The 142,866-nt window shown below is 45.7% G+C and overlaps 4 protein-coding genes and 3 long non-coding RNA genes across 10 annotated transcripts in view; 4 read left to right on the plus strand and 3 right to left on the minus strand.

The window, feature by feature from the left end:
• Positions 1 to 674: 674 nt before the first annotated feature.
• On the minus strand, positions 675 to 24,240 carry LOC309537088 (B-cell receptor CD22-like). 2 transcript variants are annotated; one of them, XM_082231552.1, is made up of 14 exons: positions 23,931 to 24,240; positions 20,231 to 20,288; positions 19,326 to 19,739; positions 17,443 to 17,739; positions 16,762 to 17,022; positions 14,832 to 15,092; positions 13,021 to 13,281; positions 12,157 to 12,417; positions 11,129 to 11,389; positions 10,285 to 10,384; positions 8,695 to 8,758; positions 7,463 to 7,620; positions 6,367 to 6,439; positions 675 to 2,687 (listed from the first exon to the last, which is right to left on the minus strand). In XM_082231552.1, exons 2-14 carry the CDS (start codon positions 20,262 to 20,264, stop codon positions 2,523 to 2,525), a joined length of 2,610 nt encoding a protein of 869 aa, XP_082087678.1. In that variant the 5' UTR covers positions 20,265 to 20,288; positions 23,931 to 24,240; the 3' UTR covers positions 675 to 2,522. The 2 variants fall into 2 exon arrangements, with proteins under 2 accessions (XP_082087678.1, XP_082087679.1); XM_082231553.1 differs by lacking the exon at positions 13,021 to 13,281 and having other exon boundaries at positions 23,931 to 24,239.
• A 1,294-nt stretch (positions 24,241 to 25,534) lies between these two features.
• On the minus strand, positions 25,535 to 45,311 carry LOC309537096 (B-cell receptor CD22-like). 2 transcript variants are annotated; one of them, XM_082231581.1, is made up of 10 exons: positions 45,000 to 45,311; positions 42,186 to 42,243; positions 39,866 to 40,279; positions 37,422 to 37,694; positions 36,218 to 36,487; positions 35,632 to 36,039; positions 33,355 to 33,648; positions 31,876 to 32,148; positions 30,351 to 30,620; positions 25,535 to 27,335 (listed from the first exon to the last, which is right to left on the minus strand). In XM_082231581.1, exons 2-10 carry the CDS (start codon positions 42,217 to 42,219, stop codon positions 27,331 to 27,333), a joined length of 2,241 nt encoding a protein of 746 aa, XP_082087707.1. In that variant the 5' UTR covers positions 42,220 to 42,243; positions 45,000 to 45,311; the 3' UTR covers positions 25,535 to 27,330. The 2 variants fall into 2 exon arrangements, with proteins under 2 accessions (XP_082087707.1, XP_082087708.1); XM_082231582.1 differs by lacking the exon at positions 37,422 to 37,694.
• Positions 45,312 to 48,708: 3,397 nt separating this feature from the next.
• On the minus strand, positions 48,709 to 76,203 carry LOC309537193 (neural cell adhesion molecule 1-like). Its single transcript, XM_082231837.1, has 9 exons — positions 76,108 to 76,203; positions 74,010 to 74,099; positions 68,821 to 69,033; positions 68,228 to 68,374; positions 67,564 to 67,704; positions 66,753 to 66,943; positions 59,296 to 59,389; positions 50,785 to 50,959; positions 48,709 to 49,443 (listed from the first exon to the last, which is right to left on the minus strand). The coding sequence occupies exons 1-9, from the start codon at positions 76,184 to 76,186 to the stop codon at positions 49,383 to 49,385; spliced, it is 1,191 nt and encodes a 396-aa protein (XP_082087963.1). The 5' UTR covers positions 76,187 to 76,203; the 3' UTR covers positions 48,709 to 49,382.
• Positions 76,204 to 106,869: 30,666 nt separating this feature from the next.
• Positions 106,870 to 110,290, plus strand: LOC309537425. Its single transcript, XR_014221915.1, has 2 exons — positions 106,870 to 106,986; positions 109,444 to 110,290. It is a non-coding gene; the product is annotated as an uncharacterized lncRNA (long non-coding RNA).
• Positions 110,291 to 117,045: 6,755 nt separating this feature from the next.
• Positions 117,046 to 121,058, plus strand: PMIS2 (PMIS2 transmembrane protein). Its single transcript, XM_082229439.1, has 2 exons — positions 117,046 to 117,635; positions 119,679 to 121,058. The coding sequence occupies exons 1-2, from the start codon at positions 117,321 to 117,323 to the stop codon at positions 119,850 to 119,852; spliced, it is 489 nt and encodes a 162-aa protein (XP_082085565.1). The 5' UTR covers positions 117,046 to 117,320; the 3' UTR covers positions 119,853 to 121,058.
• Positions 121,059 to 124,358: 3,300 nt separating this feature from the next.
• On the plus strand, positions 124,359 to 127,376 carry LOC309537373. Its single transcript, XR_014221839.1, has 2 exons — positions 124,359 to 124,820; positions 126,254 to 127,376. It is a non-coding gene; the product is annotated as an uncharacterized lncRNA (long non-coding RNA).
• A 12,617-nt stretch (positions 127,377 to 139,993) lies between these two features.
• The window catches only part of LOC309537545, a 3,769-nt gene continuing 896 nt past the window's right edge, over positions 139,994 to 142,866 (plus strand). Inside the window, exons 1-2 of one of the 2 annotated variants that reach the window (XR_014221963.1) lie at positions 140,146 to 140,160; positions 140,228 to 140,860. This is a non-coding gene — a long non-coding RNA (uncharacterized lncRNA). Of the gene's footprint in view, positions 140,861 to 142,866 lie in introns of both variants that reach the window. The other variant, XR_014221962.1, reaches the window with a different exon arrangement.

Here is a 142,866-nt window from a genome sequence, read left to right on the forward strand (position 1 = left end):
TTATATATATAAAACAGTGTGTGAGTTTCCATTACGTACTACTCAAACAGTAATGTATTTTAAATGAATTGCAGGATGGCATACGACACTGAGGAATGTATGCCAGGTATCAGATAAATGCTATCCCCATTTGCTGGAAGCATCATAAGGAAGGAGGTGGTTATTGATATTACGTGCATTTGCGGTGGACCTGTCCACTAGCCTTGACATTTTAGAACAAAATGAATGGGGTTATTGAGATATGATACCTGGATTCAAGCTGTTCTGGGAACCATTAGTATTTCCACCATGTGATACAAAGGATATATAAGCGGACTGCCATAAACTTCTTTCAGATACAATCAGTGCTGCTAGGAGAAAGTTTTGCAAAACATTGGAGACAACTGCTTGTTCAATCAATAGACAGATTCAAAAGCAAACTCCATGGATACACTTGCATGTCAAAACTGATGGATTACATCTGAGTGACAGAAGGAAGGCAAGGCTGTAGCAATACCTCTCAGAACCAGATGTCTTGTCACTGACCACATAGGGCTCATAGGTCCACGAATGTGACTAGGGAGCTTAGTAATGGCTGTGGCTCAGCGAGAGTATATATGCTTGGTTGGTATGCAGTATGTCCCATGGTCTCTTCAGTACATATGTATCCTTTGGCCCAAGGAGGACAAATGACCAGTAGTTTAATCATTTCTGATAAAGCGCACACTTAATGTAGCTCCTAAGGTGCATGGAACCCGGACACACAGCTTTGGCAAAGAAATAGCTGGCATCGCCGCCCCAGACTTGTGCCCCAAACTAGGCTGTTGGTGCAATGGTGTGACCATACCCCCCTTCAGACTTAAGTACCCATTGCCTGATAGGGCATGCACAAGAAACTTGCGACCTACACAAGATGCCTGCCTCTTCCAGCCCTCCTGGTCCTTGGAGACTGTGGGGAAGGGGGCAGCAAGAGTCTCCTCCTCCACTTCTGACACCTCCTACCTCATCTCCAACTGCTCGGACTCTCCCTCTTCCTCCAGCCCTAGCTCATGCCCCTTGGGTAGCACAAAAGCCCATATATCACCCTTCCCCTCCCCTAGGTCAGCCTCTGGCCCTCTTGCCTCTGCAAGAAGATCCTGGCAGTATAGGTGAATGTGTCAGTTTTAATTTCTCTCAGTTTCTCATTCTTTCCAAGCTCAGTTCTTCACATTTTTCACATCAGTCCTCATGAAAATTCATAACCCATTTTAGTGTGAATCTCTCCAAAATGCACATATTTGTCTGCAATTCTGCCTAATGCACATTTTGCAAAACAACTTCCCTTTATATACTACATTTTCCCATGTTGTTTTCACTAATAGATGCGCGCACGCACGCGCACACCCGGGTGGTCCACTGTGGTCTTTCTCTCAAGGTTTCATGGTCTTTTATGGCAGCCCTCAGCAACATTTGATATTCCCCCACAGCCCTTGCACTGCCTTCCTAAAGCCAGGTAAGCAAGGCAGTGGGCTTTGAGAAGGAGGCACAAGGGCTTTGATGGGGTCCTGGAGTCCTCCCATCTCCTTCCCAAAGCCAGCATCTTGCTTACTCAGCTTTGGGAAGGTAGAATGAGAGCTGACAGGGGGTCAAATGTTGGCCTTGTTCACCCCCATTTGCACGACAAGGCAGTGTGAGGCCCACAGGCTTCATGTCAAAGTACCCCTGTGGCCCACTTGATATGAAAAGTTGGGACACACACAGAGATATATATGCCCACTTTGCATATACCTCTTTATAGGTGTCGCATGGTTGGAGAACTGCATTGCAAAATTTGCAGAAATGAGAATTTTGAGGGACAACTGTGTTTCGGTTTGTGTGTGGCTTTGGGAAATGAGAATTCTTTAAGTTTACCGTAAAACATGATCTGAATCAAATATCTTCCCCATCCATTTCAAGGTACAGTGGGACCCCACCCAGCTTGGGAATCCCTGAACCAAATGCAACCATAGCTGAGTGGAAGGATCCATGCAGAAGTTCGATCTGTGACATGTCCAGTTCAAAGGATCAGGTAGCAGATGATAGGAAAGACCTCTGAGCCTGCAGAGCTGCTTCTAGCCAAGATTGATGATACCGGACTGGATGAATGAATAGTCTCACCTGGAATATACAGAGAGCAGTTTTCTATGTGGCAAGTATGGATTGACTTGTTGGAAGGAAGGAAGGAAGGAAGGAAGGAAGGAAGGAAGGAAGGAAGGAAGGAAGGAATAGCAGATCTTTCCCATATGATCCAATGGGAAAGACAAGACTTGGGGATACTGATCTCGATCACCAATGAAATGTGTTGATAGGTGGAGTGCTGTGCTGGCAGTGATGCACCATATCTATCTAAACCTCAGCCTTGCTTGTCTCCCAGTACAGCCAGATCATCTGCACTACCCGCTCAAGTTCTGCTGCATTTGATTGCAAACAGCAAGCTATAATACAGGCCCAGCCACTGGCACCACCTCAACAGAGAGGGGAAAGAGTCTAGGAGTAGTTCCTGATCTCTGCTAGTTCCAAGAGGATCAGTGCTTCAAGGATGCATACTGGATGCTCTCCTCCGATTCAGAGTCTGTTTCAGCGTCTACATAGGTGGGGCGAGGCCGTGGGCCCAGGTTCACCAAGGATGAGTAATGCAGTTCCTCTTCACTCTTGTTCACCACGTTCTCGTAGTCAGGTTTGGTGTCTCCCTAAAGCAGAAGGAGATACAAGTTGAGGGGAAGGAGTGTAGCTTAGTGGTGGAGCAGAGGGTCTACTCTAAAGGCAAAAGGTCTCAGATACAAGCCCTGGCATCACACAGGGCTGAGAAAGAACCCTGGCTTCAAATTCCAGAGAGCTGCTACCAGGAGACCACAGGTAGGCAATGTGGTATCCTCCAGATGTAATTAAACCCCACTTCCCATCAGCCCAAGCATGCAGGACCATTGGTCAGGGATGATGGGAGCTGTAGTCCAACAGCATCCGGAAGGCACTCAGTTGGGGAAGACTGCTCTACTGTGTTAGAGAGACCCAGGGTTACACTGAAATGAAACTCCAAAGAAGGTCAATATATGCCCATTTTTCAAAATGCAGTATTTGGATAGAGTTGTATGGGGGGGTATCAAAATGTTGCAGTTTGCCTGTTTTGATTGGATAACTGAATGAATGAATGAATGCATTATATAAACTGGAGTACATTTCATTGCATGTCATCTACCAACCTTAATACGTCAATTGTTGGCTAGTATATTGCAGAAGCAAAACTGGTGGCGGCTGCATAAAAACTGTCCTGTGAGATGCTGTCAAATAGTGACCTCTATTGCACAGCTGAGGAACCTGTAGTCCTTCCAATTCTGTTGGACTACAGCTCCCATCATCCTTGGCCATTGGGTGCTCTGGCTGGGGCTGATGGGAGCCGGAGTCCAACAACCTCTGCATCCTTGCTCTAATACTTATAGAATATCATAAATGGTCAAATATTAGCTGCTGCTAGATTATAGCTGTTAAAATCATGCCTAATATCAAACACTGTCCGCTGCTGCAGGTTTCCATTGTCAGGTATTATCTTCTGCATGCCAGGTGCTGTCAGAATCCCGACAGCTGCAGAGAATGTCCATTATCAAAATCTGTGGAAAAGAAATGCTGACAACAAGGGTGGCGTTTGTTTGATCTTTGCAGCGCACACAAAGCAAGCTGCCTTCTACTGAGTCAGATTGTTGGTCCATTTACTGTACTTCAGTGTTGTCTGCAAGTACTGTCTTTCCAGGGTTTCAGACTAAGAATGCTCCCCAGCCCTCCCTGGCCCTTTATCAAAGCTCAGTAGCATAGAATCTGCCTTGCATGGCAGGTTCAATTCCCAGCATCTCCAGGGCTGGGAGATAGTCCTGTCTGAAATCCTGGGGAGCTTCTACTAATCAGAATAGACGAGGGGTAGGCAACCTAAGGCCCGTGGACCGGATGCAGCCCAATCGCCTTCTCAATCCGGCCCACGGACGGTCTGGGAATCAGCATGTTTTTACATGAGTAGAATGTGTGCTTTTATTTAAAATGCATCTCTGGGTTATTTGTGGGGCATAGGAATTTGTTCATATTTTTCCCCCAAAATATAGTTCGGCCCCCACAAGGTCTGAGGGACGGTGGACCGGCCCATGGCTGAAAAAGGTTGCTGGAATAGACAATACAGAGCTAAAAAGGCCAATGGTTTGGCTAGGTTTAAGGCAGCTTCCACCCAAAGCCTTGGAATATTTCGTAGAAACCACCTACACATTTTTCAGGGTGCTCACTGCAAAATTAAGGGCTAACAGCTTGGGTTTTTTCGTGTGTTTTTTTAAGGACCACAGTTTTTCATGATACTACATCTGCATTCCCACCCAGCTAAGCTACAACAGGTATCTCTGTGCAATTGATAAAACTTACACATTTTGGATTTAGTGGTTAGGCTTCCTGGATGCAGCAGAGCATCCTTCCCCACCTCAGTCCCCTCCAGACATCATTGGAGTGTAACTCCCACCAGCCCCAGCCAGAATAGCCAACAATCAGGGGTGGTGTGATTTGTAGCTTCATTCGAAGTGCCAATTAATACAGATCTAGGTTTGTTCCCCTTCCCCATCTTTAGGGCAGGTCTTCCGCATGCCCCAACACTTTTATTAAACAGTTGCTTGATCAGACTTCAAGAGATTTCTCTCTTCTCTCTCCCATCTCACCACTATGGCAAGGAAAGCCTTCTTTACCTATTGAATTTCTGCTTCTCGTGCAGATAGCAGAAGGCACTGGCATACTGTAATGATTTAAAAAAGTAGCACAGCTAGTAGGAGATGCTGTTGGCAGTGCATATCCCTGGGGCCGTGTTACGCTCTGCAGAGATTCTATCTGGGCCTTACAAAGGAAACACATGCTCGTCTTTTTTAAGAAAAATGGTTTTCACTTCAAGGGTGACGATTTCTTGTAAATTGCCAACAAGGGGGTGGGACAGCATAAGAAACCAGAAGCTGAATCAGGACAGCATGGCCCTGTGCATTAGCAAGCCTGATGATATGAGTTTCAAAGCAAATTAAAATTTAAAAAATAAATGGTACCCACTCAGTTCAGTTTTCACTTGTCCTAAAACAAGTGCCATGAGCAACAAATCACTATGAAGGCAGTTCATTATCTATCCAGAAGTGGATTACCTGGGAAGGTTAGGGATGGTTTACCTTTCTCTCGTGGTTGTGACATTAGCCCAGCTAATTAAAGGTATCTGGCATTTTATTTTGCCAGATTTGGGTGCTCTTTGTTTTTGAAGGTCCTTTAAAACAAAAACCACCTTCTCAAGTTGCTTTACAAAAACAGGGTGGGATTAAACCTGACTTTTTCATGACTCCAAAGGAGGCTGCTACTAAGGCAACTTCCCTAATCTGATGTTCTCCAGCTGCTTTGGACTACAACTCCCATCATTCCTAGTCAGCATGGCCAATCATCAGGCATGATGGGAGTTTTAGTCCAAAACAGGTGGAGGGTACCAGGTTGGGGAAAATTGCATCAGGGCTTCCCCTGTTCTGTTCTTCTCACCACACACCTATTCTACAGCTGACCACAAAGTTGAGAAAAATATTCTAGTGACAGCTTGAATTCCCTGTACTAAACTGAAAGCCGCAATTCTCTCTCTCTCTCTCTCTCTCTCTCTCTCTCTCTCTCTCTCTCTCTCATATATATATTTTGCATTTAATTTTCTGTTTCACAATTTAAAATTCTCATTTTACACCCTTGAGATATCCATGACTTCCATTCTTCTCTTTCCATGGTTCATTTTACGTATAATAAATCCCTGCACATTTTACAAAAACTATACCAATCGGTGTTCCGTTATTGCATCCATCAAAACTTATTTGCACTGTTGAATTTCTTTTAATGCTGACAGCGTACACAGTTATTTCCCATATATTCAATAAACGTTTATTGAAAGCCGCAACTCTCTGTGATGCTTTAAAAGAGGCAGACATGTTGCTCTTAAACCTGTTTCTCTACAGTGTGAGTCAAACTGCCGTTTGCAGTCTGAATGACAACCAAAGTTAGTACAATACTTGAAACATTGGTCATGCTTGTGTTGGGACCAGACCCCTTTGAAGCCCCTACCTCCACCTTGCATGGACCAAACCTCACAGCGTTTTGGAGTTATGGGGGACCCCTTGGGAGGACACCCTCCGTGGTCCTCTTTCCCTCGGTGAGTCTATTCCTCACCACAGCAACTCTAGGGTTCTCTGGTCAGTGGAGAACCTGCTAGGATGTGGGCCCCTGGGATACGTCCAACCATATGTCCAGACATGCCAACCATAGGAGATCATGGGCTACAATACTGGGGAAGCCAGGTCATTCACACATCCCATGGGATTCTGTCTTACAATGAAGATGTACCTTTGTGGGGAGCTCGGGTTTCTTTACCACACTGTAGATCACGGCATCATCCAAAGGCTGTGGTGCTTTAACACTGTAAAGAATTGAAGTTTCCAGTTAGAAAAGCATTCAGAGTGTGGAGGAGGAATTTAGTGCTTAGGCTGCATGAATGCAATATAGCAGCCTTTGTCAACTTTGTACCCTCCATTAGACCTCCATTAGAACTCCCATCATCCCCAGCCAGCATGGTCAATGGTGAAGGATGTTTGGAGTTGTAATCTACATCCAGAATGCACCATGTTGTAGTAGATTGTTGATTTTCAGTGGGTGGGTCCCTTATTAACTTTATACACTTTCCCATACACAGGAGATGAAGTACCAGATGCAAAGAAGAACTGGGGTTGCTGAGTCTTTAATCATCATGCAAACGATGTGGTTTCAGGATGGGGACATTTTCCCCACCCACCACATGAGAAGCTGTACCAACTGAAATCCCCTCTTCTACACCAGTGATAAACTCACAGGAGCTCTGGTGACCTCCTTTGTATCTGGTCCATCATAGGGAAGGAAGGAGAGAGAAAATATGGGCATTGGCAGTGTATAAAGGTAAAGGGACCCCTGACCGTTAGGTCCAGTCGTGGCCGACTCTGGGGTTGCGGTGCTCATCTTGCTTTATTGACCAAGGGAGCTTCCAGGTCATGTGGCCAGCATAACTAAGCCACTTCTGGCAAATCAGAGCAGCACACGGAAACACCATTTACCTTCCAGCCGCAGTGGTACCTATTTATCTACTTGCACTTTGACGTGCTTTCGAACTGCTAGGTTGGCAGGAGCAGGGACCGAGCAACGGGAGCTCACCCTGTCGTCGCGGGGATTCGAACTGCCAACGTTCTGGTCGGCAAATCCTAGGCTCTGTGGTTTAACCCAGAGCGCCACCTGTGTCCCTTACAGGCAGTGTATAGGAAGGGCCTATTCAGTGGTGGCTCCTTGCATGTGGAAGCCCCTTCCTACTGCAGTTCATCTAAACCCATCACTTGTCTGACTCCCCCTTCTTCCAAAAAAAGGCAACGTATGTACCACAGCTTCCCGCAACCCTCTAGTCTGCTCCCCATCATACCTGGCATAAACAGTGCGTTCCTCGGACAAACTTGGAGGGAACCTGAGCGCCGCATAAGAAATTGAAGTTTCTGCACCCTGGTTCAGGAATCCAATGGAGCCATCTGCTCCATTTTCTCTCAGCCTGTTGTTACCATTACACAGTTTTTCTCCCTTGGCCTAAGAAACAAAGCAGTGTTTACTCTCTTGCCTAGGACACCTTCATTTTCTCTGCAGGGACATATATTCCACCTGCCCACCCACACCTCCATGCAAAGGATGAGAGGCTCCTGTGCGTTTTGAGATGTATTTCACAGGGTGTCCCATGTGTCACTCAGGGCTGAGAAAAGCCACCACTCCTGAAATTCAGAGCTACCCTGCCTCTGACTGTAAAGATGGAACATAGTCATTGTGGCTAGTACTGACTGATATCTCCCATGAACTTATCTAATTCTTTTTCAAAGCAAGGGGACGGAAAACCAATTCCCACTGCACCACAGTCCCAAGCGCAAGGCTGGAGGGATGACTTCCAGAGGTTGCTACTTGCCACAAGGGAGAAGAAGCAACCACAGTCATCATACTTGGGACTGTGGTGCAGCTTCATCTAATTTGTCCTGTTAATTCATGCTGATCGTCACGACTGCCAGCAACATCTAGAGGTCATTGGCTGGTCACAGAAGCAGTCATGTCACTTGTTATTTGCAAACAGATTCAACACCCTCACCCTCCAACAATGTAATTGTCAGGGAACTGCCATCGGAGGAACAGGTGGGGAAAGGGCTCACGGAGGCTGGAAGGGACGCAGCAGCTGAAGCAGGAACCAGCAGGGGGAGAGGTGGGTCTCTGGTGGAAAGTCTCACGGAGGCTGGGAGAGACCCAGCAGCTGAAGCAGGAACCAGCAGGGGGAGAGGTGGGTCTCTGAGGGAAAGCGAGCAAGAGGGAGGGGTCAGGGACATGTCCAGCGAGAACAGTGGGGAGGTGTCTGAAGCTCCCATAGGGAGACCCACTCCTCGCCGGAAACTGTCACGCCGCGAGTCCAGAAGACGTGTTTCCGTTAAGGAGCTTTTATGCTGGAAATGATTCCGAAAGCAACCACTGTCGGAATCTGCAAGCGACTAGAGCAGACATGTCTGAGGAGCTCTGTCACACACAGAGGTTTGTGAACTTGCACAGACTCTGAGGGACTACGATTTTACGCACAAGCAGCTCATCATCCCATCACAGTAATGATGCCAGTGGAAAATAAGACTTAACCTTCTTCACAAAAAATGAGCCTGATCTCCGTGCCCTTCCAGTGCCAGGGTCTAATGTTTTCTTCCTGCAATGGTAGAAAAGATACAGTTCTGTCCCATTGGGGCAGTTCACCAGAAGACTACCAGCACTTCCAAATCCCTTCACCAAACAGAAGGTGTGTCTGATTTATAGAAAGTTGATAGGCATTATTTAAACTGTCAGATCATTGGTCAATCTCTTCTGCTACATATTTTGGAAACTGGACTATCTGTCTGCTCTCTACAGGTTTTCCCAGCTATCAAGCTATCATTGCTAAATTCAGCATGAGAATTCTCACGGTGGGGTAGTGGTTTTTGTCATTGTTGGGATGCCAAATGCCCTTCTGAATCAAGATGGCAGACTGAAGCTGGACATGGGTATGACTTTGATCATTTTTTGCCATAGGTTTGGCCACCTCTCCAGATTTCATCACAAAGCTTAGCATGAGGTATCAAGAAGTGAGGGCAGGAGGCTTCATCAAAGTTTGGGTGCCAGGAGCCCCTATGAAGCAGGATGGCAGGCCCAAATGTGACTTGTTTGATTTTGGGCATGATGGGCCACTACACTATCCATTTAAAAAACACTTTTCTTTTCTTTTATTTTCTTTTTACAAATTCCTGGGCAATGCCAGACATTACCCACTAGTTATTTACAGTTACATACTGCTTACATGCCAAAATGGCTTCTAAGCAGTTTACAAGAAGAAGAAGAAGAAGAAGAAGAAGAAGAAGAAGAAGAAGAAGAAGAAGAAGAAGAAGAAGAAGAAGAGTAGTAGTAGTAGTAGTAGTAGTAGTAGTAGTAGTAGTTTGGATTTGATATCCCGCTTTATCACTACCCGAAGGAGTCTCAAAGCGGCTAACATTCTCCTTTCCCTTCCTCCCCCACAACAAACACTCTGTGAGGTGAGTGGGGCTGAGAGACTTCAAATAAGTGTGATGAGCCCAAGGTCACCCAGCAGCTGCATGTGGAGGAGCGGAGATGCGAACCCGGATCCCCAAATTACAAGTCTATCACTTTTAACCACTACACCACACTGGCTCTCAATTCGAATATAAAATCCATACATAATTAAATGCACAATAATACAACGCCAACAGAACAGGGAAGCCTACCTCCTTCAGAAACACCACCAGTTAATGACCTGCCTGGGTCAAAGAGGCTCTCCCCACCAGCGGCGTAGCATGGGTTGTCAGCGCCCGGGGCAAGGCAAGTAATTTGCGCCCCCTAACCCCTAACCTGCCACCGCTGCCAGCTTCTTCTTGCTGCTGCCTGGGCTGGTCTGGTTCTCTCCGGCGCTCAGCGCTGCGCTGGGCGGCCGCTGCACTGTCCCTCCCCCAGATAGTCCCTCGCTCTCTCTCCGCACCGCACGCCTGGCACCCACCCCCTCCACAGTGGGCAGCGACCCAGCGGCTCGGATCTGATTCGCACAGCCAGCGCTGCAGTGAGAGAGAGTGAGTGAGCCAGGTAGGGGCAGAGAGCTGCGAGTGTGAGCACCCCCCCCGATGTTGCGCCCGGTGCGGCCGGCACCCCCTGCACCCCCACGCTACGCCACTGCTCCCCACAACCACTTACCATCTCTGCACCACGTGCAACAGCAATCCCAGGAGGAAAACCGCAAATAGGACACTGCCCAGGCCAATCAGGGCACGCTTCAACACAGTAGCTCTGCTGTCTACATGACACAGAAAGGGAGAAAACGCAGAATTTGCAACACCTGGCTGTAACGGCGAAGAGATTGTTGCCTGATCCCAAGCAGGCTTTTGTTCAGATGCACACTGAAGTCCACCAGGTTCCTCTCCTTGGCATCCATCTGCCTTGCAAGCAGTGAGAAGGGCCTGAGCTCAGCTGCAGAACATTGGCTTTGCATGCAGAAGGTCCCAGGCAAGGCTGTGTATACCCACTTTCTGAACCCCACCACCACCATCTAGTGCTCTGAGTGGCTGGGTTTGCTGCCATGTTTATTTCCCACAATAACTCTGACACTACAGCAAATCTGTATAGATTAGCAGTGGGGAACCTCTGGTCCTGGGTTCAAATACAACCCTCCAGAACTATCTGTCTAGCTCTCAAGACTCTCCTTTGCCGATGCTCCTTGGTCAGGTCACAATACTCTCCCAAAATCACAGGTTGTTGGAAATGCATTGGCCATTATATCCATGGATCGTCCTTCCACAATAATTATCAACATACAATTCTTGACAAAGGATGGTCATGCAGCTACTAAAACAACATTTTGCAAGGTAGAATTCTTGACCTGCCATTAATAACTACTCTAAGGTTACCAGACATCCCCGTTTCCCAGGGACAGTCCCCGGATTTACAAATCAGTCCGCATACAAAATCCTATAATTCCTATTGAAGTTGAAAAGTGTCCCCGGATTCATTGGAAAAAATCTGGTAACCTTAAACTACTTACAGGACACAGTGATGCCCATGGGTGGTGACTCCTGCTCAGAGATGCTATTGGAAGGTTTGCAGTGATAGGATCCTGACTGGTCGACCTGGATTTTCTTAAGCTGAAGTATCTTGGAAGTTTCCTGGAGCCTCTGTTTGTTCCAGTACCATGTGTAAACATCAGCTGGTGGGGAGGCATCATTATCGCATTTCAATGAGACACTCATTCCCTCAATGATAGCATCCTGGGTGCTCAGGAGTAAATGGACATTGCGAGGCCCATCTGCCAAGAAGAAAGCAGGGAAGATACATTCAGCACAGTCCAGTATTTGTCTTAAGGCTCTCAATATGACTCAAGGGTTGCTGGTGCCCTTTGGGGCTTGTAGAGCAGAAGACAGAGAGAGACCAACAGTAGGTGAAGCCAGAGCTATTGAGAGGCAGATCCAACTTTTTACCTTGAATTTTGCCCCCATCCTTTTTCCCTGCTGTGTTCTAGAAAGGAAACAATGAAACTAAGGAGGATGGAAAGGACAGCTCTGGTTCTAATTAAAAGGCAAGGGTTGAAGAAAAGATCTTGGAAGCTTGTCCTCAGCTAGAAGCAATGCTTGGAGGACAGGCAGGGTGATGTGCCATTTGGCGGGGTGGGGATGCTCCCTCAGGTAGCAATAGCTGCCTAAGCAGACCCCACCTGCCCCACTGCCCCAATTTATAGGGGTGAAGTGGGGCTGGTATTGACCCTGATTTCAGCTGAAATCTCACTGAAATTGGACAAGCTCTTGTGAAGTACACAATATCTTGCATGGTTTCAGGCTAGATCTTACCCAAAATTGGGGAGATCTCGCCTGAAATCAGCACTTCTCCACCAGTGAAGGAAATGGCAGGGAGGGTGGTGGAGGCAGCGGTGCCAATGGCAGGGCAGAGTGACACTTTCCATTTTGACTCAAGCAGTGAGAATGGATGGGCCACCCCTGAGGACAGAGTAAGGGAATCAGGTACTCGGGGTGGGGTCCTCATAAGCCATCTTCAGGAGTCTCTCCTTTCCATACTCACAACGGACACTCAGCCAAACTGGTGAGGACTTTGCTGAGCCTACTTGGTTGCTTGCTGCACAATAGTAACTGCCAGAATGCTCAGGGGTCACTTTTGGGATGGTCACCGTAGAGTCCAGCTGCAGCTGTTGCCCTTCTTTGTACCATATGTAGGTGAGCTCCTGGGGGTTGGCATCTCTCACTTCGCATCTCAGCTTAACAAAGCTGCCTTCTTTGATCAGCCCCAGGGGTTCTCGCACAGCTTTCACATCCTTGGGACCAACTGCAGGAGGAGAGACCAAAGGGGATGAAGTTCCCCACCTGCCCTCGCACCTGAACACACATGCAAAACCCGCCACACACACAACAACCGCTGAATACAGATTCCTCTGCAGTAAATCTGAGTGATCAACCTCAATTTTCAGCTTGAAAAGCACATGCCTGCTGCACTCAACAGCCCTGCTTTGGGCAGTTGCCTTTTTTAAATAGTGCCAACAGTGGGTGCTCACCCCTTGAGGAGCATCAGAAAAAAACATTCTCCAAAATCTTTCTGCCATAGCAGGTCTGCCTGTGTAAGGTGTGACTGATAATGGCTCACAATTTCTATAGGCAAGCATCCTGGCCTCTGTCATGTATAAGGCTGCTAACAACTTGGGATCTCAGGTGTAAGATCAGTCTACGCTAAGAGGCTCTATATGCCAAAGAGTACATCCTTCTCATGATTTGGCTAAGTTATTTAAGTTGAACCTGCAATTCTCCAAACACGTAGTGGAGCCACGTAGCCTGTGTGGCTCAAGTTTGCGAAATGACTGCACCTGCCTTCCCATAACCTCTCCCTCTGCTTGACTGGTACATGTGTTCCAGGTTTTCCAGTAGCATTACTTACAGAGTGTTGTCACAGAGACGGGTGCAGATGCTGTACAGCTGATCTCGTTGCAAACTTGACATTTGTAAATGCTGACCTTTTCAGGTGATGCAGTAAAGGTGTACAGTTCCTGATTACGACTTATATGTTCCCCTGACTTGTACCAGTTATACTGTTTGGGACTGGGGTTACTGCTGCCCACAGAGCAGTTCAGTAGGACAGTGTCTCCTTCTGTTATGGGCTGACGGCTATTAAGGGTAAGCTGGACATTCTTGGGAGCATCTGGAAAATCAAATCAATGCTTTTTTTTATTCCTGAGAAACATCATCCATGATGTGCGTAGTTGAGAGATGTGCACAATAATCATTCACACACAAAATAGCAAAGAATGAGCATAAATTCCCATAAATACAAATGTTACACATTGACCAGTTAATATTGATAATCTCCAAGTTGTTTATGTGCACAGTTTCTGGTCATTTTCCAGAAGTATTTCATTTCTACATTTATACCCACTTTCCAAAAGTTAAGAGTTATATTCACAATAACATGGGAAAGGTTGCAGCTTAAAGATTGTAGTTCAATCTCTGACGTCTCCCACAATCTACTGGGAAGAGTTACTGTCCCCACTAGGCCTGGAATCCTGAGCTGTTTGTTTCTTTGAATAAAGAGTTAACTTCACTGACATCATGTGAGTTATTACTGACCAGCTCCTGGCACCTGCCCTGACAGAATCGCTACCCAATTTCCCAGTCCCACTAGCATGATCAGCATCATTCAAATATCACCAGCAGAAGCATGGGAGCAGTCAACACACATGGGCTGCTAGTCTGCCACACTGTGGATGCTCCCAGGTAGAAATTATGTAGGAGCAGGTGAGCAAGAAATTGCTTATACGGAAAATGCAGTGGTGGCCTTGCACATTCAGATTTACAGCCTTTAAAAGGAAGGGCCATAGCTCAGTGGTAGGGCATCTGTCTTGCATGTGGAAGGTGCCATGTTCAATCCCCAGTATCTCCACACAGGGTTAGGAGAGTCTCCTGCATGGAACTTTGCAGAGCCATGGCCAGTTTAGACAACATAGAACTAGATGGGACCAGTGGTCCTACTCTGTATAAGGCAGCCAACTCTGTTCTTAACTGAAGGATTCAATGGCCTTAATTCACTCTACACTAGCCAGCAAAGAAGGATCATGAACATGGAGAACATCAATAGAGGAAGGTTGGTGGTGCCCAACTCTCTCCATAAGCTCTAACCAGAGAGTAAAGGATTCACCCTCCACCTCCGCCAGCATGGTATTCAAGGGCTGTGCACAAGCAGGATTGGGACAAAATTCACTCAAGGTGGCTGGTGCTACTATCCCAATTCAGCTTGCAGAAATCAAGCAGAGCTGCTCGTTTATACAAACAGCCTTGCTTGACCTCTCATTGCATCCCAAGGTAAGAGCTTCAGGACAGCCCATAGGAATCAGGCCAAAGGCCCATCTCACAGTGGTCAATAACCAAGATGCTTATGGGAAGTCCTTAAGCAGGACATGAACACAAGAACACTGTCCCCACTTGGGATTTCCAACACATAGCCTCTGATGGTGGAGGTACAACAAAGCTGTCATGTCCAGCTGCCATTGCTAACCTTCTCCAGCAAATACACCCAACAGTCTTTTAAATTTGTATATGATGTGCCACATACTTTGCATGCAAGTGATCAATATTCCTGGTACCTCCAGGGTTTTTATCAGGATCAGGTGGCAGCTGATGCACAGCACAGCTATGACCCTGCCAGTCAAAGTCCAAGCTACAGACCCTTCACTTCCTGAAACTGAGGTTACTTACACTGAACGTCCAGGGTGATGGATGAAGATGTTGAATTTCCAATGGTGTTCCAGGCTATGCAGTAATAGGTACTGGAATCTCTGGCCTGGATCGCCTCAAAATGCAGCTCCTTGTCAGTTCCAATTATGTCAGACTCCCTATCTTTATACCAACCATGGCGGTTGGTGGCAGGATTCCCTCGGGAAGAGCACCGCAAAACCACGTTGTCCCCTTCTTTGATTCTCCCTGGTGACACGTCAATCTTCACATCCTTTGGTGGATCTGGGGTACAGAAATTATGGACACTTAAATCAGGACTCTTGTTTCAGGGCAAGAAAATGTGTGTGCTTCCTTGGGGGACAAGAGAACTGTGAGAGAGTAACGTGTGTATTCAGGGATTGGTGAAGGTAGCAAAACTGGCCCCACCATATGGAAGGGTGAGTCAGCCCACTCCAGGAGGGACATTTTGAGATACTGTTAGAAGACAGATCATTACTATGCTGATGGTGACTGTTGTTGGCATCCACCTGTCTTGAGAGACAACAGAGCGTGCTTCCGTGGGTTTAGTCAAATCACTGCATTAGCAGCATCAAAGTGACCTCCATATGGTGCGAGCCTGGGCAGTGGGTATGGAGGTCCTGGGCTGCCCAGATTACAAGACCCCCTTCTCCGACTTGCTGATGTTGTCCACAAGAAAGCAGAGCAGTATGATTGGCACCAGCTTGACTGCAGGAGTTGCCAGAAGGAGGCACCATCTATACAAGGCACCATCTAACCGTCATAGGGACACCACTCTGGATCAGAGTTTTCCTTCTCCTAGATGGGCTACGTTCCCAGGGTTGATGAGCCCATCTGCCCCTCACTCCCCTCTACAGCAAGTACAGAAACCATCTGCTTGACCATTGGACCCACTTTGGGCTCATCTGTTCAGTCTGCCAGAGCTTGTCTCCACACACAGGTGGTCAGAGTATGACTACCCTTTTATCATCACCATTGACTGCCATCTCTGCTACCACCGTGTCAACAGAATCACTACTGCCACCTCTACTATATCATCATCATCGTCAGTTAATTAATTGGTGGTGATTATGATGTTTACTGCTGTGGTATTAATTTGGCCAACCATTATTTATTTACAGTATATATTTTCATCCCACCTTTCCTCCCAGGAGCTCAGGCTACTACGTGTGGTTCTCCACCTCCCCATTTCATCCTCACATCAATCCTGTGAAGTAGGCTAGGCTGAGAAATGGTGACTGTGGTCCAGGAACTCCCAGTGAACTGCATGTCTGAGTGGGGATTATAATCCTGCTGCTGGAGATCCTGGTCCAGCATGCCACATTAATCAGGGTGAGTCAACCCAACCCCAGGAGGGAGATTTGGGGATAGCATTAAATAATTTTCTCATCATATCTGTTATTTCTCATTTGGGGGTGTTGGGAAAGTCCACAGAAAGGTGTTCAGATACTGCAGTTCGGCACCTATGGGGTTAAATGAGGCCATGTCTATGCTTCCTCCAGACCCAGCCAGCCACCAGCCAGCCCTGGATGCAACCCTGCCCATCTTTGGAGAAGAGAAGAGTTTGGATTTGATATCCCGCCTTTCACTCCCCTTCAGGAGTCTCAAAGCAGCTAACATTCTCCTTTCCCTTCCTCCCCCACAACAAACACTCTGTGAGGTGAGTGAGGCTGAAGGTGATTGGACTTAAGATTGTATTCTAAAGGTACATTTTATGCAAGACCGATGATTTACAAACTATATTGGTGTGTGTATAGCTTTAAACAAGCTTTTTCCTGTTTCCTGTCCTGATAGTCACACAGTGCATGAAAATCAGGAGGAGAAAGTAGTTCTCTTCTGAAATAAGAAAAGTCCCTCAGAAGAGGAAGGAAGAGGCGAGTAATGTCTGTAAATCTTGATGGTCATCATTCACCAGCCCAACAAAGAAACTCACACTGGACATTGATGGTCAGTTCTGAGCTACTGGATCCAACTGTGTTTTCAGCTGTACAACAATAGACACCAGAATCTTGCTCTCCTACAGAATCAAATTCCTTTATTGAGCTCGTCCATTCATATTTCCGCATATCCTTCCAGTACCATTGGTATGTAACTTCAGGGTTGCTACTGTTGACTGTACATGCAAGAGAGAGTTTCTCCCCTTCTCGGACTGTGATTCCAGGCATAGCGCTCAGCTTAACTCTTTTGGGACCATCTGAAATAAGAAAAATATGGAAGTCATAAGTACCATCAGAAAGTGACAGCAGCTGCAAGGCTGGAGGTCCTAGAATATAATCAGGGACCCTTAATTATAACCCCCTCCCATCTTGCAAGGATCCCCTCACATTTTGTACTCAATAACAGACATCCTTTCAAATGTGACAATCACATGCTTCTTGCTATTGTAAATGCCTAAGCCAGAGCCCACCATCCCTCACAAGATTGAGAGTTCAGACGATGGCTTTTCAGATGTTTCCTGGTCATTGACCGTATTAAAGATATTTGATTTGATTTGATTTGATTTGATTTGATTTGATGGCTTTTCAGAGGAACAGAATCTTCTGCAGTTCAGGCAGAATATCTTTTTTCCAGATTTCCCCCACATAGCCCAGTTTCATCCCCCCTGAATACTCACATTTCACCTCCAATGTCATGGTGCTCTGGGATATCTCTGTCCCACTGTGGCTTTTCAAAGTGCATGTCAGCGTTTTCCCATGATCCTCCCAAGTTGGAGTAAAACTCAGAACAGTCTGGACTTTTCCATCTCTATTGGTTGTTTTTTGGGAAGACATACGACTCTCCTCCAAGCCGCTGAAAGTCAACATAATTGGCTCATCGGGGCAGTGGTAAAATACCCAGCAGGTCACTGTCACTGGCCACTGTTCTCGGATTTGTGCCATTCTGCTTTCTATCTTGGGTTTGGGTGGTGACACTGCATGCAGAAAATTAAAAAGGGAAATTCCAAGTCATTGATCAGGGAAAGCTGTAGACCAGAGATGGAGAACTTGTGACTCTCCGCATGTTCTTGGACCCCAACTCCCATCAGCCTCAGCCAGCATGGTCAGGGGTGATGGGGGTTCTAATCCTGCAACTTCTGGAAGTTTAAAGGTTCCCCTCCCTGATCTAAGGGGAAGCTGTTGAGCAAAGAAGAGCCTTGATCATCTATCCAAAAATGGCAAGAAGCATCCAGGCCTATTTTGAACCCCTTCTGTGATGCTGCATGTTAGCATAGTTATACCTGCCTCTGAGTTGATATTTGTCAAATGGACATTTGCAGAAATGATTTTATTCTTTTTTTGTAGAACTTGCAGAGGTGGTTTTCTTGATTTGAAGTTCATATGAATTTTTTATTTTATTTTTAAAAGCTGAACTTGTGTATATAGTATCCCTATATTTATCTTGCATGCCAATTCAGGGCCTTCAGGCTATAAAGCAGATTATAAATTTGTTACGTAGTAAAATAAATGAATAAATATTTGATTCTTTTTGCATAACAAAGTGCTGTGAGAAACTCAGCACTAGATACTGGCAGGGCAAATAAGAACACAGTGCATTGTATCTATAGTAGTTAATCTACTTAGGTCCATTATTTTCATTGGGTCTACTCTGAGTGGACTAACATTTGATGCAACACAATGTAGCTGATGAATGACACATTAGTTTCACACAAAGATATGGCATGGCTGCCTAGCAAATACATTATTAGTATCATTGAACAAACCCTTAGGAAGGGATTCCAGAAATGTTCTTCAGTTACCAGTCTACCCATTACTATTAGTCTACTCTTGAGATCCCTTCCAGTTCCATAATTCTTTGATTCTATGACTCCTATGGGATTATAATTACAGCATAAGAAAAGTGAAAGTTTAGGACTCCACCCGAAGACCTATTTAATGAATGTTCATCTTTATAGTGGTATCTTGGGTTACATACGCTTCAGGTTACAGACTCCGCTAACCCAGAAATATTACCTCGGGTTAAGAACTTTGCTTCAGGATGAGAACAGAAATTGCGCCGCAGCGGCACGGCAGCAGCAGGAGGCCCCATTAGCTAAAGTGGTGCTTCAGGTTAAGAACAGTTTCAGGTTAAGAATGGACCTCCGGAACGAATTAAGTTCTTAACCCGAGGTACCGCTGTATTTCCTTGCATTAAACTTGCACAGAGTATATCCTTGTTGACCATTTGTTCTGATTTGATCACAGGGCAGTTATGCATCTGTTATTCATATTGATTTCTTTATGAGGTATTTACTCATCTTCCCACATTAGTCATTTGCTCACCCCACACATTTCAGTGCATGACCCTGTCACTTGCCAAGCTACAGAAAGGCTGATTCTTTTAAAAAGTGAATTCTTTCACTAGGGCAACAGAGCACTTAAAAGAGCATAAATCTACATTGGTGGTATGCACTTGAATCTCTCCCACAGAACAGTGACAGTCTGGAGGTGCCCTTAGCTTCCAGACTACTTGACCACTTTCGCAAGAGTGGAGAACAAATCATCTCTGAAAGTTTCTTACCGTTAACATTAACAGCAGCAGCAGCAAACCACTTGTCTAGGATACGTTTCATTCCGACGAAGCCATAAAGTCTTGCTCCATATGTGCCACTGTCATTTTTCTGAAGATGAGAGATCTTCAGACTGCAGTTTCTGCTGGTTAAATTCCCAACAAACCTCACCCGATCCAGAAAGTGGGGACTTGTTGGAGTCAGGTACTTCTTTGGGGTCGAAGAGCCATTGTATAACATGATACCAGTATAATCTTTCAGATTGTCTTCATACTTAGCGTCAAAATACCAAATCAGGAAGAAGTTGTCAACCCGAACATTCTTATATGTTTGATCGATCTTGCATGGAATCAGAATACAGGATCCTTCCCACGCAGCCAGATTATTCGGTGCAATAGTCAACATATTTTCATAACCCAAGATACCTAAATCGGAGAACAACATGTGATATTTTGCTCAGCTGCCACCATGCATTCAGAAGGATGTTGAAAATGATCTGAAGGCAGTGCTCTCTAATCAAAACTAAACTAAACTTCTGACTACCTCTCCAGACTGGTGGCTTTTTTGCAGGAATATTCTGAAACATGTCAATAGCAATGCAACAGTGGGGGATTTAAACTGGACCATTGACACATCATCAGAAGCACTTTTAGGGTGGCAGGAGTGGTGTGGTCCCACTGAGCACTACCCTGCAGGGGGCATCAAGACAAGGTTTCAGAATGGAGCTACAGAGGTGGGGTTCGTGGAATTTTAGTGTCACAAAGGGCACTGCTGAAATCTGCGAGACAAACATCCACCACTGCCTTCTCCTCATTCTTTTCTAAAGACCAAAGAGAGCAGTGGTGCTGAAAAAATACCAGAAGCCCAATTTGCTTTTGTTGGCACAAATAAACCTGCATCACACATCATGCATTACCTGGAAGGAAGAGCAGACAAAAGAAGCACCTCATTGCGGATTCATTCAAGGGCCAAATCTGGAAGCAAGGGGGTGGAAATGGATTATTGATTCATTCAGTAACAGTTATTTCCCATCAAAAATATATTCCCAGAGTCATAAGAATGTGTATGGAAATGTGCTTTTATGCACCTTGGTGGAAGGAGGAGAACCTGTCACAAGCTCTATTCCTGTCTATTGAGCTTCTTCTCCCATAGTACTCCTATGGGAAGGGCTGTAGCTCAGAGACAGAGCACATGATTTGCATGCAAAAGTCCCAGATCCAATGCCTGTCATCACAAGGCATGGAGAGATTCCTACCTCAAGTCCTGGAGATTTGCTGCCAGTCAGTAGGCAATATTGACTTGAATGGACAAATGAGCCCGTGTGGTGTAATGGTTAGAGTGCTGGACTATGACTTGGGAGAACAGGGTTCAAATCCCCACTCTGCCCTGAAACTCACAGGGTGACCTTGGGCCACTCACCATCTCTTCGCCTTACCTACCTCACAGGGTTGTAGTGAGGATGAAAGGGAGGAGGGAACCATGTGCACCACCTTGAGCGCCTTAGAAAAAGAAAGGTGGTATAGAAATGTAATAAGTAAACAATAAATAATACCAATGGGCTGACTATGTGTATGGCACTTTTCAATGTCCCTAACTACCAGGAAGACAGCCGTCTCCAGTAAGCATAAAGGATGGGGGGGGGGATACAAATTCAAATCTATTATGTTCACAGGAGCCAGAAAGTTTTGCATGCTGCTGGGAGTTGTCTTTGAATTTTATCCTTGCTTTCATAAACAATAAAAATCACCAAACCAGTACAAAAGAAAATTAATATTTTGTTTCTTTAAGCAGATTATTGGAGGAGGGGTCACCAAAGCAACTCCCCAAACCGCTTTCTGCCAATCAGCTAATGTAGTGCCCTTCCTATTTAACAGTAGTGTTTCCAGAGATTTCAATACTTGTTGTCCAATCACTATAGAAATTTCTGCAAAGACCACAGTCCAAAACTCTGACACTTTGTCCTCCACCTGACCTGAAATTACCTTGGCTCCTTATATCCCCTCCAACAGGATCTCTAATTAGACACCTTCGTTTGAAACAGTCTCATAGCAGTCTTATACCATTTTTGCATTATTTTCAATGCATGTTCTCTCTTGGTAGATAAAATGGATGTCAATGGGAACCTTAACCACATAGAAGTCCACCCATTGTCTTCAATCAAAATATTCCAGTCTGACTCCCACATCCATTTCAGGCCTTCTGCAGAGCCCATATCAATGATCAGAAGTAGGATATAAATAGGAGACACCAACCTGTCTACTTCACCCTCAGAGCTCAGAAATACTAGCTTGAACAGCATGAGAGCAAGGAGACTTCTTAAGAAAATTTCCAAAACAATGCAGCTATATTGCAAACAGAACTTACGATTCGAAATAAGGAGAAACCAAAATGGACCAATTTCACCAGCCATAGTGAACATGCACTGAATTTGCCTTGCAAAATTGAAAGCCCCTTTTCAAACTCCTGCCTGTTTCGATCTGGCCACTGACAGCTACTGCTTCTCCGCCATGCTGAGATGCTGCAGGAAGTACAGTGAAGCTTGGATCAGAAGACTTAGACATGGCAGGCCCTGTGACGTCCCCCCTATGAGTGCAGGGCAGGGCAGGGGTCTCAGGCTGCCCCATCAGCTGTCCATCTTGTTTTACTTTGCCATCAGCCCCATCCTGTCTCTGTCTCCTCTTTTTCGCAGAGGCAAGACTCAGCAGACTGAGCTGCTCTACTAGAGTTCATCCTCCCCTTGCAATAAATAGACTTTGCAACCTATACGCCTGCCCACGCCAGTTGTAGCATCCCTTACAGAGTCAGGCCATCAATAGGATGTGCAGCTATACCCTCCGACATTCCTCAGATGAAAACAGGGACATTCTATTTCACATCAGTTTCTTTGCTTGAGCATTTCCTCCTGATCAAGTACAAAAGTTATTAGAGGAAGCAAACAAAACTGAAGTATTTTAAGCACAGAAAACTTTGAATTTATGTATTGCATTTGGGAAAGCCGGGGGGGGACAAAGCCCAAATTAATAAATACAACTAACTGTGTGTGCATATACACACAAAACATGAACAATAAATGCAACATTGTAAAAATAAATCTTCTTCTTCTTTGGCGATCACTCGTAGCCGAGCAAGATTGTCTTCCATAGACACAGTTTTAACAATGAGTTGGTAAGTGACTGTGGAGGCCAATTCCGGACCCACATGTCCTTCCACAGTGAGGACATTGGTTTCTTGGGCCGGAGTTGATCACAGACAGACAGACAGACACATGGGTGAAAAGAGTTCTGAACTGAATTCAAAGGCTGCTTGTGGTTAGACCTCCCTAGGGTTGGGAGCGAAGTTTGGTTCAGTCTATATTTTAATGTTCAACTACCTACTTTTCATTTCCTGAAATAAAGTGTTGACCAAAACTCAGCTATCCTTTGGCCGTTCTCCAAATGCACAAGTCTTTCATCAAAACGCCCATTTAAAAGGCACATGGAGGGGGAAGTATGCATTAAAATGCATGTATTGGTAGGAATGACCACATTAAAAATGCTTTATGTTAGGTAAATTTGCTTGGAAAAATGTATCTATAAGGCAAAACGGCATACAAAGGTGTACAATTTTTTAAAAAGATACTTTAAAGGAAAAAAGCAAACAAATGTGGAAATGTGGCAAACCAAAAATTAAGATAGGATATATGAGAAATGGAGCGAAGCCAACTTCAACAAATCCGGCTACAGCATGACCTCCTACCAATCTGTCTAACACATGGGCCAAAGAACAGTTTGTATTACCTGTGTAGCTGTATCTTTAAGTGACGGGAATGGAAGGGTTTCCCCACCCCCACCCCACCCTGCTACACATTTTGACAGCATGATACTGGATCCAGATCGGAACCCAAGAGGCAGGGAGGAGTGCCTGTTAGAAGGCTTTAACTGTTTGCTTCAAATCTCAATCAGAATTGAGAGTCCCAAACCTACGCAACTGAGATAAACAAAATCTTGTTTCACTTTGCCAATTGCAGGTGAAGAGAAGCCACAGTGGGGGGTGAAGGGTTAACACTGCCTTGTTTCCTGATTGGGTCCCCCACAGTGACAATCTGTGTAAACAAACACACCTGCATTGAAAGGCACAGCTATGTAACATTTACATCTCCTTTACAGAGTTTCTCCCACCAGGGAAGTGATGGGAAATGTTTCCCCAACTAAAACCCTGTACATTGGGCTGCTGTCTGGAGGAGACAGTTTGCCCAGGGACCTGCCAAACCTACAGCCAGCCCTACATGGATCACAACTGCTAGTTGCCTTGTTCACACAATAGACTGAACAGAGGTGCCAGCTGCCTCTACACAGTACAAGGGTTTGCATGAAACAGTTTGCATGCGTTGATTTGCAAAGCTCCACTGTTGTGTACACAGACCCGACTCCCATTGAACATTAGATGTGAATATCTGCGAGTGGGTACAGCTCAACTGCCTAGCTACACAGGTACACAGATTGTACCCTTGCTGTGTGTCACCTGCGAACACCCCTGGTGAGACATCCCCTTATGGGTCATTCATCAAAAATCCCTTAGAAGATCAAAGCTCTCGCGTAAGAGTTATTTCCCTAGGAATCATTCATTTGTATTCCTACCTGATAGTGAAGATGCAGGCGAAGGCTGAGGAGCTCAGCTTAGCAGTGTTAAGAGTGCCCTTTCAGGGCTGAGTGCAGCTGTTTGCCAGGGTCCGATTCAGCCAAGGCATGGTGGACCAAAATAACAATAAACCCAGCAGCAACTAAGGCTGTGCATCTGTCACAAGAACTTCCCTCTTTCTACCCTGAGCAGAAGATCTGGGGGCATCTGGTTCTGCTGCTTCAAGCTTGGCTGAGTCTCTGCGGTTCAGGGTGAGGTATTTTTGTTAGAAGAGTAGCCTACCCACGTTGCTGTGAGTTTGAGACCGGAGCAATGCATGGCTGGTCAGCAGGAACCCCTGACAGCAGAGGACCATCCAGTGTTTCATTTAAGGAAGGGGTGGACCCAAACATCAGCTGCAGGCATCTGCCGGATTTCATGTGGGTGGCAAGAAGGGGGGGGTGGAAGAAGGAAAAACAGGGTAGCAGAGAGAGGGTAGCAAAAGTAACTCCATAGTGACCAACATAACATTTGTATGCTGCTTTGCATAATATTTTGTGTTTTAGCTAATATTATTGGAACTCCAGTTAAGATTAAACTGTTTGTGTGTTAACTGGCTTAATCCTCAAGCTGTATGTCATAGTTTAAATGCTTTCTTTTCACAGTGTTTTAAAACTGATGTGACCAATATAACAATTTTGGAGCCTCCAGAATTCCATACCTTCCAAGTGTCCCTATTTTCCAGGGACAGTCCTCGATTTGCGGAAGCCATCCCAGTTATTGATTTAATCCCAGATTGTCCTGCTTTTCTTTAGAACCCATGTCCCCAAAGACAAGTCTACAATTTAAGTACAATTGAAGACACCAGAGGGATGCAAGCACAGGATATACTGGACCCTTTGCCCTAGCCCTCCTCCCTTAACTGATGGTCAAACACAACTCCCACCCCCAATTCTCTTCCCCAACTTCATTTGGGCTCTATTACTAAAGGCGATCCAAGCTGAAAGGAAAAACCCATTCAGCAGGAGTGAAGGCTGAGCAATAGACAGGGAGATGGTGCCCCTTGGAATTGCAGGTCTGCCTGAATGAACAATTATTCCTTGAGGCTTGTTTGGAACAGAGTTCAATTGGAAGACAAGGTTGTGGAGTGGCCAGATGAAAGTGCAATTGAGGCTAATGAGGCTCCTGCAATTTTAAAGCTTTGTAGAATAAGTGTCAGCATATTGCTTGTGTGACCTGGTCATCTTCTTGCATCTGCCGCCCCCCCCTCGCCCCCCCCCTTATAGACTCACTCACAGTGTCTCAATGCTGCTGAGCAAGAGAGATTTACAATTCCTTCCCAGAGCCAGCAGGTGGCCCAGAATACCTTGGAAGCTCTGTGTGTTTGCCTAATAACCTCTCTTAAACAAGGGATTCTAGCTACTTATGTGACTCTGGCCAAAACTAACCTGATGAAAAAGAAAGAGCTCCGCCTACTGACTATCAAAGCGATTGCATGAGGGGCTTAAAATGATGTACTCTTCGCTTCAGTTCCATAACAGCACCCTGGAATCCAGACTTAACCTACTTATCCAAAGAATTCTTCTCTTCTTCTTTTTAACTTGAAATTTTTATTATTTTTCAGGAAACATACAGAGCAACCCAAAGGAAGAATACAGCATTCTGTAAAAAACCAAAAACACACACCAAATCATGCAGACTAGCAATTGCTTTGTACAGCAGTATTCATGTTTGGTTAGCAATGCCAACACTAATGTTTAATATGTTATTTAAAGACACTTTGATCAGCTCAGCAAGCTCCAGGAGGAAACTAACAGCTAAGAACAGAATTGCCAAATGAGGGTTAAATTTGTATTAGAACAGATGTGGTCAACCTTACTCATCCCAAGGACTGCATTCTGTTCTGGGTGCCAGTGGTGGGTGGGGCCAGAGATTAAGTGGGAGGAGCAATGAATGTAAATTTCAGTTTCAAACAGTAGGCTGGTTTTCACACACACTCATTAGAATCAAGACAACAGCTGTCAGAAAACACAACAGTGCAGGGGTGCCAAATTGAATAAAATACTGTGGGGACCCAGGTAAGCCCCACCACACATAATCAATCACATGATGCAGCACACATGTGGACATGTGGATTGACCCTGGACTAGGGACTTGACTCCTGACTTGCCACAAGGTAGGCCATGGGTTCAGAACATCAGCAGAAGAATCGCTCCCTACCAATTCATGGGGATACATTTATGTTGTCCACAAAGCATTGGTACTGGCCATTCTACCATCTTTATCTCCTGACCTCTATCCCTTGTCTTGATAGGAGTACAAGTGTGTAACCTTTTGCCCTCCAGATGTTGCTAAACTACAACTCCCTTCAGCCCCAGCAAACATGATCAATAGCCAGGGGTGATGGTGGGAGTTTGAAAGTGACTTCCATTTTTGCAAGTCAAATTCAGTGCATGTTCATGAGGGTCAGAGAAATCTGCCCATTTTGGTTTCCCTCTCTTTCTCATGTTTTTCAGTCGTTAAGTTCACTGCATTTTTACATCAATTTGGGGAATGTTTTTGAGAAGATTCAAACACATTTTCATGCACAGATGAATGTATGCAATTTTTGTATGCAATTATGCCTAATAAGCACATTTTTGCCAGTGATATTCCCTAGTGCAATGCAAAATTCGGTGAAGGAGAGTTGGGTTTTGCTTTGGGAAGGTTAGCTTAGGTGAGTTTGTATGAAAAAGCAAATGAAAGTATCTCTTCCCTCCCTCCGCCCATCCTCAATGTATGCTCTCTTCCTGGCAATTAGGAACATGGAAAGGGGCTGGATTCTGAGCTCATCCCATTGGTCCATTCAAGTCAGTGCTGTTATTGGCTTCCAGCAGCTCTCCAGGGCTTCATATAGGAATCTTCTCCAGCCCAGAGCAAGAGATAGCAGGGTTTGGAACTGGGACCTTTTCCATTAAAACCACATGCTCTGCCACTGAGCAATGGCCCTTCCCAGTCAGTATGCAGAGACGGTGCACAAAAGGAAAAGGCAAAAATGGGGAGATGAGGAGGCAGGAACCTGAGACTTTCCAGACTGGCCTAAGCTTTGGGTCCAATGTAGCCAACCCTACAAACATTGTTTGATTCTAAATGGGGATTTAAACCAAGGTTCATCTTATGGAGATGTTTATCAAGAATTCATTCTCTTACAAAAGGGATGTGAACACAAGACAACATTTGAGAAAAGAGTGGAAAGTATGGCAGAAGAATCATCACTTGTGAGAAAGGAGTTGGGATCTTGATTGCCCCTCCTCCTTTGTGGTTTCTTCTAGGTTCTCTTATCCAGATATATCCTTTGGGACTTTGCTCTGTTTCTTTGTTCTCAGAAGGTGGTCACAATATTGATGACTGCTTGTTTCAGTTCTTTGAAATCCCTATAAATCAAGCTTTGGGGCAAAGAAAGAAAACATACTCAGCATCATATTCCAGAGATGTCAGAGAATTATGACAAAAACAGAAACAGGAGCAGAAATTGTCTATGTTCACTTAATCATCCCATGCCATTTTGAGTAACCCAGTCCAACGAATATGATTGATTTACTATTGTTGTTGTTTTCAGACTGCAAATGTTTAGGGAAGCTTTAAATGTTTGACAGACTATTGTATTTTAATATTTTGTTGGAAGCCGCCCAGAGTAGCTGGGGAAACCCAGCCAGATGGGCGGGTATAAATAATAAATTATTATTATTATTATTATTATTATTATTATTATGACGTGTGTTTTGTTTTTGCTCCCATTTGCACTGTGTTTCCTTTATTTTGAAATAAATGAGATGAAATAATGTAATGACACCATAGTTAATTACATATATTGCATAAGCTACATAAATTTCCCACAGTGGACAGGAAGACAAATAATGTAGTTTTTGGAGGAAGAACTGCAGCAGCATGGAAACAGTGCTGCATGTGGTGGAAAAGGGTGCCATCTTACATCCGTAATCCTACCATCCCCACAACTAACAGACCCCTAGCATTATCTGCATCATTCTGTAAAGTTGTGCACCTCACTCACAGATCTCTCAGGACATCTCTAGGCCAGATATAATCCAATGGATTCTTATGCATATTGCTTTTGAGGTGGTTCCTGCCAATTCTTGCACAAACTGGGTAGTATTCAATTAAGTGCTACGCAGAGTAGACCCATTGAAATTAATGGACCTAAGTTAGCCATGTCCATCAATGGGTCTACCCTGAGTAGGACTAGTCTTAAACACCACCCACTGAAGGTGAGCTCTGCAGTTTACTCAGCTCCAAACCTAATTCCTAGGTCATTTAAAGGTCTATGCCTTTCAAAACCCCAAGGCAAATTTTGGAAAGCAAAATGGAAAACATTGCGAGATGCAAAATTCAGAATGTGAATATGGGAGTGCTTAATGTAGGCAACATTTCATTTTAGCCCCACAATCCTATTAGCGAATGAAGCTGGCTTTTTGCCTGAAGGATGTGTGACCTTCTTCTAGCAATGACTTGGTTTCTATCAGCTGGAGTGGAGTGAGCATCCATGACCTCTGCTTGAAAATATGACATAAGAAAAAGGCCACTGGTACCTACAACAGAGATTCAGAGTCTGAGATGTTGGGATTCTTTGCCCACCTGTGGGGTGCAATGGGATTAGTGCCTAGGTATTAAAACAAAGGAATCAAGCGTGAAGGCTTCCAACAACCCATCATTTCAATAAAACTAGCATCAGCAATTGGAACTTCCAGGAGGCTGAAGAAGAATTAACACCATTATCCTCTGCAGCATTCCCATTTTGCTGCCCTCAACCTCCACTGGAGGAGAGACTATTACTATTAATCAATCAATCAATCAATCAATCAATTATTACCCATCCTTCACCTTAAGATCCAGGGGTAAGCTACAGCACTAAAACAGTATTAAAAACAATTTAGAACCACTTTAAGCCATAAAAACAAAGCGGATCCTAAAAGCGTACACCTCAACTGTTAAATGCAAGGGGAAAGAGGCGCATCTTCAGCATCCTCTGAAAGTTGCATAATGAAGGTGCCAGGTGTACCTCTGTTGGGAGGGAGTTCCACAGCTTAGGGGCCACCACAAAGAATGCCCTGTCCAAAGCCTTCACCACATTCAGCCTCTGAGGGCAGAGAAACTACCAAAAGGGCCAATCTCAGCACCCAAGTGAGGCTGTAGAGAAGGAGGCACTCTTTCAGGTATTTGAGGCCTGAGATGTTTAAGGGTTTTAAACGCCAATGTGAACAACTTGAATTGGGCCCGGAAATGAACTGGCAACCAATGCAGCTATTTCAAATAGGGGTTGTATCATATCTAAATGGAACACCAGCCAGTAATCTGGCTGCTGCATTTTGGACCAGCTGAAGCTTCCGAATCGCCTTCAAGGGCAGCCCCATGTTGAGTGTGTTGCAGTAATCCAAACTGGAAGATACCAGACCATGGAGTACAGTGACCGAGTCATCTCTATCCAAAAGGGTTCGTAGCTGGAGAACCAGCCAGAATGGAAAAAAGGCAGTCCTAGCCACAACCACTCCTGCAATTCTTTGTATTCTGGTAATAATAATAATAATAATAATAATAATAATAATAATAATAATTTATTATTTATACCCCGCCCATCTGGCTGGGCCTCCCCAGCCACTCTGGGCGGCTTCCATAAAAACCAAAAATGCAATAAAATATCATACGTTAAAAACTTCCCTGAACAGGGCTGCCTTAAGATGTCTCCTGAATGTCAGGTAGTTGTTTATTGCCTTGACATCTGCTGGAAGGGTGTTCCACAGGGCGGGCGCCACTACCGAGAAGGCCCTCTGCCTGGTTCCCTGTAGCTTTGCTTCTCGCAATGAGGGAACCGCCAGAAGGCCCTCGGCGCTGGACCTCAGTGTCCGGGCAGAATGATGGGGGTGGAGACGCTCCTTCAGGTATACTGGACCGAGGCCGTTTAGGGCTTTAAAGGTCAGCACCAACACTTTGAATTGTGCTCAGAAACCTACTGGGAGCCAATGCAGGTCTTTCAAGACCGGTGTTATATGGTCTCGGCGGCCGCTCCCAGTCACCAGTCTAGCTGCCGCATTCTGGATTAGCTGTAGTTTCCGAGTCACCTTCAAAGGTAGCCCCACGTAGAGTGCATTGCAGTAGTCCAAGCGGGAGATAACCAGAGCATGCACCACTCTGGCGAGACAGTCCGCAGGCAGATAGGGTCTCAGCCTACGTACCAGATGGAGCTGGTAAACAGCTGCCCTGGACACAGATTTGACCTGTGCCTCCATGGACAGCTGTGAGTCCAAAATGACTCCCAGGCTGCGCACCTGGTCCTTCAGGGGCACAGTTACCCCATTCAGGACCAGGGAATGTTTGTTGCAAGACACCTTGGGCCCAGCCCACTGCGGAAAGGTGGCATATAAATAAGCTCAATCAATCTTACTCACAACGGACATCTATAGGAATGGCTGGGGAGCGTGATGGGCCTGCACTGTTGCTTGCTTCACAATGGTAGGTCCCGGAATCCTCTGGTTTCACTTCATGGATGGTCAACACATTATCTGCAGAGTCCTGCAGCAGCTGTTGCTCATCTTTGTACCATGCGTATTTCAGTTCTCGGGGGTTAGCTGCTCTCACTTCGCACGTCACCTGAAAACGGCTAAACTGATGGACCACCTTTTCTGTCATTCCCAAAATGTATACTTCCTTGGGAGCAACTGCAGAAAGGGAGGACAAATACAAAGCATCACACAAAGACACAAGCAAATGAATGCAAAATCATCATCATCATCATCACTGCAGTACCAAGGGTTCTGCCGCACTGTCAGAGACTGGCTGGACACTGAGGAATGGGTGTTAGATGCTGAGGAGAGGACCTGGGAAAAGGGGGATTGAAGTCAGAGGCAGGAGAAACTGCAGCGTTGGAGAGTGAAGAACAGGTGCAGGAAGAGAAAGAGATAGGTCAGGCTGGTGTAAAGTCAAGGACCCCCACGCTGCCACCGCCTCCTGCCCCCACCTCTCCTGCTCCACTGTCTCCCACGATCAGAAGAGAACTGAAATGGGAGACACAGAAACAGGTTACACACAGACATAGTCCTCGCCTGCTTGCACACAGCTCAGGTAGGGGAGATACAGTCCTTTTTTCTGGGGGGACATGGGGGTATACATACCCCTAAACATTTTGTGAACCTTTGTACTTTTGTCCATTTATTGTTTTTATTTTCCCCGATTTGAACTATAAAATGGTGATTTGCTTGGATCAAAATGAGAGTACCCCTAAACATTTTTTTTTAGGGGGGGAAGCACTGGGAAAATACATAAGCTGAGGTTGAGGCCTCTCTGTCGCTGCAACTGCCTCATCAGGTGCACACCCAGGAGTAGCTGAGAGACGTAGAACTGGTGGACATGCCTTTTCCTAACTTGCAAGTGTACTTCTAATAAAGAGTTAATTCCTCACGCTGGACATTCCTTGCCTGGCAGTGCCATGGCATGCATGAAAGCCAGTTGCAGAAGAGAGGAATTTCCTGTACTGTCCCCAAAGACATATACATAAAGAATGTGGCAGCCCTACCCCAGGCACACACTTCCTTCTTGTGCAATCAGCGAGAGCTTGCTACTTACATCATCCTCAAACTCTCCAAAGCAAATTCTCCCCCCTCTGTTTGGTCTTTATGTATAAATTGTAAGTGACAATGGCCCACAGTTTCCATTGACATGTTTCAAAGCGAAGCTACAAAGCACCTGGAATCCACAGTGTAACAGCCACCCGCAAATGAACAAAGGATTTAGTTCCTTGAGCGTTCAGGCTGAATTTGCTTCATGGGCTGGGCAGAGGCTGTGTCTTGGACAGGTTAAATGTGTTGAATGAATACACTTGCCTCCAAAAGCCTTCCCTCTCCCTGTGAGCAAGTACATTGGTCAATGATGTGTGCTTCAGGGCTTCTAGAAAGCAAATTAAGTAGCATTACTTACAATGAACATCCAAAGTGACTGTTTGGGATGAGGTACAGCCAACATAGTTGCACACTTCACATGTGTAAGATGTTTCAGATCCAGGTGTCGCAGGGAAAGCCAATACATTTGAGCCACTATACTTATGTTCAACTGTATGTGAATCTGATTTAACCCAGTTGTACCAGTTGTTTCCAGGGTTACTTCTGCCCACAGAGCAGTTCAGCATGACGGCATCTCCTTCCTTTATTGGCAAATCATTCATAATAGTAAGCTGGACATCCTCGGGAGGATCTGGAAAATCAGGTCAATGTGCCTGTTTGTGGATTGCATACATAATAACAAACCGAGGTGCTAAACCGAGGGTCTGGAAACAAAGCCTTATGAGAAACAGCTGGGGGAAAAGTTGGGCATGTTTAGCCTGGTAAAGAGGAGAATGAGAGGAGATATGACAGCCACAGTGATCCATGCGACGGTCACCTCCAGGCTTGACTACTGTAATTCGCTCTACACGGGGCTGCCCTTGAAGCTGTCCCAGAAACTCCAGCGGGTGCAGAATGCTGCAGCGAGGCTCCTCACTGGGTCTCTGCCATGGGAGCATATTCACCCAGTGCTTTTCAAGCTGCACTGGCTCCCGGTGGAGTGTAGGGTCAGATTTAAGGTGCTGCTTTTGACCTTTAAAGCCCTTCACGGCCTAGGACCCTCGTACCTACGGGACCGCCTCTCCTGGTATGCCCCACGGAGAGCCTCAAGGGCCATAAATAGCAACACCCTTGTGGTCCCGGGCCCTAAGGAATTTAGATTAACTTCAACCAGAGCCAGGGCCTTTTCAACACTGGCTCCGGCCTGGTGGAACGCTCTGCCTCATGAGACCAGGGCCCTGCAGGATCTGATTTCTTTCCACAGGGCCTGTAAGACAGAGTTGTTCCATCTGGCCTTTGGCTTGGAGCCAATTTGATTCCCCCCCTCCTCTTTCTTTCTTTTTTCTTTCTTCTCCTGTGATGAGGCTGCATTTTAATATTTTAATGTTTCAATATTTTAATGTTGTATTTTAATCTTGTTTTTAAGTTGTATTCATTCAACTTGTTTTATTATTGCACTGAGCCCGGCCTTGGCTGGGAAGGGCGGGGTATAAATAAAAATTATTATTATTATTATTATTATTATTATTATTATTATTATTATTATTATCATCATCATCATCATCATCATCATTATCTTCAAATATCTAAAGGGCTTTTCTGGAGGCTAGGACCCAAACTAGTGGATTCAAGTTACAAGAAAGGAGATTCAGACTAAACATCAGGAAGTGGACTCTCCTTCCTTGGAGGTTTAAATGCAGAGCTTAGATGGCCCTTTGCGTGGGATTCCCTTTTTCACTACCCCTGGTGCATATTATTGCAGCCTTTGTCATGACGCGCCTAATCGCATTAGTTGATTTTTGCTCCCACCATCTCCTCAATCCACAAAAGGAGCCATCCTTTCCCACTGCGCACTCACATCTCACATCCAGTTTCATGGTACTGCGGGATATCTCTGACCCGTCCAGATTGCTCAGCAAGCAGCCCACTGTTTTCCCGTTGTCCTCCCATGTGGGTTCAAACGTCACCTTCTTCGTGATTTGATTTTCAAGCATGGTTATTTGTGGAGACAAGTGATGCTTCTCTAAGCCACTGAGAGTCAAGAGTACAAGCACATCGGTGCAATGGTAAGGCACCGAGCAGATCACTTCTGTAGTCCTCCCTTGATGGACTATCGCAGGGACTATTTCCAACCTGGGTTCTGGAGGTGACTCTAAAGCCGCAGAAAGAAAGAAAAGAAAAATAGCAGTCCCTAGTTAGGGCAAAGTGATGATAAAAAGTTACTGGATAAACTGATTGATACTGATGAGAACCTGATGCCTTGGCCACCAAGACATAGGAAGCTGTCATATACCGAGCCAAGCCATTGCTCCATCCACCTCAATATTTTCTACACTGAGCAGCTGCTGCTCTTTCCAGGATTTGAGACAGGGGTCCCACCCAGTCCTATCTTACAATGTGTTTAAAACACTCTTATACCACTTTAACAGTCAAGGAGAATCCTAGGAACTATGGTTTGTTAAGGGTGCTGACCTCATGGAGATATTACTTCCAAAACCATAACAAGCAGTGCTACTTTTCTAGGAAAAAAGTTGCCGGAACTCACCATGGTACCTCGGGTTAAGTACTTAATTCGTTCCGGAGGTCCGTTCTTAACCTGAAACTGTACTTAACTTGAAGCACCACTTTAGCGAATGGGGCCTCCCACTGCTGCTGTGCTGCCGGAGCACAATTTCTGTTATCATCCTGAAGCAAAGTTCTTAACCTGAAGCACTATTTCTGGGTTAGCGGAGTCTGTAACCTGAAGCGTATGTAATCTGAAGCGTATGTAACCCAAGGTACCACTGTAGTGCTCACCTGAGAGATGCCGGAACTCAGTTCTCGTGAGTTCCAGCTGGGTGGGAAAGCCCTGGTAACCAGCAACATTGCCAACAACTTTCCATGACTGTTAGTGGTATAAGAGTGCTTTAAATGTGTGTGTGTGTGGATGAAGCATCTGGAGATGCTGGGAACTGAGGCTGAGACCTTCTGCATGCAAAGCAGCTGCTCTACCACTGAGCTACAGAGTTTCTCCAAAACATCACTATCCACCTGTGTTTTAGCAAAAGTTCCAGGCCTTGGAGGGGGGGCTGTTGGACACAATACACTGTGGGCTGACCAACCTCAGTGGCCCCCCCACCTGCTTGTCTTTTTCTTGGGGCCCAGTCAGTGGTACCAACAAGATTGCTCTCGTACTTTCTTGATACAACTATCTAGGAAAGGACGGCATGTCATAATGTACCACCACTTCCATTTTCAGCATCATGTTCTAGCTGCTCCAGATGGCTAGAAACTGCTAAAGAAAAATTAAGGCAGTCCATCTCATGGGGGGAAAAAACAATGTATGCAATCGAAGAATTATCATTGCATCTTCAGTAGTTTGATGTGAAGAAATTCAATAGGTGACATCAACATTCCATCAGCATTCCATGGCCACTGAACATGCTCAGTTCTCTTTGAATTCTCACCTGCAAGCCCAGCAACATCTGCGGGGGGGGCGGTCCCACAGGTTCCCTAAACCTGTCTTAGTATTTTTTTCTAAAGATCACTTGTACTTATGCCAACCTTGAACTGACCCCAAGCCTGCTAATACTCAGCACTCGTGCCTCTCTGTGAATCCCAGAGATTCACAAGACTGGTGTAAATTTACAGACTATTTGAAAAGTAATTGTGATGGCCAGATTACGTTTGTAGGTTTGCAAGAAGCTTTGTCAGGTAAATTATTTGAATTATTGCAAAAATGGTTAAAGAGGTGGATTGTGAGTTAAGATAATTAAAGGCAATAGGAATTTAAGAAATGCAGAAGAAATGATAAAAATGGTGGATCGTCAGAGGTGCTGATGGAAGTCCAAAAAGATTGTATAAGATGTGAAGTTCTGTGTAATGTATAATAATTGGTATGTTGAAATTAATAAAAATTATATACAAAAATACTTAGCACTTGTGCATGGGTTTTGGCTACACAGAAACCTCCCCTCTCCTCTGAAATTTGGAAATAGAGGGAATGATTCACTGCTAGCATCATTTCTGGCCTGAAAGTTGACCACTCAAACACTGTTGATGATACTTTGAAAGGGAGGGTTCTGCATCTCAACTAAAAGACCACTTTTATATGGGATGGAGCAAAAAAATCACAGCTGTTCTGCCAAGCTCTTACCTGTAACATTAACTGTGGCATCAAGGAACCACTTGAGTCTCCAAGGATAGTTTCCAACAGAAGCAACGACTCTTGCCCCATACCTGCCGCTGTCACTTTTCTGGAGCTGAGTGATCATCAAGCTGCAATCTCTATTACCTAGGTCCCCTGAAAATTTCACCCGACCCTGAAAGGCAGCACTTCTTGCATTGCCTTCTGTGAATTTGAAGCTGTTGTACAACAAGGTACCATTATAATCTGGCAAATTGTGATCCCAAAAAGGCTCAAAGTACCAAGCCACAGCTGTGGCATTGACTGTAGCAAAGTTAAATGTTCCGCTGATCTCGCATGGAATCAGCACACAGGATCCTTTCCAGGCCACCAAAGAGTTAGCATGTTTCCTCAGTCCACTTTCTTCAGACAAGATACCTGAAATGGGAAAAGTTCAAGGAAGATGGACATCAGCTTGCGCCTGTCCACCTCATTATATCACAGAATGATGTATTTGTAATAATAGTCATATTTAAGAGGCTACAACACAGAAGTCAAGCTCTAAGATTTTATCATTAGTACAATTTCAATGTCTCTCTCTCTTTATCTTACTCACCAATAACACTGAGTGTGACTGGTGAGGACCGCGATGTGCCCACACTATTGCTGGCTTCACACCTGTATCTGCCAGAGTGTGCTAAAGTAACTTCTGGAATGGACAACTCTTCAGTCGCAGAGTCCATCTCCAGCCATTCGCCATCTTTGTACCATGCGTATGTGAGATTCTGGGGTTTTGCCTTTCCGACTTCACACTTCAGCTGAACAGACTTCCTTTCCTGGATCTTGCCTGCTGGCATCATTTTTATTTTTACATCTTTGGGGGCAACTTCAGGAAGAGAGGAGGACAAAGAGAAACCATCATATGAAGACACCCCACACTTGGACAACTGAACCCGGGAAAGTCACGTCATCTAAGGCTCTGTTGCATATCAAGTAAACAGCACTGAAGTCAGGAAAACAACATAATTTATCAGCCCTGAAACTCTTGACGCTCATATTCTTTTCTTGGGCCAACTGTGAATGCTCACAGTTTACATTGCTCTCAGTTTCTAGGAGCATGGAAAAAGATCGCCAAATTGCTTTTGCCTCAGTGGATCTATCTGAGAACTAAAAATAGTCCACAGTTTCTATGGGTAAAGGTCCACACTTTCATAAAACACAACGCTATCAAATATTTGACATCCACAGTGTATTATCTAGCTAATAATAATAAATAAATTATTATTTATACCCCGCCCATCTGACTCAGTTTCCCCAGCCACTCTGGGTGGCTCCCAATAGAATAATAATAATAATAATAATAATAATAATAATAATAATAATAATAGGCAATAAAAGATCAAACATTAAAAACTTTCCTAAACAGGGCTGTCTTCAGGTGTCTTCTAAAAGTCAGATAGTTGTTTATTCCTTGACATCTGATGGGAGGGCGTTCCACAGGGTGGGCGCCACTACTGAGAAGGTCCTCTGCCTGGTTCCCTGTAACTCCACTTCTCACAGTGAGGGAACCACCAGAAGGCCCTCGAAGCTTGGACCTAATGCTGGAAGAAGAAAGCTCTGTCTGCAGGAACCTGGACTTCATCCATTTGTATTCAACCTGCAATCCCTGAATTGGCTACACAAATAGGTAGACTGTGCATTTATGCTATGTACCTTGGATGGACCAAACATGCTGAATGACCTGCTCTCCCTCTCCTTGTGGATTTGTCGGTGCAGAATGCCTTAGGGCCCCAGCTAGTAAATAAAGTGGTGCTACTCACAGTGTACATCCACGGTAACCATTTGGGATGAAGTACAGCCAGCATTGTTGCATGCTTCACATTCATAAGACGTGACCGGTTCAGAGGTCGCAGGGAAGATTAACAGCTCTGAAGCACTATACTTATGTTCAACTGAATGGCGATCTGACCTGACCCAATTGTACCAGTTGTCTCTGGAGTAATTTCTGCCTGAAGAGCAGCACAGCACAACCATGTCTCCTTCTTTTATGGGCAGGTCATTCATAATGCCAACATGGACACCCTTTGGGCTGTCTGGAAAATCAGATCAAAATGTTTCTTTCTGGATGATACGTATCACAACATTATTGCAGTGCATCTGCATACTCAGGGGAATAGGAGAATGTGGCTAAAAACCAGTCAACAAAAAAGAGACTCATGTAAGTACCGTATTTTTCGGCCCATAGGACGCACCGGCCCATAGGACGCACCAGGTTTTAGGGGAGGAAATAAAGGGGGGGAAATTATTTTTCCCCAGGCGCTTGTGGGGCCAGCAGCGGGGAGAAGCGCTCTTCTCCCTGCCGCCCACCTGCAGACCAGGTCCGGGGACAGCGGGAAGACGCACTGCGCCTCCCAGCTGTCCCCGGAGCTTGTGGGGCAGGCAGTGGGGAGAAGCGCTCTTCTCCCCGCCGCCCACCTGCAGACCAGGTCCGGGGAAAGCAGGAAGACGCGCTGCGCCTCCCAGCTGTCCCCGGAGCTTGCAGGGCTGGCAGCGGGGAGAAGCGCTCTTCTCCCCATCGCCTGCCTGCAGACCAGGTCCAGGGACAGCGGGAAGACGCACTGCGCCTCCCAGCTATCCCTGGAGCTTGCAGGGCAGGCAGAGGGGAGAAGCGCTCTTCTCCCCACCGCCCGCCTGAAGACCAGGTCTGGGGACAGCGGGAAGATGCGCTGCGCCTCCCAGCTGTCCCCGGAGCTTGTGGGGCAGGCAGTGGGGAGAAGCGCTCTTCTCCCCGCTGCCCACCTGCAGACCAGGTCCGGGGACAGCAGGAAGACGTGCTGCGCCTCCCAGCTGTCCCCGGAGCTTGCGGGGCTGGCAGCGGGGAGAAGCGCTCTTCTCCCCGCCGCCCGCCTGCAGACCAGGTCTGGGGACAGCGGGAAGACGCGCTGCGCCTCCCAGCTGTCCCCGGAGCTTGTGGGGCAGACAGTGGGGAGAAGCGCTCTTCTCCCCGCCGTCCGCCTGCATTACAGGTCCGGGGACAGCGGGGCTGGCGGCGGGGAGAAGCACGCGTCTCCCCGCCGTCAGCCTCCAAACCACATTGGGAGACAGCGGGGTGTCGGCGTTCCGCCTCCCTCTGTCCCCCGACCTTGTGGGGCTGGCGCTGCGGCTCTCCTGAAGCCTGGAGAGCGAGAGGGGTCGGTGCACACCGACCCTTCTCGCTTTCCAGGCTTCAGCGAAAGCCTTCATTCGCCCGATAGGACGCACACACATTTCCCCTTCATTTTTGGAGGGGAAAAAGTGCGTCCTATAGGGCGAAAAATACGGTAAGTACCTGTTAGAAATGGGGATTGAGCACATTGGGCAATCAATTAATGTGCATCTTTAATTATCTAAATGTTGGTGTCTTTCCTACATCAATGTCCAGACTTATATCCCCCTAACTCCTACTCAGAGTAGGCCCATTGAAACTAATGGACATATCTAAGGCAACATTCACATTATACATTTGAGCAGTCATGGCTTCCCCCAAAGAATTCTGGGAGCTGTGGTTTATTACGGGTGCTGAGAGTTGTTAGGAGACCCCATCCGCCTCCCAGAGCTACAATTCCTAGGATTCCCTGCAAAGAGGGATTGATTGTTAATCTACTCTGGGAACCGTACCTCTGGGAGGGGATTAGGAGTAAGCAGTAATGCATCCTAATACCAACTGCTAGAAACCACAGGAGGGGAGAGTGCTCTTTTGCTCAGATCCTGGGATGGGTTTCTCACAAGTCACTATGAGAACAGGGTGCTAGACTAGATGGGCCATTGGTCTGACCCAGCAGGCTCTTCTTAAGTTCTTAAGTGCAGTGGTACCTCGGGTTAAGAACTTAATTTGTTCTGGAGGTCCATTCTTAACCTGAAACTGTTCTTAACCTGAGGTATCACTTTAGCTAATGGGGTCTCCCACTGCCGCTGCACTGCTGCTGTGCAATTTCTGTTCTCATCCTGAAGCAAAGTTCTTAACCCGAGGTACTATTTTTGGGTTAGCGGAGTCTGTAACCTGAAGCGTCTGTAACCCGAGGTACCACTGTATAAGAGGAAGAGAATCTTTGGATGTCCTACAGCTAGAAGCCTACACATATCCTTTTGCTAGTTTGCAACCTCCAGGCATCATTTATGGGCTGAAACTTGCCATATTAAACGCTGCTTTGAAAGAAAAGGGCTTGGGTCCCACATCCTTCATAAGTGATGAAGGCAAATTAGAACTGCTCTACAAAACTCTTACCTATAACGTTGACCGTAGCGTTACGAAACCATTTGTTTCTCCAATTGTAGTTTCCAACGGAAGCAACAACTCTTGCCCCGTACGTGCCGCTGTCCTTTGTCTGGAGCTGAGTAATCATCAGGCTGCAGTCTCTGTTGCCCAAATTGCCTATGAACTTCACCCGGTCCTGAAAGGCAGGACTTACTGCCATTGTGTTGCCTTTCCTCCTTTCGGAACTGTCATACAACAGACTGCCGCTATAGTCAAATGAACTGTTATCCCAAACAGGCTGGAAAAACCAAGCCACGTCCGTGGCATGGACCTCAGCAGAATGATGTGTTTCACTGATCTGGCATGGAATCACCACGCAGGAACCTTTCCAAGCAACCAAAGTATCAGGGCTTATTCTTAGGGGGTAATCGCAATATATATAACCTGAAACAGAAAAGCAGATACGAAAGGTTGGTCAGTTACTCACTTACTATGAAAATTCGCTTCCAGCTCCTTGATGTCACCCATAAACTGAATTCGTCTCCAAGAACTGAGAAATTAACCAAGACCTCTTAATGTTTTTATCATCTCCCTTGACCATGAAGACAATGGATAAGTTTGCATCGGATGAAGCAAAAGTACAAAATGTAGTGGGCCGCATTCTCTCACGGCCAACTTTCTGAGGGCCACATTCTAGCAGTGGGTGGAGCCAAAACCAAAGTGGCCATGGACAGAGAGAGCAGTGAGTGAGGCCACCACCCACTAGCTCACACTGCACAAATCCATTCACACCGTGCACATACCAATACTCATTATTCTCTCACAAACATATACTTTGAGTCTCACGTTCTACCCTTCTCATCCTGCTGTAGTCAAGCTGGAAAAATGCCTTCTAGTCAAGGGGAGTAATTTTTGCCAGAGATGTTGTAGCACAGAGTGAAAATTAACCCTTCTCTTCAGAGCTGTGAGCCTCCCCCCCCCCATGCTCCCTGTACAACAATAAGGCTTCAAAAAAAGTCTTCTATAGGCTTTAATAGATGGCCTTCCTGTCATGTGACAAAGGTATTTGAGAGCAGAAGCAGTAAAGGAGTCTAGAAATGCTGTGAAATGCTGAAAAGCTGCACAATCACTCAGCATGCTGAATCACTGTGACTCATCTCGAGGATGACTCATTATGTGTATAAGTATTGTATCTGCTTGCAGGCAGACTCAGTGTCTCAGTGTGTGTGTGTGTGTGTGTGTGTGTGTGTGTGTGTGTGTGTGTGTGTGTCAGAGTGTGATGGAGCCTGTGCTCAATGGAGCCTCTGTGTGACTCAGTAACTCTGTGTATGCTCTGAAGCTAGTTTAATCTTCTGTTCACTATGCTGTTATTTGCAAACAAGTTTATTTTAACTCAGTAAAGCTTTTATTCTTATACTGAAGAAGACTCTGTTTTATTTATGCTGCACGTCACTTCCTCCAAATCTAATTGCTGGATCTGGGCAGGAAGGGCAAGGGGGTGCTGTGGGCCAGATGAAGAGGGGCCATGGCTCCATCCAGCTCATAGGCCACTGTTTCCCTGATAAATGCCTCTCTATTGTTTGTAAATGCAGCAGCCAGAATGCAAAGAACCCCATGATTTTAATCTGTGCAAGGAGGCTCTGGATGCCCATTGTACAAAACACCCGTCTCTCCACCACCCATGGTCACATGGCCAGATATTTAGGAATCTGAGAGGGATTTTGAAAGCAGCCTGTGTTGCAGCACAAGGAGGGCATCTGCTATGCAAAGCAAAAATGTCCTGTTAAGTGTATTCAAGTCTCAGGAGTGACTTTCTAGCTAGGGGTTTAGCCTTTTCTCTTTTCTGCAAGTGCTACTTCTTCTTATCAAGTCTTCCTTTGTCCGTGGGGAAGGTGGGAAGGCAGCCATTTCAGGACCATGGATAACTCAAAGTGAGTTAAGCTACTCTAACAAAGGCTGGGAGCACTGAGGCCTTTTAAGCCCCTGGCTCCAGTCTACCTCCTCTGGGCTCCTTTCCCTTGTGGAGAACTTCAAAGCCTTAAAGGACACTTCTCCTCTATTTCATAGCCAGGGAGGTATCTGGTTCTTCTGCAGCCTCCAACTCTTTGGATTGCTGCTGGATTCTGGAACCATGGTATGTAGACTATTGCTTGGGAGTAAGTCCCACTGATTTTGATCTGAATGACTCCAGAGCCAATGCATGCAAGTATTGTTGCTTGCTCTCTCATGAGCCACTCATATATTCTTCAACCCTTCATCCAAATGCTACCCCACAGACCCAGGAGACCAACGGGGCTTGAAACATCCCAGACTGCTTTTATTAGCACATACCGAAATCTGCATGTATTACCTGCAAGGAACAGCAGCCAAAGGAAATGCCTCATTATGAGTCCATGCAAGTGCAAAGCCTGGGAAAGGAAAAGTGGATTATTACTTAGAGCCTTCACTCATTCACATTATGCTTCTCAGTAGGGGAGGAGGGAGGAGAAGGAGGATGGAATGGAACCAGTGTGGTGTAGTGGTTAAGGTGTCAGACTAGGACCTGGGAGATCAGGGATCATAGGCTAATTAAGACAGCAGGTTGGAATCTAGACACATGAAAATCCTGTGAAAATGCTTTTTAAAAAGAGTTTTGAAAAATATATTGATTTTTACCATAAGCTCCCCATCACCATCTAGTGTCACATTTGTATAACGCACTTAAAATGTTACATTTGCAGCTGTATAGCTGAGTCCCAAGTAACTAGAGCAGTGTTTCCCAACCGGTGTTCCGCGGCACACTAGTGTGCTGCGAGACGTTGCCTGGTGTGCCGTGGGAGGGAGGCGGGCGAGTCGGGCGGCGAGAGGCGGGGCGGCGACGGCGAGGAGAGGCCGCCCAGCGCGGGGCTCTTGCCGTCTGCCTGCCTGGCTGCCTGCGTGGCACTGACGTCACGGGGCTGTAATATGCCCCACATAGGCACACGCGGGGCGGCGAGCAAGCTCCCTCCCACATCCCATCGCCGCTCGCTTTGGCCGGCCTACTGGGCTGTCGCAGACGGAAGGCCTGCGCATGCGCGAGGTTTTCGCACCTTCGGGATTCCCTTCACGCCTTCCTCCTCCCGGGTCCTTGAGAGCGCGGGAAGCGGCAGCGCGAGACCGGCGTTGAGCCTGGTAGGTATTGCGCTTGCCAAGGCAGTCATTTGGGAAATGAAAACTTGCAAAGCAAGCAACCAGTTCAATCTGAAGTACATGTATGCTTAATATTCTGTATCTGAAACCTGTTCTGCCCCCTCCCCCACACTTGGTGCCATTTTCATCTACACATGCAGCAGAGTAAGTTGACCCAGAATAGTACCAATTCAGATGGCAGATGGGAGAATGACAGTGCTGAATGCTTTCCCATGTAGAACAGTCCCTGCAAATAAAAACCTAGCATATTTGGAAGAGGGATGCTAGCCTAACCATTACCTTCTATGCTGTTACTATTTTTTTATTTTATTTTTTTACATAAGTAAAAAGTGACCTTTCCCCATCTGGCATGGTGGTGTGCCTCGAGATTTTTTTCATGAAACAAGTGTGCCTTTGCCCAAAAAAGGTTGGGAAACACTGAACTAGAGTCTTCCCAGCATTATAATTTGCAGGGTGCCCAGGGAAAAATGTACCTTTTTTGTTTTTAAAAGGAGAGGGAGCTACAAGAGAGACCATTGGTTGTTGTTGTTGTTGTTACATTTGTATGTTGCATCTGACTCAGTTGCCCCAGCCACTCTGTGCAGCTCCAAACAGAATATTAAAAACATGATGAAACATCAAACATTAAAAACTTCCCTAAACAGGGCTGCCTTCAAATGCCTTCTAAAAGTCAAATAGTTGTTTATTTCCTTGACATCTGATGGGAGGGCATTGACTACCAAGAAGGCCCTCTGCCTGATTCCCTCTAACCTCACTTCTTGCAGTTAAGGAACTGCCAGAAGGCCCTCAGTGCTTGATCTCAGTATCTGGGCTGAGCAATGGTGGTGGAGACCCTCAGGTATATAGGGCCTCCTTCAGGTATATAGGGCCAAAGTCATTTAGAGCTTTAAAGGTCAGCACCAACACTTTGAATTGTGCTCGGAAACGTACTGAGAGCCAATGTAGATCCTATAAGACCGGCGTTATATGGTCCTGACAGCCATTCCCAGTCACTGGTTTAGCAGCCGCATTCTGAATTCATTGTAGTTTCCAAGTCACCTTCTGTATGCTTACACTAAGCATACAGGTATTGTCCAGGTAGATGGTTAGAGTCCAGTTTTGAGAGCTAGGGAGGCATGCTGCATGCAAAGCAAGAGTTGTCAGGAGTTGTTGAGATTTGTGGAAATCTGTCCCATGTGGTGAATCGCTGAACTGCAGGTGGTACTGCAGGCACTCTCAGGCACTGGGCTAAGTCCACCAGCCCAGTCTGGGCATTGGAAACTCTGGGATCTAGGAAGAATTTCCTGTGTCGCTCAAGCCATGTGGTATTCTTCGACTCAAGTATGGTCCTGTATATTTGTTGCTCCTGACTTGTGCCTCTGTCCTGGTTTGTTCTTTGACCGTCTCTGGCAGGCATAGAGAAGAGCCTTCCCCTGCCCGTGACTCACGCAGCAAGTGCAACTCTTCCTAGAATGGAGATGAAGGGATGGGAGCCGCTCCAGCAGCTAGATAAGCCATAGGACGCAAGGGTCACTATTGCCAATGCAACATTCTCCAGTGAATCATTAATAGAATCCATTGGGAAACAAAACCCCTTTAGAGTCAGTCATCTATAGGAATAAGCCTTCCATTTCTCCTGCAGCTCAGGGTCTTAAAGTGACATTGCTTAGCCTAAGGTTATCTGTCCATCCAGACAGGGGGTTCCCAACTGACCAGAAAACCTCAGTCCAGCCTGCTTCTGTACCTTTAACAATGGCTGTTTATACAGGAAACAGGATAGCCACATTTTCACGGCATGGAGATCAGCAGCATCACCTGCTAATGTCCACAGTTCAAGTTTCTGATTGAGGCCTAGGAGCAGAACCCAATTTCTTTAAAAGTTGGTGACCTTCTTTTAGACTAGGAGGTGAACTTGGCAGCCTGGAAACAAGGTGAATGTAGGGTTTCTCCTCCCCTTTCTTTGCTTAAGAAAGCAAACCCATGCTATCCTGAGCAACAACAGCAAAGGCAAACTCACCTGTGAATATGTAAGCTGAGAACTGGCAGCTGTTCTTGCCTGGAAATGAAGAAGTTGCTAAGTTGAGGTATGTCACATGGAGGAATCAAGCATCAGTTTGTCCCTTTGGTGTGTGCTTTTTCCCCCATATCAAATGTTTGTATATGTGGAGAGAGTTGGGGCTGGTCCAGGAATAAGTCAAGGACGGTTGTTGGCATCTCAATGGCTTGCATTATAATTGCATGGCCAAACATTCTTATTTGCCCAGACTGGGCTGGTGGACTTAGCTTCTGTACTGGTGCAACCAGACTTGTTTTTGGGGGGTGCTGCAAGGAATTGGAGAGCCACGTCTTCACAGTTTTGGCTGCCAATGGCAAGTATCTCTGTTTTGCGCCTAATCTCTGCATTGGAAGCCACTGTAAACCTCCAACTCTTTCTGAGGCTAGCCTGTGTGGTGAGTTACCAGAACTACAATGTGGAGCCTCTTCCTGCCATAAGGAGATGAGTTAGACCATCTTGCTGAGTGTTCTCCATACTGGATGGCAGTGGCTTCCAAGGTTTCAGGCAGGGAATCCTACCTGGAGGTGCTGGGGGTTAAACATGGGTGTGTGGGTAGCGCTGTAGTCTAAACCACTGAGCCTCTTGGGCTTGCCAATCAGAAGGTTGGCGGTTCGAATCCCCACGATGGGGTGAGCTCCCATTGCTTGGTCCCAGCTCCTGTCAATCTAGCAGTTTGAAAGCACGCCAGTGCAAGTAGATAAATAGGTATCGCTCTGGCAGGAAAGTAAATGGTGTTTCTGTGCGCTCTGGTTTCCATCACGGCATCCTGTTGCACCAGAAATGGTTTAGTCATGCTGGCCACATGACCCGGAAAGCTGTCTGTGGACAAATGCTGGCTCCCTCAGCCTGAAAGCCAGATGAGCACCACAACCCCATAGTTGCCTTTGACTGGACTTAACTGTCCAGGGGTCCTTTACCTTACCTGAACATGGGACCATTTGACCGTGAAAAGCTTGATCACCACCCCATCCTGATTGGTCTCAAAAGCCCCACATGTCCCTCCCCCAGGAGAAACCACTTGAGGCTCGAGAAAAGGGGTATGTGGCAAAATTAACCCCACTTGAGAGTGGAAATGGCATTTTCTGTTTACAGGTTCCAAGATTAGGCCATTCACATATCCGCTGGGTCCAGTCTCCCAAAATGCTATTTGCTTCACATTTGCAATGGACAAATAATTCCTCTGAACACACCCATGAAAACTCCTCCTGTGCAGGGGCAGCTGCCGAGTTGGTGCAGCAGAACTGACCACACAGCCTTGGACCTGGCAGTAGTCTCATTGTCACTTACCTGGGCAGGGCGGCAGTGAAGTCAGGGTGCCACAGGTGCAATGGTAGAGCCACAGTGGGACTCAGTTGTTCGTTTTTGTTTAAAAACATTTATACCCATCTTTCCTTCCTGAACCCAAGGCAGCTAACTATGAAAGCTAAGAGGAAACCAAGCACTGAAGGAGCTGCTCCTTCATCACCAATGGATGGAGCCAAGCTGGTTTCATGTCCTATGAAGCTGCCTTGTTTATAGTGAGCCGAACACCATTTTGTCCATCTCGTTTTGGTCATGGCTCCCCCCCCCCATCAGCACTACCTGGAAATGCCAGGGACCAAACCTGAGACCTTTTGCATACAAAGCCCCTGAGCCACAGTCCTTCTTATGTCAGTGCAGGGAATGGTTTTCCCAGAACCATTTCACTTGCTTAACATGGCTCTGCTGTCCTTGCAGATATATGAAGCCTGAACCGATAGATGAACTTCTGGCTGCTTCCTCTGCCGCTGGTCTCCCTTTCTATACACACCAGGTGGCGCTGTCTGCATTCTAGCAGCATCTAGTAATGGGCATCAGAGGGAATCAATGGCCTTTTAAACTGTGGGTGGAGTATTGTTTTGTTTGTTATTATGGTATGCATTTTTGTGCTTTTATATTGTAAACCACCCTACTGTTCCTCAGATGAAGGGTAGTATAGAAATTTAGTTAATTGTTGCTGTTACTGTATGGATGGTGCATAGACCAGTGTAATTTTGTTATCTGCAGCTCATTGTTGCTATTATTTCTCCAGAATTGAAATGTATTTTCTCAATCAGCTCCTGGAACAAATAGACAAGAGCACTCAGTTCATGTTTCCTCTGCCAGGATGTGCCCATGGATGCCACTGTCCTAAGATTCCCCTGACTTGTCACCTGTAACACAACCTGTCTCTGGGGATCCTGGTGTCTTTATTCTCCCAGGATGATGCCAGTGGGGTGTAGTGGTTAGAGTACTGGACTTCAGATCTGGAAGACCAGGTTTCAAAACCTCACTCAGCCATGAACCTCACTAGGTGACCTTGGGGCAGGCAGTCTCTCAGGCACAGGCTACCTTGCAGGTTAGTAGTGAGAATAACATTGGGGGTGGCAGCCATATATGCTGCCTTGAGCTCCTTAGAGGAAAGAAATGGAATGCACATGTACAATAGCCCAGGTGACTATTGCAGTTAATTTTTTTATTTTTATTTTTTGCAGAAATCAACCATAAGTGTCCACTGCATAAAATGTATGACGACTCCCATTGATAATTGTATATTAATGATCACTGTTTTTCAGGCCATTGATGCTTTTCATACATACACGCACATTCATCACAATTGTACTGCATTATGGGCTTTGTAGTCAACCCCCAGATGTTTTGACATGTATGTGTTTCATGGTCACAGTGCACCATAATTTTGGTATACCACAAAACCCACCTATGTGGCGAGGTATGGTGAAGTGTTCAGATCTATGAAAGTATTCATGGGCCTAACTGCAAAGTCCATAATACAGTGCAACTGTAATTTAACATACACATCCAGGGCCTTGGTAATAATGAAACCTGGGGTTGGCCAGAGTGCAGTGTGTTTCCATTTCTTATGGCTGTCACCACCTCTTAATTTCCCCCCAGACATGACTGCTACTTACATCTAACATCTAACTAACAAATAACGCCTTCCTATTCCCCACTAGGCAAGCTGGCCTGTGTTCCTCATGTCAGATAAAGCATGGAGCCAGAATGAGCAATCAATCAGGCATGCAGGGAGCAGATCCTTGGGCTACTAAAGTATGCAGTCAAACCCAGGTTCCAATTTTGAAGCTTTATTGAGATTAAGGATCAGGGATGATGGAGAAGAGGTAGAATCAGAGGAATAAAAGTTTATTCTCTAAATGGCCATACAATTCTAAGGAGAAATCCCAGAACTTTTTTGCTTGAAACAAGGGCTCTGAGAAACAAAATGAGGTGGGGGGGATTTCCAGTCTGCTCCTGGTATAGAGAAACCATGAGGGTGGGGTTGGGGAGTCTGTGGCCCTCCAGATGTTGTTAGACCCTAATTCCTATCAGCCTCAGCTAGTATGGCCAGTGATCAAGGATGATGGGAGTTGTAGTCCAGTAACATTTGGAGGGTCAGAGGTTGGCCATCCCTACACTGGAGCAGTTTTCCTCAACTTGATGCCTTCCAAGTAATTTCGTTGTCCCCGAGAGGGGGCAATGACAATAAAGATATTATTATTATTATTATTCCTGATGTCGCTAAACTACAGAACCCATCACCGCTGACTTAGGGATGGAGAAATACGTCAATGTCAGTTTCTCTCAGTGTCTTGTTTATCTAATTTATCCAAAGTTCACTCCTCCATATTTCCTCATCAATTGATTTTTTTTTAAAAAAAAAAGGACTCACGAAAGATCATTAGCATTTTAGTGCAAATTTCTCCCATACACATTTTTTTGTATACAATTTGGCCTAACATGAACATTTTTGACAAGCAGCTTTCCCTAATATAAGACATACCTGTATGTTATCTTCACTAGCACGCACTTTACACTAGTATGTGCATTTTTATACCCACTACTCAGCTGAGCCACAGCATTTCCAAAATGTGGAGACAGGCGGATTTCAAAGGATGCCTGGCTTTCATTCTGCAGCTTGTTTTAGGAAGTGCAAATTAGATAAGTTTGCTTTTAAATGAGAACGGAATCAAATTTCTCCCCCCAGCCCTATCCTTGACCGTTTGGGCCATGGTGGCTTGGAATTATGGGAGTTGGAATCCAACAACATCTAGAGAGCATAGAGTTGAGGAAGGCTGCATGAGGAGGGTGTTTCGCTCCCATTGGCTTGTGGTGCAACAGCTATTCTGAAAAGGAGAGTTAGGTCACTGGGTCACAGGCAGGAGGGTGTTAAGGAAAAAGTGAGATGAGAAAGAGAGGCACTGTTTTCTCAGCTCTCCCATATGGGAAGTCGCCTTTTGTGTTTCCATTTTTGATGAAGAGCTCATCCAAGCTTGGCCCTGGAGTCCCATCTCCATCCCTGCACAATCTAAGGTCATCGCTGTCGACTAATCAGGCCTCAATGCCAGAAACATTCACCACTGTGCTTTTCCCCGACTTGGAGAGCATTTTCCTGTGGAAACAAATAATGGAAAGCTAAAGCATGGGTGAGCATAGATAAAAATGCTTGTTTATCCATCTTTTTATTCCAGTGTTTTTATCCTTTTTCATTCCAATCTTCAGCTGAAAAAAAGCTCCCGGAGCAACATACAGAGAAAAAAAATAAGACAAGTCAGGTTAACCTACCCTCTTTGAGGAAGCCAGTATGGCGTAGTGGTTAAGATTGTCAGCTTAGGTCCTGGGAGAGACCAGGGTTCAAATCCCCACTTGGCCATGAGGCTCATTGGGTGACCTTGAACCAGTCACCATATGTCAGCCTGGCCTACCTCACAGAGTGATTGTGATGATAAAACGGGGAGGAGAACCATGAGTGCCACCTTGGGCTCCTTGAATGAAAGGTGAAATATAAATGTGACAATAATTAAATTTCTATCGGGGGAGAGGCACAACTGCCATTCAAAATTAGTTGTGTGGGGTTTTTTGTTTTTTAAAAAGTCTGACATAGATGAAAGTATACTTGTGCTAAAAAAGAAAGAAAGATGTGATAAAGAACAGTGATCAATAATATAAATAGGGCAATAGTGTTATGGAACAACCAGTTATAGATCCAGCCAATCTTTTTCAGATATGTCCCAATTAGCCCTGAGTCCTTGGACTAACTGAACTACAGGTTAATTACTTACTGAACCTCAGGTTAATTACTTAATTCGCTCCGGAGGTCCGTACTTAACCTGAAACTGTTCTTAACCTGAAGCACCACTTTAGCTAATGGGGTCTTCCGCTGCTGCTGCGCCACTGGAGCACGATTTCTGTTCTCATCCTGAAGCAAAGTGCTTAACCTGAAGCACTATTTCTGGGTTAACAGAGTCTGTAACCTGAAGCGTATGTAACCCGAGGTACCACTGTACTAGATTCGAAGAATTTGTGATATACAACATAAGGTTGTCTTTGTAGAGAACAGGCTCTTGACAAAAGGAAAAGTGCTCAGCTAAAAGACTTTTTTCAGCCACTGACACACCAGTGGAATTATTTGGACACATTCCCCAAAGCAGATGGAGAAGGTTTTCTAAGCCAAGGACTCAGGACCAATTGGGATATATCTGAAAAAGCATTAATGGTCAAAACATGTCTATAACTGATGGACCATGGAAATCACTACAAACTGCTATCACCACCATCCTAATCAGGCTGCTGTGGCTACCAACTGAAACATGAGATGGGATCAGTAGATGAAAGACTGGTGGAGGAAGATCACCACTGGAGAAGGTTAAGAAGAGATTCCCATCATTGCTATGCCAATATTTGGTCCTCATTTCCTACCATGGCTATCCTTCTCTCCCCCATATGAACTCACCCATTGTTTTCTGTGCCTGTTCCGGATGAGTTTTTGCCCAGGATATTGTTCCTACAATACATCAGCAAGCCACGCTGGCGCTTGTAGTAGCAGAAGACATCCATCATCAGCAAAGCCACCAAGAGGATGATCAACACAATGAGCACAAGGATGCCAGTTCCCAAACCTTGAGTGTCTGGAAGGGGAGGAAGGACATCCATTTGCAAGAGCAGATGGGAAGGACATCAGAATGCAGGAATCCTTTCGCTAGCCTTGAGCAGAGAATGACCCCCATTGTGAGCAAGGGCACCAGCCAGAGGGGGAAAGCTGAGGTGAAGGTAAGTCAGCCCAGACTCCTGGCATGTACTGTGGCTGTAAGAAAGACAGCCATTGAGAGCAACAGCAGGATTGTTGGCTGGGAGTGAGGCATATTGTGGTTCTCAAAGTTCTCTAGGACCTTTGATAGAGTGCAACTTCTCAAGCTGCAATTCCTTTGCACCTATATAAGATTTTATGTCTGGCCCTTGATCTTTTGCTTTGTGCCACAAAATAATTGAGTTTATTTTGCCATTCTTTTTAGTGAAGGGGAGGGGACTGGCAGTACCTGAAACAGATATGAGAATCTAAGTAATATTTTATTACTGCAGTAACTGATCCAGCTTAGGTTAGTACGCTTCTATTTTATTTTATTTTAGATCCTGTTGCATGCTTTCAGAAACATTTGTATAGTTCCTTCATCCTATTTTAAGTCAAATATGAGAGCTATTCCTAGGTATTTAAAGCCACCAAGGGCTATGGCTAGGAGAGAGTTAAGAGAGAAGCCAATTGAGATCCCTTGTGTTCAGACTGACCAGAAGGATTGTTGATTTTGAAAAAATTATTCATAAATCTGCCACTTAATTAATTTGCTTACCACCAGAAAGTTCTTAATTTTTAGTTGAAATCTCATTTCTTGTCATTTGAATCCATTGACTCAAGTCCTACCTACCCACCCTCTGGAGCAGAAGAAAATAAGCTTGCTCCATGCTCCAACCCTTCAGATATTTGAAGATGGCTGGCATACCACCTCTGAAATAAATTTAAAAAATTGTCCAGTAGCACCTTAGAGACCAACTAAGTTTGTTCTGGGTAAAAGCTTTCGTGTGCATGCACACTTCTTCAGATACACTAAAACAGAAGTCACCAGATCCTTATATACAGTGGGAGGCTGGGGTGGGGTTTTTCTAAGAGGGGTAGTAGGAGGGCAGATGCAACTAATAGATTATATGGAGATGGCGGAAATGACTGGCAGAATCCGAGACCAGGGAGAGGAGACGGTGGAGGAAGATTGGAAGAAATTTAAAATTTATTTGCAGAAATATTGTAAAATTTTTGAATGTTAAGGACATTGAAATGAATCGCAGGGGCTTTAGCAACAAAGTAAAATGTAAGATTGGATTAACAACAGATAAATTAATAGGATATGAACTTGCTGAATTAATTTCTAAAAAGGGATACAAGAACGGGAGACGTGAGGAAGTCCGGAAAATAAGTTAATTGAAGATGAGAAATTAAGAAAGAGGGAATTTTTGTTTTTTGTTACTATATGTGTTTTTATCTCTTTTTCCTTTTTCTTTTGATGTGTTTAATGTTTGTATTTTTGTATTGTATTGTCTTTTGTGATTTTGTATTCTCTTTGTCTTTGTATGCTTTTTTATTGTGAAAACTTAATAAAATATTTATTAAAAAAACAAAACTAAGAGGGGTAGTAGGAGATGGGTGATTGACTCAGTTGGAATGGTAAACCTGTTGATGACTGCAATTAGTCCCACAGGAAAAACCAAGGGATAGCATGCAGATGACCAAAAATAGCTTTAGCATATGTGTCAGGGAACTGACATCGGAGGAAAGGGAAGTGGTAAGGCTCCCAGAGACTGGGAGAGAGTCAACAGCCAAAGCAGGGACCAGCAGGGGGAGCGCGGGGTCTCTGGAGGAGGATCTCAGTAATGCTGAGAGAGACGCAGCAGCCCAGGCAGGAAGCAGCAGGGGAGAGAAAGGGGTGAGAGACACTTCGAGCGAAAATAGCGGGGAGGTGTCAGAAGCAACTGCAGGGAGACCCATACTTCGCCGGAAGCTGCCACGTCGTGAGTCCAGGAGACGCGTTTCCGTTAAGGAACTTCTTTGCTGGAAGCGCTTCCGCAGACAGCCACTGTCAGACTCTACTAGTGACTAGAGCAGACATGTCTGAGGAGCTCTGTCACACACAGAGGTTTGTGGGGTCGCACAAACTCTGAAGGGGCACAATTTTAAGCACAAGCAGCTAACCATCCCCTGACAGCAGTCTGACAGTCTCTGTACGCTGCCTGTGCAGGAGAAAGCATCATGAGCAACCCAGTCGGAACCGGAGACGCAGGGGTTGGAGCTGGTCCAAGCTTGGAGGAAAGGTATCAAGCTCTGGAGGTCCAACTTGCGCTGCAGACGGCGAGGCTCGAGGAGAGAAGGGCTCAGGATGCTGACAAAAAGGGGAGAACCACTCAGTTCCCCAGAAAGGTACCAGGATTGGTGCAGAAGTTTGGGGGGGACCCCAAGGATTACCATGCCTTTAGGACTGAGATGCAATATGCTCTGAATGTGCAGTTTGATGAGTTCCCTGATGAGGAATCGCGAGTTGCGTTCGTAATTGGGCATCTTGAGAAGGGGGCGCGGGACTGGGTTCGACCCCTGATGGCAACGCACAACGATATCCTAAAGGACACTATGAAATTCTTTCGTGCAATGGATATCATGTTTTCCAGCGATATTGAGGAAGGGTTGGTACGCAGACAGCTAATGGCTTGCAAGCAGGGAAGCAGATCTGTCCGTGAGTACTGGACTGAATTTACCATGCTGATTCACAGATTGGGGTGGGATTTATCGGCGGCACCCATTCAGATGCTATTTGAAGAAGGTCTTTCTTCAGCTGTGAAAGACGAGCTGGCCAGGAGCCCCAGGGCGGGGTCTATGGATCAGCTGACCAAATCTGCGCTGACCATTGGAGCGCGCCAGGAGGCAAGAGCCTTGGAGAGGCGGGAAGGGAGAGGGGAACGTTGGAAGGAGTTACGCATTCCAGACATTCCTGAGCCAGCTTTCCCGCCGGCAGAGCCGATGGAAATCGGAACAGCCCGCGCGCGCGCAGTTTCAAAGCCCAGTGAGGGGGCGAAGAAGGAGGGAAAGGGAGCCCGGAAATGCTATCTCTGCCAACAGCCAGGCCACTTTGCCAGAGTCTGCCCCCAGAGGAAGGAATGGCAAGGGATGGTGGGAGCTGTTGAGGGGGAAGAGCAGGGAGAAACGGAGCAGGTAAAAGCCAACGCCTGGTTGCCAGCAGGGCACTGCAGCCAGGCCAAAGAGCAGTGAAAGTGCCCCTGCCCCAAGTGCCAGTGCCAGAAGCTCCTCGACCTGCTCTAGTGATTGAAGTGTCGCTAGAGCTGCAAAATGGACACCCCCTAAAAATAAAGGCGCTGTTGGACTCAGGCAGCTCCTGCAATTTCATGAGCAAGGAGTTTGCTGCTGAGCACCAGATACAGACTATCCCTTTAAGCAACCCCCTGCAGGTGACCACGATTGATGGCAGGGAACTGTTGGGAGGAGGCGTCAGCTTGCAGACCGTCCCAATGATAATGAGGGTGGCAAGGCACACAGAACTGATAGCGTTTAATGTGGCCACCTTGGGAGGCGCTCCCATTATTTTGGGAATGAGCTGGCTAGCCCTACATGATCCGCTGGTGGGCTGGCATCAAAGAGTGGTTTCCTTCGGTTCCGCACACTGCTTAGAACACTGCAGGGCGGAAAAGGGGTCAGCAGGGGCCCAAGCCACCCTAGCAGGGACGGAAGTGATGGAGAAGGGGAAGGTGCCACCACAGTATGCTGATCTCAGCGACGTGTTCAGCGAGAAGGAAGCGGACCAACTACCCCCGCATAGGCCCTTTGATTGCCAGATCAATTTACTCCCTGGAGCACAGCTTCCTGTAGGCAAGTTGTATGCCATGTCAGACAGGGAGATGCAGGAGCTGCGAGCGTTCATTGACAAGAACCTGAAGAGAGGCTTCATCAGAGAGTCCAAGGCAGCGGGGGGTAGCCCAGTGTTTTTTGTGGATAAAAAAAACACGGACAAGCCGAGGCTGGTATGTGACTTTCGGGCCCTAAATGCAGTGACAGAGCCGGCGGCTTTTCCTATGCCCAGGATTGATGATATTTTGACCAGGGTGCGAAAAGGAAAATTTTTTACAAAGCTGGACCTAAGGGGGGCGTACAACCTGATACGTATAAGGAAAGGGGATGAATGGAAGACCACCATGTTCACCCCTTTGGGGGCATTTGAATACCTCGTTATGCCTTTTGGATTACAAACAGGCTCCGCGTGTTTTCAAGCCTTTATGAACCATGTACTGGGGCCTTTGCTCTACAAGAATTGCGTGGCCTTCTTAGATGACGTGTTGGTGTATTCGGAGAATGAGGAGCAACATGTGAGAGACGTCAGAGAAGTGTTGAGCAGGCTGCAAGCCAACAGACTGTGGGTGAAACTGGAAAAGTGTCAGTTTCATACCAAGGAGGTGGAATTCCTGGGGTACCGCTTGTCAGACAAGGGGTTGGCCATGGACCCCGGCAAGGTTCAAGCGGTGCTGGAATGGAAAACACCCAAGACCAAGAAGGATGTGCAGAGGTTCCTAGGGTTTGGAAACTTTTATCGTAAGTTCATCCGAAACTTCGCCCACCTGACGGCGCCCATCACGGACTGTCTCAGCAGCAAAAAGAAGTTTGTTTGGACGGGGGAGGCGGAGCGAGCGTTTGAGGAACTGAAAAGGGCCTTCGCCTCTGACGAACAACTTCTACATGTGGATTTACAAAAAAAGCTGAGGGTCGAAACAGACGCTTCTGACAGAGCCATAGGGGCGGTGCTTCTTCTGCAGCCGGGGAAGGAGGGGTCAGAGTGGCGACCGTGTGCCTTCTTTTCGCGAAAGCTGAACAAATCTGAGAGAAACTACACGGTGCACGACCGGGAACTTCTTGCTATTTATGAGGCCTTCCGGAGATGGAGGCACCTACTAATTGGTGCACAACAGAAGGTGCAAGTGTGCACGGACCATAAGAATCTAGAGTATTGGAGAACTGCGCGAGTGCTCAACCAAAGGCAGTTGAGATGGGCCCAGGAGTTCTCCAAATTTAACTTTGAGATTTGTTACGTACCAGGCCCGGAGAACGTTAGGGCGGACGCTCTCTCACGCAAACCTGAATATTTGGAGGGAGAGGGTGCACCCGAAGAGACCCATGTTATTCCCGAGGACCGCTGGGTGTGTGGGGCGGCTTTGGTGGGGCAAAGGGAACTGGTAGAGGGAACGGTGCAGGATGAATACGCCCAGGACAAACTCAGGGGTCTCAGGAGGGAGGGAGACAGACCCGGGGGTTTTGAGGAGAGAAACGGGGCGTTGTATTACAAGGGAGCGTTATACATACCGGAAGGGGAATTGAGGGAAAAGGTACTCAAGCAACTGCACGATAGCCCCACAGCAGGGCATTTTGGGCAACACAAAACCATGTGGCTGGTTACCAGGGAATTCTGGTGGCCCAAGGTCAGGGAAGATGTGCGTGAATATGTGAGAGGGTGTGACCGATGTCAACGAGCCAAGGGGGAGAGGCGGGCACCGGCAGGTTTATTAGAACCACTACCCACGCCGGAAAGACCATGGGAGGCAGTGGCAATAGATTTCATGACTGATCTGCCCAGGTCCAAAGGGAAGACAGCCATTATGGTTGTGGTAGACCTGTTAACCAAGATGGCCCACTTTATAGCCTGCTCACATGCGGTCACAGCAGAAGAAACCGCTAGATTGTTTGTGGAAAATGTGTTTAGGTTGCATGGTGCCCCCTTGAGGGTGGTTTCGGACCGAGGGAAACAATTTACTTCCAGGTTCTGGAGGAAGCTCATGAGCTTATTGCATGTAGAGGTGAATTTTTCCACTGCCCGTCATCCAGAAACCAATGGGCAGGCGGAAAGAGCTAATGGTGTCCTCCAGCAATATTTGAGGTGTTATGTGAATGACAGAGAGAATGATTGGGTGGAGAAGCTGGCGTTGGCAGAATTTGCCTATAACAATGCAGAGAACGTGTCCACGGGGATGAGCCCTTTTTTGGCCAATCACGGGTGTCATCCCCGAGCCTTCCCAGGAGGGGAGGGGGAGAACTGGAGCGTTCCTGCCGCAGAACAGTTCGTTGAAGAAATGGAAGCGATCCATCGCCAGCTCCAACTTAATTTAAACAGGGCGAAGGAGGAATATAAGAGGCAGGCAGACAAAACCAGAAGGGAAGGGGAAAGCATTAGGGTGGGGGACCAGGTGTGGCTGTCCACCCAAGGGTTACCATTTAAAGGAGGTTGTAAGAAGTTAAGACCCAAAAGACTGGGCCCATTTGAAGTCACGCAACAGGTCAACCCAGTGGCTTTCAGACTCCGGTTACCGAACCACATGAAGTTGCACCCAGTGTTCCACAGATCATTGCTGTCACCGTATATAGGGGACAGAGAGGGGAGGGTCAATAGGGGACCAGCTATGGAGGAAAAAGAACACAGCTACCATGTAGCGGAGATTCTCGATTCTAGGTGGAGGGGAGAGCAAGTAGAGTATTTGGTAATGTGGGAAGGGGAGCCGGAGTCGGAAAACACCTGGGTCAGGGCAGAGGATGTAGATGACGAGGTTTTGATTGAAACTTTTCATCAGAGATTCCCTAGAAAACCCCAGCCAGTGGCGAGGTTCCGGAGGGAATACTTCGCCACCACCGACGACGAAGAAGAGTTGGAGGGGTTCGCTGATTCCGAGGTGGAGGAGGATTCAGCGAGTCGGAACGAAGACCGATGGAGGGAATTGTTCGAGACGTCTGAAGATGAAGAGGATTCTTTTAGGGGTTTCAGCTCCTCACCGCCCAGAGGAGAAAGTAGGGGCGGGGGAGAGGGGGGCCCTGGAGGGGAGGTGGATGTCAGGGAACTGACATCGGAGGAAAGGGAAGTGGTAAGGCTCCCAGAGACTGGGAGAGAGTCAACAGCCAAAGCAGGGACCAGCAGGGGGAGCGCGGGGTCTCTGGAGGAGGATCTCAGTAATGCTGAGAGAGACGCAGCAGCCCAGGCAGGAAGCAGCAGGGGAGAGAAAGGGGTGAGAGACACTTCGAGTGAAAATAGCGGGGAGGTGTCAGAAGCAACTGCAGGGAGACCCATACTTCGCCGGAAGCTGCCACGTCGTGAGTCCAGGAGACGCGTTTCCGTTAAGGAACTTCTTTGCTGGAAGCGCTTCCGCAGACAGCCACTGTCAGACTCTACTAGTGACTAGAGCAGACATGTCTGAGGAGCTCTGTCACACACAGAGGTTTGTGGGGTCGCACAAACTCTGAAGGGGCACAATTTTAAGCACAAGCAGCTAACCATCCCCTGACAATATGTAACGAGACAAGAATCCAATATCTCTATTCAGACCAGGTTTCTCCATAGTTTTCAGTTTAGTAATAAGTTGTAATTCAGCAACTTCTCTTTCAAGTCTATTTCTGTATATAAGGGTCTGGTGTCTTAATGAGGGTGAAAGAGGAGAGTGCAAAATATGGTCTGCAGCTCAACATCAAAAAAACTAAGATCATGGCCACTGGTCCCATCACCTCCTGGCAAATAGAAGGGGAAGAAATGGAGGCAGTGAGAGATTTTTCTTTCTTGGGCTCCATGATCACTGCAGATGGTGACAGCAGTCACAAAATTAAAAGACGCCTGCTTCTTGGGAGAAAAGCAATGACAAACCTAGACAGCATCTTAAAAAGCAGAGACATCACCTTGCCGACAAAGGTCTGTATAGTTAAAGCTATCGTTTTCCTAGTAGTGATGTATGGAAGTGAGAACTGGACCATAAAGAAGGCTGATAGGTGCGGAATTGATGCTTTTGAATTATGGTCTGGAGGAGACTCTTGAGAGTCCCATGCACTGCAAGAAGATCAAACCTATCCATTCTTAAGGAAATCAGCTCTGAGTGCTCACTGGAAGGACAGATCCTGAAGCTGAGGCTCCAATACTTTGGCCACCTCATGAGAAGAGAAGACTCCCTGGAAATGACCCTGATGTTGGGAAATATTGAGGGCACAAGGAGAAGGGGACGACAGAGGACGAAATGGTTGGACAGTGTTCTCGAAGATACCAACATGAGTTTGACCAAACTGCGGGAGGCAGTGGAAGACAGGAGTGCCTGGCGTGCTCTGGTCCATGGGGTCATGAAGAGTCAGACATGACTAAACAACTAAACAGCAACAACAAGGGTCTGGTGACTTCTGTTTCAGTGTATCTGAAGAAGTGTGCATACATACAAAAGTTTATACCCAGAACAAACTTAGTTGGTCTTTAAGGTGCTACTGGACAATTTTTTAATTTTTTTATTTATTTTGACTGCGTCAGACCAACATGGCTACCTACCTGAATCTAATATCACCTCTCAGTCTTCTCTTCTCCAGGTTAGTGTCAACATTCTGACTTTAAGCCAATTTTTTGCAACTCACCTCCTTGAAGAGTAACCTTCTTCTTGCTGCTACCCTGATCATTGGCAGCTGTTATTAGTAGTTCTGAGAGATCCTCTTGTGATGCTGGCGTGAACTAGAGCCAAAATTAAGAAGGAGAATTTAAGATGCATCAAAATGTGAAGTGGAATAGTGTTCTGCTGTGGCAAGTGAAGGAACACTTATGAGGTTTTCTTTTTCCAAAACTTGCACCTGCCTTCTCGAGCCTGGTGCCCTCCACATGCTGCTAGACTACAACTCCCAGCATTCCTGACCATGGGGTTATAATCTGAAACATCCGGAGGGCAGCAGGTTGCAGAGAAGAGTGGCTTACACTGCAGGTGTCCTCAGCGACCATTGGTGGCTTCATATTGCTTGCTTACTAGGGCTGAGCAGAAACAGTGATCCAGTCTAAAATTCATGAACTTAACCCAACAATTCAAGGAGGGGTGATTTCATGGAGTAGCCCCTCACCCAACTCTTGTGGGGTTGAGTTTACCCTTTCATTGTGAAGTGAACAACTGGTGGGTGGGTGGGAGAGAGAGAGAGAGAGAGAGAGAGAGAGAGAGAGAGAGAGAGAGAGAGAGATCTTTCATTAAATGTTCTTTAAATGCTCTGCAGCCTCCCTAGCTGCCAACACTTCCTTATCTGCAAATGCCTCAAGGGAAAAGTTAAGCTGCTAGAACCACCAAGGGCAATTTGTCCATCCGCCTTGCCCCACGTTCCCTGTCTGGGTCCTTATAAGGTGAAGGCACTGCTTAAGTATTCTTGCCTTCTCTTTGCATTTTTACAGGGAATGTTCTTTGCCTTTTGGATGTGTTTGGCTTTTAATACTTTTGAAATGTCTTGAATTGGTATGATTTGTAGTGTTTGTTTTTACATTATTGTATTTGCCTGTATAGGGTGGCGCTGTGGGTAAAACCTCAGCGCCTAGGACTTGCCGATCGCATGGTCGGCGGTTCGAATCCCCAGGGCGGGGTGCGCTCCCGCCGTTCGGTCCCAGCGCCTGCCAACCTAGCAGTACGAAAGCACCTCCGGGTGCAAGTAGATAAATAGGGACCGCTTACCAGCGGGAAGGTAAACGGCATTCCGTGTGTTGTGCTGGCTCGCCAGATGCAGCTTGTCACACTGGCCACGTGACCCGGAAGTGTCTGCGGACAGCGCTGGCTCTCGGCCTATAGAGTGAGATGAGCGCACAACCCTAGAGTCTGGCAAGACTGGCCCGAACGGGCAGGGGTACCTTTACCTTTATTTGCGTGTATGTTTTGTGAGCTGTCTTGGGGGCCTTATTGCCTGAAAGGCAGTGTATGAAGATGCAGTTAGCATAATATATCAGCATAGGAAACTGAGAACGCTGGCTACCATGCACCTGCAATTGGCGGGCTCACTTATTTTGTTTTTGAATGAAGTTCTTCCTTTTACCATTCTTTTTTTAAAAAAAAACTCCTTTCACTGATCTCCATAAAAGTTTGCATTAAAATTTTCATTTGATTTTCATTTTTTTAAAAAACAGGCACAGTACACAGCCTTCCCAACTTCCAGAAAAGGCCATTTGAGGTCATCACTGAGTTTTCAAGAAGTGTTTTGTGGAATTTTGGGGTTCCTTTGAAGGGGGACCCCTGTAAGCTCACTCAGCCCAGCGTATGAAATGATCTAGCCACATCTCTGGGTGTCCTGATGTAAAAAAATAAATGCTGCTGTTTTTTAATGGTGTTGCTATGGTTGCACATTTTGGAAAAGAGAATTGAATGAAGATATTTATTTAAAAATCATAAATGGCAGACATGCTTTCCTGGCTTATGTCTTATGAGTCAGTCCTTATAAGTGGATCCTGAGACAAATGTTTCACTGAGGAGTGCTCCTGTTCAGGATTCCATTCTAGTCAGTCATATCCCTTTCCAAGATGTTCCATTTGCTACCACCACCAGTTTTAGATCCCAACACACACAAACACACACACATATGAAACAATTGGTTGGTCTTCCATGGCCACTGAACATGTTCAGTCCTCATTAGGGATGGAGGAGAAATCTAGTTCAGTTTGAATGAATGAACTTTATTACGGTCACAGACCAGGATAAAAAAAAAACACATATAAATAAAATAGCAGTTAAGATTTTTTTAAACTGATAAATGTTGGAGCAAATAAGGACAAAGGAACAAGCATAGGATAAAACATCTGAATGAAATACAAGATTAAACACAGATAATGGATGGATAAAAACTGATAATTAAAACAGATAAAAACTAAAAACAAATAAAAACATGCAGTTAAAACAACTGTAAGAGCGTAAGAACTAAAAGACTCGCAGTTAAAACAACCAAAAGAGGCTGCAGAGTAGAAGCCTCTGAAATCGAGGACACTCACAGCATTAGAAACTGGTGTGCAAATATGGTTAAAACAGACAATTAAAACAATGTACAACAAGAAATTTAGAAACAATTTGCAACAATAAACTATCCCAGGGAGTTGACTCAGAGTCACCCATGGAACCGAGTTTGGGGATTTTCATGCCGGACTGTTTTGACACAAACTGAAGCATAGCTCTCCCTCAGAGCTGAAACTTCTGCTAATTTCGTGATGCAATCCTCCAAATGAAAAGCATACACTTCCATAATAGGGGGGGAACATGCATAGATGTGCATATGTTTGCAGAAATGACCGTGTTAAAAATATACTGTTGGCATCCATCTGTCTCAAGAGACAATGGAGTGTGCCTCGGGCGGGGGGGAGTCAAACTGCTAGTTAGCAGCACCAAAGTGACCTCCCTAGGATGCAAGCCTGGACTGTGGGTGGATCTAGACACGGGGGGGGGGCTATAATTAAGTCAGAAATTAGATCGTTATAACAAAAGAAAATAAATCTCTATGGAAAATGGGGTTTTAAAATTTCCTGCTCTCTTGCGCCATCTGTTGTTGCATGTCTATAGTGCAGTCAAATCGCTGTTTCTTTACTAATGTAGCTGAGTCCTGTGTGTATGCAGGCCCTGGGCCCCACTCTGGCCCTTGCTGATGTGGTCCAAAGGAAAGCAGAGCAACCAGAGGAGGGCAACCAAAATGGTCAAAGGCCTGGAAACGATGCCTTATGAGGAACGGCTAAGGGAGCTGGGCATGTTTAGCCTGGAGAAGAGGAGGTTAAGGGGTGATATGATAGCCATGTTCAAATATATAAAAGGATGTCACATAGAGGAGGGAGAAAGGTTGTTTTCTGCTGCTCCAGAGAAGCGGACACGGAGCAATGGATTCAAACTACAAGAAAGAAGATTCCACCTAAACATTAGGAAGAACTTCCTGACAGTAAGAGCTGTTCGACAGTGGAATTTGCTGCCAAGGAGTGTGGTGGAGTCTCCTACTTTGGAGGTCTTTAAGCAGAGGCTTGACAACCATATGTCAGGAGTGCTCTGATGGTGTTTCCTGCTTGGCAGGGGGTTGGACTCGATGGCCCTTGTGGTCTCTTCCAACTCTATGATTCTATGATTCTAATACTTTTGGCACCAGCCAGGCTGCAGAAGTTGTTGGAAGGTACAAGATGCCATCAAACCATCTTAGGGAGTCCACTCCAGATTTGTGTAGGGTTGACTCCTTAGCCTTTCCTTCTCTCAAAGATGCCATACACAAAGCAGTGGAGGTTTAGGATCAGAGTTTTCCTTCTTCTGGATGGGCTATCTTTCCAGGTTGGGGAGCCCCATCTGCCCCTCACTTCCCTCTACAGCACATGCAGAAATTGCCTGCTTAATTGTTGGACCCTCTATTGCTCTTGTCCGCTCAATCTGCCAGAGCCTGTCTTCACATGCAGAGGAAGCATCTTAACTCAGCAAGGATTTGTGACTCATTGGCTACCCGCACCTGGCTTAGTTGGCTAGTCAAAGCCTTCCCTGGGGTTTGGCAGTTGTTTCATGCCAACAACTTCTAGCAGCCACAAGTGAGAGCTGAGTGCAAGGTTCACCAAAGGTGAACAAACTACCCCAGAAGGAGCACAATGTGCCCCCCACCAGAGGAACTACCCCTCCCCTCACAGCCCATACTGTGTTAGGCAAAATAGCACTCCAAAATTCATATATATTCCAGAACTTGCCAAACTGTCAGGGAGGATCCGGGACCAGGGAGATCAAAGATACCAAAATAACTGGAGTAAATTTATTGAATATTTAAAGAAGAATTGTAAAGAGGTCAAGACACTAGCAGGATTGCCATAATACCTCCAATGTATAATAGTACTAATTTGAGAATGATGTGTGTGATGGAAAGAGGATAAATATACCAGTTGTGGGGAGGGAGGGGGGGTCGCGACTCGGCAGAGTCAAAGGAAATGTATGGTGCTATTACAATTAGTTGGAAAAGAATATGTAAGGAAAACAATAAAAATTCACTTGGCCAAAAAAAATAAATCATATATATTCTGACAACTGCTCCCTAAAATGCTGCTGAATTTTCATGAAGATTTTTTAAAAAAAAAAAATGCAAACTGATAGGGGAAAGTGCAGAACTGAATTTAAGGTTGGAGAAGTGGGGATGAGGAACTGAGAGAAACTGAAACTGACCAATTTGTCGGGAATGAGTTGGCTGTTGACCAATGCTCAGGGATGATGCAAGTTGTAATAAAGAAACAACTCAAGGAGGATAGAAAGATTTTTGAAAGACAAAATGGTGCAGAAAATTCCAATGGATAAGAAACAACGATTAAATGAGCCAATTGAAATAGAAGAGATAGAGGAGGCAATTAAAGACTTAAAAAGAGGGAAGGCTCCGGGACCTGATGGATTCACAGCGGGTTACTATAAAGAGATGAAATCTGTACTTGTGAATCCTTTAAAGGAAATTATGAATAACATCTTAAGAAAAGGGGAAATCCCGGAGACCTGGAAAGAGGCGTATATTACCTTTATTCCGAAACAGGATGCAGATTTAACCCAGGTTAAAAATTATAGGCCAATCTCGCTATTGAATACGGACTACAAAATCTTTGCAGGAATTCTGGCGAGAAGACTGAAATCCCTATTGGCAGAAATTATCCACAAAGACCAGGCCGGATTCCTCCCGGGCAGATATATGAGGGACAACATAAGATATATAATTAATATGCTAGAATTCCTATCGACCAGGATTGACAAGCAAGCAATAATGATGTTCGTAGATGCGGAAAAAGCATTTGATAATGTGGCGTGGGACTTTATGTTGAAGAACTTGGAACACATGGAAGTGGGTAGAAATTTCTTTAATGGTGTGAATGCAATATATAGAGAACAAAAAGCTAAATTGATTATAAACAACATCGTGACGGAAGAAATAAAGATACAGAAAGGCACAAGACAGGGATGCCCACTCTCCCCGCTGCTATTCATAATGGTATTAGAAGTTCTCTTGAATTCAATCAGGCAAAATGGGAAAATTAAAGGAATAACAATTGGACAACATGCTTATAAGACCAAAGCATTTGCAGACGACCTAGTAATAATGACGGAGGATCCAATAATTACAATAGAAGAAATCCTAAAGGAAATAGACCAATTTGGGGAAATAGCAGGCTTCAAATTAAATAAAAGGAAAACAAAGATGATGGTAAAGAATATGGACCAAAGTGCAATAGAAATAATCCAAAACCAGTCACAGATACAGGCGGTCAAGAAAGTGAAATATCTGGGGATTTGGCTCACGCCTAAAAATATAGATCTATTCAAAAACAACTACGAGCCAGTGTGGAAAGAAATAAGAAAAGATTTGGAAGTATGGGGAGGACTGAGATTGTCCCTTTGGGGAAGGATTAATACTATTAAGATGAACGTGCTACCGAGGGTACTATTTCTATTCCAGACTATCCCCATAATTAAGGGGAGCCGAACGTTTAAAGAATGGCAAAGAGTGCTATCAAGATTTATCTGGCAGGGCAAAAAACCTCGAATAAAATTTAAACTGTTGACAGACAGAAGGGAAAGGGGAGGTTTTGCTCTGCCGGACCTGAGACTATACTATGAGGCATCATGCCTCTGTTGGATAAAAGACTGGGCTAAATTAGAGAATAAGGAGCTACTCGATTTAGAGGGCTTCGACAACAGATTCGGTTGGCACGCCTATCTATGGTGTGGCAAGAGCAAAACACACAAGGAGTTTGGAAATCATATCTTTAGAGGCCCACTTATCGAAATATGGGAAAGGTATAAAAACATCTTAGAACCTAAAATCCCGCATTGGCTCTCACCTCTTGAAGTGATGAGTGTTAAGAAAATTAATATGAGAAGAGACTGGGCAACATATGGCCAATTATTAATGAAAGAAGATGGGAAATGGAAAGTAAAACCATATGAGCAAGTTAAGGAGTATGTGTATGACTGGCTACATCACCTTCAAGTTAGTGAGATGTTCAGAAAAGAGGCCAAAGACAGAGGGTATGCAGATAAAGACTCAAAATTTCAGACGGAAATTATAAATAATGAGGTGAAAACAATATCTAAAATGTATAAGATGTTGCTGGATTGGAATTTGGCAGATGAAGAAGTTAAGACAGTAATGATTCGATGGGCTAGTGATGTAGGCCATGCTATACAATTTGAGGATTGGGAGAATTTATGGAAAGAAGGTCTGGATTTTACTGCGTGTATGACGGTTAAAGAGAACGTCATGAAGATGTTCTACAGGTGGTACATAACACCTGCGAAACTATCGAAAATGTACAAAGTAGACAGCAAATGTTGGAAATGTGAAAAGAAGGAGGGCTCCTTTTACCACATGTGGTGGGAGTGTGGGAGGGTGAGAGAATTCTGGGAAGAAGTCTATGTCGAATTAAAGAAGGTGCTAAAGTATACGTTTATTAAAAAACCTGAAATCTTTCTGTTAGGGATGTTAGGGAATGAAATAAAAAAGAAAGACCATAAGTTTGTTTATTACGCACTCACAGCAGCAAGGATAGTTCTTGCCCAGAAGTGGAAAAAAAAGGAAATGCCAACAATAGAGGAGTGGAGATTGAAGTTATTAGACTACGCGGATTTAGATAGATTAACAGGGAAGATCAGACACCTAAGAGACCAAAAGTTCATTAAGGATTGGGGGAAATATGTAGACTATCTGGAATATATTAGTAAAGGTCAAATAACGTTAAGGGGATTTAGAGAAGCACTGTGAAAGACTAAGAGGTATTGTTTAAGGAAAATAGAGGAAGAGGAATGCGTAATGACAATACAAACCAGGCAATGTGTAATCTTGATTTTGACTATGGAAGATTTACGGACGAGCTGAAGGAAGTCCAGAAAGAGATGACAGAGATGACAATGTTAAATTGATAGGTAAAAAATTCTTTTTTATTGTGTATATTGTACATTTGTTTTGTGCTTTGTTGCTATTTTTCTTTTTTTCTTATGTCTGCTGTTGTGGTCTTTTTTTTTCTTTCTATTTTTCTTTTCTTCTTTTTGGAAAACTAATAAATATCTATATTGATAAAAGCAAGTTGTAATTCAAAACAGCCTTACCTCAAAGGAATACGTATGTCTGTCTTGGTCCTGCGCCACTTTCTTGATATCATCACCTTTGAAAACCTTCCCCTTCCAAGCAATGGAGACAGAGGGGGGAGGGTAAGCCAAGATGCTGAAGTTGTATTGAGCAGGTGACCCAATCGGGGTGGCAAATGAGTCACCTGTGAGGAGCTCTATCCTTGGAGTGACTGGGAAAGCAAAGCAGATTGACATTTGTTACATAGGAAGCTAGCTTTTGCCATTATATTACCTCTGGGTAAAACATAGTGACTGCCAAGTAATATATTTTCTGTATTTCTGATGTACTTTGCTTTAGAAAAATTGTTTGCTTGTCTTTGGACCGTAATAAAAAATGTGGGTATTAGCTATACAGTGGTACCTCGGGTTAAGAACTTAATTCGTTCTGGAGGTCCATTCTTAACCTGAAACTGTTCTTAACCTGAGGTACCACTTTAGCTAATGGGGCCTCCCGCTGCCGCCGTGCAATTTCTGTTCTCATCCTGAGATAAAGTTCTTAACACGAGGTACTATTTCTGGGTTAGCGGAGCCTGTAAACTGAAGCGTCTGTAACCTGAGGTACCACTGTACTGACTGGCAGCAGCTCTCCAAGACCTCAGGCAGGAATCTCTCTCAGCCCTACCCTTCTCTTTCCAAATCAAAAGACCCATCCACTCCTTGCTTCCTAAACTTTACCTCTGATTAGGTCCATCCACTCCACATACAACCAAATTTACAACCCTGGCAGCCTAACAGAGGCCAAGGCTCCTATCTCCCAGCCCTGTGCTAAGAGATTCCAAACATCTCTTACATTTAATATTGAGGGAGATGACCATGGCAACAGTTTCATTCCGCTCTTTAATGCTGGCCTCGCAGGTGTGAACACCAGCATCTGAGGGTTGGGAGTCCTTTACCACCAACGTCCCATTTGCAAGCACAGAGACTCGTCCTCCTGCCCAGAAAGGAGAAGCAAATTAGCAGTGGTGATAGTGGGATATATGTTTTGCAGGTACATACTAGCAAAATATCATAACAAATGCCAAAAGCAAAAGGGATGTCGAGAACTGAACATTGAGCAAGACAAATACCTGCACCTAAATCAAGATCAGCCAATAACAAATGACCAATGACAGATCAGTATAACACATTTCCAAGTAACATAAATGGGTTTGCATTATCCTGTACCTTATTGCTTCAAAATAAATTAGAAAGAGACTTCATTTCTCCATAAAGACATTGTCTATGCTCTCTCTGGTTCTAACCATATGTGTGAGCTTAACCCTGCATACAATGGTCAAGATTTTAGTCATCCATTCTCTTCCCCCCACCCAAGTTTTGTCAAATAATAATTTTGGCAGAGGTCAAGAGATGTTGTATTAACCCCTTGTCCTCTAATAGTACAGAAGAAGCAAAATAGCAGAGGTGCGAGTGGGTTTTCTATCTAGGGGCACCTCTGAACAGAATATCCTACTCACCATCTCCGATCTTACTGATTTCCTGGTTTCCAAAGGTCCATCGTATAGTCGGTGGCGGGATTCCAGTGGCTTGACAATCAAAGGCTACACTTGTGCCCTCAACAACTTCCTTCGTGGGCTCCATGGTGGTCACAAACTTCGGTCTCTCTATGGATAGGAACATGGGAAGTTGAATTGTACCGAGCCAAGCCATCTAGCTGACTGGCAGTACTTCTCCAGGATTTCTGGCCCCACCTGAAGACCTGGGATCTTCCACAGGCAAATCACAACTTGGGGTAAAAAATCAGGGTCAGGGACCCTTTTCAATATGAGGGATGCATTCCCTAATGGGCAGGTTTCCAGGGGCCACACGGCAAGCGAGGCCAGAGGCAAGAAATGGGGCAAATGTAGATGAGCCAGTCAACCCAGAGACATTATCATCATTAAAGGGAACGTTTCAGTAAGGCGAGACCTCTTGAGGTTGAGTGGCCTTGGGGGTCCCAAGGGCCAGGTAGAGAGGCATGGGAGGCCGCATCCATCCCCTCCTCCCTGGATCTGAGGTTCTCGGTCCCTGCTCTAGCATATTGCAGGAACGTCAATAGAATGTCACTTACGGACCACACGGATTTTGATCTGGGCAGTTGCCGTGTCTCCAGACTCAAAGTCGCCTTTGCAGGTGAAGATCCCTCCCACCTGTGGATCAGGAAGAGTCATCTCCAACCCCTTAGACTGCTCGTCGATATGCCGCAATGTGTACAGCTCTGAATCCTCGATGTCGGTATCCTCTGGGTCAGTCCAGGTCAAGGTAGCTTCCCCACCTGCTCTCACTGACATGCGGAGGAATTAAAATGCACAATTAATAGATCACCCAGGTGGGGTGGTAGCAAGGGAAGGAGGAATGATGAGAAACCTGACCTGATTGATAGGTAAAGGTAAAGGGACCCCTGACCATTAGGTCCAGTCGCGGACGACTCTGGGGTTGCGGCACTCATCTCGTTTTATTGGCCGAGGGAGCCGGCGTGCAGCTTCCGGGTCATGTGGCCAGCATGACTAAGCCGCTTCTGGTGAACCAGAGCAGCGCACGGAAATGCTGTTTACCATTCTGCCAGAGCGGTACCTATTTATCTACTTGCACTTTGATGTGCTTTTGAACTGCTAGGTTGGCAGGAGCAGGGACTGAGCAACGGGAGCTCACCCCCATCACGGGGATTCGAACCGCTGACCTTCTGATCGGCAAGCCCTAGGCTCTGTGGTTTTGACCACAGCACCACCCTCGTCCCTTCTGATTGATAGGGCTATCCATTAAATCAGGGGTTGCTAAGAGGGTTGCCAAACCTTCAGGGCTGACCTGAAATCTTCAGGTTTGCCTTCCTCCACTCAGGTGGCAGAGGGAGGGCTTGTATCTCCAGGTATGTAAGACTGCCTTAAAAGGGTTTTTAAAAAACATAACAATAATAAAGAGACTGTGCAGGCACCTGCTGCAAATGATTGCCTAGATCTCTGCGAGAGGTTCTGCCCTCCTCCGCTCCCTCCCCACTTCTGCCAATTAACCTCCATTCCAACAGCTCAGTGATGGGAGGTAGCACAGAGGAAGGAAAAGGAATGGGCTGGGCTCAAGATGAAGAGAGGTTTATGAGTCTGCATGCACACCTGGAGCAAGGTGTAGAGCTCTGGATGCAGGTGAAGCAGGTGGAAAGCAGGAGGAGGAATGAAGCCCTGCTGCCTCCAGAATGTGTGTGTGTGTGTGTGTGTGAGAGAGAGAGAGAGAGAGAGAGAGAGAGAGAGAGAGAGAGAGAGAGAGAGAGATGGAGAGAAGAAAAAAGTGCCTACAACAGTTTCTCTGTTTTGCAAACATGTCCACAGGCCCCCTGACAGCTAGCAACCCTTCCATCAAATGAGTGGAGAGTTGTATAATAGAAAAATTATACACACACAAATAGACTATCTTAAAAAGTTGGATGAATGGGTGGGTTGTTGTTTTAAGGAAAGCCCAGATTTTCGCAAAAACAGGAGCCACTCTGCTCTGGAAAGGGCAGTGACTATGTAGTTGTCAAACATGTCCAATCATCTCTTGAAGACCGAATCTATGTACAATTAAAGTCTGGACAAATCCCACCAAGGATCCCGGGAAGCAACAGGGATTACCCCTTACAGAGCTATAATTCCCAGCTGCCTTAACAGTTCCCATTATTCTTTGGGGTGGGGGGGAATGTGATTTAAATGTATGCTGTGTACACAACTTGAGTGCAGGTGGGGAAGGAAGAGGTTCTGTGAATTTTACACAAAAGGAAATGTGCAGATAGAACAGCGAGCAGCTGGGAGCCTGTCCCACCTCTGAGCCCTCTTCCTGTCTCCCCAAAGCCACAAACAATTGGACTTTAAAAAACAAACAAACCAGATGCCGCATGGTTATTTAAATACATAAGCAGCAAACATAATTTTAAACTAGTTTTTTTAAGGCAGACCACGCACACCCCCAGAAGCAGGGTTGGAGAGAAGCCAAACTGGAAACGCAAGCAACGTCCACTGTGGAGGGAAGCAGGTGTGTCCTCTGAAGGAGCACGTCAGACCATTGCTCTATTTACTTCAGTGCTGCCTACACTGACTGGCAGCAGCTCAGATGTGGGGTGAGCTTTCCCTGCCCTATCTCAAGATGCTGTTTGCAAAAGATGTGCTCTGTCGCTGTGCCGTGGATCTTTCCAATAGGAAGCTTCCTTATACCGAGACAGATCATTGGTTTATCTCGCTCTTCACTGTCTATCTCAGGGATTGGGAGCCTGAGGTCTTGCAGATACTGTTGAACTACAATGCCCATCATCTCTTGACTGTTGGCCATGCTGGCTGTGGATAATGGGAACTAAAGTCCAATAATAATAATAATAATAATAATAATAATAATAATAATTTATTTATACCCCGCCCATCTGGCTGGGTTTCCCCAGTCACTCTGGGTGGCTTCCAACATAATATTAAAATACAATAGTCCATCAAACATTAAAAGCTTCCCTAAAGAGGGCTGCCTTCAGATGTCTTCTAAAAGTTTGGTAGTTGCTTTTCTCTTTGCCATCTGGGGGGAGGGCGTTCCACAGGGAGGGCGCCACTACCGGGAAGGCCCTGTTGCTTTGCTTCTTGCAGCAAGGGAACTGCCAGAAGGCCCTCGGCTCTGGACCTCAGTATCCAGGCAGAACAATGGGGGTGGAGACGCTCCTTCAGGTATACTGGGCCGAGGCCGTTTAGGGCTTTAAAGGTCAGCACCGACACTTTGAATTGTGCTCAGAAACGTACTGGGAGCCAGTGTAGGTCTTTCAAGACTGGTGTTATGTGGTCTCAGCGGCCGCTCCCAGTCACCAGTCTAGCTGCTGCATTCTGAATTAGTTGTAGTTTCCGGGTCACCTTCAAAGGTAGCCCCACATAGAGCGCATTGCAGTAGTCCAGGCGAGAGATACTAGAACATGCACCACTCTGGTGAGAACTGTTGCAAGTTTATTTGGCAAAGGCATTGGAGAAGCCTCCACGCAGTGGCGTAGCGTGGGGGGTGCCAGGGGTGCCGGCCGCACCGGGCGCAACATTGGGGGGGGGGCACGTTTGGCCGGCCCTTCGCAAGACAAAAGTCCATAGGGAAATCTCCGGGACAGCGGGGAAGCGCAGCGCGTCTTCCCCACTGTCCTCGGACCTCCTCCGAAGCCTGGCGGTGGGGCAGAGAGACCTCCTCCCGCTGCCAGGCTTCGGAAGGATGCTCCGAAGGCTGGCGACGGGAGTAGGGCTCTCCGCCCCACCGCCAGCCTTCGGAAGGCTGCTCCGAAGCCTGGCGTTGGGAGGAGGTCTCTCTGCCCCACCGCCAGCCTTCGGAAGGCTCCTCCGAAGCCTGGCGGTGGGGCGGAGAGACCTCCTCCCGCCGCCAGGCTTCGGAAGGCTGCTCCGAAGCCTGGCGGTGGGGCGGAGAGACCTTCTCCCTGCGCCAGCCTTCAGATGGCTGTCCTGAAGACTTGTGGTGGGAGCAGTGGCGTAGCGTGGGGGGTCAGGGGGGGCCTGCCGCACCTGGCGCAACATCTGGGGGGGCGGAAGAGACTCGAGTGCTAAAATCCACGGGTTAGGGGGCGCAAATTACTTGCCTTGCCCCGGGTGCTGAGAACCCACGCTACGCCACTGCCTCCACGGTGAGTCCCACAGGCCTATAGATTACACAGTTATATACAGAGGCATTCTCTCACCTTAGCTTTACACATGCATAGAAATTAAGGGCTCACCCACACTGTTTTTCTTTTCTTTTTTCCCACACTGTTTTTCCTGGTATTCCTTCCATTTGTCCCGTGATTCCTAGGCATGGGTCCAAGAGGTTCATGTTTTTTGACCCACTGTTTTCCCTGGAAAAACCTGCTGTTTACCACTGAAATGAAACAAATGCTGATCTTCTGCCACAAACCCTTTGTTCTCATTGAGCAGTATGCAGCCGGTTTTGCCGGGGACAAAAAAAAAAGAACCTCTCCTTCCCCTTCTAACTCTACAATTCTATGATAATCACGGGGCAAACAGGACTGTGGACATGCCCCAAGTCCTGTTCATGGAGGAAAAGTCACCCTGCGCCATCACAGTTGGATGCCTGATCCAGCTAGAAGAAGAAGGTGTTCACTCTTATCAGGCTGGGTGAAGGCTGAGCTTTTCCTGCACAAACCTCCTTGACACACCTCCTTAGTGCAGGCTGGATAAGCAAATTCCCCTAACAATATTTTTAGAATCATAGAATTGTAGAGTTGGAAGGGAACCCGGGGGTCATCTAGTCCAACCCCTTCAAATGCAGGAATCTTTTGCCCAATGTGCTGGGAATTACCAGTATAGGGGACAGAACTACCTAAACTGTATAGAAACTTGTATGCTACTACAGCAGCAAGAATGCTACTCTCCCAGAAATGGAAAGAAGCAGAAGTCCCAGCAAAGGAAGAATGGATACAAAAACTTACAGAATATACAGAAATGGCGAAACCACTGTTAAAGGTTTGTTTGTTCAACGATTAAAGTCCTACGTGATCTGAGTTCAGACCCGAGAAATCCAGGTCGGTTTCTATCTATGCAGCACTATTTTTAGTACGAAAGGACCAAAATAGTGGGACCCATGCTAAATAAACGTCCCAATTAAAACTACTGTCTACCACTAAAGTAGTAAACATGCCCACCTCATAAATCAAAATTACCAGAAGATAACAAACTTTTTTTATATAAAAGAATGGAAATGTTCTGTTGAATATTTACAGATAAATTGTACACAGATAAGAACTTTGGCAGTATTATTGTAATAACCTGCAGTTTTATATAAGAATATATATCTAAAGTAGATGACTAAATGAGCAAATTAAGTTAATTTGAAGTAGGTGTTAAAAATAAATTTAAGGAACTGCAGGAAGAGAGGAAAGGAATTCAAGTTCTGAAATGTTAAAATGATTGTAAAACTAGTGAAATGTATAAACCTGAGAAGCAGAAATGAAATTTTTAAAAAACCAACAATGTGGGGGGGGGGACTCAAACTCGTGACCCTGTGATGAAGATTCTCATGCTCTACCAGCTGAGCTATCCCAGACATTCTGGGTAAGGGGAATCAACCAGTTCCCCACTGCTGGTCTCTATTGACTGGCAGCAGCGAATCTCTCAGGTTTCAGACAAGGAAGAGATGCTGGGGTTTTGAACCCGGGGCCTTCTGCATGCAAGCAGGCACTCTGCCACTCAGATCACCCTGCAGGGGCCCCAAATACTGTGCTGGCTCCTGCTTTGATGCATATTCGTGTGCACGCTCTCCATTATCCGCTTTCACCTTTGCACAAGAAATACGCTTTCTCGCCCAGCTGCACGTCCCCATTGCCAGGAATGATCTCCAGAGACGTCTTGGCGGAGTAAACAGCCCCTAGGAAGAGGAAAGAAGCACATTGTTTCGTCCAATCACAAGGCAAAGTCCTTTTATCTCAGAGCATCTAGTCAGGGCTAGCCGACCAGCACAAGCAAGCATTCCAAGCAGCCACAGCCAGTGGAAGTGGTGTTCAGGCCACCACTTAAGCAGCAGATTATTCAAGAGGCATACCCTCATCATCCTCGAGGACCCCACAGTGACGCCAGGGTGCAGCTTTATAATTGCATGGTGCAACAACAACCAAAACATGCCCTGGACCACTTTGGAGTCCAGTAAAAGTAAAATGTATGTGTTGATTATCTACATTTCAGTCACTACACTGGCGAGTCAGCTAAATGTAAATACGGGGGAAATCACTCAAAAGGGGGAGAAAGTGTGCTTTCTTTGACCCCACTCACACCATACGTTTAAAGCATTATGATACCACTATAAACATTCCCCCAAAGAATTCTAGGAGCTGTTGTTTGTTAAGGTGCTGAGTTGTTAGGAAAGGCTCCTAATCCCCACCCCCCACCCCCAGAGTTACATTTCTCAGAGTGGTTTATCAATCCCTCTTCCCAGGGGCCTCTGGGAATTGTAGTTCTGGGGGGTCTCTTAACAATCCTCAACCAAGTATGCTATCCAGGAATCTGGAGCTGGGGAAAACCATGACTACTGTTTTAATTGTATAGTGCAGTTGGAACCTAAGTCATGGCTATTAATTTCAGTGGTTCCAACTGTCAAAACAGTATCATCAAAACAGTATCATGCAAAACAGTACAATCAAAACAGTATCATGCCCCTTATCATAGTCATGGATTTCGACGCGGGTGGCGCTGTGGGTTAAACCACAGAGCCTAGGACTTGCCGATCAGAAGGTTGGCGGTTTGAATCCCCGCGACAGGGTGAGCTTCCGTTGCTCGGTCCCTGCTCCTGCCAACCTAGCAGTTCGAAAGCACGTCAAAGTGCAAGTAGATAAATAGGTACCACTCTGGCGGGAAGGTAAACGGCGTTTCCGTGCGCTGCTCTGGTTCGCCAGAAGCGGCTTAGTCATGCTGGCCACATGATCCGGAAGCTGTATGCCAGCTCCCTCGGCCAATAAAGTGAGAGGAGCGCCACAACCCCAGAGTCGGTCATGACTGGACCTAATGGTCAGGGGTCCCTTTACTTTACCCTGAATAGGTCTAGCATGAACTAGAACCCAAAATAGGTGTTGACTCATTCAAAACTATCCTGTTAGGCATTCAGAAAACAGCAGCATCAGCAGCAGTAATTTGCCGTTAGGAAAACTAAGCAAAACATTTGCTTGCAGGTTTGAGCTAGGGCAAATGGCAGTTCAGCTGGCATCTCCAGTTAGCAGGTAACAGGGAAAGAGCAAGTAACGGGGAAAGACCTTTTTCTGCCTTAGATTCTGGAGAGTTTCTGCCAGTCAGAGCAGATATTGCTGGGTGAGATGGACAAACTGGCTGGCTTGGTACATTCCTAGATTTTCTAGGTTTGAGATTACTTGCAGAAGCCTTCTCATCCAGGGGCACTCCAGCCCATCACTATCTCATCCTCTGTCCTTTTGTAGCCTAAATGCCCAGGCAGTCCACAATATCCCCATGCAAGAAGGAAGCATTACTGGGCTTCAGAGAGCCCCCAAAGTTTGCAGAAGTACCATTGGGGCAGGGAGGGGGTTGGAGGGGTAGGAAATATATCATAGATTAAAAAGCGAGAAAAGTCTGATTAGGACCATGCATGGTCACCGGCCACAAAAGCACTGAGGAAAATTGGGGGAAGGCTAATGGGATGCAGTATTCTGGGAGAGAGTATGCCAGACTGGCTAGGACCTTGAAGAGGGGCACATCGCACTGCAATATTTTGTTGCAGGTCTCACTTGCTCCCTTAAAGAAAAAGTCATAAAGAGGAAGGAACGAAATAGCCAAAGAGCTAATACTAAGGGACTGTGGGGGGTGCAGTCTAGACACCCATAAACTCCCTTCGTGGAACAGGGCCCTTTCTTTCATTCATTCATTCATCTTACCTGCTGCAAACATGAAAATGAGGAATCTCCCTGGTTCCATCTTTAAAAGGTGGGGATAGGAATTGGGCTTCTTTGCCATTCAGCACCAGCAGTTTGGAACAGGGACTCCTGTGTCCTGGGCTATTTATAAGGCTTTTTCGCCCACCCACCACCCTCCCTCCCTCTCCCTCCCACCTTTTCTTTCCTCCCTGCTGTGTGCCCCTGTGGCATGGGGGGGGAGGAAAAGGGCTGGAGCAGGAAGTCAGGGTGGGAGGGGACAAAGAAAATAGGAAGATTTGTGTACATGCACGCTTGTGCAGGCATGCGGATATGCATTTCCAAATGTGCATTTGCCTATATTTCAGCAAACTCAGGTGCTCAGCTACGATGGCTACCTAGTCAAAACAGTACCATTAAGATGCAAGAGGGTAGCACCAGCATGCTCAAGTGGCAGAACTCCAAGATTTGGAGGAGAAAGAGAAAGAAAAAATTCAAAATGGAATATCTCAATGAGGATTGAGCATAATCCATCGCCACAGAACGCTGGGTGTTTGCTAGAGGGAGGCGGAATTAGGGGTGGCAGAATGGAATGGGATAAACTCAAAGGAAACTTGGGCTGTGTAGCCTAGCTGGAATTCTCAACAACAGCACTACACACTGAAACATTTTGTTGCACTCCACACTTGCTATTTAGCTAGCGAAGTGTTACATTTGTTAGTCGCTTTATAAAAATAAATAGTGTCAGTGCAACTTAATAACAAAATGCAGACAGATAAAATCAATTAAAAAACATTTTTTTAAAAAAAAGGAAAACCAAAGGTACAATACAAAATTCATTTAAAAGCTCATTCAATAATACAATAGGAAGGACAAGTCCTAGTAGGGATGTGAACACACACACCTTGATCCATCCCAAGGCCCCAATCCAGGCACCCAATCCGGGTTGCCCCAGGGAACACCTGCCCAGCCCCAGATCCATCCCTGAAACAAGTTGGGTGAAGGACTGATGTTTAATGAGAGCTTTTTAAACCCTAGTTAAACATACAGTCTTCCACCTGATGGAGAGCAGAGGGGCTCTGATCAGGCAAAGAAGCGCTGCAGCACAAGACCCTGCCATACACGGAATACTCTTGAGGAGTAGCACTCTGCAGCAGCAGCCAGAGGATTCGATCCTGTGGGGTGCTGCTCCTCAAGAGCCACCCGCTATGGAGATCACCCACCCAGCCCGCTCTGGATCAGGCCATTGGTCCATCCAGCCCAGCACCCTGTTTTCACTGCAGCCAACCAGATGCCTGTGGGAAATCTCCAAACATGAGCTCTTTCCCCGTCCTGCAGCTTCCAACAACTCATATTCAGAAGCATTTACCACCTCCAACTGTGGAGGCAGAGCACATCCACAAACTTGTCTGATCTTCTTTTCTTTTTTATTTTTTTTTAAAAATATTCAATATTACAAGACATATTATCCAAAAACATATCATCCTTGTTCCCCCCCCATTTTTCCTCCCTCCCGCCCTCCCACACAAAACCCACCCACCCCATCCTCCGACTTCCCTCAGTTCCAGTCTTTGTTTTCTCTAAGAATGCTGTTTTCTGCATGTTACAAAATTGTATAGGTCCTCAAACTATTTAGCTGATTATTATCAATAAAAGGTTTGTGAATGTTTATTCAAAACCTGCCAAGGAGTCCAGTTCGCTTTGTTGCGTCTTCAGATACTTTGTAAAGGGTTCCCATTCATCCTTAAAGTTCTCCCATAGCTTATATATCAGTTTTGCCAGTTCTGTATAGTCCATCAATTTTTCTTGCCATGATTCTTTATTTGGGGCTTCTTCAGTCTTCCATCCTTGTGCTACTAGAACTCTCGCGGCCGATGTTGCATACATGAAGATGTTTTTCAACTTTTTTGGCAGGTCTTTCCCTACAATCCCCAACAAAAATGCCTCAGGTTTTTTAACAAATGTTAAAGTCTGATCTTCTTTTAAAGCCATCCCAGTTCGTGCCCCTCACCGCCTCCTGTGGGAGTGAGTTCCACAGGTTAACTATGTACTGTGTAATTTTAAAACACTAATTAAACATAAAGTGTTGGTGGGAGAGAGATGCAGAGTCTCCTTCCCCCTCACCTGGCAGAAAGTGTGGGGTTTGATCTCATGGGGCACTGATACTATTGTTTATATAGGAATATAAAGCTTGGGGGGTTGAGGTAGAGAGGAAATAGATAATTTACAGTTACAAAACCCTTGGCCAGGTTCCTATGCAACTGAATAAGGCGACAGACTAGTAAATCTAAATATTTCCTTTCCCCCATTATATATATAGACACTTAAAACAAGCAACAACAATCTCAGCTGATTTGGGCCAATATCTAATCCTGCAGAACAGCTCATAAAACAAAGGATAGCCCCTTCCCTTTCCTGGACACAATGAATATATAAAAATACAACCTGACTCTGAGTTGAATGCGGTATTGCAAGTTTATGTTGAATGGGGGAGTTCTTGTTCCTGCCAGGGGTTTCAAAGTATATTTTACATTTGTGAATTTTTTGAGTGATTTTTCCTGCATTGCTTCAGGGATCACGAGCCTTCATGGCCCCTTTGGCTCATTTGCAAAGTAGAGCAACTATTGTGACTCTTCCCAGCACACCAAAATTAACCCCATGCTGTGATTAGGCTGGTGAATGCTTCCTTCAAACCCGATTCCAGAGATTTCATTTACCGGTTTATTTAAACTTATTTACCACTTAATTGTTTTCTTTAAAAACACACCTCGAAGCAATTTACAAAAAAAAACCAGGAAAATGAAAGTATCAGTAAAAGCAGTCCAAAAAAGCTATTGAAAGCATATTTTAAAAAAAAATGGAATCAACTACAGTGGTACCTCAGGTTACAGACGCTTCAGGTTACAGACTTCACTAACCCAGAAATAGTACCTTGGGTTAAGAACTTTGCTTCAGGATGAGAACAGAAATCGTGTGACAGCGCCGCAGCAGCAGCTGGAGGCCCCATTAGCAAAGGTGGTGGTGTTGTTGTTGTTTAGTCGTTTAGTTGTGTCCGACTCTTTGGACCAGAGCACGCCAGGCACTCCTGTCTTCCACTGCCTCCCGCAGTTTGGTCAAACTCATGCTGTCCAACCATCTCGTCCTCTGTTGTCCCCTTCTTCTTGTGCCCTCCATCTTTCCCAACATCAGGGTCTTTTCCAGGGAGTCTTCTCTTCTCATGAGGTGGCCTAAGTATTGGAGCCTCAGCTTCAGGATCTGTCCTTCCAGTGAGCACTCAGGGCTGATTTCCTTCAGAATGGATACGTTTGATCTTCTTGCAGTCCATGGGACTCTCAAGAGTCTCCTCCAGCACCATAATTCAAAAGCATCCATTCTTCGGAGATCAGCCTACTTTATGGTCCAGCTCTCACTTCCATACATCACTACTAGGAAAACGATAGCTTTAACTATACGGACCTTTGTCAGCAAGATGATGTTTCTGCTTTTTAAGATGCTGTCTAGGTTTGTCATTGCTTTTCTCCCAAGAAACAGGCATCTTTTAATTTTGTGACTGCTGTCTCCATCTGCAGTGATCATGGAGCCCAAGAAAGAAAAATCTCTCCCTGCCTCCATTTCTTCTCCATTTCTATTTGCCAGGAGGTGATGGGACCAGTGGCCATGATCTTCGTTTTTTTGATGTTGAGCTTCAAACCATATTTTTTAAAGTGGTCACGACTGGATCTAATGGTCAAGGGTCCCTTTACCTTTTCCTTTTACCTCAGGTTAAGAACAGTTTCAGGTTAAGAACAGACCTCCAGAATGAATTAAGTTCTTAACCCGAGGTACCGTTGTATCAGCTAAAACCAGATTAAAACACATCAGCATTCTTGCATTTAAGGGAGCTTGACCAGATAGCCCTTAGAATCCCTTCCAACTCTACAATTCAGTGATTCTATTAATATTCTACATTACCCAGGTGGGCTAAACAAAAACATTGACTCCCCCCCCACAAGACCCTAGAGCACTATGCTACTGTCCCTCACAGCCAGTAGACCACCGTACCCACCCCATGGGGGATGAGATGCAACAGGTCCTTGCAGTTGCAATCTACAGTCCTGTTCTCTGCCTCCATCCATCACCGTGATGGGCATTTTGCTTATTATGTTTACAAGAGACAACTCCTTATCTCCGCAAGGATCCACCATCTCAGGAAAGCAGGGGGACTTGGGGACATGAAGAGGAGGAGAGCAGGAAAGACAGGGTTTGGTGTTTGAGTTCCTTTTCAGAAAAGCTGTTCGTTTCTTCCCCAGCCACTGCCCATCCCAGCCCTTGCCACCCCTCCTCTTCCTTCGAGACAGTGCCCCACCTAGTCAGCCTGTGATGGCAAGTACATGATGGAAGAACTTACGATAAAGGTCAGCATGGCGTCATGTGGAACAATGCCATTGTTAGGGGTGGCCCAGGTGGACAAGCACTGGGACGGGTGTGTGCTGCGGCCCAGATCCCCCTACCTCTCCCCCGCTTTTAAACTTTAAAGTTTTAATTTTGTAAAAACAAAAAGACTTTGCCTATACTTCAGTGGCGTAGCGTGGGGGGTGCAGGGGGGCCGGCCGCACCGGGCGCAACATCTGGGGGGGCGCTTGCACTCGCAGCTCTCTGCCCCTACCTGGCTCACTCACTCTCTCTCAGTTAGGGGGCGCAAATTACTTGCCTTGCCCCAGGTGCTGACAACCCACGCTATGCCACTGCTATACTTTGAACATGCTGTAAAATGCAGTGCTGGTGGGACATGCAGGCACCCAGACAGCTGCAATCTTAATTTGCTTAGACACCTAGCCTGGAAAGCGCTAACTAGGCTTTGGGAAGGAGCCCTCATGCCTCTCTCCCAATGCTGCTGACCTCCCCCCCCCCCCGCCGCACCAACTGCTTCTGTGGCCCCTGCCAGCTGGCCAGGAGAAATAGGGCACCCCGGATCAACCCAGAAGCCATAAGGGCTTTTGGAATTCCAGGGCTGTCCAGGAAAATTGTGACACTTGAAAATTACATACCCTCCAGATGTCTCTACAGTGGTACCTTGGGTTACAGACGCTTCAGGTTACAGACTCTGCTAACTCAGAAATAGTACCTTGGATTAAGAACTTTGCTTCAGGATGAGAACAGAAATCGTGCTCGGTGGCGCAGTGGCAGCGGGAGGCCCCATTAGCTAAAGACATTTAAGGGATTCTCTGTTGGTGATCCCCTATGGTTTAGATGTACACAAGGCAATACCTCCTTTTCTTTCACATAGGAGGAGACACCTCTGCTGAGTTGATGCTTGTTGTGACACGTATAAAAACAAATGAAGTATGCTTCTTGCTTCAGAAACAATGGTTCACTAAGGTAAAGGAGCACAGGCCAACACTGGTGTTCTGCTGATATATTTGCACACAAAGTGAAAGGTCCCCAGTGCTCCCTGTTCCAAAGGAAACCAACTCTGGGTCTGTTGTGGTAAGCCTGGAATTCTGCAACACTCAGGAGAGTATGAAATGCCCAACTATATTATGGCTATGAGATTTCTGCAGCACTTTCATGCTCTGTCCTCAAGCTCAACCATGTCTCCTGGAAGACATGGTGTGTCTGCTTGGAACTGCTTCAACCTTCCTATGTCAGTCTTCCCCAACCTGCCCCAGCCAGTATGGCCAATGGTCAGGTATGATGGGAGTTGTAGTCCAGAACGTTGAGAGGTCATCACCAGGCTGGGAAGGTTGTCCTAACTGTACGGTTTCATGGTTTTCTGTGTGAAAACCAGTGTAGAATCTGGAAGCTGGAGTGCAAAGACCCTTTGTAGAGTATCACTGAACATTGGGTGGAAATTGCAGGAGGGAAGAGAGCTGTTGTATTTGGTTCTTGCTTTCAGGTTTCCCATGGGCACCTGGTTGGCCACTGTGAGAACATGATCCTGGACTAGATGGGCCACAGGCCTGACCAGCAGGTTCTTCTTATGTTCTTAATAATTAAGTGCCTCAAGAGTTTTGAGGAGAAAAGGGGCCCAGAGATTTGGAGCTTGGAAGACGAGGCCTCTCACTTCCACATCTAAACAGCCAGTGCCAAGCTTATTTACAAGGCCACATGTTTTTCCTTGCGTCACCCAGGACCATATTACATTGTCCCCTTACATATCTGGGTGTGGTTTCAGAGATGGGACAATAACCAGGATTGCTGAGGGGAAAACAAGACAGGATGTTTCTGTCTCCTGACAAAGCCCATTGTATGGTGGATGCTTTATTTATCTCTGCTGTCCTCTGCTCTGATGTTTACCGTGCACAGAGATGCAGATAATGGTTTTCCAACCTGTCTTTGCATCTAAGCCTGACAGAGGCCCCTCCTCACCACCTGGGAGGGATGAGACCACAGGCCTGCATCACAGTAATCTCCCATTGTTTTCTGTGCCTTCATTCCAAATTGCACGTTCCCTAAGGGTTCCCTGTGGAATTATCCTGCGTCTATCCCAGCGGGGAGGGAGTTTTACCCCTGAAGCAAAAACACTCGTAGCATGCGGCCCAATCTATGCAAGCAAACCACTCCCACCTTTAAAGCAGGTTCACAGCTACACTTTAAGCAAAAGAACAGTAATAGTCCCTATTTAAGCTGGGGAGGGGGGGACATTTGTGTACAGACAAAAGAAGGGTACCGTTCGTACTAACTATTGTTATTTTTGAAGAAGGAGATTGGGAGCCTGACAGCCTGACAGGAAATCAAAGAGTTGGGGACAGCGAATGAAATGTTTGTGCCATAAATGTGCATAGTAGTGGGAAAGGAGGGAGAATTGGTCTAAAGAAAGCCATCCCTGTTAAAATGGTGTTCAAAAAGTACTTCAGTATAGGGAAGAGAGCTTAAAGGGTTTGGCAGGGGTCACTCCCAGTCGATACAGCTCAGTGAAGAGAAAAGTGGATTGGCTGAAGACTAAAAGTTAGGACTGACCAGAAATTTATCAGGAAAGACCAACTTCCCCTCCATTGCATTTAGATTAAAAAATGGGCCCTGTTAATCTCACTACAGCCTGATGGTGAAATTCAGGTGGGCTTTTTGACTGGCAGCACTGCAGTACAGCACAGTGGTACCTCGGGTTACGGACACTTCAGCTTACAGATGCTTCAGGTTACAGACTCCACTAACCCAGAAATAGTACCTCAGGTTAAGAACTTTACTTCAGGATGAGAATACAAATCATGCTCCAGCGGTGCAGCAACAGCAGGAGGCCCCATTAGCTCAAGTGGTACCTCAGGTTAAGAACTGTTTCAGGTTAAGAACGGACCTCCGGAATGAATTATGTTCTTAACCCGAGGTACCACTGTACAATAAAATCCAAGAGGCTCCATCTGTACTGGTGGTTTTTATATCAAACCATATTATCCATGGTAATCGTTACACTACAAGTGAATTCAAAATTCTGCTAATGTTTCCATCTGTTTACAGTGGTCTTCTGAGTAACTTATAAGTTTTTCCCATTCTTTTATAAAGTATTTGTCCTCTTAGTTCCTGAGCTTTCCAGTCAGATTTGCCATTTTGGCATAGTCCATCAGCTTGGTTTGCCATTCCTTTCGGTAGGGACTTTGTCTTCTTTCCATCTCTGGGCTAGTAACATCTCTTATACGATAATGTTTTGATGGGATTGTTTTGTGGTGTATTTTAAGTATGGATGATTATATTGTAAACGGAGAAATCTGAGGGCTCCCTTGGACAAAAAACCAAGGACACCAGCCAGGAATACCAGAGCAAATCAGCAGCCAGTAGGCTTGGTCTTTATTGAAGACTGTCGCAACAGGACTCCCACCTGCCACAAGGTGGAACAAGATGGAAGCCCCGAACAAAAGAGCCCCCAAACTTTTATTAGCTGCTAATCCCCATGTTACACACACACACCCAAACTACATCACTCATACATCACGGTTACATCATGAAAGGGGAGGTCTGGTGGCAGTAATCGGAGCATCCTGGACCCTGCCCCATGGTTCTCCTTGCCCTCCACCAAACACCCATCAAGTGTAACAAAAAAGATATTTACATTTCCCTGTTTCCCAGCCAAGTTAATCACACCCTTTTGTCTTCATCTGGGTTTGTTATTTCTGGAATGGCTACCTGTCTGGCACTCTGGTATCAGGATGCCAGGGATTATCACTCAGGCAGAGGGGCTGCTAACTAGCTGAGCTCACATGTCTATGTGAATTTCTGAAGTTTTCCCAGTGAGCCAGTACATAGATACATTTATCAGTGAATTGTTACATTTGGTATCGTGCAGCAAAGGCCCTTTGAATAGATAGGAAGAAACTGTGATGAAGTGTTTTGTGGGGACATATCACAAAAGTCACAAAAGCGATTCTGCTGATTTTGGTAGTGGGCTGCATGTGCATGATATCTGCTGGAGGGGCAAACCCCCCCCCCCAACCTATACATAAATTCCTGCAACATAGCACAACAGCGTTTGGAGGGCATTAAGTTGGCAAGTTCAGTATTCAGTTAACAGTTTCCAATTTGTTGTGAATTTGCTATTCCTTAACCCCATTGCTATTGTATAATGTATTAGCTTCATCACAAAAGTATAGTCATTTCCTCCAGGTCCGTGATCCAGTACATCGACATACAGACGGTCTTTTACCCTCGCCAGATTCAACGTTCTCCCTTCTGCCTTACTTCAGGGCAGATTTGAGGGTAAACCATATACAGCACGGGTCTGCCCTTGTGGCTCGTTGGAAGTTGAAACTGCTCCACACGTACTATTACGTTGCCGTATTTATGAGGATATACGTTTGACTTTTATTACACCTGTTTTGCAAAAGTCCAGGAAAGTATCGGAACTCCATAGTTTAAAACTACTGCTAGAGGACAAGAATCCCAAGACTACATTAAATGTAGCCAAATTCTGTGTGTCAGCAATCAATCGCAGGAAGCAAGTGGTATCCCATAATGACCAAACCCCTAAATGTTAACTACAGGGAGCACGCTAATAATTAATTTTAATTTTATATTTAAATCCTTGTTATATTCATATTGTCCTTTGTATTTCTGATATTTTTTTATGATCTGCGATATTGTGTGTGTTGCGGCTGGTCTCTGACCGTATTAATAAATTCATTCATTCATAGACATAGCTCCTCTGAAATTGTAGCAGACTCTTTTTCTCATGCTGACCTAGCAGTGTACAGCAGTTTGCATTTCTTGGTACAGAAAGTGTTGATCTGATCTTTCCTATTCCAATTTATTCAAGGGGGTTCTCAAAGCTTCTCTGTGTGAAAGAAACTGGTGTAAGCTGGAAATTTCTAGTTGACATGTAAGTTTCTATTCTGCCTTGAAGCAAGCAGAAGGTTCATGATATTTGGGTCATTTCTTCAGAGAAGCTGAGTACAGCTGGCTTAAGCTGGTTTTGTTCTCTCTTTTTGTCAAGGTCATGCTGGCTATAATCATAAGGCCAGAGGGAGCCTGGGTTTCACTTTCTGTCTCTCTTTCCTTTGGGTGTAAAAAGTTAAAGGTATGTTATGAAAATGTTTTATAGATGGTATATAACACCGGTAAAATTAGCGAAAATGTATAAGACATGTAATAAGTGTTGGAAATGTAAAGACAAAGAAGGCTCTTTTTACCATATGTGCTGGGAATATAAGAAACTGAAAGGCTTCTGGGAAATGATATATAATGAATTGAAGAAGATACTAAAATACACATTTGTAAAGAAACCAGAGGCCTTTCTGTTAGGGATTTTAGGAAATGAGATAAAGAGAAAAGACTGTAAATTCTTTCAATATGCAGTTACAGATGCAAGAGTGTTACTGGCTCAGAAATGGAAACAACAGGAAATACCGATGATGGAAGAATGGAGAATGAAGCTGTTAGACTATGCTGAGTTGGACAAATTGACTGGGAAGATTAGATATCTAAGACCAAAAGTTCATCGAGGACTGGGGAAAATTTGTGGAATATCTGAGAAGTATAAGTGAGGGGCAGATAATGCTAGAGGGATTTAAAGAAGCAATGTGAAATTTGAGAAGTATTATTAAAAGGGATTAGAAGGGGAAAGGATTAAATAATGACAATACAAACTTAAGGAATGTGTAACTTAAATATTGACTAAGGATGATTTACGGAGAAGCTGAAGGAAGTCCAGAAAAGAAATATTTTGTGAAAAATTGGATGTGAAACTATTGTGTGTTTTTGTTGTAAATTAATAGAAAATATTTTTTTTAAAAAAAGTAAAAAGGTGAAGGTAAAGGACCCCTGACAGTTAAGTCCAGTCGCAGATGACTCTGGGGTTGCTGCGCTCATCTCGCTTTACAGGCTGAGGGAGCCAGCATTTGTCTGCAGACAGTTTTTCCGGGTTATGTGGGCAGCATGGCTAAGCCGCTTCTGGCGCAACGGAACACCAAAACCAGAACAGAGCATGGAAGCGCAGTTTACCTTCCCGCCAGAGTGGTACCTATTTATCTACTTGCACTTTTTGACATGCTTTTGAACTGCTAGGTTGGCAGGAGCTGGGACCGAACAATGGGAGCTCACCCCGTCGCGGGGATTCGAACCGCTGACCTTCTGATCAGCAAGCCCAAGAGGCTCAGTGGTTTAGACCACAGCGCCACCCACGTCCTTTTGGTATAATGTTCTGTATATAGTATGCTTAGTGTTACAGTTTGGGTTTTATTAGAAGTTATTATAACTTATTATATTAGAAGTTATTATATTATTATATTATGTTTAAATTAAGTCTGCTGCAACTGGATTTCTTATGGATAGTGCCAATCCTGAATGTATTGGATTTGTGACCATTATGCTCATTTGCCTTCTGTAGCAGTAAAGCTCTGCTGGATGAAATCTTAATTGCCTCTGATCTCTTTATTGGGAAGCCTGCAATGTGTTTAAGTTTTTACTCTGCTAAGTATACATTGGAATGTGCTCTGGATAAATATTAGTAGAATGCATGTCAGTATGTCAGGGTTTGACCCCAGTAGGTTTGCAAACTTTTCTCTCCCTGGAATAGAGGCAGAAGTTCCACTGCTGCAACTGGTCCCCTGTTGACTTCCAGGCTTACGTCCCTCCACCACGACCCTGGCCCCTCTTTGTCTAGCTTCCTCGCTCCTAAAACACTCATGTTTGTGTGAGGGGGTCTGTCAGATCTCTTTCCACAGTTCCGTTTAGTACTGCAGCTAAAAATAACAGTCCTGGAAACTTTCCCATTTCCTGCAAAGCTGCACCCCCTTTGCAGCGCCTTCCTCTAAGCTGCGTCCCTCTTTGCAATGATAGCTCTGTTGTGAGCCAATAGAGTCTTCTGGGAAAAAGAAGACAGAGTCCGAGGCCATCATGTAAACTGTTTAGCTTCAGTGTCTCTCTTTGGAGGAGACAAGGTGACTGACAGATCAGGAAGTGGGATCCAGCAGTCAGAGATGAGGTGGGGCTGATCTGCAAGGGAATTGCATACTGATCTTGGAAAGGGGAGTAAAGTCGATGAAGCCTAGGAGTCAGGGAGGGTCCTAAGTTTTATTTCAGGCTCCAGCATCATGCAGAAACATGACAGTTGTCAGCTGGCATCTGTCCGAGCCAGACAGACTATGTTCCCTGGCTTGCGGCCAGCTTTACGTTTACTCAAAGAAGAAACACACACACACACACGTCTCCAGGATCCAGTTGCTAATGCCTGACTTCTGCTTGTTGGAAGTGGCAACAGCAGAGATCATTCCATCTGTAACTAAATGGTTAGTGTTAAAGTCAACTAGCCAAGAAGGGTACAGGTGGAAATGTTGCTTAGCAACCAGACCCAGTGGCATGATATTTGCTGAGACAATACACACCCTGATTGGCACCCTAGTTTGGAGGTAGTTTTCCTCTGCATGTTTGATTCAATGTCTCCCTGCTATGTAGAAGGCCTGAAATAAGAAAGAAAAAAGCCTCTCTGTTTATTTTTCCTCATACACTGCTTTTGTTCATTTTCCTCCCTAAAGTGTGAGCAGTATTTATTTTGTCTCTGGACTCAGCATTATTTATGTGACTGTTGCAAACACTGCTGTGGTCTTCCTTCTGTCCATAAATCCTCAGCAAATGGGGGTGTTGGGGTGGGCAAAATCCCTCTTGTTTTTCAGGAATGCCCCATTGGCCAAATGGGCATCTCATTCAAAAGCACAGAGAGGTTTCAGTCTATGAAGAGACCAGGCCTTTCCTAACCTAACGGTTAGCTCACTGTGATGAGACTTCAGTCCTATCACCCTGGGCTATAAATATACAATCTGCCTTGCAAAAAAATGTTGAGCTAACAGCATTAAGGATCAAGCATAACTTATTCTAGTGACTATATTCTTTCTCAGTAACTCTGCATGCATATGAGAAGGTTTGAGGAGGGCAGAAAAGTACCATAATTTTCGCTCCAAAACACGCAATTTTTTGCTCCTAGAAAGGAAGGGAAAATGCCTGTGTGTGTTACAGAGCGAATGCACTCACTGGATCCATGGCTGCCGTCAGTCAAGCAAAGCAGGAGCTGCTTGCAGGGCTTTGCACGGCTCTAGCTTTGCTTGCTTTACAGCCAGGAGGAGGGGGAGGAGCTGAGGAGGAGGGAGGGAAGGAGAGCCATTCCAGCAAAGCGGGCAGCAGCCGCTTACACGCGAGGAGGGACAGACGGGAGCCATAGCGACCCGGAAAAAGCGCCGCGTAGCCAGCAACAGCTGCTGCAGCCTCAGCTAGCAAAGGTCCATGCGCTCTCTAAACGGAGCAATGAGGCTGCAGAGGGACGGCAGGGCACAGGAGGGCTCTGAGCCACGAGCGCAGTGAAAACCAGTAAAAAAGTTTTTTAAAAGGCTGCTGGGGACAGGAGGGCACGGGATGAGGGAGAGGGGGAAATTACAATTCTCCCAGCGTCTCAGCTGATCCGCTGAGCAGGACTTGGGTTGCAGGGGATTCACCATTAGCTATGTAAAGCAGCAAAGAGGGAGAGAAGGAGCAAAGCGGGAGAGGAAAGGAGCTGCATACACTGCTGTAAGTGGCTGCTGTCCGGTTGGCTCCTTTAAAGCAACAGTGCTCTTTCCCTCCCCCCTCCCCGCTCAGCTCTCCGAAAAGCTCCTTCTCCACCCATCCCATGCGAGCTCCTTTTCCCCTTAGACCCCTCTCCTTCATCATTAGCAGCATCCTTCTCCACCCACCCCACGCGAGCTCCTTTTCCCCTTAGACCCCTCTCCTTCATCATTAGCAGCATCCTTCTCCACCCACCCCACGCGTGTTCCTTGTCCCCTTAGACCCCTCTTCTGCATTATTAGCCACATCCTTCTCCACCCACCCCACGCGTGTTCCTTGTCCCCTTAGACCCCCCTCCTGCATTATTAGCCACATCCTTCTCCACCCACCCCACGCGTGTTCCTTGTCCCCTTAGACCCCTCTCCTGCATTATTAGCCACATCCTTCTCCACCCACCCCACGCGTGTTCCTTGTCCCCTTAGACCCCTCTCCTGCATTATTAGCCACATCCTTCTCCACCCACCCCACGCGTGTTCCTTCTCCCTTTAATACTTTTCCTTCCCTCCCCACTTAAAATGTGGTTACAAAGCACGGATCCACATGGATCCTCAGGATTTTTGCACTGGGTCACCCCAAGTTCACCATCAGATCATATAGCATATGCATGGCTACAGCCTGCACCAAAACACACACACGCACCCACTGTTTCATGGGGCTGCAGTGGCGCAAAAACGTGGTTACAAAGCATGGATCCACATGGATCCTCAGGATTTTTGCATTGGGCTACCCCAAACTCACCATCAGATCACGTCTGTGGCCACAGCATGAACCACAAAAATCATACATCCACTGTTTCGTTTAGAATATTTTTTTCTTGTTTTCCTCCTCTAAAAACTACGTGCGTGTTATGGTCAGGTGCGTGTTATAGAGCAAAAAATACGGTATTTAGGGTAAACCCTCCCTAGCATAGCGTGAGAGTTGAAACAATCCTCTAAACCACAACAGCCAGAAGATAGCATATGCATACTTCCTTCTCTCTCATGAATACACTGGTGTTTTGTTTTTTTTTAAAAAAAGTCCTTTCTTATGGCAGGGGAACTGAAAATTGCAAAACATTTGCACAAAATATCAATTTATCAGCCAGATTCAAAATCTGGTATGACCCGGGTCTTCTCTGTAAGGCACTGGACAAACCGACTGATGCCACGCACAAGAGATCTGGATTTCACTGAATAATAATGAAAATATGTGTTTGGGTCTGTTACTGGGGGGGAAAGCCACACTCTCCACTGGCACAGGCTATTAAAACCCCTTGATAATCACTGCCAAGTCCAGGGGTTCAAATAACCCTTCGTTCCCATATCAGAGGATATTTCAGCTTGTGTGCTTAGCCTCATGCTGTTGTGCTACATGCACCGCAGCCCGGCCGCCTCCCTCTTCATGCTGTAAGCCCACATCCCATTTTTATTGGTTTGGTTTGTTGCCTGAGTGGTGGCTCAGGGTGGCTGAATGCAAACGTTGCAGAGTTAATGAAAGAAACAGCTGCAAAAGAATCAGAGACAAACCCAGACAGGAGTTCATTCTAGAATGGGATAACTTCAAGAACTACTTGTAAAATAGCTGTAATATAAGCACGGTAGTTGCCTTTGAAAGACTTCTGTAAATGATATATATAATGGAAAATGACATTAAAATAGAAAAAAGAATTTTTACCAAAAAAATAATGACAAATTAAAGTAATATGTTTATTACAAAGGGAAACATAGAGAGAATGGGAGGTCTTATGTTTGGGTAGAAAACACATAGTTGAAATTATATGTAATTTTCTTTGTGAGCATAGATATCCTTATTGGACAGACTGAAATGAAGATAACTACATGTTGTATATATATGAAAAATGATTAATAAAGCATTTTTTTAAAAAAAAAGAAGAAGAAGAAAGAAAGGAACAGTTGCAACAGATGCAATTGGCCACTGTGGGAAACAAGGCTTTTGACTGGCTCAGCAGCCATCCACCATCTTCAATGGTATGTCTGCCTGCTATAGGTAGCCTCCCAGCATAAAGGCATGGGAGGAGAGAGAAAGCTGGAGCTCTTTGGCAGAGCTAGGGATGCAAGAGACATGCATTCAAGTGAGCCTACCGAATTCGCACTTCCTGAACCAAACCACAAGTGAAACATGGTTCTCCTTGGAAAGTCCATCTGAATTTTGTGACGTACTTCTCCAACCAAAGAATGTGCACAAAAATGCATAGCTTCATAAAAAAGTACACATTCTTAAAAAAGAAAAGAGTATGCCGCTGAAAATTAGATACAACAATGCATTCTATTAGGGAGGGATTGCTTGCAAAAATTGCATATATACTAGGCAAAATTAGGCAGAACTAATATTAGGAGTGTCAAGTTTGCCCTGCCTAAGATTCCCCATTTCATCCCAAGATTTATTTTGATGTAAACATGTAGTTATCCTGTGTCCTGTCCTCCCTCCTTTTTTGTCATCTTTTCTTGGCTCATTACTGGAGTCAACCTACCCTTATTCTTCCCTTTCTCTCCTCCCAGTTCCTCAGCCCTTGATAAAGTAAGGCAACCTCCTTCCCTTGTTCCCTTCCTCCCCTGCTTATTCCCTCCTACTTTAACAAAGTCTTTCCTTGCTTTCCTCCTTCTTCTGTGTCTGTGTCTGCCATTCTCCTCCTCCAATCAATCCTGAAGATCAGCCATTCTGGCTGCAGCTGATGGGACAAAGCATTCTTAGGGAACTGGGTAAGGGAAGACTACTTTCAGGAGCTGCTGTCAGTCAGAGTAGACAATGCTAAGCTTGCTGGATCAATGGTTTCATTCTGTATAGGGCAGCTTCTTTGTTGTTTAGTCATTTAGTCGTGTCTGACTCTTCGTGATTCCATTCACCAGAGCACGGCAGGCCTCCCGCAGTTTGGTCAAACTCATGCTGGTAGCTTCGAGAACACTATCCAACCATCTCGTCCTCTGTCGTCCCCTTCTCCTAGTGCCCTCAATCTTTCCAGCATCAGGGTCTTTTTCAGGGAGTCTTCTCTTCTCATGAGGTGGCCAAAGTATTGGAGCCTCAGCTTCACGATCTGTCCTTCCAGTGAGCACTCAGGGCTGATTTCCTTCAGAATGGAGAGGTTTGATTCTTGCAGTCCATGGGACTTTCAAGAGTCTCCTCCAGCACCATAATTCAAAAGCATCAATTCTTTGGCGATCAGCCTTCTTTATGGTCCAGCTCTCACTTCCATACATCACTACTAGGAAAACGATAGCTTTAACTATACGGACCTTTGTCAGCAAGATGATGTTTCTGCTTTTTAAGATGCTGTCTAGGTTTGCCATTGCTTTTCTCCCAAGAATCAGGCGTCTTTTAATTTCGTGGCTGCTGTCACCATCTGCAGTGATCATGGAACCCAAGACAATAAAATCTCTCACTGCCTCCATTTCTTCCCCTTCTATTTGCCAGGAAGTGATGGGTCCAGTGGCCATGATCTTAGTTTTTTTGATGTTGAGCTTCAGACCATATTTTATGCTCTCCTCTTTCACCCTCATTAAAAGGTTCTTTAATTCCTCCATACTTTCTGCCATCAAGGTTGTGTCATCTGCATATCTGAGGTTGTTGATATTTCTTCTGGCAATCTTAATTCCGGTTTGGGATTCATTCAGTCCAGCCTTTCACATGATGAATTCTGCATACAGTCATACCTTGGGTTACAGACACTTCAGGTTGCACGTTTTCAGGTTGCGCACCACGCTAAACAGCCATTTTAGATCTGGTCCTAACCAATGTCGATGACCTGGTTAGTGGGGTAGAAGTGGAAGGATCATTAGGCGCGAGTGATCATGCTCTTCTGAAGTTTACTATACAGCGGAAAGGAGCAGCCAAGCATACTAGGAATCAATTTCTTGACTTTAAGAAAGCCGACTTCATAAAACTTAGGGAAGTGCTGTGTGAGATCCCATGGACAGCAATACTAAAAGGAAAGGGAGTTCATGATGGCTGGGAGTTCGTTAAGAGGGAGATAGTAAAAGCACAACGTCAGGCAATACCAATGAGACGGAAACATGGAAGGTGCCTAAAGAAGCCAGGGTGGCTATCTAAAGAACTTTTAACTGAATTAAGATTAAAAAAGGATGTGTACAAAAAATGGAAAAGGGGGGAAACCACCAAAGAGGAATTCAAACAAATAGCCAGCACATGTAGACACAAAGTCAGAAAAGCTAAAGCACAGAATGAACTCAGGCTTGCTAGAGAGGTTAAAAGCAACAAAAAAGGCTTTTATGGGTATGTTCGTAGCAAAAGGAAGAACAAAGAAACAGTGGGGTCACTCAGAGGAGAAGATGGTGAAATGCAAACAGGGGACACAGAAAGGGCTGAACTCCTCAATGCCTTCTTTGCCTCAGTCTTCTCCGATAAAGAAAACAATGCCCGACCTGAAGAATTTGGAGCAAATGATTCAGCAAAGGAAACACAGCCCAGAATAACTAAGGAGATAGTACAAGAATATTTGGCTGGTTTAGATGTATTCAAGTCTCCAGGGCCAGATGAACTGCATCCAAGAGTATTAAAAGAACTGGCAGATGTGATCTCAGAACCACTGGCAGTCATCTTTGAGAATTCCTGGAGAACAGGCGAAGTCCCGGAAGACTGGAGGAGGGCAAATGTTGTCCCTATTTTCAAAAAGGGGAAAAGAGAGGACCCAAATAATTACCGCCCAGTCAGTCTGACATCAATACCAGGGAAGATTCTGGAGCAGATCATTAAGCAAACAGTCTGTGAGCACCTAGAAAGGAATGCTGTGATCACCAATAGTCAGCATGGATTTCTGAAAAATAAGTCATGTCAGACTAACCTGATCTCGTTTTTTGACAGAATTACAAGCCTGGTAGATGAAGGGAACGCAGTGGATATAGCCTACCTTGATTTCAGCAAGGCATTTGACAAGGTGCCCCATGATATTCTTGTAAAGAAGATGGTAAAATGTGGTCTTGACTATGCTACCACTCAGTGGATTTGTAACTGGCTGACTGACCGAACCCAAAGGGTGCTCATCAATGGTTCCTCTTCATCCTGGAGAAGAGTGACTAGTGGGGTGCCACAGGGTTCTGTCTTGGGCCCGGTCTTATTCAACATCTTTATCAACGACTTCGATGATGGACTCAAGGGCATCCTGATCAAATTTGCAGATGACACCAAACTGGGAGGGGTGGCTAACACCCCAGAGGACAGGATCACACTTCAAAACGACCTTGACAAATTAGAGAACTGGGCCAAAACAAACAAGATGAATTTTAACAGGGAGAAATGTAAAGTATTGCACTTGGGTAAAAAAAATGAGAGGCACAAATACAAGATGGGGGACACCTGGCTTGAGAGCAGTACATGTGAAAAGGATCTAGGAGTCTTGGTTGACCACAAACTTGACATGAGCCAACAGTGTGACGCGGCAGCTAAAAAAGCCAATGCAATTCTGGGCTGCATCAATAGGAGTATAGCATCTAGATCAAGGGAAGTAATAGTGCCACTGTATTCTGCTCTGGTCAGACCACACCTGGAGTACTGTGTCCAGTTCTGGGCACCACAGTTCAAGAAGGACACTGACAAACTGGAACGTGTCCAGAGGAGGGCAACCAAAATGGTCAAAGGCCTGGAAACGATGCCTTATGAGGAACGGCTAAGGGAGCTGGGCATGTTTAGCCTGGAGAAGAGGAGGTTAAGGGGTGATATGATAGCCATGTTCAAATATATAAAAGGATGTCACATAGAGGAGGTGGAAAGGTTGTTTTCTGCTGCTCCAGAGAAGCGGACACGGAGCAATGGCTCCAAACTACAAGAAAGAAGATTCCACCTAAACATTAGGAAGAACTTCCTGACAGTAAGAGCTGTTCGACAGTGGAATTTGCTGCCAAGGAGTGTGGTGGAGTCTCCTACTTTGGAGGTCTTTAAGCAGAGGCTTGACAACCATATGTCAGGAGTGCTCTGATGGTGTTTCCTGCTTGGCAGGGGGTTGGACTCGATGGCCCTTGTGGTCTCTTCCAACTCTATGATTCTATGATTCTATGATTCTATGATTCTATGATTCTAAACCCGGAAGTACTGGAATGGGTTACTTCCAGGTTTTGGCGCTCGCACATGTGCAGAAACACTAAATCATGCTTTGCACATGCACAGACACGCCGAATCATGATCCGCGCATGCGCAGACACGCTGCTGTGGGTTGTGAACGTGCCTCCTGCACGGATCATGTTCGCAACCCAAGCATCCACTGTCGTACTCCTTTCCCAATTTTGAACCAATCAGTTGTTCCATATCCAGTTCTAACTGTAGCTTCTTGTCCCACATAGAGATTTCTCAGGAGACAGATGAGGTGATCAGGCACTCCCATTTCTTTAAGAACTTGCCATAGTTTGCTGTGGTCGACACAGTTTTGCTTTTGCATAGTCAATGAAACAGAAGTAGATGTTTTTCTGGAGCTCTCTAGCTTTCTCCATAATCCAGCGCATGTTTGCAATTTGGTCTCTGGTACCTCTGCCCCTTTGAAATCCAGCTTGCACTTCTGGGAGTTCTCAGTCCACAAACTGCTTAAGCCTGCCTTGTAGAATTTTGAGCATAGCCTTGCTAGAGTGCGAAATGAGTGCAATTGTGTGGTAGTTGGAGCATTCTTTGGCACTGCCCTTCTTTGGGATTGGGATGTAGACTGATCTTCTCCAATCCTCTGGCCACTGCTGAGTTTTACAAACTTGCTGGCATATTGAGTGTAGCACCTTAACAGCATCATCTTTTAAAATTTTAAATAGTTCAGCTGGAATATCATCACTTCCACTGGCCTTGTTATTAGCAGTGCTTTCTAAGGCCCATTTGACTTCACTCTCTAGGATGTCTGGCTCAAGGTCAGCAACCACACTACCTGGGGTGTACGAGACATCCATATCTTTCTGGTATAATTCCTCTGTGTATTCTTGCCACCTCTTCTTGATGTCTTCTGCTTCTGTTAGGTCCTTACCACTTTTGTCCTTTATTATGGTAATCTTTGTACGAAAAGTTCCTTTCATATCTCCAATTTTCTTGAACAGATCTCTGGTTTTCTTACGCTTCTTTAAAACCAGGAGAGTGGGACAATGTATATCCAGTCCATGAAGCAGTCTGGAGAATAAAGCTATCTTGGAAAGACCTAAATCATCTAACCCTGCTGGAGCAGATTCTTGCCGGAATGTGTCTGATTGAAAATGATTCAGACATTGAATGATAACACCACCATGCAAGGACAAAAATTAAGATAAGGTTGCCAACTGCTCTGTAGAGAACAACCCATCTGAGGCTTTGACCTAGAAACCAGCAGGCTAAATAAGATAATATAATTAGTATTATTAATTAGGAATGTGGTGAACGCATAAAGACATGGTGAATAAGTTGCATTGGAAGAAATATGAGGATTAACTCTATTTGATTAATTGGGAAGATAGTTAAATAAAAGTCTATGCAGGCATTGAACATGCACAGTCGGTGGAAAAAGAGAACAGATGGGAAAGTATTAGAAATAAAGAAATTATTGTGAGCAGCAAAGGATGGAGGTGGGAAACGCATCTTTAAAGGGCGGGGGGAAGTCAATCTTTAAATTTGTGTTCCACTTGAATTAAGTTGTTGTTCATCTGTTAAAAATCTAGAAAATTAATAAAAAAAATAATTGGGGGGGGGTCTGGAAACCAGTAGGTGAAGATTTCTATGGATGAACTCACACATGCTCATCTGGCCAGTTGCCACAAAGAGGCACATGAGCAGGTGAGCAGTTGAGGAGCCACGACCACACTAACCCAGCCTTTGCATGTAAGATTTGAGGAAGAGGCTTCCAGGCTGTTAACTGCAACACCCTTCCCCAACCTGGTGCCCACCATATGTCTGCATCTCCCATCACCCCAGACTATTGACTATGCTGGCTTGGGTTTATGGGAGCTGTAGTTCAAAACATCTGTAAGATATCAGGTTGGGAAAGGCTGGGCTAAGATTGCTCAGCAGGACTTGTCCCTGCCATGCCTTGATTGAGAAATTAATCTTTTGCTGCTACATGTTTTCTTAACCTCACTGGTTAAACAAATCTCTGATCGTTCATCTGGGTTAAGAGCCCAGCAAAAAGCACAGATTATGGGAGATGGTGAAAGAAAGCTGAAGACAGCTCGGTCCTTCTGAGCTTTCCCCCCTCTTCCTCCTAAAATTGATGCACACTCACACACAAAAACCACGAGTCCTTGCAGAGAAATGTGTCATTGTAAGTTATGAGCAGGTGCTGGAGAAACAGCCTCAAACCTAGGTACACATCTTGTAAATACAGCATGAACTTGAGTGTAAACGGTGGGGTTGAACTCAAGGGACCATGAACTCTACGTTTGGCAGGACAAAAAGCAGCGTGGGTTTCTTAGCAAGGGACGTTTATTTAATGATTGTATTTTTATCTCGGCCTTCATGCAAAGGGAGAGAAATGCAAGGTTGTTTGCATTTTGATGAGAAACAATCTGATTTGCACTTTTCAAACCAAAGCATGAACATGCAGTTCAAAGCATAAACATACAGTTACCCTATGAAATTCAGACGTCTCCAAATTATCAACTGGCAAGCAACAGGTCGAGATTTTCTAGGTAGAGCAGTTTAGCTTGAAGTGTAAAGTGAGCAGAGCTGTACTATCAAAGGATTATTAAAAGGAACAAAAATGGAAGTGAAGATGAAACGACTTGCAAACACCATATCCTTTGCTTCGAAAAGAAAAGCTTCAGAGTGCAAGCAGAGGCTTGGTCTTCAAATATCATCCACCAGAATTTAGAATATATCTCTGGCTCAAGCTACCCAGGCCCCAGAATGCAATAGCAGAATTCAGATACATTAGAATGGACTGTGCCACTTTAGTCTACAGATCATATTTTGGAAACAAAACAATGCAAAAAACTCCATACAAATAGAAGACCACCGTGGCAATCCGAGGACTCTTTGTGCCAGACTGGAGCAGTGAGGTGTCGAATCTTTGCCCAGCCATCAGGTGATGCTGCCCTTTGAAGGCCTGACTGCTAGGACTTCAAAGCACAGCGAGGGGCTCTTTGAAAGCCCTTTTGCAAACAGCCCTGCACTGTTCATTTAATGGCAAGTTTTCAGAGGTCTAAAGAACAGCACAGGTCTGTTTGCAAAAGGGCTTTTAAACGCTTCTTGGTGCCCTTTGAACCTCTGGTTTTCAAAACACCCAGTAGCACTAAACCCTGCTCTCCTGCACATGATGGACAGGTGGGTGTGGTTTGAGGGGAAATGGCCTCTTTTGCCAGGTTAGAGCCCCTTATGGGCCAAGACTGACCCACATGCCGGAGGGTCCCTGCCCACCCGTTTAGTAGAAGAAGAAGAGTTTGGATTTGATATCCCGCCTTTCACTCCCTTTAAGGAGTCTCAAAGCGGCTCACATTCTCCTTTCCCTTCCTCCCCCACAACAAACACTCTGTGAGGTGAGTGGGGCTGAGAGACTTCAAAGTAGTGTGACTGGCCCAAGGTCACCCAGCAGCTGCATGTGGAGGAGCGGGGAAGTGAACCCGGTTCCCCAGATTATGAGACTACCGCCCTTAACCACTACACCACACTGGCTCAGCTCTGAGATGGAGTAAATTGTCTCAGCTCTGAGATGGAGGGAGACATTGGATGGATGTCCTCATTTGGAATTTGAACCATTTTGGGAAACATACTGAGAAATCAAGTTAGTAGGAACAGGGCCTACTAATAGTTAACAGAAGTTCTCCCAGGAGATTTTAAGAGAGATCAAGTTATATCAAACGCAATATATGGAATTGATGAACCAAGAGATTGAATGGAAGATAAAGCAAATGAAACAAAAGACATTTGAATCGGCAAATAAATGTGGCAAACTTTTGGCATGGCAACTGAAGAAAAGGCAGAAACTAAATACAGTTACAAGCCTAGAAGTGGATGGAAAGATTATATCTAAACCTAATGAAATTAGAAATTGCTTCCTGAGCTATTTTAAAAAACTCTATACCCAAGGCCCGCAAAATGAAGAAGATATAGATAAATTCCTTGATAAATATGGACTACAAAAAATCTCTCATCAAAGTAAGATGGATCTGAACCAGAGAATAACAGAACAAGAGATAGAGGCTGCCATTCAGAGTATGCAAATGGGCAAATCTCCAGGACCAGATGGATTGACTTCTAGATACTACAAATCATTGAAAGAATGGTTGATTCAACCATTAAAAGAAGTCTGTAATGAGATTCTAGAGGGGAAAAAGGCACCTGAATCGTGGAAAGAAGCATTTATTTCACTCATACCAAAGACAGAGACTGAAAAGACCCAACTGAAGAACTACCGCCCAATATCGCTACTTAATGTGGATTACAAAATTTTTGCAGACATTTTGGCAAAAAGACTTAAAAAAGTGTTGATGGAGAAGATTCATAAGGACCAAGCAGGCTTTCTCCCAAAAAGACACCTAGCAGACAATGTAAGGAACATAATAGATATTTTGGAAAAGCTAGAGGTGAATATAAATACTAAAGCAGTACTGATTTTTGTGGATGCGGAGAAAGCCTTTGACAATATCTCTTGGAGTTTTATGATAAAGAATCTTCATGGGATGGGGGTAGGCCAAGGTTTTGAGAATGGTATGGCGGCAATATACTCTGAACAAAAAGCTAAATTGATTGTAAATAACCTAATAACTGAGGAACTTAAGATAGAAAAAGGTACACGACAGGGATGCCCAATTTCCCCATTGCTTTTTATTTCAGTTCTGGAGGTGTTGCTGAATATGATTAGAAGTGACCAGCAGGTTAAAGGAGTGCAGGTCGGAGCCAAACAGTATAAGTTAAGAGCATTCGCAGATGACCTAGTATTGACTTTGCAAGAGCCAATCACTAGTACGAAAAAGGTTCTGGATATAATCCAACAGTTTGGCCAGGTAGCTGGATTTAAGTTGAATAAACAAAAAACCAAAGTTTTAGGGAAAAATTTAACAGATATGGAAAAGGAGAAATTCCAAGAGGAGACAGGGTTGACGGTGGTCAAGAAGGTGAAATACCTAGGGGTTTATTTGACATCTAAAAATGTGAATTTATATAAGGATAACTATGAAAAATGTTGGTCAGAAATTAAAAAAGATCTAGAAATATGGTCAAATTTGAAACTGTCAATGTTAGGCCGAATTGCAGTGATTAAAATGAATGTATTGCCTAGGATGTTATTCTTGTTTCAGACCTTGCAGATTCTTGACAAGATGGAATGTTTCAAGAGGTGGCAGAAAGATATTTCGAAATTTGTCTGGCAGGGCAAAAAGCCCAGAATTAAATTTAAAATACTGACAGATGCCAAGGAAAGAGGGGGTTTTGCCCTGCTGGACTTAAAATTGTATTATGAGGCAGCAGCGTTTTGCTGGCTGAAAGAATGGATGCTCCTCGAGAATACAGACATTTTGGATCTGGAAGGCTTCAATAACGCATTTGGTTGGCACGCATACCTATGGTATGATAAAATTAAGCTGCATAGTGCCTTTAAAAACCATATTGTCAGAAAAGCATTGTTTAATGTTTGGATAAGATATAAAGATCTATTGGAAAACAAAACCCCTAGATGGGTGTCACCAGTGGAGGCCAAGACAGTGAAGAAACTCAATATGGAGGTCGGATGGCCGAAGTATTGGGAAATCTTGGAACAGGAGGGAGATAAATGGAAATTACAAAGTTACGAGAAAATGAAACATAAAATACAATATTGGCTTCAATATCACCAAATAATGGAGTGTTTCAAACAGGATAGGAAAATTGGCTTTCAGGTGGAAAAATCAAAACTAGAGACTGAACTGTTAGAACCCAATACTAAGAATTTATCAAGAATGTATAACTTTCTGCTGAAATGGCATACACAGGATGAAACAGTTAAATCGGTTATGATTAAGTGGGCACAGGATGTTGGACACAACATTATGTCAGCTGACTGGGAATGGTTATGGAACACCGGCATTAAATTTACGGCATGTAATGCCTTAAAGGAAAACATTATGAAAATGGTCTATAGGTGGTACATGACCCCAGTCAAGCTGGCAAAAATTTATCATTTGCCCGATAACAAATGTTGGAAATGTAAAGAGACTGAAGGTACCTTCTATCACCTTTGGTGGACATGCCCGAAGATTAAGGCCTTCTGGGAAATGATCTATAATGAAATGAAAAAGGTACTTAAATGTACTTTTCCTAAAAAACCAGAGGCCTTCCTCTTGGGCATCGTCGGCCAATTGGTGCCAAAGAGGGATAGAACTTTTTTTATGTATGCTACAACAGCAGCAAGAATACTCATCGCAAAGTATTGGAAGACACAAGATCTACCCACTCTGGAAGAATGGCAGATGAAAGTGATGGACTATATGACACTGGCCGAGATGACAGGCAGAATCCGTGACCAAAGAAAAGAGACGGCGGAAGAAGAATGGAGAAAATTTAAAAGTTATCTTAAGGACTATTATAAACTTGAAGAATGTTAGAGTGTTGTGGTTTTTAGGAATAAAGGGATTCAGCGATATAAGGTCAGAATACAGAAATGACTAAGATGACAGAGGTTGGAAAGCCATAATTGGGAGTTGCTATAAAAATTATGGACTTTGGGATGCAGAAAGGGAGGGGTACGGGGGAGTCCCACAAAAGAGGTGTATGAAAATATGTTACGAAACTATACGTGTTTGTATGTCTTTTTAAGTGTTTGTTTTGTTCTTTAAAATTCTGTAAAACCAATAAAAAATTTTATAAAAAAAAAAGAAGTTCACTAGAGAGCACTACAGTTGTACAGCAATGTCGATGGATTTCTGTCGGGATGTTGACCATCTGTTGTACACACAAATCCAGAGGCAGTGAAAACCCAGCTCATTCAGCTCCTTCAGAGTATCAGATTTATAACCATGATGATCCCACCAGCACTGCCACCACCGAGCTCAGGGAGAAGGGTGAGCCGGCGCTTGTCCTGAGCAGAGGCAACTGTGAAGGAGCATCCTGTTGCCTCTCCATGGACTCTTGGTGGACACCGCTGCTGACCTCCTCCCTTGAGGCAGCTTGTAGCAGTTGCTGCTTGGAGAGCAGGTGAGGAAGAGGAGAGGCAGCGGATGCCAAGGCCCAGCCCCGCCTTACGTGCCGGGTCTGAGGGGCAGGCAGAGGGCAGGGTTGCCCTGGATGGGAAGAAAGTGGACGTAGAGCAGAGTCAAGGAGCCTTGATTTAAACAAAAAAAATACAGTAGACACTCGGGTTGCGAACGTGATCTGTGCCATAAGCATGTTCACAACCCACAGTGTTTGCAACCTGCAGTGCCGCGTGTGCATGCGCAGGGGTCACAATTTGGTGCTTCTGTGCATGCGCAAAGCATGATTTAGTGCTTCTGTGCATGCGCAAGCACCGAAACCCAGAAGTAACCAGTTCCAGTACTTCTGGGTTTGGCGCAGTGCGCAACCCGAAATCGCACAACCCGAAGCGTCTGTAACCCAAGACTGTACATTGTATGCCAGTGTCTAATCTTGCCCCATTCTAAAATTTATTTATTGGTGTGTGTTTTTCTTTTTTAAAAAATCTACCAAAGAATCAAATCAAATTGGGATTAAGAGGCTTCCTTGGAACAGTGGGGGGCAGGTGACCTCTTGGTGAAGTGGGGGGTGGCACTCACCCTTCTAATAGGAAATGCTTGGGAGACACACACAAAAATGGGGTGTCAAGGAGGGTCCGGGGGGTGAGAAATGTCGCTACTTTCATCTGAGGAATGTTGGAGGGTATGATCTCCATTCATTATTATTTTTTAACCACTGTAAATATGGAGACCAAATAAGGTCTGCTTACTAAATCATTTCAAACAGACCAGTCCAGTTGGGTTGGATTATATGAACCTGGAGCCCAGATTCAACATTCATGAAATCCAGCACAACATTTGCACCAGCAGAAGTGGGTTGTCCCACAGGAAGTACTGGGGCTACAGCAATCGGCTGTGCAACCAACCACAAAAACTGTGGTGCCTTCCTGAATCTTCCCTTGCACAAACCATTCTGCTAGCACAACCAGCACACCATGAAGGGACTTTAACTTAGCATGACAATGAACTCCTCCCATGATTCTAGCATCTTAAAGTCACCATAAAGCAAACTGTCTGTCATTAAAGCATGTCAACAGTAATATAACCTGCAGCCACTATATGGCAGTACAAATGGGACAAAAGCTAACAAAGTATATACGTCATAGAGCCTACAAATCTAAAGTGCACACAGTTAATGTATTACTTTAACCTTCATATCAAATGAAACAGTATTTGTTAAAATAAGCAGACCTACAGGCCACACACAGGAGAAAGTCATTTGGATGATCCAGAAACACAGGCCCCCCACACACGGCAGTAATCAATCTACATTTATTGTCCACCCTAAAAGTTTCAGATACTAGACAGAAAATTTTGGAAGCAGTTCTTTCTTCAGTCTCTACATTGCTGGGTTAAAGGTTCTTCAAGCCATGAAGACAAGGGTGAACTTTCCCAGAGTAGAGATGGAATAAAGTAGTTGGGGTGTGTACTAAAATGCTGGTGGGGATTTTATTTTTTTTAAGTAAATTGATATGGAAATAACCAATCAATCATGTTATTTGTATGCCACCTTTCCAAGGTTAAAACCATGCTCAATGCAGCATACAATGAATTTAAAAATTACATAATTATAGACATAACAAAATATGCCATAAACAATAAAGACATCAAAAAGTACATAACCAAACTGAACCAATTCCACATAAATCATAAGAAAATCTAAAATGAGAAACTGAGTGAAATCACAACTGATTCACTCATCCTTAATCTCAATGCATGTGCATGGATACTATCCTCTCATGAAGTGCCTGCCCACTGTCTCGCCAGAGGGTACATGCTCTGGTCATCTCCTGCTTGGACTACTGCAATGCGCTCTATGTGGGGCTACCTTTGAAGGCGACTCAGAAACTACAATTAATTCAGATTTCAGCTGCCAGACTGGCGACTGGGAGCAGCTGCCAGGACCATATAACACTAAAAGAACTACATTCGCTCCCAGTACAATTCAACATGCTGATATTGACCTTTAAAGCCCTAAACAGCTTTGGCTCTGTATACCTGAAAAAGCATCTCCATTCCCATCGTTCAGCCCAACACTGAGGTCCAGCTCCAATGGCCTTCTGGTGGTTCCCTCATTGCGAGAAGTGAAGTTGCAGGGAACCAGACAGAGAGCCTTCTCTGTAGTGGCGCCCACACTGCAGAATGCCCCCCCCCCCCATCAGAAGTCAAAGAGATAAATAAGTATGTGGCCTTCTGTAGACATCCGAAGGCAGTCTTGTATTGGGAAGTTTTTTATGTGTGATGTTGTGTTGTGTTTTTGTATGTTTTGTTGGAAGCCACCCAGAGTGGCTGGGGCAACCCAATAAGATGGACGGGGTACAGAAAATAATTTTTTGTTGTGGCTGCTGCTGCTGTTATTTCATACCTTGATAAAAGACCATTTTGAGCAGTTGATATTGTAGGACAATTATTATTATTTTCTCCTAGGAAAAGAATTGCTTCCCCTTTGGTATTTTTCAATCAATGGAGGGCAGGGTTGTCGAATAATCAAGTAATACAGAAAGTGGTGAAGTGCCTTTCATTGCTCTGAAATGTATTTTTATTTATTTTTAATTGTCTTCTTTTAGCATCATAGTAATTGTTACCATTATTAATTACATTGATATACAACCTTTTCCAGGGACATTTTATCATATGTGGTGGGACTGTAATGTAATTTTAAAAAACTGGGAAATGATATACAATGAATTTAAGAAAATGTTCCATCTGTTGTTGTTGTTGTTTAGTCGTTTAGTCGTGTCCGACTCTTCGTGACCCCATGGACCAGAGCACGCCAGGCACTTCTGTCCTCCACTGCCTCCCGCAGTTTGATCAAACTCATGCTAGTAGCTTCAAAAACACCATCCAACCATCTCATTCTCTGTCGTCCCCTTCTCCTTGTGCCCTCCATCTTTCCCAACATCAGGGTCTTTTCCAGGGAGTCTTCTCTTCTCATGAGGTGTCCAAAGTATTGGAGCCTCAGCTTCACGATCTGTCGGGGTTTCCTCAGTCTCCCATCCTTGTGCTATTAAGACTCTCGCTGCCATTGTCGCAAAAATAAAGATGTTTTTCAACTTCTTTGGCAGGTCTTTCCCTACAATCCCTAACAGAAATGCTTTGGTTGAGGAAATGCTGAGGAAACTCTGTCCTTCCAGTGAGCATGTTCCATCTAACATTTGTAAAAAAAAAAACAAAGCATTTCTGTTAGGGATTGTAGGGAAAGACCTGCCAAAGAAGTTGAAAAACATCTTTATTTTTGCGACAATGGCATCGAGAGTCTTAATAGCACAAGGATGGGAGACTGAGGAAACCCCGACTAAAGAACTATGGCAAGAGAAACTGATGGACTATGCAGAATTGGCAAAACTGACACATAACTTACGGGACAAGGATAACTGTGACTTTAAAGATGAATGGGAACCTTTTACAAAGTACTTAAAGATGCAACAGAGTGAAGGGAATATGAAAAATGGATTATTAATAGGTAAAAATTTAACGTTACAATATTTTAAGATTAAAGACTAGGATAAACAAAGAGGGTAAGGATTTGCTGAACCAACAAACTGAACTGGAATACAAAAAAGGGAGGGAGGGGGGAATGGGGGGAAATTAAGGATGATATGTGTTCAAGATAATATGTTTTGTTTAAATTCCTAATAAAAACTTAATGAAAAAAGGGGGGGAGATACATACACTTCAGGTTACAGACTCCGCTAACCCAGAAATAGTGCTTCAGATTAAGAACTTTGCTTCAGGATGAGAACAGAAATCGTGCTCCGGCAGCACGGCAGCAGCAGGAGGCCCCATTAGCTAAAGTGGTCTTCAGGTTCAGAACAGTTTCAGGTTAAGAATGGACCTCCAGAACGAATTAAGTACTTAACCCGAGGTACCACTGTATAACCTTTTCCTCCAAGAAGTTCAAGAGGGTGGAAATGTTTCTCCCCCTCCCACAACAACCCTGTGAGGTAACTTAGGCTGAGAGGCAATGGCTGGCCCAAGGTCACCTCACTGACGGGAACTGCTTTCCTGTTTTAACCGAGTAACCACACCCGGTAGCTGCCGGCCTGCTTGGATTATTCATTACCTAACCCCTCATTCTACCCACTTCCCTTCCAGATAGTGAGAAACAGGAAAGTCACCAAATCAAAGAGCCCGAGTGATACCCAAGAGTCCCTTGAGCAAAGAAGAAGAAGAGCCCAGAGCCTTTCGCTGCAAAAGGCAGGCATCCTGAAGGAAGAAGATTCAGAGTGGTTGGTCAGGTACCACAACAGCAGGAAGGCAAAGAGCAGGGAAGGAATTGAAGGTACCACCTGAGAGAGAGAGAGACGGAGAGACAGCAGGTCACCCATCAGCTCATCGGGGCAGCCAGAACAGAAGAAGGATGGAGAAAGGAGAAGAAACTATTGTTGCAGAAATGCAAAATGGGATAGAAGGAGGAGAGCAGGCGAACACTATGAGCAATGAGAAGCCACCTATCCCCTCTGGAGAAGACCAGGTCAACACCTTGAGCAATGAGAAGCCACCTATTCTCCCATCTGGAGAAGAACCCTCACAAGTGTTCGATCCACTGATCCCTCCTGCTGGGCCAGCACCAACCATGGATTATGGGGCACCCCCTATGGGCTATGGGGCACCTCCTCCATTCCAACACCCATACCCAGTTTATTATGCCCCACCCGATGCAGGGTCCACAGTAGATCCCATCCTTCAGCCACCACAGACCATCACCATCACACCTGTACAACCCTGCAATGAACCCGATCACCTGGGCTACTCCATCTTTACCATGCTCTGCTGCTGCCTACCCCTTGGTATTGCTGCCTTAGTTTACTCTCTACAGGTGAGTGTGCAAAAAAGAGGGAAGGAAGGAGGGAGGGAAGCAGTGTTATGGGTACAAGGGGATTCCCTCATGATAAAATATCCAGGCAAACAGTTAAGCTTTAGTTTTTACTAAATTCAAGCTTGTTTCCGTTTAGGTGAGACAGAGCCTTCAATTCCCAGAGGGGTCAAGCTCCCCACATTGTCCTCAGTCAATTGTCCATTCCTCGGCGGGGGGGGGGGTCATTATCTTTGATGAACCAAGATCCTCACTTGCCATCCCCTGATCTACACCTCTTATGACATTATACAATGATGCATTGTATTATATTTTCCAATCATGCAGAGACAATGCAAAACAAAAGCCAAAGCAAACATTGAGGTAATTATGAAATAATAATAATAATAATAATAATAATAATAATAATAATAATAATAATAAAGGTTGCTATGTTGAACTTATCTAGATAAAGATCTTGAAGTATATGGATTTGATTGCCCTTGTTATATGAGTTCCTAATGAAAAGGCTCATTTTTCAGCAAAGTAGTCATAGTTCTGTCTGCCTCCTGTCACCCAAATCAGATTAGTCCTTTTCACCATCGAGGCTGTGTACCAGACCTCAATCAGCCAATTTTTCGAGGTCAGCAATTGAATTTCCCCCGAATTATAACCATAAGCATAAATTATGGGGATGCTTACAAGGGAGCCCAACTCCATGAGCATGAAAGGAACCCTGGCTGAGGGAGTGGGTGTCCTACTTTGCATCCCAAGTCCCATCTTTAAAATAAAGGAAGGAAGAGGAGGCAGTTGAAGTTGCCCTTCAGCAGTGACCAAGCAGGGGTGATGCTTGAGACCCACCTTTGATGTTCCACCCTGGTCATTTTCCTTTTGCCCACGCCCTTCTTTCTCCCCCAAAAGTTGCCTCAAGCAGCGTCTGGCTGCCTTGAGTCCTTGGGGCCCTCCCTGGGAGTGGGGTAGTCAAGGTTTTCTTGACTGCGAGGAGAAGCCCAGGTCGGTTCCTTTCCTGGGGTCAAACCCAGCAAGGCAAGTTGTGCTGGACCATCGCAGCAAAAAAGGAAAAATCCATCTGCCCTTCTCAGGAGCTGCGCAGATCCAGGACCAAAGACTTGCCCACCTTAAAGCCTGACTGGCTTATTGTATGGGTGCCACAGAAAGGGCCACCATCGCCAGCCTTGTGATGGGGGGCTTTCCCCCCGGAGTTGTGCAGCTTCCGCAGATGAGAGGGTGTAGGCAAGCAAACCTGGAGTTGGGATCTGGTCCAGCCTCCTTCAATGGCCCAAGCTGCAGCCTGTCTCTGTCTTTCTCCTGTAACCTCTGCGGTGGAAATACTTTGGAACTAAGTGTCCAAAGGTACCCTGGTGGTTCCCTGCAAGGAAGAACCTATTGCGGTTGGCTGCTCTGCCCTAACTCCTCTTAAGGGGGTCTCTGATTGCAGGGGGGGCTCTTGTGGCTGCTGCTCCCCCCACCCAGCAGCTTCCAGATTGTGAAGGAAGCGGGGCAGGGCCCACACAGACGTCCAAGATTCAGCCATGACATGAGGGGCATAGCTAGGCAGGAGGTCTAGGCTGACTCCTCCATTACTGGTCTTGGCAGCCCTACTGCCGTCAGGAGATTGGGTGGGGTGGGGCACAGCCTCTTGAACAGCACAAAAAGGTATGCAGGCCCTGGAGTGAAGGAGTTTCAGCTCTGTGGGCTGAAACTCCTGAGAATCATAGAATCATAGAATTGTCAAGTTGGAAGGGACCTCAAGAGTCCAACCACCTGGAATGCAGAAATCTCAGTGAGGTCATACATGACAGATGGCTATCCAACCTCTACTTAAAAATCTCCAGTGAGGTCCACCACCTCTCGTGAGAGTCCATCCCACTGTCAAACAGCTCTTACTGTCATCAAGTTTAGTCAGAATCTCCTTTCTTGTAACATGAAGCCATTGGTTCAGGTCGTACCCTCGGAGCAGGAGAAAACAAGCTTGCTCAAACCTCCAAGCTTGGGCTTGCAAGCTTTAGGACCGTTACTGGAAATCCATGTCTCTCATGGAAGGTGTGGAGATGTTGGAGATGACGCAGGTATGCTAGGTGAGCATGTGAGGCTGGAGTGTCCTTGGTACCCTTTGGATAATGGGCCATGCCAGAGAAGAAAGGTTATCCAGTGTGGTGGTTATCCAGAGCCAGTGTGGTGTAGTGGTTAAGAGCGGTGGACTCGTAATCTGGGGAACTGGGTTCACATCTCTGCTCCTCCACATGCAGCTGCTGGGTGACCTTGAGCAAGTCACACTTCTCTGAAGTCTCTCAACCTCGCTCACCTCACAGAGTGTTTGTTGTGGGGGAGGAAGGGAAAGGAGAATGTTAGCCGCTTTGAGACTCCTTTGGGTAGTGATAAAGCAGGATATCAAATCCAAACTCTTCTTCTTCTTCTATCCTGTTCATCCCAGGCACTTTCACTTATCTCTCTTCCCAGACCAAAGATGCCAACCGCATGGGAAGGATCGTGGTTGCAAAGCAAAAATCCAGGAAGGCACTGAAGTTGGCCCACTCAGCAGTTGGCACAGGGATTGTATTCCTCATTATGAACATCGCACGACTGGTGCTTTTCCCTGACAAGAACTGAAGATAAACTGTGCATCGGTCATATTTGTAATGCACCACACACCAGCACACATGCATATTCATGACACACTGCTTTTCAGCCTAAGCTACCGCTCAGGGTTTTTGTGGCAATTCAATGTGAGGTCTGGGACGGAGGCACCGCAATGGGGTGCAAGATGCCTTGGACTCCAATGCTGCGCCACAGTGGGAAATAAGACAAGGTGCAAATGCCATAAACTCTGCATTCCCCTCATTGAAAGCTTCCAGTGTAGAATAAACCAAACTTCTTAAAGATGCTACAGTCTCTGCTGCATCTTGATTCTCAACCATGGCTCAGCGTCTGGAACCCCTGATATCTTGCTACCGCCCAGCAGAGCGGGGGGACGGGGGGGGCAAAACCTTTGTAGCTATATAAGCAGCCCTCGAAGATGCATTTTTTAAAAAATAAAATAAAATTATTGAATTTTCTGTTTTACATTTTAGAATATTCATTTTTACATCCTTAAGATAGCAATGGCTTCCCTTCTTCTCTTTCCGTGGTTCATTTTACATATCATAAATCCCTGCATATTTTACAGAAACTATACCATTCAGTATTCCATTATTATGTACGTCATAACTTATTTACACAGTTGAATTTATCTTAGCACTGCCAGCATTTTCAGCTTTGCACAGTTATTTCCCATATATTCAATAAACGTTTTCCAATTTTCTCTAAATGTATGTTCTTCTTGTTCTCTTATTCTATACGTTAAGTCTGCAAGCTGCGCATATTCTGTCAACCGAAGTTGCCACTCTTCTTTGGTTAGGACCTCGTTCGTTTTCCATTTGGGGGCTAAAAAAGCATGGGCTGCAGTAGTGGCATACATGCAATACATGTTTATTCACTCCAATGAATTCCTAATTCTGCACCAGTGTCAAATTGACCCATACTTTGCTTTCCTTTTAATATATCTCAGTGCCGTCCTCCTTCTGCTGCCAGCAAGGCTATAAGTCCAGCCTTGGTAGAGGATCTTGGCGAAAGCTGTTCTCCGGCAGCAGCCAGCTCCCAGCAAGGGAGGATTTGCTTGCCTTGATAACAGGCTGAATGAGTTCCAGCTGCTCAGCTTGAAGCCATCATTTCGGCAGCAATTGTGCTGCAGGGAAAGGACCTTGGGGCCGAGGTCTTGGAGAGTGAGGGAGGCAGTTCCAAATGACCACCAAGATGCATTATATTGTGGGAATTTGCTTGCAGAAATGTGTGCATTAGTCCAAACAGAATACGGAACTATGTTTCTTGGGGAAAATTCACAGTAAAGTATGGGTGAAATTTCATGAGGATTTTAAAAAAATTAAATTAAATTGTTGCAGAAATGCGGAGAACTGAATTTATGGCTGGAAAAATACAGAACCTGGAGAACCAAAATTGACAATTTGCCCGTTCCTGGCCAGCATTCATGCCAACTCCATTCGGGCCCTGGGTGCCCAAGCACCCACAAAATTCTCCATGGAGGGGCTGGACACCCACAAATTTTGGTGCCAGGGCCATGCACGCTGCATGGCACCCACAGCCCTGGGCACCCATGGTTGCGGGCCAAGTTGGCACTCCTGCTGGCCAGGACAGAAGCTATCCCTTATTGTGACACAGGAGATGCTGCCTGGGTCTCCTCCGGGGGGGGGGCAGAGCCTTCCACTAAACACCTCAAGCATTTGATAAATACCAGTTTATTTTTGTTTATTTTTCCATTATTTTTATTAACTTTTCTGTTTTACATTTTAGAATATTCATTTTTATATCCTGAAAGTATCAATGACTTCCCTTCTTCTCTTTTGATGGTTCATTTTGCATAATATAAATCCCTGCATATTTTATGTAAACTAAACCATTGAGTATTCCATTATTACAGTACATCCGTCAAAACCTATTTACACTGCTGAATTTATCTTAATGCTGCCCACATTTTCAAATATACACCACTTCCCCCCCATAAACATTTTCCAATCTTCTTTAAACATACGTTCTTCTTGTTCTCTTATTCTGTATGTTAACATATGTTCTATATGTTAACATATAGAATAAGGTAAATACCAGTTTAGCTCCAGAGATTTCCTCCCATTCACCATGAGTTGTGGCAGGGCTATGCTTTGTCCCCATTGCTTTTTGCATTAAGCTGTTTGCTGCAAGTGTTGCTAGGAAGACAAGAACAAAGGTGATGCTGGCAAGGGCAGCAAGCCATAAAAACCAGTTTGCTAATGGTACCACATTATGCATTACAGAACCAGTTATCCTCTTTATCAGTTTTGCAAGGGGCTTATTACACAGCTTCTGGGTTCCAAGTAAATCACATAAAATGAGAGATTCTGCCAGTCACTATTTCATTCCCTGGCTAAGGAGCCTCTTAAATCTAAATAATGCAAAGGGGTGAGATGGCATATGGAAGCACATGGGAGTCTGCATTGTTTCAAATAGCCCCTGTCTCCTGGAAAACAATCTCATTAAGCTAATTGGCTTCATTAAGACAGAGCTGAAACAGTGGAGGTAACTGAATATAATGTGGCATGCAAATATGTTCCCTTAAAATGGTTGCATGGCCAGGGTTCCTGCTTTATTTTCTATCTCTACCAGTGAATCAGCAAAAGCTTTTGGATAATTTCATAGGGAATCCTAAAATATGGTTAACAGACATCCCCGTTTCCTGGAGACAGTCCCCAGATTTACAAATCTGTCCCCGGACAAAATCCGTCCCCGGATGTACCAGGATTTCATTTAATGTCCCCGGATTTATAGTTTAAGTGTTGTAGATTTTTTAGTAGGGAATGAATGTTGTGTGGTTGGTTCAGCAGCACAAGACACATCATATGGGGACTTCTGGCGAGGCAAAATGGTGGGCGCCATGGCAGTGAGCAGCTCCTGAAGCCAGCCAGATCCAACTGTACCACCAGGCTGGCTCCGGGCTGTTGAGACTGCCACTGCCAAGGGGGAACCAGGTACACCCAACACGTCAACTGGGGGAACTGCTGGCACACACACACACCCGCAACCCAAATTGAGCCGGGAGCGAGAGCGCCCAGCCACCCAGCCAATTGCCCAGCGGCGCTCCAGGGCCAGGAAAACCCTGGAGCTGACGGAGGGAGAAGGAGGAGAGGAGAAGGAGAAGGAAGAGAGAAAAAGTTAAAAATAGTTAAAAATAATTTTTTTTCTCTTTTCCAAAAAAAAAGTGTCCCCAGATTCTTTGAAAAAAATCTGGTAACCTTATCCTAAGAGAACTTGAATCATTTCAGGTATGCTTCAAACGGTGCTGGATTACCCAATAAACAGATTAAACACACACTCAGGGCACCAGCAAAATAAGGGCAACCCCATTTTGGGGGGGAAGAATTTGACATTTGTTATTTCGGAAGAAATAGTCATCATTTTCTGATGCTGATGATTAAGAACTGTACATCAGAACACTCTTTTCCTCACCTGGGGGGAAAAACTCCTCAGAGAGCAACCATGTGGCCAACTTGATTCACTTTCCGTACTCTATATGGAATCAGACATGTTTTGTCAAGTGACTTCAATGAACTTATCTGGAATTTGGAAATCAGAAAACTGAGGGGAAAGAAGTTATTTTAATTGTAGCATACATGTAAGTTCTGTGTCATTTCAAATAAAGCTTTTTTATTTTAGTGTTTAGTTTTTATTTTGGACTACCTGTCTGCAGGGGGCACTATAATCTCTTCAGTGCTGAGAAGCTCTCAAGGTCTTAATCCAGCTCTGGCTTCAAAATGCAGTGTCTCGGGAATGTTTAAACCGTTCCTCATCTCCAGTTGCACAGCAAAGCAGCCCAGCCCGAAGACAGCTTGTTTATGTCTTACTTTAACCATCATATTAAACTAAATACAGGCCTTTGGAAGCAACAAATCCTGCATGCTACATGCTGGAGGGAGCCATTTCGAAGGGCTATAAACACAGCAGCACAGTAGCACAAACAATCTTTATTTACATTCCTACCTACTCTTCAACGATAAATGGCAGAAAACCTCAGCACCGTTTGCGTGATCCAGCAAGACTCTTTTTATGCGCTAACTTTTTGGTTTTTTAAAAGCAAGGGAGATCTGATCAGAGAAAAGACCGTAACTCAGTGGCAAAGCATCTGCTTACATGGAGAAGAGCCCAGGGTTTTTAAAATGTTTTTATTAGCAATTTCAACATAACAACATATCAAAACATATCATATTCATTATTTTTTTTCCATCCCCCCTCAAACCCTCCTTCCCCCCCCCCAAGACTTCCCTCAGCTCCTCTCTCTGATTTCCCAACCCATATTATTCTCTGCATGTTATAAACTATACAAATCCTCACATTATCTACCATGTTATCTATCAATAAATTTGTGTATGTTTATTCAAAACCTTCCAAGGAGTCCAATTCATTTCATTGTCTTTTTAAGTAATTTGTGAAAAGTTCCCGTTCTTCTTTAAACTCACAGTTGTCCTTATCTGGCAGTTTGTATGTCAGTTTGGCCAGTTCTGCATAGTTCATCAATTTCTCTTGCCACTGTTCTTTTGTCGGGGTTTCCTCATTCTTCCATCCTTGTGCTATCAAGACTCTTGCCGCTGTTGTTGCATACATAAATAAATTCTTTGTTTCAGAAGACTCCAGGTTTAATCCCCAGAATCTTCAGGTAAGGCTGGGACAGAACCCTGCCTGAAACCTTAGAGAGTCACTGCCAATCAGTGTAGACAATACTGAGCTAGGTGGATCAATGGTCATACTAGGAATAAGTCATCTACTGCCACCTAGTGAGGGTCTCCCTGCATTCTGCCCTACCAGTTCCACTGGACAGCAGCCAGCAATGGTTGTATGGGGGGGGGGCTTTTCACAGGACTTTTCTGTTGATCCTGTAGCCCGAAACCTCCATGTTCAATCCAAAAGTCACGATTGCGGGGAGATAAAGGGGGAAGTGCAACTAGGAACGGACTGCTGGTTAATGACCCTGAATATAATGTCACCGAATTTGTGGAAAACAAGTTTCATTATAGCTATGATAAGAAGTTTCCTGTTGCATCACAGCTATTGCATCAGGCAGCTGTCCAGCACAAGGCTTTCTGCCCAGAAGTGTTGCTCAGAAGCTTCTGGAGCAGAGAAGGGGAATTTTTGTCCCTTGGCTTGTTGTTGGACTCTGACTCTCCTCATCTCTGATAAGAGGTGGAATTCAACACCACCTGGAGGACCACCAGAGATTTCCCAACCCTTCTAGAAGGTGACAAGCAGGGCATAAAGACAAATCCCATCCCTCTCTGTCGCCCCCACTGCAATTGGTCTTCTAAGATATTGTGCCCCTAAGCATGGAGGTTCCTTGTTGCCATTGCTGCTAATTTATGTCTGCATGCATTGATTTATAATTGCTTTGCCCAGTTCTTCAGCCAAAAATGGCTCCCAGGGCAGCTCACAGGCAAATTTCATAAAAGCCAAACAAAGCAATCTCAGCCCTCAAGCTTACGATCTAAAAGGCACAAAAGGAAAAGCAATCGGGAGGGAGGAGGGAAACTCAGCATTAGTTCTCGAAAGCTCTCCAGGTGTCCTTTTATTTATATACTGCAATCTCTGGGTGGTTCACGACAACAAAACGTAAAGCAATACCTGGCTAGTCAGGAAAAAAAGAAGAAAGCTTCAAGCAGCCACATAGACCTGTCAACATAAAATAACAAAAGTATCCAAGGGAAAACTGAAATCAAAAGTGAGAATGCCTGAAACTTTGCTGGAAGAAGGTCCCACAGCATAGAGCCAGCAGCCCCAAATCTCCGACTTCTGGTTTAACAATCGATCCCTTTTGCGGGGGAAACAGAGCTGTCCCAAGACATTTTGGCACCTGAGGCAAACTGCAAAAATGGGAGGAAGGGGAAATGAAGATCTGCACCAGGAACAAGGGAGGGAATCAAATCAGCAATGAGAAGGGTTGGGGTGAAGGAACCAAGGGCTGGGAGGATCCCAGCAGGAGCTCCTATTTGCCAAGAGGCTGATGTGGAGGCAACATTGGGGAGGGACTGCTGAGGAGGCAGCAAGTCCAGGCCGACCCTGTCAGGGGGAATTGTAGGAGCCGAGTCCCTTTGCCCCCCCAAATATATTTCAGGGGGCCACCCCCTCCCAAAGTTGAAGGGAATTCCCATTCAAATGGTGGGTGGGTGCCATATTTTCTTCAAGTTGGCATCCCTGCTGGGAATTGTAGCTGTGGGAGGGGAGAATCAGTCTCCAAAGAACTCTCAATGCCCTTAATAAACTGGGGGGGGGGGCCTTTGGGAGAAACCAATGCCTGTTTAAAGTGGTAAAATCATGCTTTACATGTACAGTGTGACCGTGACCCAAGTTTCTCATTTCTCCAAACTTAAGTTCAGTTCTCCATATTTCTGCAGCAATTAGTAGTTTCTTTTTTCCAAAACCTCTGTGTGTGTGTGTGTGTGTGTGTGTGTGTGTGTGTGTGTGTGAAATCGAGAAAGAGATAGCCACACCGGCAGCATATTTCTTCTTTCTCGTATCCAAAAATGCTCTGCCCTCACCGGTCCTGGAAGGATCCTTTTAAAAAGTCCCATATGCTCAGAGACTTTGCGCCTGTTCATTGGGGGATATAGGAAGCCCAGAGCACTTGTCCCTTTTATGAAGAGGCACGTAGTGAGACCATTGATCCCCTGCTGGTGAGGCTCACTGACCTCCCGGAAAAGCAAAAATTAGACCTTTTCCTGTTAGGCAAAGATCATAAGATGACCCGGATGGTCGCCAGATTCTGTGTACAGATCTGCAGGTGCAGACCATCCCCTGACTCAAACTAGTTCGTTAAGAAAATCCCCAAACTCGGTTCCATGGGTGACTCTGGGTCATCTCTCTGCAGTAGCTTATCTTAAAGTTTTAAGCTTATCACATTTATAAATTTTAAATTTATTGTTGTACTGTACATTGTTTTAAATATTTGTTTTCCTTCTGGGATTGTACCCCCAAGTGTGTTTTATAAGCTGGTCTCCGACCGTAATAAATTTTCTGCCTACCTACCTATCTATCTCTCTATCTATCTTTCTGTATATATACCAGCATTTCAGTGTTAATTTCTCTCAATAAACACATTTTGACTAATGCACATATTTCTGCAAGCAATTTCCCCCAACGTATAATGCAGTTTTGTATATCATTTTCACTGAAACATGCGTTTTTAGGCACCTCTCACCCTAATATATGGATATCGTTTGGTTGGAGAAATGCTTTGCAAAATCTGGAGAAGTGTATATTGGTTTGAGAAGTACAGTTTAGGTAGTTCTGCATTAAAATGCAGAGAAAAATTTATTTATCCTCCATTCCTAGGGAAGGATAAGGGGATATCAAATGCTCGCTGGCGCTTCTACATTCGGTATCAATCGGCTGGGGTTATTCATTATCTAATTCCTCATTCCAAACACCCACACATTTTGCAGGGTGGGAGGGAGGACCGCGGTGCCCCGTTGTTTTGTCCAAGGGCAGAGCATTGCACACAGCTCCCCTAAAGCAAGAGAGCCAAACAGATCAGCCTAGGTTATAGAGCAAGGACTCTTCTGAAAGAATATTCAGAGCAGTGGGTCTGGTACCACGACAGGAGGAGGGGAAAGGGGAGGGGAAAGGGCTGGAGGTGCAACCGACCGAGGAGAGACCGGGACTGCAGGTCACGCAGCAGACAACCCGAGAAGCAGGGATAAAGGAAGAGAGACTTCACTAGCAGAACAGCAAGCCAGTGGAGAACGGAGGAGAGCAGGACCTGCACCATGAGTGACATCAAATATGAGAGGATGAACGAAAATGCTCTGCACATGGATAATCCACCGCCCTACTCTGCAAAGAACGAGGAGCCTGGTCCTTCTGCTGGGATGGCGCCCACCACGGGCAGCAGAGGAACTCCCGCTATGCCGCACCAGTACACCCCTTACTATGGTCCAGCCAGCATAGCACAAACTTCGCAAACCATCGTCATCAGTTCCGTGCAGCCCTGCCGTGAACCGGATTACCTGGCGTACTCCATCTTCACCATGCTCTGCTGTTGCCTCCCCTTGGGTGTTGCTGCCCTTGCATACTCGATTCAGGTGAGTGGGAGCTGAGTGAGTGTTTGAGAGAGGACTGGGGGGACCTTAAAGGGCAGGGACAGCTGCCTGTGCTATCATCTAAGGCCCCATCTGCACTAGACACTTAAAACAGTATCATACCACTTTAAACAGTCGTGGCTTCCCCCTCCCCCAAAGAATCCTGGGGACTGTAACTTCTTAAGGGTGCTATTTTTCTAGAAAAAGAGGCGCTGGAACTCACCACGAATGTCTCCCTTGTTCTCTTATGAAGGCAATGGCACCCACCTGAGAGGTGCCAGAATTCGGTTCTGGTGAGATCCAGCTGGGGGGGGGGAACCCTGGTGCTGAGAGTTGTTAAGAGTCCCCTAGTTAGAGCTAAAACAGGGCCTTAGCTACAGGGGAGCCAGCCGGGTATTTTGCCTTATGTGAACCCTCGAGGGGAAAGCCCCCGCTCAGTTTTCCTCTGAGACAATCTAGGCTACTCAGAGGGGAACTGGGTGGGGGCTTCCCCTTGAGGGTTCACACAGGGCAAAATACCCAGCTAGCTCCCCTGTGGCTAAGGGCTCTGAGACAATCTAGGCCAGGCATAGGCAAACTCAGCCCTCCAGATATTTTGGGACTACAATTCCCATCATCCCTGACCACTGGTCCTGTTAGCTAGGGATGATAGGAGTTGTAGTCCCAAAACATCTGGAGGGCCAAGTTTGCCTATGCCTGATCTAGGCTGAGGACACTGTACCATCACCTGTGTTGAAGCAAAATGCTGTTGCCAGTATAGCTGGATTCCATACACTGAAATACGACGGTGCCGTCTGGCCCACAGGCAGCAAAATGTCTAGGCCTAGCCCTGGTAGCTGAGACAATATGTTGCAGCAAAACAAAGAGAGAAGCTCGTGGAAGCTTAAAGGCAAGCACATTTATGGTGGCAACTGTTTTTATGGAACAGAGCCCCCCTCTGTGTTTTATCTGAGCTGTGGCATGCCACCCATGAATCCATAACAGCCTAAGAAAAGCCTGCTGGGTCAGGCCAGTGGCCCTTCTAGTCCAGTATCCTGTTCTCACTGTGGCCAACCAGATGTGCACTAGAAGCTTGCAAGCAGGACAAGAGCACAGCAGCCCTCTCCCCAGTTGGAATTTCCAGCAACAATTAGTGACTATGGCTGGTTATTGTGGCTACTAGCCACTATTAAGTCTTAACCACCTTAAAATCCTCTTTTAAAGCCATCCAAGCCATCACTAGGGACGCGGGTGACGCTAGGGACGCGGGTGGCACTGTGGGTAAAACCTCAACACCTAGGACTTGCCGATCGTATGGTCAGCAGTTCGAATCCCCGTGGCGGGGTGAGCTCCCGCCGTTCGGTCCCAGCTCCTGCCCACCTAGCAGTTCGAAAGCACCCCTAAGTGCAAGTAGATAAATAGGTACCGCTTTATAGCGGGAAGGTAAACGGCGTTTCCGTGAGCTGCGCTGGTGCTGGCTCACTAGAGCAGCTTCGTCACACTGGCCACGTGGCCCGGAAGTGTCTTCGGACAGCGCTGGCTCCCGGCCTCTTAAGCAAGATGAGCACAAAACCCCAGAGTCGGTCACGACTGGCCCGTACGGGCAGGGGTACCTTTACCTAAGCCATCACTCCCTCTTGAGGGAGTGAATTCCATAGCTGGAACTATTTGCTGTGTGCAACACTGTTCTGAATGTTTCTTTTGTCTGGGTTTTGCTGATACGGTAAGTTACTGCATCTGGGAGTGCGGATAAATCAGAAAACATTGCATTTTGACAAGAGGCAATGTTTACCATGACAGTACTGCATGTTACCACTGGACCAGATGATCATCTGGAACCTCCTGTCAAGCAGCAAGGAGAATTGAACCTCCGCCTTGTATCTTTGGTTCGGGAGATGGTTCTTCACTTGTCATGATGTTACAGTGGTCAGTTATGCCCCTGCAGACTAGGGCAAGTTACCACTTTGTACATGGGTGTCTGATTTCGCACTATGCCACACACATTCGGGAAGAGCTAAGGGGTCAGTGTGCTCCTCCCCTGATCCAGTTTGTTCTCTTTCTCCCCAGACCCAAAACGCCAACCAAAATGGAAACTACATAAGCGCTCGACGAAACTCCAGGGTGGCACTCATATTGGCTCACACAGCACTCGGAGTGGGTCTTGGGTGCCTGATTATATACATCATCTTCTGGATGAATATTTCTCACCAGATAATCGAAGTGCCAACCATCAGCCCCTGAGGATACACAACGTTCATATGCTAAAAGTCAATCCCTGCCCAAGATGCCCAAGTCTGAGAAGTCCTCCTAAATTGACGTCATGCTCTTTGAATCGTTCTGTAAAGTGGTATGTTCTGAGCTGACTCCCATACCCTTGTTCTAACTAGGGATAGATTTACAATGTCAAGCGATGAACATCATATGTGAGCCAGCTCTGTGATACCCAAAGATCTCAAACTCCTTCCAAGAGTATCTCTCCCCTCTCTCATTCTCCCACCCAGAGTTATTTCGGTTTCAAGAGTCTTCTGGTCTTGTCCTGTTCCTCTTCACTGCTGACCATTCTTCCAACATTTCACAGATAATAATTGGGACATGCATGTAACACAACAGTTGTCAGAGCACACATTTCTACCCAAACCCTATCCTTGACACCCATCCCATTCCCCATCGTCCTACTTCTTTGGCCTTATTCGTAAAATTTTTCGGAGACACCGTTGATGGAATCTTATAAATGCCATCTCCAACTCCTCGAAAGATTCCATCAACGGTGTCTCCGAAAAATTGTACACATCACTTGGGAAGACAGACGAACTAATATCAGTGTACTGGAAGAAGCAAAGATCACCAGTGTTGAAGCAATGATTCTTCAACATCAACTTCGTTGGACTGGTCATGTTGTGTGGATGCCTGATGATCGTCTTCCAAAGCAACTACTCTATTCCAAACTTAAAAATGGAAAGCGTAATGTTGGTGGTCAACAAAAGAGGTTTAAGGACTGTCTCAAGGCAAATCTTTAAAAATGTAGTATGAACACCGACAACTGGGAAACACTGGCCTACAAGCGCTCCAGTTGGGGAACAGCCTTTACCAAAGGCTTTGAAGACACTTGAACTCAGAATGCAAGGGAGAAATGTGCTAAGAGGAAGGCACGCTTGGCAAATCCACACCGTGATCAGCTCCCACCCAGAAACCAATGTCCCCACTGTGGAAGGACGTGTGGATCCAGAATTGGCCTGCACAGTCACCTACGGACTGATTGTTAAAACCATGTTTATGTAAGACAATCTTACTCGACTACGAGTGATCGCCAAAGAAGAAGAAGAAGAAAAAGAAGAAGATCCTGCAAAAACGTATCCCATATGTTTTTAATGCAAAGAAGGCACTTGTGAGATGCTTAGAGAGCTATCTGAGGCAGAATAAATAATATATACAATGAGATCACCATGATTCTGTGTTGTGCGATGTTTTCACAAAACTGCTATTGGTTCCACATAGAGACAGTGGGATAAATGTTCATTATCTGTCACATGCAGCTCTTTCTCCATTCTGCTGCAGTTCACCTTCTGCCCCAAAGTGTGCTATTCTAGGGTTGTTATATTTTGAAGAGCAAAAAAGAGGACAGCCTGAGCCGGGAAAAGAGGTGTGTGGGTGCACCTCTTTCCTCAGCTTGGACTGTCAGCAGCCATAGCATGCAGAGCGTCCATGTGCCTCTTTCACCGGCTCGGGCTGGCAGCGGCAATAGCATGCAAGAGCAGCCTGAGCCCAAGCCGCCCCAGCCCAAGCCACTGCCAAAAACAAAAAAAAAAATCCCGGACATTTCCTTTAAAATGTACAAATCCACCCTGCTGGGCATGTTGACCCCCAAAAGAGGACATGTCTGTGTTTTCCCAGACGTATGGCAGCCCTAGTTATTCGTCTTACTGTCCACTGTGGTGAAATTATATAAATTACTTACATTATGTCGTCATTAAGTCATTCCACCCTATTCATTTTGACGCAAAGAAAACACAACACAAATGGGGGGTGGGGAGAGGGGACGTAATTTGTAGATTGAAAGCAGCAACAACAGGGAACATTGACTTAACCTGCTAGAGGGGTTTCCATTACAGATATGGGGGCGAATGAGCCAACATTGTCCATTTCCGCTCTCGTTTCTGTTTTCATCAGAATTCCCTGACATGCCTAATCATGACACCTTCATGGCAGATTCACTGACTTCAGCTCTGAAGGCAGAACAAAGCCATCATGCCTAACAGCCTTTGATAGCCCTCTCCTCCATGAAATTGTCTAATCCTCTTCTTTAAAGCCATCTAAGTTTGTGGCCATCCCAAGTTCCATAGCTGAACTAAGCACTGCATGAAGTACATTCTGTTATCTCTCCTTAATGAGCCAACTTTCAGCTTTATTAGAGATCCATGAGTTCTAGTGTAATGAGAGAGGGAGAAACCTCCAAACTTCAGTGGCTGTCCTTCAATCTAGACTGTCCTTATTCCGGGGGGGGAGGGTCCAACAATCACATGGCAGCAGTTTTGATGCTCTTCTGCAATGAACCCACTTCCCCCAATAATCAGACTTTTTGCAATACAGGAAGAAATGAGGCAATGCACTGCAACTTCACCTAACCTTTCGCCATACAAATAAAAGCATGCACCATATAAATGTTCCATTAGCAGCTAATGACATCAACGTTCCCCTGCAATTGTTGTGCAAATATACCAGGGTGAATGGTGCAATAAACAGGTCATCTAGAAGCAGCAGTGGTCAAGGGTCACAGGAGGTCAAATACTCAAAATACCCATTACGCCCTGCTGCAGGAAAGTCCCAGCACAGTCTCTGTCTCCAGTGTCCCAGAGCCTCCCGAACAGCATGGGAGGGGTTTGGGGATTTTTTAAGCACCAAAAAGAGCTCTTTTCACCATTTGTGTTGATTATAACCCATCAGAATGGAAAGAGGTGAGTTAGGAGTGGCTCCTAGGGTCACTCTGGCGAAGGTGTGTGGGAAGAAACATTTAAGGGACACTGGAAATACAAGGTGCTTTCACTTCAAGAGAACAGTGTGCAAGTTTTGTTCCATGCAGTGGGGCTTCAAGGAAGAGACAACTTAAGTGGCTCTGAAAGAAGATATTGGAACATTCCAAATCATCTGCCCATGCACACACACAGGAAATAGGACCCCTAACTGAAAGGCAACGCGTGGAGATCTGCATTGATCATGGCAATGCAACCCTAATTATTATTATTGCAGAAGTCTTAGAAGGGGCATGGCTGGGAGGGGAGGCTACAACGAAAGGACCCTCCATTTACGAACTTGCCACTACTCTTCTGCTAGGAATCAACCTTTATCTCTATCTAAAAAGGCAATCTGGCCTTCACTCTGGATTAAATGGTGTTGGGGTGGGGAAAAGAGAGATCAGCTTTCAAAACGTTGCAAAAAGTGAGGAGGGACAGTTGGAGGGATGAGTGAGCCGCTTGCACGGCTGTGATCTGAATTAAGATCGTGCAACACGCCAATCTCCCTGGGGCTGTCTTGGGAGCGAGGTGGTGAGTGCACTGCCTGTTGTGCGCGTGCTTGTGCGTTCTTGTTGTTGTTGTTGTTTAGTCATTTAGTCGTGTCCAACTCTTCGTGACCCCATGGACCAGAGCACACCAGAGTATATTGGGGGGGGGATTCCTATGCCCCACAAATAACCCAGAGATGCATTTTAAATAAAAGGGCACATTCTACTCATGTAAAAACATGCTGGTTCCAGGACTGTCCGCGGGCCAGATTTAGAAGGCGATTGGGCCGGATCCGGCCCCCGGGCCTTAGTTTGCCTACCCATGCCTAAGAGCATGGGCTACAGGAGCAGCCACCACGGCTACAGCCCCTCCAACAGTCCCCGTTCCAGCACAGGCTTTAGGGCGCTGCAGACAGCTTCCCTGTGCTGGGGATCCTTGCTTTGGTTTTTGTACCATATTGATCTGAGAATGTCTATGGTAGAAAATGAGATCTGAGTTGGGATAATGTTTTCTGATCTAACAAGCAGGACGAGTGATTGCTTAATAAACAGCTGCTGTCATCTTAATTTCCCCCATCAACTTTGTGCAAACAAACCAGGATGGGTGGCCAATAAGCGAGTCAGCTGGAAGCAACATTTATCTCTTTCTCAAAAGGCAATCTGTCCTTTGTTTGCTGAAACCTGGGCTACAACGTGTTCCCGGTCAGGAGTACTTGGAGATAAGATTGGTGGACAGAGAGAGGCATCCCTCTTTCATGAATTTCCTAGCCATTCGAAAAACTACTCATTGAGAGTGACCAGCCGGTCCCCAAAACAAAAGAAAGGTTTTTGGCAATTCTGCCAGGACTACTAAAGCAATTTCCAGCACCAGACCTGGTTCCAACAACCAATTTTTGCCTCAGTTTCTGACTTTGCGATAACATAAAATATGGAAGCATGTGCCCGTTTGCAGCTTTGAAATGGTGTGTCCATTCAGTCACACAGAAAATATGAGGAAAGTGAAGGCCACACTCAGTATTAATCTGACTGCTTCGGGTTACCAATTTCCTCATTCCTAGCCCTTCATACTTCTGGGCTGGAAGACCTGGTGGAGCTGCTGTTATATTCTTCCACAGCCAGAGCCCAGACTAGGGGTCACTTGAGCAGAGAAGCTGGCAATGTAAAGCCAGCTCCCAGACAAAAAAAAAAGACCGAAGTTTGCAGGAAGAGGAAGAGGGGAGGGGAGGGGGAGAAGGGCTGGAGGGGGCGGCCGAGGGGAGGAAGCGTAAAGCACCAGCAGCTAATCACAGACAGCTGAGGAGGAGCAGAGCGAAAGACTTTAGAGGCTGCGTTCGGGGAACACCAAAAAGGAAAAGGAGAGCAGGCCGTTCACCATGAGCAACTACAAGAGGCTGAAAGAGGAACCCATCACTCAGGATCCACCTCCTTACTCTGCCAAAGACTCCCATGAAGACCCTGAGCCAGCTAAATCTCTTTCTGGATCAGAACTCCGTCGCATGGGTTGGCCTTCTAACGCTGTGCCATCCCAGTACCAACATTATGTTGCAGCTGGTGCAGGATCCCACCAGTTTCCGATTCTTCAAGCTCCACAGGCCACCGTCATCATTTGTGGTCCACCCGCCAAGGAGCCTGATTACCTGGTGTACTCTATCTGTACCATGCTTTGCTGCTGCCTCCCCCTGGGCATTGCTGCCTTAGTTTACTCTATAAAGGTGAGCTCCTCCCTCTTTTTCTTTGGGCTGGGGGAGATGTAGTGCTATAATAACAGGCAGTCCAATAGGCCCCATGACCTTTTCTGGTGGCCCCTGTAGCAGAGGCCTGTAGAAGGCTACAGGGTGGCTTGTGTTGTAGCTGAAATTCAGGGGGGCAGGTGAGCCTAAGGCTTCTGGATTTCAAGGTTTGGGGGCCCTTTCTCCACCCCAATAATTGAAGCCACCGTGTTGTCCACAGGGACAGGGAGAAATGGCAGAGCACAAAGTGGGTGGTGGTCTCAAAAGAGAACAGGATAAGGGGATCGCTCAGATGTTGCTTTTGCTCAGTCAAGGCAAAACTCAGGCAGCGTGAGGTCTAGAGAGGGGGCTGAATCACGTCTGTGTGCAGGAGGGTTCCAGCTGGCTGGAGGGGCTCAAGCTAAGATCTGCAACTCTGAATCTCCTACACTTCAGCAGGAAATAAAATGAGCCTCAGCACAGCTGCCTCTGCCAGCGCTGAAAGTTTTTGTTTTGCTTAAAGGGGCCCAGTCCTCTGCATTGGTCTCTTGTTGCTATGGTGGAGCAGAGGATTCCCTGCTTGTAGTGGGTCCTCCAAGTCTAAGTGTGACATTGTCACAGCCTCTGACCAATGAGGAGTCAGACACTGGCCCCACAGGCACTTTGGGTAGCAATGTTTCTGGGGTGTCTCCTGCCGTAGCCTTCCTCCTTTCGTTTCGGAGTCCTGCACCTCAACACCTAAAGAGGACTTGACTCCTGTTCCCCAGCAGGCGCAGGATGACTCTTAGGCAGCCAACATCCAGAGAGAGAGCTGGGTTAGTCTGTTGCAGCGAAACAGGAAAGAGTCTCTGATGACCACTTTAAAGTTGCATGGATTCTTTGGGGCGTTTGTTTTCACAAACTAGGCCTTGTCTGAGCTGCTGGGCAGCTTTCTGAGGTAGGAGTGGGTTGCACTGTTTCACGGTGGCCCAGGTCCTACTCGGATGGTCATCATTGATGCTTAGGGAGTGCTCTTTGACCCCCTGGACTCTACAATGTGGGTTTCCTTCTCGGTTTGATTTTATCCCCTTTGCTGTTTAACAGCGACATAAAACCACTGAGTGGGATTATCTGGAGTTTTGGCGTACAGTGGTACCTTGGTTGTCGAACTTAATCCATTCAACTCCCAGAACCATTCAAAAACCAAGGTGCAGCTTCCGATTGGCTGCAAGAGCTTCCTGCACTCAATTGGAAGCCACAGAAGCCACGTCAGAAGTTTGGTTTCCAAAAAACGTTCAGAAATCGGAACACTTACTTCCAGGTTTGAGGCGTTCGGGAGCCAATTTGTTCAGGAGCCGAGCTGTTTGACAACCAAGGTACCGCTGTACCTTGCTAATGACACACAAGTCTACTTCTCCTTTACATCTGCCATCAGTTCTCACTCTCTTTCTCCACAGACCCAAGAAGGCAACTTTAATGGAGATGTGATAGCTGCCAAGCGAAACTCCAGGATGGCTCGCATCTTGAACCACACAGCCCTCGGAGTGGGCTGCTTCTGCTTCGTTATGTATATCATCATAATGGCAACTTTGTATTGGGAACTGCAAAACCAGCACCCACTTGACTGAGGATTCACTGCAGAGCCTCCACATTTCAAAAGACCTCCCCACCGTTGCACTACTGAGAAGAAGGCCTGGCTGAACGCTGTGCTTTATGAATCATTCCATAGCAGGAAGTGCTAAAGGACTGAGTCACATGTACAGGCTCATTGCATGATTTCTGTTTATTTTACTTGATGACCAACAATGGGATGTGTGAACTTCAAAGCATTGTCCCAAAGGGGACATCAAGTGCTCTTGGAAGTTCTACCTAGGGGGGAAAATATAATATCCTATACTCTGCCATATATTCCTATACAGGGGTGCCTCAGGTTAAGTACTTAATTCGTTCTGGAGGTCTGTTCTTAACCTGAAACTGTTCTTAACCTGAAGCACCACTTTAGCTAATGGGGCCTCCCGCTGCTGCTGCGGCACCGGAGCACGATTTCTGTTCTCATCCTGAAGCACTATTTCTGGGATAGCGGAGTCTGTAACCTGAAGCATATGTAACCTGAAGCGTATGTAACCCGAGGTACCACTGTACACATAATATTTTTTTAAAACGGGGATGGGGTTTATAAGAGACTCTGAAAAACACAATGTTATCAAGCAGGATCTGGTGACAATAAGCATACTCCATTTACAATTATAGATCAGAGATGGAAAAATACAGATATAATATAAAGCCAAAATAAACCATCGGTATGTGAATGTGTGGAAGTGAGTGACTAGAACTGTTTATTATGTAGGCGTAATGGTTAAACAAGGCAAGGTTACAAAACGTGAACCCTAATCTACCAAAGCAAAGTAATTAAAATATTCAAATGCTCTACACTACTACTTCTTTTGACATGTTCAGGGAAGTTTTTAAATGTGTGACATTTTAATGTATTTTTAATCTTTGTTGGAAGCTGCCCAGAGTGCCTGGGGAAACCCAGCCAGATGGGCGGGGTACAAATAATAAATTACTATTGCATCTTTATTGAAAGTTCAAAAAGTACATAATTATATGTGCACTAAACACTGAGAGACGTGAATAAAAGAGAGAGAAAGAAAAAGAGAAACAGAACCCGTGTAGAAGGGAAAATAAAGGGGGGGACCCCAAACTCTATGCTTTACAAGGTTGCTATTGTACTTCACCAGATCTTAACCTATTACAGTACTTGTAAGAATGGATTCCAAATATCACTGATTAAATCTTACGCAACACAAAAAAAACCAGCCATCAACATATATGAATCTTTGTTATTAGCAAACCAATTTGATATACAGGTAGTGAGGGAGGATTGGATGAATCAGAGATCTCCATTTCGACCACACAGTGGGAAACTCTTTTAAGTGCTATAACAAGGGTGTCAATGGAACTTAGATTGAGGCTCATACAACAAAAAATAATATTTGGAATATACTGGACCCCATTTCGTTTGTTTAAAAAAGGGCTATCTATTTTTTTTTTCTGCAAGTAAATTTTTATTCAGAATTTGTAAAAGAAAAAAAAAAGGACAAACAAATACAAAAATAGACATTTTAACATAAATTATTCATCCTATTTTCATGCTATACAAAAAGTAAGCATACAATCATACAAAAAAAATAATATAAGCATTAGGCTCTACTTAGTCTTTGACTTCCCTCCACCCTTTTGGTAAGTATCAAATAAATCCCGGATTGCGTAATTAGTTTATTAAAGTTTATACTTATTAGCTGATAAAGTTTTTCTAATACCGCCAGTTCCTCCTATATATCCGTTCCAATATATTTCCAAAATTTACTCCAATTTTTTTGAAATTTCTGGTCGTCTTGGTCTCGTATTCTGCCTGTTAATCTATCTAGCTCGGCATAGTTAATCATTTTGACCTGCCAGTCACTTACGTTAGGTATATTTTCTGTTTTCCAGTTTTGTGCCAGCATAATTCTTGCGGCTGTGGTGGCATAGAGAAAAATTTTTTTATCTTCATTTTTTATTTCCTTACCCATAATTCCCAGCAAAAAGGCCTCAGGTCTTTTGGGAAAAGTATATTTAAAAACTTTTTTAAGTTCATTATAAATTGCTTCCCAAAAAACCTTCACCTTGTTGCATTGCCACCACATATGGTAGAGGTCTCCCTCCACTTCACCACATTTCCAGCATGTCTTATTTTCTGATCTATAGATTTTAGCTAATTTTGCCGGCGTGAGATACCATCTATAGAGCATTTTCCAGACATTTTCTCTCAAACTCGTACAGGCCGTAAATTTAATATCTCTATTCCACAATTTCAACCACTTTTCAAACTCGATGTTATAGCCGAAGTCAATTGCCCATTTAATCATTGCCTCTTTGACTTCCTCGTCTTTTGTATGCCATTCCAGTAATATGTTGTATAATTTAGACAATGTTTTGTTTTTACCTTCTATTATTTCTATATTGAATTTTGATTTCTTGTCCTCAAAGCCCATTTTTCTTTTATCTTGCTTTAACATATCATTCACCTGATGATACTGTAACCAACCGGTGAATTGATCCTTTATTTCCTCATAAGGTTTAAGTTTAAGCCCTTGTTCTGATTTTCTTACCAAATCTTCGTAAGTGGCTGTCTTCCCTTCCATGTTGGTTTTTTTTTTTGTTAAGACCTCTACCGGTGAGATCCACCATGGTGTTTTTCTTTCAAGAAGGTTCTTATTTCTTTCCCAGACCTGATATATTGGTCCCCTGAAAATATGATTTAAGAAAGCCCTGTGGACTTTCACCTTCTCATACCAGAGATATGCGTGCCACCCGTACCAATTATTGAAACCTTCTAAATCCAACAGGTCTCTGTTCTCCAGTTTTATCCAATCTTTTAGCCAAAGTAGGCACGCTGCTTCATAATATAAACTCAAATCTGGGAGAGCAAAACCTCCTCTTTCCTTTTTATCAGTTAATATTTTCATTTTAATCCTTGGTCTTTTCCCCTGCCAGATGAATTTCATCAGGGTTCTCTGCCATTCTTTACATTGTTTTAAACCTTTAATAACTGGAAGAGTTTGAAATAGGAACAACATTCTCGGCAAAACATTCATTTTAACCACTGCTATCCTTCCTAAAAAGGAAAATTTCATCCTCTCCCATATTTCCAGATCTTTCTTTATTTTTTTCCATGTAACTTCATAATTATCTTTATATAGGTTTATGTTTTTTGCCGTGATCCACACTCCCAAATATTTCACTTTTTTCACCACCATGATTTCCACTTTTTGTTCTAGATCTTTCGTTTCTTCCTTAGTTAGATTTTTAACCAGCATTTTAGTTTTATTCTTATTTACCTTAAAACCTGCCACCTCTCCAAATTCCTCAATTTTTTGTAATGCTTCTTTTACACTATCTTGTGGATCTTCCAAAGTCAGAACAATATCGTCGGCGAAGGCTTTAATTTTAAATTCCTTCTTTCCTACTCTAATTCCTTTCACTTCTGTTGCCTCCCTCAGTCTCTTATTAAGTACTTCCAAAATTATAATAAATAATAAGGGGGACAGGGGGCAACCTTGTCTGGTCCCTTTATAAATGTTAAAATATTCTGTTGTATTATTATTTATCACCAGCTTTGCTTTCTGTTCTTTGTATATTGCTTCTATGCCTCTTCTAAATTTTTCGCCAATTCCCATCCTCTCCAAAACCGTCTTTAGGAAGTTCCAGGAAACATTGTCAAATGCCTTTTCGGCGTCTATGAAAACCAGTGCAGCTTTTCTGTCTATTTTCATGTCCAAATATTCAATAATGTCAATCAAATTCCTTACATTATCCCGTAATTGTCTCCCTGGGAGAAATCCTGTTTGGTCACCATGGATTTTATTAATCAAGACCTTCTTTAATCTTTCCGCCATTATATCTGCAAATAGCTTATAATCATTATTTAATAATGAGATTGGCCTATAGTTCTTTACTTCCATAGTGTCCACCTCTTTTTTAGGAATCAAGGTAACATAGGCTTCCTTCCAGGTATCAGGTATCTTTCCTTCTCTCAATATATTGTTCATAACCTCTCCCAGCACTGGTGATATTTGGTTAATTAATATTTTATAATATTTGGCTATCTAATGTATCAGGGGATGATTAGCTGCTTGTGCTTAAAATAGTGCCCCTTCAGAGTTTGTGCGACCCCACAAACCTCTGTGTGTGACAGAGCTCCTCAGACATGTCTGCTCTAGTCACTTGTAGAGTCCGACAGTGGCTGTCTGCGGAAGCGCTTCCAGCAAAGAAGTTCCTTAACGGAAACGCGTCTCCTGGACTCACGACGTGACAGCTTCCGGCGAAGCATAGGTCTCCCTGCAGTTGCTTCTGACACCTCCCCGCTATTTTCGCTCGAAGTGTCTCTCACCCCTTTCTCTCCCCTGCTGCTTCCTGCCTGGGCTGCTGCGTCTCTCTCAGCATTACTGAGATCCTCCTCCAGAGACCCCGCGCTCCCCCTGCTGGTCCCTGCTTTGGCTGTTGACTCTCTCCCCGTCTCTGGGAGCCCTACCACTTCCCTTTCCTCCGATGTCAGTTCCCTGACATCCACCTCCCCTCCAGGGCCCCCCTCTCCCCCGCCCCTACTCTCTCCTCTAGGCGGTGAGGAGCTGAAACCCCTAAAAGAATCCTCTTCATCTTCCGACGTCTCGAACATTTCCCTCCATCGGTCTTCGTTCCGACTCGCTGAATCCTCCTCCACCTCGGAATCGGCGAACCCCTCCAACTCTTCTTCTTCGTCGGTGGTGGCGAAGTATTCCCTCCGGAACCTCGTCACTGGCTGGGGTTTCCGAGGGAATCTCTGATGAAAAGTTTCAATCAAAACCTCGTCATCTACATCCTCTGCCCTGACCCAGGTGTTTTCCGACTCCGGCTCCCCTTCCCACATTACCAAATACTCTACTTGCTCTCCCCTCCACCTGGAATCGAGAATCTCCGCTACATGGTAGCTGTGTTCTTTTTCCTCCATAGCTGGTCCCCTATTGACCCTCCCCTCTCTGTCCCCTATATACGGTGACAGCAATGATCTGTGGAACACTGGGTGCAACTTCATGTGGTTAGGTAACCGGAGTCTGAAAGCCACTGGGTTGACCTGTTGCGTGACTTCAAATGGGCCCAGCCTTTTGGGTCTTAACTTCTTACAACCTCCTTTAAATGGTAACCCTTGGGTGGACAACCACACCTGGTCCCCCACCCTAATGCTTTCTCCTTCCCTTCTGGTTTTGTCTGCCTGCCTCTTATATTCCTCCTTCGCCCTGTTTAAATTAAGTTGGAGCTGGCGATGGATCGCTTCCATTTCTTCAACGAACTGTTCTGCGGCTGGAACGCTCCAGTTCTCCCCCTCCCCCCCTGGGAAGGCTCGGGGATGACACCCGTGATTGGCCAAAAAAGGGCTCATTCCCGTGGACACGTTCTCCGCATTGTTATAGGCAAATTCTGCCAACGCCAGCTTCTCCACCCAATCATTCTCTCTGTCATTCACATAACACCTCAAATATTGCTGGAGGACACCATTAGCTCTTTCCGCCTGCCCGTTGGTTTCTGGATGGCGGGCAGTGGAAAAATTCACCTCTACATGCAATAGGCTCATGAGCTTCCTCCAGAACCTGGAAGTAAATTGTTTCCCTCGGTCCGAAACCACCCTCAAGGGGGCACCATGCAATCTAAACACATTTTCCACAAACAATTTAGCGGTTTCTTCTGCTGTGACCGCATGTGAGCAGGCTATAAAGTGGGCCATCTTGGTTAACAGGTCTACCACAACCATAATGGCTGTCTTCCCTTTGGACCTGGGCAGATCAGTCATAAAATCTATTGCCACTGCCTCCCATGGTCTTTCCGGCGTGGGTAGTGGTTCTAATAAACCTGCCGGTGCCCGCCTCTCCCCCTTGGCTCGTTGACATCGGTCACACCCTCTCACATACTCCCGCACATCTTCCCTGACCTTGGGCCACCAGAATTCCCTGGTAACCAGCCACATGGTTTTGTGTTGCCCAAAATGCCCTGCTGTGGGGCTATCGTGCAGTTGCTTGAGTACCTTTTCCCTCAATTCTCCTTCAGGTACGTATAACGCTCCCTTGTAGTACAACGCCCCGTTTCTCTCCTCAAAACCCCCGGGTTTGTCTCCCTCCCTCCTGAGACCCCTGAGTTTGTCCTGGGCATATTCATCCTGCACCGTTCCCTCTATCAGTTCCCTTAGCCCCACCAATGCCGCCCCACACACCCAGCGATCCTCGGGAATGACATGGGTCTCTTCGGGTGCACCCTCTCCCTCCAAATATTCAGGTTTGCGTGAGAGAGCGTCCGCCCTAACGTTCTCCGGGCCTGGTACGTAACAAATCTCAAAGTTAAATTTGGAGAACTCCTGGGCCCATCTCAACTGCCGTTGGTTGAGCACTCGCGCAGTTCTCCAATACTCTAGATTCTTATGGTCCGTGCGCACTTGCACCTTCTGTTGTGCACCAATTAGTAGGTGCCTCCATCTCCGGAAGGCCTCATAAATCGCAAGAAGTTCCCGGTCGTACACCGTGTAGTTTCTCTCAGATTTGTTCAGCTTTCGCGAAAAGAAGGCACACGGTCGCCACTCGGACCCCTCCTTCCCCGGCTGCAGAAGAAGCACCGCCCCTATGGCTCTGTCAGAAGCGTCTGTTTCGACCCTCAGCTTTTTTTGTAAATCCACATGTAGAAGTTGTTCGTCAGAGGCGAAGGCCTTTTTCAGTTCCTCAAACGCTCGCTCCGCCTCCCCCGTCCAAACAAACTTCTTTTTGCTGCTGAGACAGTCCGTGATGGGCGCCGTCAGGTGAGCGAAGTTTCGGATGAACTTACGATAAAAGTTTCCAAACCCTAGGAACCTCTGCACATCCTTCTTAGTCTTGGGTGTTTTCCATTCCAGCACCGCTTGAACCTTGCCCGGGTCCATGGCCAACCCCTTGTCTGACAAGCGGTACCCCAGGAATTCCACCTCCTTGGTATGAAACTGACACTTCTCCAGTTTCACCCACAGTCTGTTGGCTTGCAGCCTGCTCAACACTTCTCTGACGTCTCTCACATGTTGCTCCTCATTCTCCGAATACACCAACACGTCATCTAAGAAGGCCACGCAATTCTTGTAGAGCAAAGGCCCCAGTACATGGTTCATAAAGGCTTGAAAACACGCGGAGCCTGCTTGTAATCCAAAAGGCATAACGAGATATTCAAATGCCCCCAAAGGGGTGAACATGGTGGTCTTCCATTCATCCCCTTTCCTTATACGTATCAGGTTGTACGCCCCCCTTAGGTCCAGCTTTGTAAAAATCTTTCCTTTTCGCACCCTGGTCAAAATATCATCAATCCTGGGCATAGGAAAAGCCACCGGCTCTGTCACTGCATTTAGGGCCCGAAAGTCACATACCAGCCTCGGCTTGTCCGTGTTCTTTTTATCCACAAAAAACACTGGGCTACCCCCCGCTGCCTTGGACTCTCTGATGAAGCCTCTCTTCAGGTTCTTGTCAATGAACGCTCGCAACTCCTGCATCTCCCTGTCTGACATGGCATACAACCTGCCTACAGGAAGCTGTGCTCCAGGGAGTAAATTGATCTGGCAATCAAAGGGCCTATGCGGGGGTAGTTGGTCAGCTTCCTTCTCGCTGAACACGTCGCTGAGATCAGCATACTGTGATGGCACCTTCCCCTTCTCCATCACTTCCGTCCCTGCTAGGGTGGCTTGGGCCCCTGCTGACCCCTTTTCCCCCCTGCAGTGTTCTAAGCAATATGCGGAACCGAAGGAAACCACTCTTTGATGCCAGCCCACCAGCGGATCATGTAGGGCTAGCCAGCTCATTCCCAAAATAATGGGAGCGCCTCCCAAGGTGGCCACATTAAACGCTATCAGTTCTGTGTGCCTTGCCACCCTCATTATCATTGGGATGGTCTGCAAGCTGACGCCTCCTCCCAACAGTTCTCTGCCATCGATCGTGGTCACCTGAAGGGGGTTGCTTAAAGGGATCGTCTGTATCTGGTGTTCAGCAGCAAACTCCTTGCTCATGAAATTGCAGGAGCTGCCTGAGTCCAACAGCGCCTTTATTTTTAGGGGGTGTCCATTTTGCAACTCTAGCGACACTTCAATCACTAGAGCAGGTCGAGGAGCTTCTGGCACTGGCACTTGGGGAAGGGGCACTTTCACTGCTCTTTGGCCTGGCTGCAGTGCCCTGCTGGCAACCAGGCGTTGGCTTTTACCTGCTCCGTTTCTCCCTGCTCTTCCCCCTCAACAGTTCCCACCATCCCTTGCCATTCCTTCCTCTGGGGGCAGACTCTGGCAAAGTGGCCTGGCTGTTGGCAGAGATAGCATTTCCGGGGTCCCTTCCCCTCCTTCTTCGCCCCCTCACTGGGCTTTGAAACTGCGCGCGCGCGGGCTGTTCCGATTTCCATCGGCTCTGCCGGCGGGAAAGCTGGCTCAGGAATGTCTGGAATGCGTAACTCCTTCCAACGTTCCCCTCTCCCTTCCCGCCTCTCCAAGGCTCTTGCCTCCTGGCGCGCTCCAATGGTCAGCGCAGATTTGGTCAGCTGATCCATAGACACCGCCCTGGGGCTCCTGGCCAGCTCGTCTTTCACAGCTGAAGAAAGACCTTCTTCAAATAGCATCTGAATGGGTGCTGCCGATAAATCCCACCCCAATCTGTGAATCAGCATGGTAAATTCAGTCCAGTACTCACGGACAGATCTGCTTCCCTGCTTGCAAGCCATTAGCTGTCTGCGCACTACCCCCTCCTCAATATCGCTGGAGAACATGATATCCATTGCACGAAAGAATTTCATAGTGTCCTTCAGGATATCGTTGTGCGTTGCCATCAGGGGTCGAACCCAATCTCGTGCCCCCTTCTCAAGATGCCCAATTACGAAAGCAACTCGGGATTCCTCATCAGGGAACTCATCAAACTGCACATTCAGGGCATATTGCATTTCAGTCCTAAAGGCATGGTAATCCTTGGGGTCCCCCCCAAACTTCTGCACTAATCCTGGTACCTTTCTGGGGAACTGAGTGGTTCTCCCCTTCTTGTCTGCATCTTGAGCCCTCCTCTCCTCGAGCCTCGCCGTCTGCAGCGCAAGTTGGACCTCCAATGCTCGGTATCTGTCTTCCAAGCTTGGACCAGCTCCACCCCCTGCGGCTCCGGCTCCTGCTGGGTCGCTCATGATGCCTTCTCCTGCACAGGCAGCGTACAGAGACTGTCGGACTGCTATCAGGGGATGATTAGCTGCTTGTGCTTAAAATAGTGCCCCTTCAGAGTTTGTGCGACCCCACAAACCTCTGTGTGTGACAGAGCTCCTCAGACATGTCTGCTCTAGTCACTTGTAGAGTCCGACAGTGGCTGTCTGCGGAAGCGCTTCCAGCAAAGAAGTTCCTTAACGGAAACGCGTCTCCTGGACTCACGACGTGACAGCTTCCGGCGAAGCATAGGTCTCCCTGCAGTTGCTTCTGACACCTCCCCGCTATTTTCGCTCGAAGTGTCTCTCACCCCTTTCTCTCCCCTGCTGCTTCCTGCCTGGGCTGCTGCGTCTCTCTCAGCATTACTGAGATCCTCCTCCAGAGACCCCGCGCTCCCCCTGCTGGTCCCTGCTTTGGCTGTTGACTCTCTCCCCGTCTCTGGGAGCCCTACCACTTCCCTTTCCTCCGATGTCAGTTCCCTGACATAATGTATCTAACTGTTGGAGATGCAATAGGATAATGCTTCTCCAAAACATATGTTTTTTCATTGTCCTATATTGAATGATTTTTGGCAGAGGGTAACTGGAACCATCAACAGAACTGTACGGAACAACCTTAAATTTACAGATCAAAATATCCTCTTGAATTATATAACCAGCACATGGAACCTTACAAAAGGACAATACGAGTGGACTCTCCCTTACCACAGCAAAAAGACTGATCCTGATGAATTGGAAAAATAAAAATGCGGCTCCCTTCTACGATTGGATTGAAGACTTATGCAAACTCGCAACATATGAACAACTTGCATTACAAACGCAGACTTGTCATGGACAGATGTTCAACACTTAGCAAGCGACGGATATCACGGGTGATTCCTTTCTGATACACAAACATTCCAAGTAGGAATAATAATAATAATAATAATTTATTATTTATACCCCGCCCATCTGGCTGGGCCTCCCCAGCCACTCTGGGCGGCTTCCATAAAAACCAAAAATACAATAAAATATCACACGTTAAAAACTTCCCTGAACAGGGCTGCCTTAAGATGTCTCCTGAATGTCAGGTAGTTGTTTATCGCCTTGACATCTGCTGGAAGGGTGTTCCACAGGGCGGGCGCCACTACCGAGAAGGCCCTCTGCCTGGTTCCCTGTAGCTTTGCTTCTCGCAATGAGGGAACCACCAGAAGGCCCTCGGCGCTGGACCTCAGCGTCCGGGCAGAATGATGGGGGTGGAGACGCTCCTTCAGGTATACTGGACCGAGGCCGTTTAGGGCTTTAAAGGTCAGCACCAACACTTTGAATTGTGCTCGGAAACGTACTGGGAGCCAATGCAGGTCTTTCAAGACCGGTGTTATATGGTCTCGGCGGCCGCTCCCAGTCACCAGTCTAGCTGCCGCATTCTGGATTAGTTGTAGTTTCCGAGTCACCTTCAAAGGTAGCCCCACGTAGAGTGCATTGCAGTAGTCCAAGCGGGAGATAACCAGAGCATGCACCACTCTCGCGAGACAGTCCGCAGGCAGATAGGGTCTCAGCCTACGTACCAGATGGAGCTGGTAAACAGCTGCCCTGGACACAGATTTGACCTGTGCCTCCATGGACAGCTGTGAGTCCAAAATGACTCCCAGGCTGCGCACCTGGTCCTTCAGGGGCACAGTTACCCCATTCAGGACCAGGGAATCCTCCACACCTGCCCGCCTTCTGTCCCCCAAGAACAGTACTTCTGTCTTGTCAGGATTCAACCTCAATCTGTTAGCCGCCATCCATCCTCCAACCGCCTCCAGACACTCACACAGGACCTTCACCGCCTTCACTGGTTCTGATTTAAAAGAGAGGTAGAGCTGGGTATCATCCGCATACTGATGAACACCCAGCCCAAACCTCCTGATGATCTCTCCCAGCGGCCGCATGTAGATGTTGAAAAGCATGGGGGAGAGGACAGAACCCTGAGGCACCCCACAAGTGAGAGCCCAGGGGTCTGAACACTCATCCCCCACCACCACTTTCTGAACACGGCCCAGGAGGAAGGAGCGGAACCACTGTATAACAGTGCCCCCAGCTCCCAGCCCCTCAAGACGGTCCAGAAGGATGCTATGGTCGATGGTATCGAACGCCGCTGAGAGATCCAGCAGAACTAGGAAACAGCTCTCACCTTTGTCCCTAGCCCGCCGGAGATCATCAACCAGTGCGACCAAGGCAGTTTCAGTCCCATGATGAGGCCTGAATCCCGACTGGAAGGGATCCAAATGGTCCGCTTCTTCCAGGCGTGCCTGGAGTTGTTCGGCAACCGCTCGCTCAATCACCTTGCCCAGCAATGGAAGATTTGAGACTGGGCGATAGTTGGCCATCGTGGCCGCATCTAGAGATGATTAGGAATGATTAGGTTGTATACAGTGCTTCCTCTACTCAGAGTATACCCATTGAAATTAATGGATATGACTGACTTAGGTCTATTCCATTCAGTGGAGCTACCCTGAGTAGAATTCAGTTGGATACCACACAGAGTCCCATGGACAATGGCCATGTTAGTTGCCCCAGAATTGGCAACAATAGAATATAACGATACATGCCCTTAAAACAAAGGGGGATTTAGGGCAGTGTGACTGCTTCTGCCGCACTGGGCGCCACAACTATGGCATGGTGAATTGAGCAGAATGGAAAGTGAGAGGTGGGAGGCACCAAATGTTGGCCTTGGGCTGGGAGTCTCTGAAATCTGAAAGACCAAAGTCTGCCCCTGCCTTAAAATCATGATATGGGCTTCCCCCCTCTGCCTCCCAGCTGCAACTCTCCTCACTGGGGGACAGGGAGCGGGTTGGTGTGGAGGACTCCCTGGTCCTGAATGGGGTAACCATGCCCCTGAAGGACCAGGTGTGCAGCCTGGGAGTCATTCTGGACTCACAGCTGTCTGTGGAGGTGCAGGTCAATTCTGTGTCCAGGGCAGCTGTTTATCAGCTCCATCTGGTACGCAGGCTGAGACCCTACCTGCCCGCGGACTGTCTCACCAGAGTGGTGCATGCTCTAGTTATATCTTGCTTGGACTACTGCAATGCACTCTACGTGGGGCTACCTTTGAAGGTGACCCGGAAACTACAACTAATCCAGAATGCGGCAGCTAGACTGGTGACTGGGAGTAGCCGAGACCACATAAAACCAGTTTAGAAAGACCTTCACTGGCTCCCAGTACGCTTCTGAGCACAATGCAAAGCATTGGTGCTGACCTTTAAAGCCCTAATCGGCCTTGGTCCAGTATACCTGAAGGAGCATCTCCACCCCCATCGTTCTGCCCAGACACTGAGGTCCAGCTCCAAGGGCCTTCTAGTGGTTCCCTTGCTGTGAGAAGCCAAGTTACAGGGAACCAGGCAAAGGGCCTACTCGGTGGTGGCACCCTCCCTGTGGAACGCCCTTCCACAAGATGTCAAAGAGAAAAACAACTACCAGACTTTTAGAAAACATCTGAAGGCAGCCTTGTTAGGGAAGCTTTTAATGTTTGATAGACTAATGAATTTTAATATTATGTTGGAAGCCGCCCAGAGTGACTGGGGAAACCCAGCCAGATGGGTGGGGTATAAATAAATTATTATTATTATTATTATTATTATTATTATTATTATTATTATTATTATCCCACCATCCTGCCCAGTTTTACCTTCCTATATAAGACTCCATCCTCCAGTTTTGTTCCCTTCCTCTTGTTATCTGGACAATTAACTCCCTTTTCTAACCCTCCTGCCTCGTCTTCTCAGTACTGCTGGGCCTGGTGCCTAAATTCTCCCAACGCTTCACCAACAGGAATACATGCCTATCATACCCGTCTTCTCGTCCCACAAATTCCAGCCCAAGCCATACAGTACCCAGGCAGGGAAGATGTGGCCTGCGGCAAAACAGTGAGGCCTGGAGCAGGACATTGGTCACTCAGTCCTGAAGCGCCCCATCCCTGCTTTAAAGCTAAAGAAAAAGATGCACTTTGAACGTTAATTAGTAAATGCCATCTATTCTATTCATGCAGTCTTGTGTTTCAAAGGCAAATACTGCAATTGTATACCAGTGTGGTGTAGTGGTTAAGAGTGGTAGACTCATAATCTGGTGAACCGGGTTCGATTCCCCGCTCCTCCACATGCAGCTGCTGGGTGACCTTGGGCCAGTCACACTTCTCTGAAGTCTCTCAGCCTCACTCACCTCACAGAGTGTTTGTTGTGAGGGAGGAAGGGAAAGGAGATTGTTAGTCGCTTTGAGACTCCTTAGGGTAGTGATAAAGTGGGATATCAAATCCAAACTACTACTACTACTACTACTACTACTACTCCTCTTCTTCTTCTTCTTCTTCTGCTTTGGGAGCCTCAGAGTGATATAAATAAATATGTGATATGATATAATATACAGTTGCAGCGTGGAAGTCAAATGGAATCCATTCCGGTCGTCCGTTCAACTGCCAAAACGTTCGAAAACCAAATTGTGGCTTCTGATTGGCTGCAGGAAGCTCCTGCAGCCAGTCAGAAGCTGCAGAAGCTCCGTAGAATGTTTGGCTTCCAAAAACAGTTCACAAACCAGAACAGTCACTTCCAGGTTTGCGACATTCAGGAGCCAAAATGTTCAGGAATTAAGCTGTTCGAAAACCAAGGTACGATTGTACATATCTTATGATTGGGGTGTATCCAGTTTTAGGGGAGGAGTTTCTTCGTTCCCAGCCACTCGTACTTCTGGGTTGAAAGACTCGGTGGAGCTGCTGTCCTATTCCAGAGACAGAGCACGGACTAGCGGCCACCTGAGCAGAACAGCCAGCAATGTAAAGCCAACGCCTAGGCAAAAGAGGACCAAAGTTCACCAAAAGAGAAAGAGGAAGGGAGGGAGGCAGCAGGAGGCGGGGAGAAGAGTTAAAGGTGCAGCTGAGGAGAAGAAGAGCAGAGCACCCAGCAGCTAATCACAGACTGCCAGCTTCGGGGAGCAAAGGGGAGAAAAAGGAGAGCAGGCCGTTCGCCATGAGCAACTACGAGAGGCTGAAAGACGATTCCACCACCACTCAGGATCCACCTCCCTACGCTGACAAAGACTCCCATGAAGACCCTGAGCCAGCGAAACCTCTTATTGGACCAGAACCCCGCCACATGGGTTGGCCCTCTAACGCTGTGCCATCCCAGTACCAACATTATGGTGCAGCTGGTGCAGGATCCTACCAGGTTCCGATCCTTCAACCTCCGCAGGCCACCGTCATCATTCATGGTCCACCTGCCAATGAACCTGATTACCTGGTGTACTCTATCTGTACCATGCTTTGCTGCTGCCTCCCCCTGGGCATTGCTGCCTTAATTTACTCTATGCAGGTAAGCTCCTCCCTTTTTTTCTTTGGGCTGGGGGAGATGTAGTGCTATAATAAAAGGGGGTCCAAAAGGCCCCATTACCTTTTCTGATTTCCTTTTAGCAACAGTCTGTAGAAGGCGGCTTGTGGTGTTGCTGAAATTCAGGAAGTAGGGGAGCCTAGGGATTTTGAATTCAGGCTTTGGGGATTCTTTCCTCACCCCAACTGATAGAGAAAAATAGGGGTGGTTGACTTTTGCTGCCCAACTTCTTAAGGGACCAAGTCCCCTTAGTCTATGATCAGTCAGAGATAAATGGATGGAGGCAGGAAGCAGTGAAAGCAAGGCAGATCTTTATTTTTCTGTTGCAACAGAGTTCCCTCCCCACCTAGCAAGGAGCAAAGAGAGACTCAGAACCAAGAAGAAACATCTCTTTTAAGGGTTTTCATTTTGGCATGGAGAAGAAGGACATCCCCTCTACAAACAGTCAGAAATTACATCACACATAATGTGGGGTAACTGTGGCTCAGGTAGGCCAAGGTTTCATATTCCTGAGGATTTGGCAAGATTTACATAGTTCCAGACACAGTTTGCAGAAAAGGCATTTGATAAGACCAGGGGTCAGCAACCTAAGACCCATGGGTCACAAGTGGACCACGTGGATCGTTTAACCAGCCCACGAGCCACCCCCAAACCGAGCCGCCTGCTCGGCGAGTCCCTGCGTGCTGTGCTTAATTGATACAGGGACTCACTTTCGCAGCGCCAGAAATTGCATCTGCGCAGATGCCGGAAATCACGGGCGCCCGCACGATCTGGCCCACAGAGGGATTTCTGCTGGAGTGAACCAACCCAGGCAAGGTAAACCTTGCGGACCCCTGGATAAGACAATCAGGATGCCTGTCAGTCATCCCTCATCTGGGCAAACAGTGACACTTAATAAAAAGGAGGTTCAATAGATATAGGAGAGGAATCCCTTCAGGAACTTCCCCTCATTGCTACCTGCCCATGTGGTCTCAGGCAAGAGGGATTAAGGAAGCAGAGGAAATATTTAGAGTCTTTAGGAGACCCAATCTGGCTTTTGGATTGCTCTCCTGCACTATTGTGGCATATAGACTTATGCATGTGTGCAATTATCAACATTTATTCTATATTTGAGACCTTAGAATTCCTACAACACCCATCATTTAAGCCACTGTGTTATGCTACAGGAGAAACGGCAGAGCACAAAGTGGGTGGTGGTCTCAAAAAAGAGCAGGATAAGGGGATCACTCAGATGTTGCTTTTGCTCAGTCAAGGCAAAACTCAGGCAGAGTGAGGTTCAGAGAGGGGACTGAATCACGTCTGTGTGCAGAAGGGTTCCAGCTGGCTGGAGGGGCTCAAGCCAAGCTATGCAACTCCAAATCTCCTATATTTCAGCAGGAAATAAAGGCAGCCTCCGCCCTATATAGTATCAGCACAGCTGCCTCTACCAGCAGTGTGAGTTGATGTTTTGCTTAAATGGGCCCAGCCCTCTGTGTTAGTCTCTTGCTACGGTGGAGCAAATGAGTCTCTGCTTGCATTGAGTTTTCCAAGTCCAAAGATGACATTGCCACAGCCTCTGGCCATTGGGGAAGACAAAACTCTGAATCCTTTATTTATTTATCTTTTAATTTTTTTATAATTTTCATTTAAATATATTACAACAATTATTCCATCATAATTTTAGCATTTCAAACTTTGACTCCCTTCCCCGTGTTTCTGTGGTTCTTTTCATTTCTTTTCATCTTCCTGCATACTCTTGAGTATAGGTTATATTAAAGGCTGAATTAAAAACACAAATTCCCCTGTAGTTATTTTCCCCACCACACTGTGTCGCCTCTGTTCCTCACTTTATGACCTCTTCTATCAAGGTCACTTTTTCTTTTGTTTATCTTTCCTGCTTCCTGTTAGTCCTCCTTCACCCAAACACAGACATGAACTTTCTCAGAAATGTGGGATTCCCCTGGGGTATGATTTTATCCCCCCTGCTGTTTAACATCTACATGAAACCACTG

The sequence above is a fragment of the Podarcis vaucheri genome (assembly GCF_965113315.1).
Source record: "Podarcis vaucheri genome assembly, chromosome: 7".
Taxonomy (NCBI): domain Eukaryota; kingdom Metazoa; phylum Chordata; class Lepidosauria; order Squamata; family Lacertidae; genus Podarcis; species Podarcis vaucheri.

Coding starts and splice junctions, on each gene's coding strand:
- LOC309537088 (XM_082231552.1), bottom strand. CDS start 20,264: ATGAGGTGCTTCTTTTGTCTGCTCTTCCTTCCAG. Junction 17,023..17,442: donor CATGACATTGGAGGTGAAAT/GTGAGTATTCAG, acceptor TTCTTATTTCAG/ATGGTCCCAAAAGAGTTAAG. Junction 13,282..14,831: donor CATCACCCTGGACGTTCAGT/GTAAGTAACCTC, acceptor TTGATTTTCCAG/ATGCTCCCAAGAATGTCCAG.
- LOC309537096 (XM_082231581.1), bottom strand. CDS start 42,219: ATGAGGCATTTCCTTTGGCTGCTGTTCCTTGCAG. Junction 36,488..37,421: donor GGTTACCGTGGATGTACACT/GTGAGTAGCACC, acceptor CTCTTCCTGAAG/TTGCCCCCAAAGATGTAAAA. Junction 30,621..31,875: donor AGTCACTTTGGATGTTCATT/GTAAGTAATGCT, acceptor CCCTTTCTGCAG/TTGCTCCCAAGGAAGTATAC.
- LOC309537193 (XM_082231837.1), bottom strand. CDS start 76,186: ATGGCAAAGAAGCCCAATTCCTATCCCCACCTTTTAAAGATGGAACCA. Junction 68,375..68,820: donor GATCAAAATCCGTGTGGTCC/GTAAGTGACATT, acceptor TCCTATCCATAG/AGAGACCGAAGTTTGTGACC. Junction 50,960..59,295: donor GAAGGTTACTCTTCAAGGAG/GTGAGTTGCAAA, acceptor CTCCCCTTCCAG/ACACTCAAGGTTTGGGAACT.
- PMIS2 (XM_082229439.1), top strand. CDS start 117,321: ATGAGTGACATCAAATATGAGAGGATGAACGAAAATGCTCTGCACATG. Junction 117,636..119,678: donor CCCTTGCATACTCGATTCAG/GTGAGTGGGAGC, acceptor CTTTCTCCCCAG/ACCCAAAACGCCAACCAAAA.